The 144179-nt window shown below is 45.6% G+C and overlaps 1 protein-coding gene across 1 annotated transcript; it reads right to left on the bottom strand.

Moving 5' to 3' along the window:
• Nucleotides 1-46614: 46614 nt before the first annotated feature.
• LOC129340952 (gamma-aminobutyric acid receptor subunit gamma-4) lies at nt 46615-95154 on the bottom strand. Its single transcript, XM_054995848.1, has 10 exons — nt 94867-95154; nt 94241-94548; nt 83992-84140; nt 79828-79895; nt 61834-62054; nt 61223-61305; nt 56166-56303; nt 53558-53710; nt 47689-47888; nt 46615-46908 (listed from the first exon to the last, which is right to left on the bottom strand). Exons 1-10 carry the CDS (start codon nt 95152-95154, stop codon nt 46615-46617), a joined length of 1902 nt encoding a protein of 633 aa, XP_054851823.1.
• Nucleotides 95155-144179: the final 49025 nt, after the last annotated feature.

Genomic DNA, 144179 nt, shown 5'->3' with positions numbered 1-144179 from the left:
TGCAGTCCCTAAATTCCATTTCGAATGGGCAACACGAGATCAGCTCCATTTTAGTTAACTGGGAGAGTCAAATTGAAAGAGATTTTTCTCTGCTGCTCAAAGGGACACAGTCTTTGGAACGCAACATGTCAATAGCCATGGCATGTATGCAAGCCCAACAATTAAATCAGGCTGTGGCCATGGGGCTAATTCGGCAAGCCACGGATGGGCATTTGCCCCTGGAAATTAAAAGATTGATTATGCCCAAATTGTCACCCATAGAACTGGAGCTTGAATCCTGGTGGTCTCTTGTAAATTCCTCATTCTCACCGACCACCCAGGAACTTAAATTATTTTTATTAACGGCCAGTGCGCACGAGTCATTCCACGTGTATCCAGTCGTGCCTCTGGGACTCCAAGTCAGCGACACCGAGGTCCTCTACGCCCGCCACCCCGACCATTGGGCCCGTTTCACCCCGACCGGATGGCAGCTCGTCAGCCTCCAAGGGTGCCAGCATCGAGACCAGACCGGCTTCATTTGCCAGGACCAAGCCTTTGCACCCCATCACCCCTGTGTAGCCCCGCAAGTCGACGCCCTCAACGAGTGCCCTTTTGAGGTCGTCCGGGAGAACAGCTCCGCTGTGGTCTACATTGGGAAAGGATGTGCCTGCGTGCGAACGGCCTGCGACTTTGTGATCCTGAACTCGTTCCAGCTCAAGCCCGTGATCCCGGGAGTCAACCGCTGCTTCTGCAACCTATCTTCGGTGGCAGCCTGCGACTCCACCTACACGGTACCGGTCTGGACCCAAGAAGAGATCCTGGTGGCACCCTCCATCTATCGTTATGTGAAGCCAGTTTCCCTTGGCATCGGTCTGGAGCTAATCCACGAGCTCTTGGCCCACCCGCAGCTCCACCGCACCCTCCAGAGCATCCAGAGGGACGGGGACACCGCTGCTTTGGTTGCGTCCCACAACGGAAAGGAGATTTTGGATCTGGTCCAGCGGATTAAGACCACCGGTGAGCATTCGTGGTGGGAGACCCTCTTTGGTTGGAGCCCCACTGCCACTGGAATTTACAATTTGGCGTTGCACCCAATCATCGTTATTTTAGCCTTCCAAGTTTTATTATGTGCCTCATTACTTTATTTGGGCTGTTGGAGCCGCCGACAGCTCCAGCAACTCCAACTGTCCTACCGTCTGGACCATTACAATCCAGACCTCCTCTTGCCCTAATGGTTATTCTTGGCGCGCTCCTTTAACCCTTGTTTGTTTTATTGCTTGTGCCGTTATGAACTATGATTATGTTCTATTATGTGTACGGATCCTGCACCGGCCCCATGGACGCTTTGCTGCCGGACACCGCTCCAAGGCCCTCTTGTGGACTAGGGGGGGGACATGTTTCTCTGCCTCCCAGCCCACGGCCCGTCTCCAAACGACCGCCAGCAGCGCCACCTCCATGAGGACTAGAACTGTGTGCCTGAAGCCCTTCTCGCCGCCTGCCGACCCTGCTCTGCGGATTGACACAGACAGCAAGGGGGGGTGGAAGTGTGTTTTGGAACACATGGACTAAGCTTGCTTGTTCTTGTAAATATGCAACCCAGTCTAGCAGCTGTACTGCGGACTGAGCCGTCTGTGATCTTTGTTACTCTATGGTTTTATGAATTTCCTTCCATTGCTTTCATGAATTTTAACTCCCATGAATTTAGCCCCGAACTAGTCCCTCCCTCTATCTACTGCAAGTGCGCCCATTAACTTTATCCCTATGAATTTGATTTTAACCTTGAATTGCCTTCTTAACCCGACTCCCTCCGCCGAGGCAGTTCTAGTCTATGAATTTGATTTTAATCCAGCCATATTGATTTGGTTTTTAATTGCAGAGTTTATTTTTCTGTCCCCTATGAGCCCTTCCGCCGCTTACCCCTCATGAATTATTTCCACGCACTTGTTTTTACTCTTGCTGCTTTTATTGGTTTTAACCTCCCGAATCATTGCTTTTAATCCTATGTATTTATGTATTTATGGTTTTAATTATCTATGAATTGTTCAATCTATGAATTGCTCTACCCTCTATGAATTGATCTATGCCTGACTTGCACTTTCTTATATGAATTATTCTCTCACCTATGAGCTTTGTTTTAACTTCCTATGAAGTAGCCTGCTTTTATTCTTACATTCATGAATTGTATCCATGAATTGCCTTTGCTTTTAATCTTATGTCTATGAATTAATCCATGTATATGAATTGCTCCTGGTTTTAATGCTTTTAACCCGTCATGAATTCCATATGAATTACCTTCATCCATGAATTAATCAATGTACACAATTATGAATTATTGCTATTTATATGCATGAATTGATCATTGCTGCCTATTATGAATTATTAATATTTATTCTGACAATTGCACTTAGCACACCCCCTGGTGTGAACCCAGAGACCTGCAGCCCATTGGCTGATCTAAATTGCACTTATTCGGTTAGGTGGTTCTCCAAACTAAATTTTCGAGTGACGCCTCCCCCTCCTTCCCTTCCCACTCCTTCTTCGCTCGAAGCTCGACCACCGGACATGGCTGACCACCTCGCCTTTGAAGTCAAGTTCGGAGACCCGCGCGCCTGACGTCCCGGGGTCTCCGAGGGGGGGAATTGTTGCCAAGTAGGCCCCCTCCCCTGCTTTGAAGCCCGCTATGAACTGTGCTAAAGTTTCCTGCATTACTGTTTCACTGCTGTTTCACAAAGACTGCTTTACACGTGTGTGTTCTGATACACGTGTCAGTTTCCTGCCTGCGTGTCAATTACCTTGCTGCTGCTATAGACTGTGTAGTTTACTGACTCCATGTTTGGGTAACTGCACAAAGGACTCTCTTTCTGGGCAGCCCTGCCCTGCCCTATATCTGGAATTCCCTGTGTGCGTTTGGACTCTGTTACAAGTGTGCCCCGTGCCTGCATTGCCATCTGCCACGGACCGTGCCTGTTCCCTGCCTTGGACTGTGTTTTAAAGTGTTGTTCCCGCTGCCTCCATGGAAGCCTGCCTCATATGGGCCCAAGCCGCTGCTAGCAGCCGGGCGCCTGCCGGGGAAACCTCCAGCGAGCCTGGCTAGGCGCTCCCTAGTCAGTCCCCGCCTGGAGCCTCCCGCGGGCCGGTCGCCGAGCTTGCCCTCGCTACCGGGCAGCCTGCTATCCAGCCCCAGCTATGCCCAGCCGGCATCCATGTTCTCAGGCAGCCAGAAGACCCTGGGAAGAAGACTGCTTTGAGAAGCCATTTCGGCGAAGCGGGCACACCACGTCCGCAGCGAGAGCCCCTCGCCCCGCTCTGCATATCTTAGGAGCCGCCCCGGAGAAGGAACTAAGTGCCGACCATCCCAAGCACTTAAAGAATGCATCTCAAAGAAACCTCCGCATTCCAAAGCTGATGACATCAGGACAAGCCCTGTCCGCTGGAACATCCTTTCAGCCCACTTGGATTTCCCCCTCCCTCCTTTGTCCCCTCTTCCTGAGGTGTCACTTATCACAATCTGATTACCAAAGTGGCCCATCCAAGCCATTCAGTAGCCCATTAGACCCTTTGTTTTAATCTGTGAGAACCACCAAGTACAGCACCAGCCCCAGGGTACGTTGTGGGGTATTTAAGCTGGTCTCTCAGACCACTCGGGGCCTCGGCCATTCCCATCCAGAACCCCTCACTGTCTGTGGCCTCGGCCATTCCCTATCCAGACCTCCTTGCTGTCCGTCTGTGGTCCCAGTGCTGGCATTGGGCCACCCTCGCTGCCGTGTCTCTGCTTCGCTCCAGGATTGTGAGTATTTCCCTTATCATCGTTGGGAACCAGCTAATGCGAACGTCTCTGTATTTCCTACTCTGTATTTCTTAGACCTTGTATGTTCTTTGTATGATTGTGCAAGCTAGGCTTACGCTACACTCAATACACGTGTTTGGACCTTACTCCTTGTCTGCCTCTTTTTCACTAGAGTGTCTGGGATCGGGACCTCCGTAAACATAGGTTATGATCCTCGCTTAATATTAATATTAATAGTTACAGACTGCTGCAGCTAATTCCCCATTATAATAAAGAGCAGTTCTGGTAACAAGTTATCTAGAGTTCATCTCCCCCCCTTCTGCAAGAAGCACAAGGTCTCTTGGTTTCAAAAGGTTTATTGGAAGATTACGCTCAGGATACAGGGGTCCATGATCCAAGGACTTGAGGCCCTTGGCTGAACCAAAGCTTTGTTGAGAAAGACACATAAAATGAAAGTAAGAACACTTCAAACACCCCTTCCCAGCCTCCCCCCTTAGACCTGTCTAGAAGGCCTGGGAAGGCGAGGACATCAAGGTCGGCTGGGCTGATAAGAATTCTTTGTTCCCATGGATATAAGTGGCCTGGGCAGCACCTGGGCCTGGAGGGAGAGAACTAAATAACTACAGATCATAACAGGACAACATGGCATAGCTGTGGCTTGAGAACTGACATTCTGACATTAATAGAAGTGTGGCTTTGTTTAAGATTGCACAGTGAGGCTCTTACCTCTGAAGGCGGTGCTGTAGCATAGTGGTTAAGTGGTTGGGTTGAGAGCTAGCACTTTGCTGGTTCAAATCCACTACTGCTATAAGTTCAGTAGACTGCCTTGGGTGAGCCACTCTTCTCAGCCCCAGCTCTCTAGCTGTAGTGTGGGGATAATAATAACACTGACTCTGACAGGGGCACTAATTTGTCTTAAAGAGTGATATATAAGTGCAGGTATCATTATCATTATTGTATTTGTAAAGAGCATATTTTCTTTTTTAAAAAGATGATCACTTGAGAATGCCCAGCTTGCTGAAGACCATGCTGTTTTGCCAAATGTACACTGCATTTCTGAAGCCTGGGCTTTGCTGAGGTGGTTTGTTCTGCAGCTGCCAGCCCTCCCAAGATGAAGTAATTGAATGGAAAGAACTAAATAAATGAAACCAAGGGGAACAGAATTACAGTCAGTGACATGATTGCAAATCCAGCCGTGAAGAATTCACATGAAGCTGTGACACCCTTGGCATGCGGTAAGATGCAATCTCCTAACCAATCAGCATGTTCCCTGATGGTGTTTCTGTGCCCTGAGATTCCAGGCTTTGCAGGAGCACAAGTCATGGAAGGTCCTTCTGATTCAAGAATGAGAAAAAGACAATAGAGGAACTGCCTCTTGCTGGCTCACCAGGGGACAATTGGTTGAGTAAGCTACAATGGCTGGCTGTTTCAATCCAGAAGGAAACTGGAACCAGCTTCTTCTGAGTCAGCAACTACCAAACCTTTCTGAGATCATCATGACCAAAGGAGAAAATAGAGATATACTACTGATATTTGCAAGTCGTATACTAGATGCTGCATTTTCCCAGCACATATGAAATATATTTTGGGAGCAGAATTGTCACTTCTATTCTGAAGTTGCAGATCTGCTAATGTCAGAAGAATGAAAAATATTGGTATCCAGCATATTTACTGAGATTATCTGCTCTGGGTGGAGGCAGGTGGCAAGTCAGGGTGTCGTGAACTGTTATCTGAAATTGATATTGGTTGAACAAAAGGAAGCAGGCCTGACAATTGCTTTAGTTTTCATATTTGCAAAACATGTTTTTCTCTGCAAAGTTCTTGCTGTAAACTTTGAATAAGATAAGGCACAGTCGTTGGAAGGATGTTCAGGCTAATCTCAACAGCTTGTTCTGAACTAGGGTTGCCAGGTCCAGGTTGGGAAATTCCTGGAGACTTGGGGGTGGAGCCTGGAGAGGATGGAGTTTGGGGAGTGGAGGGGCTTCAAGGGGGTATAATTCCATAAAGTTCACCCTTCACAGCAGCCATTTTCTCCAGGGGAACTTGTCTCTGTTCCCTGGAGATCAGTTGTAATTCTGGGAGATCTCCAGCTACCATATGGAGGATGGCAACTCTATTCTGAACATTGTCTACATTTATTTGTATGAGAAAAGTCTTCAGCTAAGAGAGGAACTCATGACATACCATATGGAAGTGACAAATGGGAGGATTTTGGTATGGTCATGTGAGTTTCACATCACTTAGCCTATATTAGATAGCCACACTCCAAAGACCTCTGAACTTCTCAGAACTGGTTTGCATGAAACTACCTAATCTTTCAGAAAGTGTTTTGGTGAGATTTTTAAAATTGTATTTTATCTTTTAGATCTAAGATAAGGGATAATAACATGCATGTGTATCTGCTTCTGTTATCTTTGACTTATGGAACTGTGTTTTGTATCTTTGTGATCCTTGCATATTTCGCTATTTCAAGATTAATCAGATTGATTTCAAATAAAAAGTCTTAAAAGACAACGAGTGACTATTGGCTGGGACACATGGTTTCACTTTACCCCTGGAATAAATAAACTTCTGATTTCTCTTCAATCAGAAGGTGTCAGCCTGTAAGAAAGAGGCTGAAGAAGAGAACAGCCCTTTTAATACAGTTCTGTGGTGCAGTGGTTAAAGTGTTTCTTTAAAATAGACATGTCTATTTTAAAAAGAATGCTCCCCCCATAGAGAGATATAACTCTGCCACAAGGACAGGGCCTTTTTCGTGGCAGCATCATGTCTGCAGAATAGGCCTATCATTTTGGCACCTGGCTGTTTTTATTTCATTTGCATTTGCAGAACTGAATTATTATTCAGAATCAGTATTGCCCTCTTTTATCTTTTCAACTTTTAGCTCTCGTTTAGTTTGTCTACTACCATATGAAATTTGTTTTACCTGCTAGATGCTGATGTTATTTTATTGCTCTTAAGAAAGGAGGCTTTTATTCTTTGATGTTATTTATATTTTGTTGCTGATATATATATATATCAGCAACATATATATATATGTACTAAGGAAAACAAAGGTTTTCCTTAGTACATGCTACCTTACATCCTTTAACCAATACTGAGGGTTTTGTTTGCCGGGCGCGCGCATATATATATATATATATATATATATATATATATATATATATATATATATATATATATATATATGCTTTTTTTTTGTTGTTCTTATTCTGCTCTTTTTATTTGCTGTCATATCTATAGGGTTAGAGTTAAAATGGTTTTTTCTCTCCAATGATGCTAACTTCTTTAAGCGTCTTTTTGGAAAGGTGAAATAGAAATGTTTCAAATAAACAAACATATAACAACAACAACATTTGATTTATATACCGCCTTTCAGGACAACTTAACGTCCACTCAGAGTGGTCTACAAAGTATGCCATTACTATCCCCATAACAATCACCCTGTGAGGTGGGTGGGACTGAGAGAGCTCTGGAAGAGCTGTGACTGACCCAAGGTCACCCAGCTGGCTTCAAGTGGAGGAGTGGGGAATCAAACCCAGTTCTCCAGATTAGAGTCCCACTGCTCTTAACCACTATACCAAACTGGTGTATTAGAGTTCAGGGGGACTGGGCACTTGTTTCTCTTTCACTGATGCTCCTGATTAAAAGATTGTGGTGGGGGCTAGGCAAGATGGATACAAAGCCCAGCTTAGCCTTTGATTCAAGGAGTCTGAAGCGTTTTATTATTTTTTCTTGGCCTCTTTGCCCAGTCTGGTGTTTGGCATAATTCAGGAAAAGCATCACTGGATCTTCAACAGTCAAAGTCCTGTTTTCCTGGGCATGAACATAGTAAGGCTGCATGATACCGACTATTTGTTTATCAAGCTCAGTATTGTCTGCTCTGACTGGCAGCAGCTCTCCGATGTCTGAGGGGACAAAGGTTTTCCTTAGTACATGCTACCTTACATCCCTTAACCAATACTGAGGGTTTTGTTTGCCGGGCACGTGCCGTACCACTGAGCTACTATGGATGCTCCCACTGATGTGACCACGTGCATGTTCTGAAGTAGCAGAAAGTGAGAGTTTGGTTTTTTTGTCCGTCTGTATTCCTTTTTTTTAAAAAAAAATTAAAACTTGCAACTTTCGTCTCCCCTTGTCCATTGTATCCCTGCAACAACAGCCCTGTGAGGTAGATTAGGCTGAGTGTGTGTGACTGGCCCATGGTCACCTAGTGAGCTTTCATGGGCAGATTGGGGATTCAAGCCTGGGTCTCTCAGATCCTAGTCCAACACTTCAAGCATCTCTGTCTTTATTTGGTCCCCAAATATGGTCTGTCCTGGATAGCCTAGGAGAGCCTGATCTCGTCAGATCTCAGAAGCTAAGCAGGGTTGATCTTGGTTAGTAATTGGATGGGAGACTGCCAACGAAGACCAAGGCTGCAGATACAGGCAATGGCAAATCACCTCTGTTAGCCTCTTGCCATGGAAACCCCACCAGGGGTCACCATAAGTGAGCTATGACTTGATGGCAATCTCCACCACCACCAAATAAGGTCACACAGTCCCTTAGGATGTGCTTAGTGTAAACCTGAAACTTAAAGTGTGATGTCCCCTGTTTGCAGGGAGTGATTTGAGAGTCTGTGCATGTAGGAGGGGCACTTAGGTGGGTCGACCCTGCTTCAGCTGCCCTTTTCATGCCTTTCAGTTGTAGCTCTTAGCTGTTCAGAGGACCTTCCATGACCTGTCAGCTGAATGAGCAGGAGAAAAGTGTGGAAGGCACTTTGCACATTCACAGGGCTCCAGGAAGGACAATTCAGCTAAGCTATGCATAATTCAGCCTTGTTAATTGCTCTTTTTACCACATTCCCCCTAATCCATTAATCATCTTGGCTTCTTTTTTTCTTAATTTAAATCACCATTTTTTTTGGTCGTGCATTGCCCAGAGCCAATATTGATTAGTTTTAAAAATACATCGCAAACACATTCCAGTGAGATTTATAAGGTGGATTTTGTAAAACAATGCATTGTCTGAAGGAAGATGGGGAAAAAAGAAAAAAAAACTTTAGGCTTATTTTCTTTGTCTGTGACAAGAGGAGGGGAAGTCAAGCCTGCAGAGGCTGCCTGCTTCATTTTAATGGAATAATGAGCCCTGCTTTTTCTCCGAGGAGAGATCTCACTGTATTTTGATAAGAAGTGCACTTAGATGCAAGTATACCCACAAAGACCTCTTTCTCAGGAAACCATCAGAAATTTCCTGTTTCTCCAAAGAACCAAAGTGTACTGCTGGGAATCCTGCTGTTTTTTCACACTTTGTGGCATATCTGCAGCTCTGGTTAAAATGCGGAAGGGGAGTGACTGATTACCCTGAAAAGCATTCAATATTATTTTACATGGATGATGCTGGTGAAGAAGAAGGGCTCTGATTTCATCTTGCGCTCCCTGTCTGCATTCTTCAAGGGGGAGAAATCATAAAACATTCTTCAGTAGCTCTCCCATCTAAGCAAGCTACATTGTACTTTTACATCCTGATGCCCTTCCTTCTAACACCCCAGCCACCTTTGGCTGAGATATAAAGGCTCAGGGATCTCCATTCCTACTTGTGTCTGAAGAAGGGAGCTCTGACTCTTGAAAGCTTATGCTCTGAAAATCTTGTTGGTCTCTAAGGTGTCACTGGACTCCAATACTGCAGTAGCCAGGGAATAACCATATTTCTTATCATGTGTGGCATTTTCCGCTGGACAGAGGGGCAGCTGCATTTCCAGCAGAAAAGAAAACACACCATCTGATGCAGCTCTGAAAGTTATAGATGCTCCCCCAGGGGCTGGGCCTGGATATCCCTGGGGATTGGAAGAGAAGGAACCCATCCTAGCCCTTTCTCCGTGCGAATACAGGCTAATGACAGTACATCTGTGTACATATGAGTGGAAGGGAGAGGTAGGGAAGGGGAAACCCTGCCTCAGCACAAGAAGGATAAACAGCTGGATATGAATCCACCCAACAAGTCTTCCTAAGGGGAATCTCATTGAGCACATCAGTTAGAAGCTGAGGAACTTAATGACTTTTGCTTCACTCTGGTAGTTAGAAGAAAAGTCCCAAGAGCAAGCACAAAAGATACATCCCTTTTCAGAGTCACAACAAAAACATCAGGATCTCATGAAACTGCCTGAGTCAGACTATTGTCCATCAAAGTCAGTATTGTCTACTCTGACTGGCAGTGGCACTCCACTGTCCCAGACCAAGGTCTTTTACATTACTACCTGATCTTTGAAAGTGGAGATTGGACCCAAGACCATCTGCATGCAAAGCAGAAGCTCTGCCACTGAGCCTGAGCCCCCTCAAAGAAGAGGAAAGAAACCACACAATGCTCAGGGATTTGGACTTCTGTAAAATCACCGCCAAGTAATACATTCAGAGATCCATTTCCATACAAAGCCATTTTGAGTTGCAAGCATGAAGTAGCTGCAAAATTAATTCCTGAGCACACAGACAGCAGGGGGAAAGGATCTTGTAGTTACAGAGTGTAAGCTTGCTCTCATTAGGAGGTTATCTGGGAAGGCTGTCACTCCCGTAATAATTCTCATTAACTCATCGTTAATTTGCACATTTCATAATTCCAAGCAGAACGTCAAAATAGAACTTTGACCCTGGAGGCCCTGCTGACTTTGCTCTGAGCTACAGTCTGAAATCTTGTGGGTATGCTGGTTCAGATGAGAATTTGGGTGGCTATTAAAAGCTAGATACTGGTAGTCAAGGAGCCCCCAGAGCAACCAGTCCAAAATGTTTCAAGTCTCAGTCTTTGGAAGCAATATTAAGCAAGTTTACTCAGAAACAAATCCCATTTTATTCAATGGAGCTTGCTCTCAGGAAGTGTTTTTAGCTTTGCAGTCTTTATCATGTTGATTTAGTGTGATAAAGATTTCTTTGTTATGTGTGATTTAGCTACCTTGTGAAAAAAGTTGCTCTTCAGAGAAACTGCAAGCTCTTGAGTGTGTCCTTTAATAAGGTAGTTTCTAGAAGAGAGACGCAGTAAATTGTCCTTGAATTGACTAGAATGGCTAGAGTTAGCCTTTTGGGAATCGTTTGAATTTTCAGACTGTCAAGTGGGTGCTGCTTGAATTTATCAGTGTTATTCTTGAAATATTGTTTTTCATAGTCAGAATTAAGATCCCCTACACTAAGCACTAATGAAGATCCCAGAGTGCTCCTAGAAGCCAGCTTATTTTCTGAAAAGAAGGTTGGCGTTGTGTTGCCAGGAGTGACTTTTTCCATTTATATTTTAAGATTCTCTTCATATCTAGACCAATCTAATCCTGACACTCTGCTTTATGTTTTTGTAACTTCCAGCCTTGACTACTGCACACATTTCTACATAGGGCTGCCCTTGAAGACATCTCAGAAGTTTCTACCAATCTGTTGTTGCCTGGTGCTAAACAGCGTGGCATATTCAATTTGTTATGCTGACCATTTGACTTCAGACTGGTTTCAGGATGAACCAAAAGACTATTGGGAGAGAGAAGCATAAAAATGGCCAAATTCTTTTTGTGAATGAAGAAAGCAGTTAATCAGACTGGAGATACAAATCTCTGATTTAGACCAATGTAGCTGTTTGTGTGGCCCTGGACTGTGGGGTATGGAAGATACAAAGAACTTGTATCAGGTTTTTTGCCATGAGGAAGCTGTTTGAAACATGACAATAGGGATGGTGAAGGCTGTGGCTCCCTTAGATGGAAGGGAGAAGGCAGTAAGAGCTGCAGTGCCCCCAACAGGAACAGCTGTTTGCATTTAAAGAGTGATGTCAGTAATCTAAGCACACATGGCTGTTCCGAGCGCTGTTGCTGTTGAAAGCTCAAAATGTGCACTATTAACAGGATGAAAGAATGCCTGATGCATCTCAACTTCTCTGCAATCCTCTCAGTGCTAGATTGTTATTCTGCCAGCATGCAGAAGTCGGGAAGTTGGGTTGCTTTCTGTTGCACCAATAATAAAGCCGCATCAGTGATAATTACTGATTTTCCCCAAGCAAAGCAATACAAACAAACCTGATGTGATTGCTTAGAAAACACACACATGTGTACACTCATACTTTCTATGCAGCAGCTGGAACAGAGCCTCATTTTCCAAGGGGCTCATCTCTGTTGCCCTCTAATCTCTCTTGATTTAATCTCATCTCATCTCTTTTCCCCAAATCTAGTTTTATTGATTCCATCTAATCTCTTTTTATCTGATCTGATCTTATCTCATTAATCTAAACTACCTAATCTATTTGACTGGAGCAGCTGCTTGCTCAGAACATGTGACCACAATGGAATCTCTCTCCTTAGGAAGTTGCCGAGAAATTTTTGTAGTTGGGCAAAAGCTACTTCTGCTTTGTTTGAAAGTAAATGGTCAATTGGGCAAAAGCTACTTCTGCTTTGTTTGAAAGTAAATGGTCAATAATGATCTGCATTACTCTGAAGAGACCCTGAGGAGAGATGTACATACAGTTAATATTGAATCAAAGTCTGAAGCAAATAATGTCCATTCTTTAATATAACTAATCCAACTGCAACAATTTCCAACATTAAGTAACAGTCACTAATGTTCAGAACAGATCACTATTATCATTACTCACAGTCAGGGTTTAGCTTCCTTGGCAGTGGGATAATCATAAAGGGAAGAGAGAGGCTCAGCAGATATGTGCCTGATGGAAACATTATCCAGCTAGAAAAGTTGGCCCATCTTCCTACTGAACAGGATAATCGCAGCTGTTTTTGCACACAGTGTTTCTGGCATCAAAGATTGCACTGTTCCTAATGGCTTTAGGTGAGCTTTCTTATTTAATGTAAGTGATTAGTAAACTATTTTGTTATCTAGGGCTAGACAGGCATAAAACTTCACTTTTTCCTGTTGCCAAATAGGATGGCAGGAAAATATCAACATAAAAAAACCACAGAGAGATGACAGTGAGGTCGTGCAGGGTTCAATTCCTTTCCGGTTTTGTTGAAAAATAACATGCCACCTCTGCATTTGAGGGTCCTGAGAAAGGAGGAAAACTGCACCCTCTAACTAGAAAGTTTGCCTTCAGATAACTGGAGCAGGAACATGTGTAGTAGCTGCTGATAGACTTCTCCTCCTCCTTGAATGTGTCTATTCCTCCTTTAAAGCCACCTACATCATCTGTGGTAAGAGATTTGGAGAAGGTCGAGAAGTTAATTGAATCAGTAGACTGCAGGAAGGAGCTTAACAATAAAGAATTGAAATCACAAAATGGTTAGCATGTCTTTAAACCAACAATGTGTAATTATTACCGAGGCATGGATTTAGCCCAATGAAGGAAACACCATTCAGGGTAAAAGGTAGAATTGTGTGAATAGATGGTAGGCACGGCAGACTTTTATTTCAGCATCAGGAGCTGGTGAGAGGATGGATGCTGTGGCTTACTGGTAAAGCATCTGATTTGCATACAGACAGTCTCAGGTTCAACTTTTGACATCTCCAGTTAAAGGGCTCAGGTACGTGAATACTGAGACCCTGAAGAGATGACGCCAGCCAAAGTAGACAATACAGACCTTGATAGACCAATGGTCTGAATCAATCTAAAGCAGCTTTTGGATGTGAATCCCTTCAGAATTTGATTTTGAACTGGAGATTGCTGCTGGGCTGTTAACAAGTCTAGGACAATGGCCATGTAGGTAGCACCTTCCTCCCCTGCCTTCTGTTGCTGTGGTAAGTCATAATTGTTACTATAGCCTGTATCCCGACATAGAGACCAACAGTGGGAAAGCACCCCCACTCCCAATCCTTCTCTTTCAACCGAAACCAGAGGCATGGGCATTGCCTCAGCTAGGGTTGCCAGCTCCAAGTTGGGAAATTCCTGGAGATCTGGGGGGTGAGACCTGGAGAAATCTGGAGAAAGTGGGGTTTGGGGAGGGAAAGGACCTTGGCATGGCATAATTCCATAGAGTCCACCCCCCAAAGTAGCCATTTTCTCCAGGTGAACTGATCTCTGTGGCCTGGAGACTAGTTGTAATTCCAGGAGATCTCCAGCCAGTATCTGGAGGCTGGCAACCCTAGCCTCAGCCCAGTAGGTTTTGGCCTCAGAGATTGCAGGAAGTCAGGAGAAAGACTCCAACAACTTTTGGTCAATTTGATACCAGATGAGAAGAGAAAAAACAATTTTGTTTTATGTCTCAAGGATCATAAACGCTGAGTGCTAAACAGGGTCTGGGGCAGGAAAGACTGTTTGACACCTTGAAGACATCACGAAAGCATCAGCACAGGGTATTTTGAACCCCCCTGAACTCTTCACACCTTTTGGATTATATACAATGACTTAGGTTTGCAAGATAAAATATTCAAAGCCATTTGTATTTCACTTGCCATTCTGGGTGGTACAATTATCTACCAGGAAGAGCCATGTGCTCATCTCTTGAGCACCATCAACCCATTAAGCCAAGACGTAGCACCTTCCCCAGGTGGTCTTCTAATAAATATTCAGGTATCTTTTCCCCCAGAGGTCAGCCCAGTCAGCCAATCAGTCTGGATCCTGAGGACTCAGGTCCGACTCCTCACTTGCCCAAGTAAGAGTGCAGCCCTGAATCCACCAATGGGCACCCTTATTTTTCCCCCCTGATCCGATAGGGTTGCAAGGGCCAAATCTGACCAAGGGCCATACTCCATCATTGAAACCCAGGTAAAATCAGGTTTGTAAGAATAGCATACTACACCACTCAAACTTTGTGGATGGTGTTATTCAGCCATACTCCACTGCTGTAACATGACAACCCTGGAACCATTCATCTTCAACAACAGGCAGAGTATGACTCAATGTCTCCCATTTTGCTTCCTCATTTTAATCTATCATAATTTTTTACCCCAGTTCCATTCTCTTAGCTTCTCCTTCCCTGCTTTAGGATTGGTTTGCCCTCTAGCCAGACAATCTCTCCCCATAGCAACCCATAGTGCAATCCTAAGCAAAGTAGCCCCATTGATTTCAATGGGCCTAGACTAGAGTAACTCTGCTTAGGATTGCACTGCTAGTCAGGGAATCCTTCCCTACTTACTGAAGCTCCACCCCATTTCCCCTCTTGGTCCTATCTTGGGCAACCTATCACCTATCTTCTTTCTCTGGGCTGGATTGCTTAACCCAGGCTTCTTCAAGCTTTTCTCATAGGACTTGGTCTCCAGACCCCTCTCCATCTTCATTGCCCTCTTCTGGACACATTCCAACTTGTCTATATCCTTCTTAAACTGTGGTGCCCAAAACTGAACACAGTACTCTAGGTGAAGCCCCAGAATGCCCTTCTGGCACCAAATGGGTAATATTCTCTTAAAATATTCTGAGACTATTCCCTATCAAAACATGCAGAAAATAATTCTGAGAAAGATTTTGCGAAGCAGATTCTTTTGGCTTCCAATGTGCCAACCTTATGGCATACACTGGCCTGTGTTCAGCCAGATCCATGTGGATAGAAGCCTTGAGGTGACTGATGGGATATAATGCATTTTAAGGAGAGGAGAATGGTTAAAGTGAGATGTTCAGATGATTGAAAGGCCCAGAGGGTATGCCCAGATCGCTGTCCGCAGACTTTAGATTTTTGATAGGCAGTGAAATTCAAAGTCAGCCTTAATTCCCTACAGGGTGCCAATGTCAAACTTCATTTCCACTGATGCTTCATTGCCCCCCACTCTGTTCCACACTGCCAAATGCACATCAGCTTTGAAGCACAACATTCAAGCCACAAGGGAAGCCAGCAGCTCCCCCCTCCCCGAACACGGTTTTGGAAAATGCAGCTTCTTTGAAAGATGCCTCAGTGCATCAGAAGAAAAATACCTCCCTGAAGAGCTAGTTTATTCCTGCCCTGGGTAAGAGTGAAGGGACAACTTAAAGAAGAGGTACAGAATTTGTTCAAGAGTCATTTAATAAGGGACACATTTCTACAGACAAACACGCATACATAACCTCCATACAACCGTGTCTACCAGTTCTTCTCCTTGTGGTCCTCATATCTGCATTCATTCTCATAACTTGTTCTAATAGTGAGCCAGAAGCACTGGAGAATTGTACTTACAAATCTCAATCTCCCCACAGCAGGCATAACATGGAGCACTCTGCACGAAACAATGTTCTTTCCCCACATCTCCAAAGTGTTCAAACAAGATCAATAAATCTTGGGACATGTATCTTTATGGGCCTTGCAAAAAGCATTCAATGTCAACCTCTGGCAAATTCCCATTGAAAAGTTATGAGTTCTAAATTCATTCACTAGAAGTAGGACTTCCTGCCGGATTGGCTTTCTTTCTCTCTTCCTTTTGAAAGTTTGCTCCTGGGACATGAACATGTCTGGATCAGATCAATGGTCCATCTAATCCAGCATCATGTTTCACACAGTGCTCAACCAGATGCCATTGGAAGGCCTACATGGAAGCACCTTAAAGAAGAACTCATTTATTGTGGCCTCAGCTTTTGTGGACCAGAGTCCACTTCATCAAATGCATTTGTCACACATGGGATGTATCTTTCGATTGCCTTTGCGAGCTGGCAACTTCCGCCATGAGAGACGTCAGGTTCATGCCATTCCACGTCATTTCTTACTTTCTAAGAGGCATAGAAAAAGATGCTGAAGAAGCAGGTCTTCAGTTCTATAATATTACTAGATGTGCCCAAAAATATCCGGACGATAAAAAAATACCCAGAAATCATTGTTTTGTTTTGTCAAAACAGCTTCCAAAATACTGAACCAAATCTGGGGAAACTAAATTTTAACAAGTCCCTCCCACCAAAATGTTTGTGTGTTTTGTTTTGGTTTTTACTCTGCAGCAGCAGCAACAGCAGGCGGGCACTGGGTTCACCTCTCAGGGCAGCATTTTGCTTTCCTTAATAGCATTCACTAATTGGATCCCAAGGGGAGATGGCCTTTGCTATTAACGAACTCTGTTGGTGGCTATTAACCAACTCTGTTGGTGGGAAGGAGGAATGTGTGTAATGTGCATGAGTGCATCTTTTTCTTCTGTTGTTACCTGGGCAATGGCCTTGTCTCCTTGCCAATTGGGTCCTCACAAGAGGATACCCCTCCCTGCCTATTAGCTTTAGAAATGTTTGGAAGGGGGAATGTACAGTCTTCAATCATAGGCTGCAATTCAAAAGACACTTCCCTAGGGGTAGCATTACTGAATAACATGGGACTTATATCTAGTAGACCTGTTGGGAGATGCATCTTGGTTTGTTTTGCAGCACTACCCAGGCACAGGTCTGTTTCCCCCATCTCTATCAGGGCCCTTGGATGGTTGCTATGATGTTGCTGTGAGCTGCTGTAGCATAGCGGTAAAGTGGGTTGCAAATCAGGACTCTGTTGGTTCAAATCCCACTACTGCCATGAGCTCAGCAGGTGGCCTTGGCTCAGCTGCTCCTCTCAGCCCAGCTCCCCAGTTGTATTGTTGGGATAATAATGACACTGACTTTGTTCAAAGCTCTGAGTGGGGCATTAATCTGTCTAGAAGAGTGGTATATAAGCACAGTTATTATTTATTATTATTATAAAAGTACCACTGGGGTGTATGTGTGTGTGCAGGTGGTCTGTTCAGTCAATCAAACTTGGTAAAAGCCCTGGAAGACTTCAATCACAGCTTGCAATTCTAAAGACACTTCCCTGGGAGTAAGCACTTGGAAACATGAAACCAACAGGCAACAGCAGAATGCAAAGGTAATAATTTATTGGCATTACAGAAAAAGCAAAAAGCAAGCATGAAGCAGGATTGTTTTTGACATTGCTACTGCCCTGCAGTCGCTACCCTTTCCCCAGCCAGTTTCTCATCATAGTGTGTGCCCAACTGGGTGGATCTGTGGTTTAGAAGGAGGACTGTATTCTATGCAATTTTGGTGCTGTTAAGTGCAAGAACAGCTGCCCCAAAGAGCCTGGAAGCAAAGGGTGGGGCCAAAACTCATAACACCCCCCCAAAGGATTAGATCCGAGCTGGCTACATGCCACCTGGGAAAAAACAATAATGTTTGGAACCCCATATGGAAATGGAAAATTTTCAGTGCACACCTTTAAGTATTACATCTTGACTTTGATATTATTTCTTGTCCAAAATCAACTGTATTTCCTGTAGGGCTGTAGACATGAGTTTTACAGCGATTACATTTTTGGGATCTGGGGAAGTTCATCATGAACCAATGTGAAAGAGGCAAAAACTGAAAACCAAGTAACCTACTTTTCATATGGATGTAGAAGAATTTGGGTCATAAGGAGAAGAATTTGGGTCATAAGGAGAGGCCTCTTGTACATCTTGTATGGGCACTAAAAAGGACCACAAGTCCAGCACTGTGTTGCCTTTGGTGCTTTAATAAATTCACGAGAATAAATTCACGAGAAATCAGCAATATCCTCATAACAAATTAAAACAACTATATCCCTCTTGCCAATCCCATAGTTTGGTTGTCTGTCAACAATTGTTAGTATCTGTTGTATGGCTGGATCAGCATTTTAGGGAGTTTTGTTGATTATTGCAGTATTGCAGTTGGTTATTGCAGCACAAATGTATTGTAGGCCACTATGGTTACAATTTTTTAGAGAGGTGGCGTGTAAATATTTAAAAGTGAATAAATAAATAAGTTGAAAAAGAACAGTTATTTTTAACTTCAGAAGCTTTCGCCTGATTATTACTGAGCATCTTCCGTAAATAAATAAACTGCAACTTCCTTATCCCTGTTTATTTTAAAAATTCATACATTGCCTCTCCCCCCTCCCCTCCTGTGGCATCCAAGGTGGCATTACTGAAGTGTGGATAACTGTTCTTGCCAAAGAAGCTGCTGAAGGCAGCAGGCAAAGTGTGTGCGACTGTGGGTGTTTGTGGTCTATTTCTCTCCATGCTGTTTCCTGAACCAGCTAAACTGGAGAGAAGTTGTGACTCAGTGGCACAGCAATTGCTCCGCATACAGAAAGTCCCCTGGTTCAGTCCTTGGCATCTCCAGTTTAAATGACTGAGTAGTAGGTGATGTGAAAGACCTTTACATGAGACCTTGGAGAGTTGCTGTCAGTCAGAGTAGACCATATTGACCTTGATAAACCAAGGATCTGGTGCAGATTATGTGCATGTATTCACATCACTAGTTATAGCAGGTGGTGTGTGTGTGTATACGAACCAGATGGGGCTGAAAGAGCTGTGCAGAAGAATTAAGATCCTGGGGTTTTTTATTGCTGTTATCGGCCAGTGTTCTCCTTTCACTGCATGGACTACCTGTTTTCTTCCAAATATTTTACCACCTTGCAATCTCTCTTTTCGTCCCTGAAGCTGCCCAGTTGATTCCAGTTTTTCAGCAACTGCTAGCCCTGCTCTCTGATTTAGCTAGGATGGTGGTGCTTTGGAGGGAAGTCTAGATGTGGTTGACCATCCATGTTGTCATGGCCAAGTGACATGCATGACTGACCCCTCCTTTCTTCAAAAGAAGGAGATATACTTGCAGAGGAAGGTAGAAGCTTCCTGGACCACTCAAGCTAGAGTTGGAGTTGGAAAGACGCTCCAGGTCTCATGTGGATCAAAGCCTGGGAAGAGCAAGATCCTCCAGATTTAAAACAGACAGATGTATTTGTAAAAGAAGTAGAACTTTTGTACAATGAGAAATGCAAAGTAGCTGCTCATTAACAAGGCGGATTAATGTGTTTGCGTGTGATGTAGCACAGTCGTACTTTTTGCTGTTCCTCTTTGGCGCTTGCTTTCTGCCTCCACTTCTTGTGTTGTTGATTATTGGTACAGTACAGAGACTCATTGGCTTAGTTTTCTCATAGTTTCTTTTACAGGACAGTCCTGGCTCAGTGGTAGAGCATCTGCTTTGCATGCAGAAGCTCTTGAGTTCTGCCTGAGATCTTGGAGGGCCTCTGCCGGTCAGAGTAGACAAGATTGACCTTGAGAGAACAATGGTCTGACTCAGTACAAGGCAAGCTTGGCCTCCTCTGCTTCTTTCAACCCATGGATTTCCTCATTCCTGTCCATCAGTGGCTTTGCATTGCCAAAGGGCTCTGAAGAGAACAATATAAGCCAAGGTGAGAAGAATCCTTTTTAAAAATTGCTGTTTCCCGTTTCCTTTTTTCTTCATGATCCCAGAGAAACGCAAACAACAACAGGCTTCAGCAGCATCAGCCACACCTTTTCCAAATATGTAATGGCAGGAATGAGGCTTCTGGGATCTGAGTGTACAACACATGGTCAGGAGGGGAAATTAAAAGAGGAACCGAATGGCAGAAGCTTCTCCTCCTTCATCTGCCTATTCTTAAATGTATCAATTCCCACATAGTTGCGGAGGTGCTAGACCACAGAGCTCACGGACAAGTGGAAGGCTGTTTCCAGATGGCTTACTGGCCCCCGGAACGTCGTGCCACGTTGTGGGGAAAACGCGAAATATCACGTTTTCTCGCGCGAGTTTTGCACGATGTCGTGTGACGTCATGCAAAACTCGCGTGAGAAAACGCGATATTTCGCGTTTTCCCCGCAACGTGGCGCGACATTCCGGGGGCCAGTAAGCCGTCTGGAAATGACCAAGGTTATGATGGTGGAGTCGTTTCCCAGTTCCTCTCAGCTCCCCTTTCCTCACCTGCTCATCTATTTTTTTGCCCACTTGGGGGCAGTTGACTCCAGAAGGGAGGAATGATTCCACTTTTGCCAGAGCAGTAGAAGTTGCTGTCCTGGGCCGGGGAGATGGTGTTTGTGAAGCAGAATGTGGCTTCCCTAAATTGGGGATGAGAACATGAAAGGACCAAATGTGGCCAAGAGAAAAGGGAGGCAGCAGAAGATAATCAGATTCTAAAAAGTAGGAAGGTGGCACACCGAGGATACCTGGAGGGTCACATCTACTCCATTCCCCTGCTGCTGTAAGGCCCAGGAGCCTTGTCTGCTCCTCCTTCTTTCTCCACTCAGAGAAATGCATGTGAGCCTTTGAAGACTCTTCTGGCTGTTACAGCATGAAATGTACACAGCTTTCCTGGCTTGTGATTAGATGGCTGATGGCCCGTGTCCTAGGGGGAATGTACCTTGATGGATAGAGACCTTGGATTCAGCGCACAGAAAATTGGGGAAATTTGTCTAATTTGATCTCTGCTTCAAATAGTCCTTTCAGCTCCAGCCTTTTCACTAGCATAGGAAGGGTCATGTCACCAGGATGGGAAAAGGATAAAAGGATAAAAAAAGAGAACTACTCTCTAGGGGAAACTGTGGCAGTTGATCTGAATATGGGAGTGAGCCCAAGACTGTCAATTCACATATGGGGTTCCGTACATAGCTTTTGAGGGTGGCTTCCCTTTTATTAAGAAGCTGGGTAAGAAGCGTGAGAGAATCCACACTACCCGCAGAGAACTTGCTGCCACAGACAAGGAGCTATTTTGCTTGCATATCAACACCAGCCATAAAATGAGAAGTCAGGATTGGGACAAGGTCGATAATCTCACCTACAGGAAGATGGAACAAGTGTTTACCAACCACACATCCAGACAGAAGCAGAAGTTTAACAAACTACAGGAAAAAAGACAGACAAGCCCAATGCTCGACAATGCACGCATTGTCATCAATCTGACAGACCGTCAACTCTCACCAGAAGAAACCTCCATCTTGGCAAAGGGAGGAAACTTTGCAGTCACCCCCACCAGAATTCCTGTGGAAGACATCATTGCAAATGTAGAAGCTGCCATCCGTCATTTACCTGAAGAGGAAGCTGAGGAAATAAGAGGAGAGACAGCCAGGATTCTACGTAAGGCAAAGCTTCCCACCAGCAATATAACACGCAAGGAGAGAAATGCCATCAAGACCCTCAATGCAGATCCAGACATCATCATTCTACCAGCTGATAAAGGCAATGCTACAGTGATCATGAAAACGGAGGAATACAAAAAGAAGATTAAGGAACTCCTGGACCCCTCCACCTACAAAAAACTAAAACGAGATCCCACTTGCAAAATCACCAGGCTAACAAATGCGCTGATCAAGAATTCCTCACTACATCCCGACACGCACAGAAAACTATGCAAGACTGAAGCACAGCCACCTAGACTATATGGACTCCCCAAAATACATAAAGATTCAGTCCCACTCCGACCCATTGTGAGTGCCATTGGTTCACCGACATATGAATTAGCTAGACATCTGGCAGATCTCCTGCAGGACCACATCGGGAAAACCTCGTCTTACATCAAAGATTCAGCAGATTTCATCAACAAAATCAGTTCTCTGAAACTCAATCCACAAGACATACTTGTCAGTTTTGATGTTGTATCCCTGTTTACCAAGGTTCCAGTAAAAGACACTATTGCACTGATTAATCAGATTTTCCCAGAGGATGTAACAGCCTTATTCCATCATTGTCTGACAACCAGTTACTTCCAATGGGACAACGAATTCTATGAACAGATGGATGGGGTGGCCATGGGGAGCCCACTCAGCCCAGTTATAGCAAACTTCTACATGGAACATTTTGAAAAAACAGCTCTAGAATCAGCACCCCACAAACCCAGTGTATGGTTCCGGTTTGTGGATGATACATTCATCATTTGGAGCCATGGGGAGGAAGAATTGAGGGAGTTTTTGAATCATCTCAACAACATCCACCTGAACATACAATTCACAATGGAGAAAGAAAGTGAGGGAAAACTCTCATTCCTGGATACCTTGGTCATCCGCAAAGCAAACTTTCAGTTAGGTCACAAGGTCTACAGGAAACCAACTCACACTGATCGGTACTTACACAAAAACTCCAATCACCACCCCCGACAGAAAAGAGGCATAATGAAAACATTAGTGGATCGTGCAAGACGGATATGTGAGCCGCGCTTTCTCAATGAGGAAATTAATCATCTAAACCACGCACTTCAGGCAAATGGCTACTCCAGAAATGAAATCCGAAGAGCAATCAAACCCAGGATGAATCAAAGAACCAAGGAAAAACAGTCACCTACAGGAAAAGTGTTTTTGCCATATATCAAAGGAATTACTGATCAGATGGGAAAGCTTATGGAAAAGCATAACCTTCAAGCAGTATTCAGACCCACCCGAAAAATACAACAGATGCTACGATCAGCAAAAGACAGCAGAGACCCCCTCACCTCTGCAGGAGTATACCGTATACCCTGCAGCTGTGGACAAGTTTACATCGGGACCACAAAGCGTAGCATCCAGACAAGAATAAAAGAACATGAAAGACACTGCAGACTTGGACAGCCTGAAAAATCAGCAGTGGCTGAACATAGCCTAACTCAAACAGGGCACAGTATCTTATTCCAGGACACCAAAATACTGGACAACACTTCCAACTACTTTGTCAGACTGCACAGGGAAGCCATTGAAATTCACAAGCATAAGCAAAACTTCAACAGGAAAGAAGAAACCTTAAGAATGAACAGAGCATGGGCTCCAGTTCTGAAAAACACCAGGCCAACAAAACACTCCACACCCGACAATAGCCCTGCAGAGAAGATTAGCACATCAAGCACCAATCCATATGCAAAAGAACCTCCTCAGGTTACAGTGAAGCCTCCCGCCATTAGCATTCCACACCCTGGGAAACTCTTACAGAATGACTCAGCTCAACCCCACCCCTCCTGAGTAGATACAAATGACCTACATCTTTTCCACACTGTGACACTGAGAGATCTCTGTCTTTTGGTGCTACACCTCTGAAGATGCCAGCCACAGCTGCTGGCGAAACGTCAGGAACTACAATGCCAAGACCACGGCAATACAGCCCGGAAAACCCCCAACAACCAGCTGGGTGATTATTTGCAAAGAGGGACGCCTGTCAGTGAACATTTCCCAACATGCAGGGCTGACTTTGATAGGCCCTAATGCGACTACAAACACTCAAAGCCCATGTTGAGGTTCTGTTTTGCTATCAAAGAGGTGGATCCGATGTCATTGCTATGATACGTGCTGTGGAGCAGAGGTGGAGGCAGATGACTGCACAATATGTGATAAAACCTCATAATAAATCCCTCCAGAGCAGTAGCGATTTGGCAGTTGGTAAAAGATTTGCTTAGGCAGAACTGTCTATAGCAGCGAAATGTACCCTGATCGCTTAACACAGTTGTAAGAAAATAAATCCAGAAAAAGGCAGTGGAAAGACTCTGTTCCTTCCTAAAGCAACAGCCCCCCAGCCCCAGCCCCACTGTAGCAGCCATTTGAGGGGCGAGAAGGCCATTTTCAGCCTCCTCTGCCTCTCTGGGGGCCCGTGCAGCGGTAGGGGAGGCTGAAAACGGCCTTCCTGCCCCTCGCAGGAGGAGGGGGAGGAGGCCGCGGAGCCACCAGACCAGGTAAGTGTGAGGTTGGGGCTGTGGGTGGGGGCTGGAGTGGGGTTTGGGCATTTAAAGGGCCCTGCCACTTGCAAGCAGCAGGTCCCTTTAAACTAGGGTTGCCAGCTTCAGGTTGGGAAATTCCTGGAGATTTGGGCGTTGTTGCCTGGAGAGAGTAATAAATAAATTGAGTAATAAATAAAGTAAGGAGTTAATAATGTTTGAAAGAGAGGCCACCTGCCTCCTGGTAGTGTCTGGAAAGGAAAAACAGTTGCTGTTAAGATGGCTACCTGGTTTATTGCATTTGGGGCCTATAGATGCAAGTGGTTTCTATATTTTAAAACCCCTATTGAGTTCCTTAATTGGTTTGCCAACCTCCAGGTGGGGTCTAGGGATCTCCTGGAATTATAACTGATCTCCAGACTACAGAGATCAGTTCTCCTGGAGAAAATGGCTGCTTAGGAGGGTGAACTCAGTGGCATTATATCCTGCTGATGTCCTCCCCGCCCCCCACAAACTCTGCTGTCCTCAGGCTCTACCTCCCAAGTACCCAGAAATTTCCCAACCTGGAGTTGGCAACCCTATTCCTTAACAAGCAGCTGGGATCAGTTCTTTGGGGAACCTGGAGGATCTTCCTAAGTTCCCATGGTAACACACCCATGAAGCCTGCTGAGCAGAGAAACTTTGAGCCAGTCACTGTCTGTCAGCCCAACCTAACTCACAGGGTTTTTGTGAGGAGAGCAGAGAACGATGTCTACTATCCTGATCTTCTTTGAGGAAGAGCAAGATAAAAATGTGATAGATAAACAGATTTGCTTTCTGCCCCTCTTTATTTGGTCACTTGCTGGTTATCAGGGGGCCTGAAATCCCCGCTTCAGTCCCTACTAGCCTCCGCAGTTTAAAGGATCTGGTTACAGGTAATATGAAAACTGTTTTGTCTGGAGAGACTTTGCCATCTAGGCTGAGCTTTCCAACCGTATGTATCCTCCTGACACAACATGCATTGAGTTAGAAGTAATGCATCTAGATAATCCAAACAGCGGGTTTTGTTATAGTATACATTTGTGTTCCTGGAATTCCTGGATGTCTCAGTAGGGCTTGGGATTCTCTAATAAAATCTCCCTCACCTAATTTCAGTATCAGACTCCATACACTAAAGAATGCAACAGAGAAACAAGTGTGAGTCTCTTTCCTGGGGTGGCTTTTGATTGGTGTGGGGCTGGCATTAAGGAGTCCAGCAGAGGCATCAATAAGTAATGCAGAATTTAAAATGTCTCTCTCGTGTGCTTTATCTAAACTCATTTATTTAAAAAAAACAAAGAAACAAGCTCCGCTGCTCCAGCTCATGCCTATTAATTCCTAATCGCCTTCTTCATGCCAAGGGATTTGTGACGGCCTGAATTATTTAAAGTAACTGGGATGAACATTGCTGAGCAAAAGTGGAGAGAAGACAATCTTGACCCCAATAAGAGTTGTTTAACATGATGCCCAGCTAAACCCAGAGAAAGGGGAAGTTAAAAAAAATAAAGCACATGCAGATAAACACCAGAGGATCCCAAACTCTGCAACAGGACTGAGTTTCCAGAGACCCCTGTGTGAGACGCATTTTCTACATTAGCAAGTTTGGTGGCAATAAAGGGGTTTATAAGACTATATATGATATGAAGCCTGGGTAGTGGGAATTTTCCTCTCCCGTAATACTAAAGCTTGGGTGAGAATGACATTGTTTGTAGATTTCAGAACACATGAAAGCAAGCACAGCTTCACACAGATCATATTTAACATATGAAATTTGCAGTCTGGATAACTGGAGTAAACCGGAGTGAACCCCAGAGCTCAGAGGCAGAGACTCTTTGCATACGACTTCTCTACACTTCTTTCTTACTCTGCTTCTGGGTTTCCTGGATGCATCTGGTTGGACCACTTGGGGAAACAGGATGCTGGATTAGATGAACCCACCTTGGTCTCATCACAGGGGCAGTCTTCCTGGTTCTGAGGTCCTGGGCAAAATCCAGGATAGGGCCCCAGAATCACTGCCACCCTTTTGGACTCCTGCTGTGCCTATCCCATGCCACCAGAGTCCAAGTAAGGAGCAGCCCTCACCTCATCTGAGGGAGGGGAGAGCTGGTGCTGCCCAAAGAAGCTGGTTGCCTGACCCCCAGACAGGGCAGGCAGGAGCAGCCACCGCTGTCCTCCAGCTGCCCCCTCTGCAACGGTTGTGGGTGGTCAAGGGCTTCCAAGCATGGGGGCCAATGCAGCTGCCCCTGTAGCCCATTGGTTAAGACTACCCCTGCCCTATTGATCTAACCAGGCTCTCCTTACATGCTCACTGTTTCAAAGACAAAGACACCAAAGACTGAACTTTGCAGCTGGTTGTTCTTGGATGAGGCTAGGTTGGCCTGCTGTCGTAGCTGTGCGACTCATGCCTGTGATGTATTTTAGTCCCAAGATTGTGTATGGAACATTGGTGAGCCACACTCAATAACATGATTTCCCCAGATATTCTGATCTCCTCCTTTCCCATTATCAACAAATAGTCAAGTCGCAAATGTCTTCTCTAGATTCCTCCAACCTCACCACTGTGGTCATGCCTAGGTATCTGGAGAAGTCCTGTGTCTTTGCAACAGGCCAGGTCAGTTTCTGACTTCAATCAAATCGAAAACCTAAAAATGATTGTGAAGGAGTTGGGTACGAGATAGAGGCTGGCTTAGCTCCCATGATTCAATCCCAGAGCCCAAACCTCAGCACCAGTCAACAAACGCTCAAGTTTTCCAGGCTTTGTCAGGGCTTGAAGTTGGCAGATCAACAGAGGAGTGAATACAGCAATGGTGTGTGTGTGTGTGCCAGCCAACAACTCTTTCTTCTCTGATTCATCGAGATTTCACCTTGATAGGTATGTCTAGAAAGGTATTTCACCTTGATAGGTATGTCTAGACAACACACTGGTTGTTTAGAAAGCCAGTCGCCTTTCCTCACCTTGTGTTTTGAGAAATGCTTATGATGTCTTTTAGATGGGCAGCTTCTCCTTTCTGAAATTGTCAACATTTTAATGAGATTTTATGAATCTGATTGAGAAGCAATGATCAGGGCTCAGGTGAGACCAGAATACCAGATGTGGGGAGGTAGGCTGACTGAGATTTTCCAGTAGTTGGAATAGGAACTCTGCATCTTCTTATAGATATGCTTTATTCATACTGAAATTAGACTCTCAAGATCTCTAATGCAATTAAGTTGTGACTGTTGTGTTTGCTCTGTGGCTGTGAAGATGAGTCGAATACAGTCTGATGAAACGGCGGGAAGAAAAAGAGTGATGGATGCTCATAATCCCTGGGGGAGGGCCTATGCTATTGTTCAGTGCTGAATGGGCGTCTCTGAAGTCCTTCATGACAACCGCTCTCCATTTAGGAGACGTTTGGCAGGCTGAGAGGAACAGGTTGGGTGCATCCGAGAGTTGATTGGAATCTCTAATTGAATTGTTAGGGAATGTTCATTGCTGGCAGAATGCCAGGTTGCCAGATCTCCACGCCTAGGCTGCATCCACTCTCTCTATGGCCTGCTGCACCCATGTTTCCAAGTGGGCAAAGTGGATGGAGTGAAATGCAGTGATGCAATTAGCAGAGCCTGTGGCCCGAGTGTGGGATATATGACAGAGAGCCATGGGTCCCTTTAGGGCTGCCTGGTCACCCAGACTAAGAACTGGATGTTCCCTTTTCTCCCTTCCAAGAAGCTGTATAGTTTGGTGAAGAGGTTAAAGTATACCTTTCCTCTGACTTGGGCCTTTTCTCCTCCTCCAAAGAAACTGGCTCCTTCTCAAGCCTGAAATGGTAATGAGTCACTTGGGCTAGTGTAAGTTGACTGGTGATTGAAAATGGCCTGTTGCTCCTTGGCAGCAGAAGGCTTCTCCTAGTTCAGTTTGCAGCCCGTGGGCAGCACACAAGCTTTGCATGTAGAAGGCCCCACCCAGACTCAACCTTGAGTTAAAAAAACTGGGAAAGACCCTCCTCTTCCTGAGATCTCAGAGAGGAGCCACTGCTACTCCAAGCAGGGAATGCTGGCCTAAATGGACCAGCAGTCCGATTCTGTAGAAGGCAACTTCATACATCCATATGAGTCAGTAGGATGTTAGAGTTGCACCTGTAATTTACTAGCAATTGATTTATTTACTTGCGTGTTTTTTTGTGGTCTGCCTCTCTCTTTGAGACTAACAGAGGATTACACAATTTTTAAAAATGCAATAAAAACAGCACAGTATATATCACAAACACAATGCAATAGTAGTAGATTACAAAATTAGGGGACAACGCAATAAAACAGTATAATACAAATAATAAACATTGCAATAAGATCCTGGGCTTGTTCACTGAGAGAACGTTCTATTCAGTGGGGATAAGAAAGATTGAATATTCAGAGCTTAGAAAAGGATGAAGAAAGCCATGTAACACTCACCACATGGACCCTGCTCTAAAGATATTAAGTTGTCCAGTGTCTACAGTATAACAGACTGAGACTGTAATTAGGATCCTAATTGAAGAACCAGCTTGGCACAGCCCTGCTGTAAGATTGACTTCCTTCTGTGCTAATTTTTGTGCCCAAATATACTGAAATTGTTGTGCCGGTACATCTACAGAACTCTAATCTGTTAAGGGTCAGAACCAGGGTCAGAAACCCATTCTCTATCAGATGCCAGGTTCTAGATGCCTGGGATAGGCCAAGACATCTTTACAGATCACTGCTGCATAACTGAGCCAATGACCCGAGCATGTTCAGTGGCCTCCTGGCTGAGCTTTGTTGTGCTGTCTGGGCTCCAAGTATCCAAGGCAAGGTAACTCTCTGCTCTGGCATAGTCTGGGTGAAATAAAGCTTTGGTGAGAACATTTCAGAACTGCCTCAAGAATGATTTAACTTGTGCAATTGATTGCTCTGCTGGCATTAGCACAAATGCCTTTTAAAAGAGCCACATGAGTGGAGAATTGGTCCATCTCTGGCTGTTAGCTGTAATAAACCAGGTCTGTCACCTACAAAATAAGAGGCAGCCTCTCTCTCTGATTTCCAGATATAAAGGATGAAAGCTTCCCTGGAGTTTCTGCCTGGATATTATGTTGAGAGAAAGAGTGCTGACCTAGAGGGGCTTTGCTCTGACTCTGACCCAGCATTAACATCCTTATACAATCCAACTTATGTTTAAAAAAAGTAAAAGATTTCAATGGGTTTTCATTTGTCCTGCCATTTTTTTTCTAGTGTAGGCAGGATGTGAAGTTACTGATTCCTTGCATTTGGCCCAAATTGTTTGGCGTTGCCCAGTTTTTCTGTCCTTGAAAGCGAATAAAAGCCATTCATTCATTCATTCATGGCACTGAATATGGCAAAGACGACACTGGACACTCTCAAAGCAATTGCCAGGCATGTTAATTTATACATCATTCTGATTTGGAAAGTTTGGAATGAATACTTTCTCCAAATGTTCTGTAGGCATGAAAACTAATTAGAAGAGTAATTTACTCCCTCATTGCAAACTGCAGCCAAAATCCCCTTGCCAGAATACAAACAGAGCTTGCCTTTCAGGCTGACTGTTGGCTGATCCACCCACTCCTTAAAGGAAAAGGTGCCCCAGGATCTGCCTGGTGGGTGAACCAAATGAGTGCTGCCTGATTCTGGGCTTTGAAGGCAGTGGTGATGTGTGTTGAGAAGGGAGGAGGAGAAGGTAGAATGTCTTTGACTGGTTGGCAGGGCAGAATAGCTGTTGTAGGGTGTGTCCAATTTTGGGGGGTGGACGGAATGTCTCAGCCTTTGGGTACCTTCATACAAATTGGCTCACTTACAATTGGGGCAGCGCTATAGCACACAGCTGTACAGGTCCTAGGAGGGCTGGATCGCCAGCCAAGCCACCCAGTGGCTAACTGGGGCAGCACAATGAAGCATAGACGGATGCATCACAGGGATTTGACTCACTCCCAGCCATCAATGGCAGTGGAGGGCCCTGGGGGGTGGGGAGGTACCTTGAGCTTCCTTGTTTGATGGGCAAAAAAATACCTTAAGTTGGGCCCTCCCAGAGTCCAGAATTCTCCCCTTGATGCATGCAACACATGCTTTTATCTAAGTGTTCCTGCAGGTGCTCCAGATAAAAGTAGCCCTTCCACTGATTCACTTGCTAGATTCACTCCGGATAGTATTGCTTCTTTTGCATTTCAGATGTGTGGCTGTTTAATGTAGCATTCAAGACCTTGCTGGGGGATTAATGACAGCCTTGAAAAGAGGCAGCTATGAAGCTGCAACCCCTCATTAGTCCCAAGGTGGTATCCTGGGTGGGTGGGGGAATGGGAAGTCTGTTATTGGTAGGAAACGATGACAGCAACCTACGTGACTAGATTTGTTGCAATGGTCAGTGTTGTTTATATATCAGGGTAGTACTTTTTCTCTCTCTATAGGGTTGCCAACTCTAGGATGTGGAAATTCCTGGAGGTTTGGGGGTAGAGCCTGGGGAGGCAGGGGTTTGAAGGGGGCAGAGACTTCCCTGCCTGGCACCAACCGGATCTCAGCTGTTTAGGCCCCGATCCAGGCCAAAACAGGCTCCAAACAGCCATTTTGGGCCTGTTTCAGCTTGGATCGTGGCCAAAATGGCCCGGATTGGGGCCCAAACCATCCGAATTGGGTCAGTGCTGGGAGGGGAAGCCTCCCTTGCCCGGGCCGGTACCAATTTGGTTCAGGCTGTTTTGGCCCTGATTCTGGCCCAAACAGGCCCAAAATTGCCATTTTTGGCTGTTTTGGGCCCATTTCAGCCTGGACCAGGGAGAAACTGTCCTCCTCTGCCTGGCACTGACCTGGTTCTGGCCATTTCAGCCCTGATCTGGGCCCAAAATGGCCATTTTTGGCCATTTTGGCCCCCTTCTCCACTTGGATCGGGGCCAGAACAGCCAGGATTGGATCGATGCCTGGTGGGGAACCCCTCCCCTGCCCGGCACTGACCCAATATGGGCCATTTTGGGCCTGATCCAGGCCAAAAGTGCCCCAAATGGCCATTTTGAGCCATTTTCGGCCTGGATAGGGGCCAAAATGGCCCTGATTGGGCCACTGCCAGGTGGGGGAACACTCCCCCCCTGGAAGCAGATGAATCCCAGCCATTTCATCCTGGTCAGGGGGTGTGGCATATGCTAATGAGTTATGCTAATGAGTTCCTGCAGCTGTTTTTCTACAAAATGACCCCTGGTTATAATTCTGGGAGATCTCCAGGTCCCACCTAGGGTTGCCAGCTCCAAGTTGGGAAATTCCTGGAGATCTAGGGGGTGAAACCTGGAGAAACCTGGAGAAAGTGGGGTTTGGGGAGGGAAAGGACCTTGGCATGGCATAATTCCATAGAGTCTACCCCCAAAAGTAGCCATTTTCTCCAGGTGAACTGATCTCTGTGGCCTGGAGATCAGTTGTAATTCCGGGAGATCTCCAGCCACTACCTGGAGGCTGGCAACCCTAGTCCCACCTGGTGGTTGGTAACTCTATCTATCATGCATGCTGCCGTGTGTGCCCCACCCACCCAGTGATGGAGAAGCACGTGTGCTTTGCTTGTGCAGTGGCAGCAGCAGGAGTCTCTGTCAAGGTTACCAAGTGTTAGTCCAGTGTTAAGCTCAAGAGGAAACCAGTTCCTGCAAATATGGACCTAAATTTCACTTTTCTCGAATCCAGTAATGAGTAAGGTGTGAAGGTGCTCTTCTTCTTTCTTCTCTTTGAGCTGCAGGATTATTTTCCTGGCTCTAATAATGCCTACAGACAGCCCCCCACCGTGAAACGACTTCTCACTTATAATCATGAATCACTAGCAGAGTCACCAGCACAGGTACCAGGCCCTGCAACAGACCCAGATGCCAGCTCTGCCCTTATATCTACCCAGGAAATACAATTCCAGGACCCAATGGCATCAACTACACTGTCTCTGGCTCTTACAACTGCTCATCCTCCAATGTGATATATGCCCTCATGTGTCAACAATGTCCATCTGCTCTGTACATTGGACAAACCAGCCAACCTCTGCGCAAAAGAATAAATGGACACAAATCTGACATTAAAAATGGCAACATCCAGAAACCAGTGGGAGAACACTTCAATCTACTAGGACATTCCATCAAGGACTTAAAGGTCACTGTAGTTCAACAGAAACATTTCAAAAACAAAATCCAACGGGAAGCTGCTGAATTGGAATTCGTATGTAAATTTGACTCAGTCAGGCTGGGATTGAATAGAGACTATGAATGGTTATCTTATTATCAGAAGTAACTGACTTCCTTAACAGAAGCAAACTGATCTCCATATCAGAAGCTACTGTTTGCATCTGCTCCTCCATCCCCTCTCCACCTGACCAGTTTCTTCTTGCCCTCCATGCATCTGACGAAGAGAACTGCGATTCTCGAAAGCTTATGCTACAATAAAGTTGGTTAGTCTTAAAGGTGCTACTGGACTCTTTTTCATTTTGCTACTACAGACTAACTCGGCTAACTTCTCTAGCAGTATTCAAATATCACTCAAAGATGTTCAAGTTTCAAAGAAGATATTGGTTTGAGCAAACTTTGAATTCCTTGTTTGCACTACATAATCCTCCCCAACAGAAAAAACCTACACTATTGTGTATTTCTTGCATTCATTGCTATGATTTATTGCTGCTCTCAGTAACATTTCAGACAATAACACCTTATTGTTCAACAGGAAGATCTTACAGGCTTGGATCTGAAAGGGGCACAGAGTCATAAGGAACAAGAAGCTTGGAATGAACCTTAAGGATCCTTCTGCTGTGCTATTGTGGTGCTAGACTGAACATTTATGTATGTCCTTAATTTCCCCCATCTTTCTCCCCAGTGGGAACCCAAAGCAGCTTTGTTCTCCTGTTCTCTACTTTATCCTCACAACAACCCTATAAGGTAGGCTAGGCTGAGTGTGAGTGGCCCAAGGGCACACAACAAACTTCCAAGGCAGAAGGAGAATTCAAACCTGGGTCTCCCAGATCCTAGTACAACACTAACTGCTACATCACAACTGGCTTTATGTGGTGTAGGATTCCTGTAGATAGGCAGCCAGCATTAAGGTGCCCCTTGGGTTTGCACTTAAAGTTTTGATAAGACCTGTAAGCCCAGGATGGAAGGAGGAGAGGAACTGGAACAGGTGAAGAACAAAAATCTATTTATTGCCTTTGGAATGTCTGATCAGTTCCGTGTTGGGAAGGAGGGATGATGCTGGAAGGCTCTGCAGACACAGAAACCAGTCAAGGGAGAGCGTTGCCTGACAATAAAACCATCATAAAACCGCAATGAATTATTCATGGAGAACATATTGCTGATGCAATAAATCACCACTTGGTAGCAATGAGATTGTATATATTCAGATGCAAATAGAAAATGTCCCCACTTACATATTTCCTATTCCAACCCACCCCCCAATCACCTCCCCCTTTTAAAGGGACTGGTAGACCATAATCTTTGATGCCCAGTAAGCAAAAGACCAACAAGATTATTCAAGCCAGTGAGTTAGAGGGACAGAGAAATACTCCTGTGCCTCAACCAATCTGAATGCCTTTCAGGGAGGGCAGGATTCAAATCAGGAGGGCAAACCAACTAATTAGGAGAATTCAAATCACGGTGGCAGGACTCAAATTATACAACCAGCAACTAAAGCAGAGGTGGAGATCCTGAATTTTAGAACAGACATTTCAAGGTCAAACGCCTCTTCTTCTTTTCCAACCTGATCTACTGGCCATACAACATTTGCACATGGAAAGGTGAAACTGGAGGCTCAATTCCTGGCTCAGCTGTGGATTTCAAGATTTATTTCTGTAAAAATTGGATAAACTGAGCTCCTTTTCAAGATAAAGAATGGCTGTTGATCTATAAATCATTGCATGAAAGAGTGTTTATTAGGTCAATAACATATTTAGTGCATGCTATCAGAACCCCATTATTTTGTCTTAGGACAAAGTATCCACTCTATATTCTGGTGCGAAATATGTTGCTTTTCCTTTTGATATGAATGAATCTGCTCTTGTATTGGGAACCAGGTCTGCAATCCGTTCATCAAGAAAGCTGCTAACAAGCCAGAGCTGGGTCACATGTATGATGCTACTGGCATCATACACAACACAACATCAAGAGGAGGCACTGATAAAAGATCCCACCCAAGGCCAGGGAAAGTTTGGGTGATGAGCTCCAGTCCAAACTGGCCTGAAAATTATCAACAGAAAGAGAATGTCATCCCAGACTGATGGATGTGAATTTGCACTGTGCATTTCAAAAAAGTTCACAGAGTTGTAGGCATTTACTTTGCACCTCCAGGACCATTTAGACTACATGCCAGGAGTCTGATTAGTCCCTAGATCAGGTTTTTTCCTGTTGGCAATGGGGGGGGGGAGTTATTTCCTGTTGGAACAAGGATAGTTCACTATGATGACAATCATTATTTTCCCTCTTTCAAATTCAGATGAAAATCTCTCTGCAAACTTCAAGCTATGCTGAGCTAGCTACACAAAGATGACTGCAGGCACTCGTGAAGAAACTGGTTAAATTACCTTGCTTAATAGACTCCAAGCTGAGGAATCCAAGTGGAAAGTGTGCCTTCAAGGTCCCCAGAGCTGTGGAAAGCAAACAGCACATGGCTTTCCCATTCCAGGTGGTTTCTGAAGCACCAAGGAGGTTTCAACAAAAGGGCTTTTGTGTCCCTGGGGTTTTCCTACAGCAGCTATGTGCATCATTTCACAGAATGGCCATGAGTTTCAGTTTCTGCTATATGTTGATGCTCACATTGTTATAAAATAGCAAGGCATACACTGACCCCCCCCTCAGCCCCAATAGTTTTTTTTTTTTGTAAAAGTCTGTTACGAATACCAGCATATTTGCAGGAACCGTTGTTTAAGACAAAATTCTTCTTTCTGGTGAGGATTAGTGCTCATGTTAATTTGATATGTACAGTTTGTAAAATCAAGCAGGTCTCTGGAAAGCTGCATATAAATTCACCAATATTCTAACTAGAGCTAAAACTAGTGGAGGTAGGGATTCTCTCTTCTGTTTTCATATATCAAATATATGGAAGTCTGCATTCTAGGACTGGCTTGAATTCTGAAAATAGGTGAGATTTCCAAAGTATGAAGGTGTGTGCACACTTCTTTCTAATGTGAGCCAACTTTCCATCACACAAGAACAGAGCAACTTGCTACATGAGTAGGGCTGGCGGGGTGGGGCTTTCCAACAATGAATTGAATTGAATGGTTCCTCCGGGCAAGAAACACCTTTAACATAACAGTGGGGTTATGCTTGTTTTCAGCAGCAAAGCAGTAAACCAGGAAAGTGTGATGAAAACAAGGAAGTGATGCCCTTGTTCCTTGCAAGACCTTGATTTTCAAAGTCATGAACATTCCAGCTGAATCTTTGGACATGAAGGAGCAAAGTGCTTCCCCATCTATGTTTTAGCTCCATGTGCTAGTGAGGATGATCAATCTCCTGTCCTTCCATTCAGTTGTGCTCCCACCAGGATCTTGCCTTTGTTCTTTGACCTACAAGAGACCTGCAGGGACATCATGTTTTTTTATGGGGTGGGAGGTAGAATCAAGGGTGCTCCCACAGTGCTTTGATTACCTCCTGGTGCATTCAGATGTCTCTCTCTCATGCTGAATCTCAGTCATTGATGGTAATAGGGAGTTCTACCAACACTGTGAACTGCAAATTGGGGCCATCTTCCCTCCCTCTGATCCACCCCAGGCTGTTTGTAGATGAGGAGAAAGAGCCTTCCTTCTCTGCCTCACCCTGCCTCTAGGTATGTGTTTTTCCATTTTAAAAAATCTTTTGGTAGAGTGAAGAGCAGAGGCTACTGAAATACCATAACATGCAGGCTACCTATCAACGGGTGGTGGTGGTGGTGGTGGTATGGAAAATAAAAAGCTAGTTTTTGGTTTGGTTACCTCCTCCAGCAGAAGAGAAGCCAGTCCTGCTTTACACAGAATACAAGCAAAGCCTTTGCCTCTTTTTCTGATGGCACACTAAGCTAAAGGAGTTTCAGGTGGGTCTAGTAGAAGAGCAAGATAGTAAAGGAGTTTCAGCCATGTAGGTCTAGTAGAAGAGCAAGATTTAGGTCCAGTAGCACCTTAGGCTGAAACCCTCCTGTCCTCCCCCGACGCACCTTATGCAAGCAATGCAGTGGCCTGCCCTCCCCCATCAGGTTCCCGCCCAAGAGCAGGCCTTCAGTGTGTCACGCTGGCCTTCTCCTCTACCTGACTTGGTCTCAGCAACTGTAAAAACCCTCAAAGCCCAGCAAAGAGAAAGGGCAAATCAGGTGACCCTTCACTGCACAGCAGCAGAGGGCAGGGCCATTAAAAGGGGGGTGCTGGCAGCTTCAGGAAAGAAGGATGTTCCAAGCTGTCATGCAGTTCATGCCCCTTTTTTGCAGATTCAGCAGGAACTTTTGTGCTTCGGCCTCAGCTCCATTCCTTCCTTCCTGATGAGTCCTCAGCATTTTCTAGGCCAGCTGTCTTCTACTGTTAGCCTCATCTCTCTCCCCTTTCCTGTCTGTGCTCCACCTTCTTGGCTACTTCTCTGCCTGCCTCCCTTTACCTCCTGGCAAAATGAACAACAGTGATGGAAAGATGGTCAGCCCAGCTTTGCCAGCCAGAGACAGATAGCTCCCAACAGCCAAGTCTGCGGTTTGGTCCCTTCTGCCTCCTGTTCTGTGAGGCATAAGGGGAAATTAGGATCTTTCTAGATGTTGTGTGCAGGGGGGGCGGGTTGTGCTCACATTTTATTCTCCCCAGTTGCTCTCTGAGAAACAAGTCCTGATCCAGTACTGATGGCATACATAAACATCCCCATGTAACACACGGGGGTAGACTTGCTGTAAAAAGATAAATTGTTCCACAAACAAAGAGGCCAACTTCAAAAGGTGCTTAACAACAAAATGGCTATTCATTTGCTGAAGTATTCCAAATTAGTTTCTCTGACGCATTTTGGTTATTATATACTCCTTATCAGAGATAACCAAAAAAAAAGTATTCAAAAAGCGTATTATTAAGTCACTGAGATTACATTGAGACATCTTTAGAAAATTAAATAAAAGAACGTGCACGGGAACTACATATATAAAATCCACTTGAACAGATTTCTGGACTTCTATTATTCTACGAAGGAGCTTCTACAATCAGCAATCACAATAGGCTTCCCAAACCAGTTTACATTTTATTATTCAATTAACATATATACCGTTTGATTCTGATTTTTATCACAATGGCTTAACATGGATCTCTTGTATTTATGTTTTAAAATGAAGACATTGATAGCTCAGTTCTAAAACCTGAAGGCCAGGGTATTGCTGGCATCAGAGCAGCCCCAGCGGAGCTAGCTGATATAGCCTGTGTTCCCTCAATAGTGAAAAGAAATGCCAAAGAAAAGTGGGGGGGGGGGGAGACTCAAGTGGAAGAAATGGGTTTCTCTAGGCAAAGTTTCAGATCTGGGGGAGGAAAATAATGCTTGAAAGATCAGCTTTTTGCATTGCAAAGGTAACACAGGTAATGGGGCAGCAACATGAGGACACACAACTGCACATTCTTAGGAACATGGCTTTCTATTCCTCTGAGACTATTCCTCTGTTAAGATCAGTATTGCCTATTCACATCACATATTACCTGATCCTTTTAACTGGGGATGCCCCAGATTGAACCTGGGACCTTATGAATACAAAGCAGATGCTCTGCTATGGAACCACAAGCCCATGTTATCACCCTAGGAGCACACTGGGGAAAAGCATTCATGTGGGAAACTGGAGTTCTGTGTTCAAATCCCACTAAGGGGAAAGACAGAAATAAAACAAAGCTCTCCTTGGGCCAGCAAAATGTTGATCTGCAGCTAGGATTGCCAACCTCCAGGTGGTAACGGAAGAAAAGACACCTCGTCCCCACGAAATACAATCAACAAATCCAGTCTTCTTTACAATTTTAAAGTGCAAGTGCTAGAACATTAATAACAATGAATATGTTTGACGAAAAATTTCTGCCTTGCATATGTAAATATAGTCTGTTTTCCCCACAACATTGGGGGCGTTACATTGACAGCACCCCAGAAACAGTGGCTTCCTATCTGCCATAGCTGTCTATAGCCTAAGTGGACGGCAGCCAAGTTGGGTCAGTGTAGTTTTATCCTGTGTTGCAACTTGTTAACTCAGCACAGTAAGACTATTCTGAACATGGCTGAGTATTCCCAGAAGGAACCAATGACCCTGTCATCATTTGGCTGCATGATTCAAAACCTTGCACTATGTAAATCCTTGTTCTGTGATAGAAGTGTGTCCCAGAGACTGCAAACCAGTAAATGACAATGGAGGGAGACAGAAGATGGAAAGTGCTTTGAAAGAAATTACAAGTCCTATAATCTATTTAGCTGATCAGCACTATCCTGCTTTGGAAGCATCATTATCATATTTTTGATCACAAACTAAATATGAGCAACATGGTGATGGTGCACAAAGGAAAAAGGGTGAATGCAGTTTGAGGACGTGCTTGCAGATACATCCCTTGGGAGCAGCTTTTTGCAGCCTCAGGCAGAAACAGCCTTTCCCAATACTCTACTGCCTGAGGTTTTTAAACTGGCGATGGAAATGGTGGACTTCTGCACACAAAACAGGTGCACCCCTGGCATCCCTCCCCTTTTGATGGGCTATGGTGTATGTCAGCATTCCCCAACCTGTGGGTTTGCACCCACAAGTGGGTCCCGAAGCCAGTGGAAGTGAGTCTCAGGCTCTTGTACACTTATGGCAGCTGTCCTGAGCTGCAGGGGCCCCTGGCCCTCCCCACCACCCAGCAGCCACTCTGTGTTGGCACAGGCAGCCTCTGCCCAATGAATTTGGGAACCATTGTCCTAAGAAGATGAGAATGGGACATATTGAGGAGTCTTCTGGATTCAAATTGAGTTCCTTTTATGTTATTTTTGGTTTTAAACTTACATCCTAGCAACTCACCTCCAAAAACTATGCAGTTTTTCCCTGGGTATGCCTCCATTTTTTAAATACTGGTTCTTTTCCTTGGATTAGCTGCCCATTGCCCTTCCCTTCCAAACAAAAAGAAAAAATGATCATGAAACTCTTTTAATCCATGAGCAATTGAATTAATCTGTTTAGGATTGCACTGTAAATTATTGCGCTATTTGGGAATAGTATATTTATTAGTAGCTTAATCGTAGAATAGTGGCTTATTGGAAAATGTTTCCAGCTTCAATTTCTTCTTATCCTGGAAGAAAGGAAGGAAGGAATGGAAGATCACATTTCCCCAGTTGCCCTGGCCAAGTATCCCCCACCCCCCAACACTAGACATGGGCATGAACGCAAAAAACCCAATGAACATGCTGTTCGTGGTTCATTGCCGTCCATGAATAATGAACACTGACGAACATGATGCTGTCACGAACATGTTTGTTGTTCGTGGGGGCCTACAGCCCCCACCCCCAAACTCCCCCCACTTAGCCCCGCTCCCCTCTAATCCACTTACCTGGCCCTTTAAAGATCCCTTAAAACTATCAGCTGGCAGGTGGCAGGTAGGGATTCCCCTCTGCCACCTGCCAGCTGATAGTTTAAAGGGCCCTATCCTGCCACTTGCAAGCGGCAGGGCCCTTTAAACACCCCCAGCCCCCAGCCCCCTGCCTCACCCCAGTGCTGCCGGGCTTCTTCTGCCCGGTGCGAAAGGGGCGGGGAGGTTCTCCCTGTCCCTCTTGCACCAGGCAGAGCTGGTGCCGCTGGGCTGCTTCTGCCTGGTGTTGCTGGGTGGGGAGATTCTCCCTGTCCTGGTCACATCCAGCAGAGCCGGCGCCGCGGGGCTGCTTCTACCCCGTGTGAGCGGGGCAGGGAGAATCTTCCCATTCCTCTTAGCACCGGGAGAGACGGCACCACGGTGCTGCTTCTGCCCCGTGTCAGAGGGACCAGGAGAATCTACTCATCCCTCTGACACTGGGCAGAAGAAGCCACGCGGCGTCAGCTCTCCTGGTGCTACGAGGGACGGGAAGATTCTCCCTGCCCTGCTCGCACCTGACAGCCGGCACCCCGGGGCTGCTTTTGCCCTGGAGCTATTTCTGCCCCGTGCGAGCGGTGTGGGGAGATTCTCCCTGTCCCGCTTGCACCTGACAGCCGGCACCCCGGAGCTGCTTTTGCCCCATGCGAGCGGTGCAGGAAGATTCTCCCCGTCCCGCTCGCACCTGGCAGAGCCAGCGCCCTGGGTCTGCTTCTGCCCCATGCGAGCAGCGCGGGGAGATTCTTCCTGCCCCTCTGACTCTGGGCAGAAGCATCCTGGCAGCGCCGGCTCTCCCAGTGCTGAGAGGGATGGAGAGATTCTCCCTCCTCCCACTGGGAGAGTGAGCGCATTGGGCTGCTTCTGCCCGGTGTCAGAGGGTCGAAGAGAATATCCTAGTCCGACACCGGGCAGAAGAAGCCCGGTGGAGCTGGCTCTCCTGGTGGGAGGGGATAGAATCTTCTCATCCCTCTCAGCACCGGGAGAGCTGGCGCCGCTGGGCTGCTGCGACCTGGTGCAAGAGGGGCGGGGAGATTCTCTCCATCCTTCTTGCACCAGGAAAGGGGCAGCCGGCACTCAGCCGCTTGTCGGTGAAGCCCCCGACGAGCAGCTGATTCAGGGGTTTAAATGCCCCTTTCCGTGCCGCTGAGCAGCGGCACGGAAAGGGGCATTTAAACTCCGAAGCTTCCCAAAGCTATACAAATAGCTTCGGAAATCTTTGATTCCGGGTTTCCAGGGCAACAGCAGGAGTTCAGACAATCCCTACCTGTGTTGCCATGGGAATTGATTGCAGGTACCAGACTGTCTGGCTTGACGAACAGCAACGAACAGCAATGAACGAGGCTTGCAGGGACCACCTGTTCGTTTGGAATGGGGTCTCAGGAACAGCCTGTTCGTGGGCTTTTTTGCGTTCGTAATGCTGTTTGTGCTTATGTCTACTCCCCACACTTTTTTTGTGTGGGATGCTATGGGATCTGTAGTTAGCTGTAGTGTGGATAAAACTCATCTATGTCTGTGAAATTTTTGGACCCCACAATGTTGATAATGCCATCAAACAGCCTCATGAATAAATCATTGTGTGGGACCATGATTCGACACCAACAAAACCACTTCAGGGGGGGCTCTGCCAATTTCATGACAACTTCAAAGCCTCAAAGATAACTTTGATTTTAATTTTTTTCCTATTAAAACAGGCAAGAACCCACTTGATGCACACTGCAACTGCTGTGTATGTGTTTGTGTAGTGCGCGTGCATGCAGAAAACTAGGCAATCTCTAAAGCTCAGAGGCAGGAGAAAAACATCCAGTATCTTCATCTCTTATTCATTATGTGTGCCAGAATCTCTGTTTTTCCTCTTTTGCTTGGGTGGGTTTTTGAATATCTGCTTATTTTTGTTGTTTGATGAAAGAGAATGATCTCGACCAGCGGTATCAAGAGGTCTCTGAAGGGCTCTTGACCTGAACACAGACCCAACATCTCCAGAACTTGTTGCACTGCAGGGGGGACGGGAGGGGAGGAGGAGAGATTGCTCCTGCTTCTGAATGGGCTGAAGGGAAGGATCCTGACAGATATTTGCAATTTGCTTTTCAACACGGTGCTTGTACTTCAGAGGAGGGCATGTTGACATACACAGAGACCCTTCAATGGGACAAACAGGTGAAGTATTTCCGGAGCTGATCCATATCCCTCCCCATCGTGGCAGCTGTTGCTATGTAACCATCTGATTTGTTTGTACAAATGAAGTGGTTTTCTTCATCAATTTATTTCCTTCCTAGAGTAGAGAATGTGTCCTCAGGATCTCTGGTACAGCAGAGGTTGGCTCAGAGGTTTCCAAACACAGTGCAGAACTGTCTCAGATGAGCAAAAGCCTGCCAGAATTGGATTTTCCCTTCTTGTACTAATGATTTTCTTTCTGTAGCAGGCAACAAAGCCATTGGCCCAGCAAACACATCAAGATGAGCTCTCACAGAATTGGATGCTGCTGCTGGCAACTAAAACAACCCTTAATTGAGGTCATCTGATCCATGCTTTGTGGCAGGTTCAGGTACCCCCAGATTTAATTATCAGAAAATAAAAATATATGCCTTGACATTATTTGGGGGCTTTCTTTTCTCTCTTATGTTGTGCCTGTTACTCCCTCTCCAGTAGGGTTGCCAGCTCCAAGTTGGGAAATTCCTGGAGATCTGGGGGGGGGGGGGGTGAAACCTGGAGAAAGTGCATTTTGGGGAGGGAAAGAACCTTGGCATGGCAAAATTCCATAGAGTCCAGCCCCGAAAGTAGCCATTTTCTCCAGGTGAACTGATCTCTGTGGCCTGGAGACCAGTTGAAATTCCAGGAGATCTCCAGCCACTACCTGGAGGCTGGCAACCCTACTCTTCAGGTAGGGCTGGCAACCTTCTGGTGGGGTTTAAAAATCTGCATTACAATCTCTAAGCTAGAGAAAATGTCCCTGTAGAACATGATTGTTTTGATGGTGGAATCTATGACGCTGTATGTGGTCCTGTCCCATCACTCTGCAAACCCCACCCTCCACAGCCTCTACCCTCAGATCTCTAGGATTTTCCAATCCTGACTTGGTAGTCTTGTTGTAGGTCACATTCCTCTCTGCCCACCTGTTTCCTGCTATGGTCAACACCCCTCAGTTGTCTATCACCCTTGCGGCCATCATCAGGAGCAGCTAATATCCTTTAAGACCCAGCAGACATGACTTCAGTATCTTTATGAAACTCTGTGTGAACTGCAAAATGTTGGTCTCCAGAAGAACTACTCTTTATATATCAAAAGGTAGTGTTTTGAGACTGCCCACCCCGTCCAACTTTAGCTGTTGACAAGCAAAATGCCCATTAACACACCCAACAATTTCATTGTTCAAGACCCAGTGGTTACTTTAAGAGGCCCACTGGGTTTCCATAGCAACCACAAGGCCTGTTCAAGATCCTGACTATTTCCTATGGCAGCACTGGAGGAAAACAAAATGATATGGGAGGAGCTGAAATCCAGAAAATTTCAGGCGAGGAGAGGTCTGGGAGAGTTTTCCTTTTGCAGTGAAATCACAGGTTCACTGCTTACTTCTCGTGGTGCCTGCCTGGTCTTTTCTTCAGGGATTTAAGAAGTTTGTCAACAGGCCAGGAGGGGAAAAAAAGTCCTATCTTTTGAACAGAGATTGAACAGGATGTTATTTACCTCCATGCTATGAAAAGCTTTCTATAAATGAAACCTTTATTAAAGGAAAATAATATTTTCCTCCAGTCTAATAGCAATCCTGCTTCAGGAAAGTGCTTGGCAATTTTGATCTCATGCACCTAGTTGACAAGATCATACATGGTGACGAGTAGATCCTGCCTCACTAAGAAGTAGGGTTGCCAACTCTTGGGTAAGGGGAGCTTGTGGACATCAACGTTTTGAGAAGAGGAGGGAGCTCAGCAGGGATCTTATTCCATAGAATAAGAAATTATTCTTATTCCAAAGCAGCCATTTCTTCCAGCGAAACTGATCTCTTGTCATCTAGAGATCAGTTCTAATTCTGGAAGAACTCCGGGCCCCTCCTCGACGTTGGAAGCTCTACTGAGAAGATACCTTTAAGGCCATAGAATCTGCCTCTAGAGAAAGCGGGAGGAATAGAGAGAGTCTGAGAGTGGAACTACAAGTGACAAAAGGCACAGATTGGACACTTGTCAGCTTCCCTCAAGTTTTGATGGGAAATGTAGGCATCCTGGTCTTGCAGCTTGACTCTCTGACTGCTGTCCAATGGACTTTTCAACTGTCACTTGTCCAACATTCCGCCAAGCTGCCTACATTTCCCATCAAAACTTGAGGGAAGCTGACAAGTGTCCAACCTGTGCCTTTTGTCACTTGTGGTTCTGCTCTGAGAGTGGTATCTCTGTACACTAGACAGATGTGTTGGGCTTAGGGTTGCCAGCTTCAAGTTGGGAAATTCCTGGAGATCTTGGGGGTAAAACCTGGAGAAACCTGGAGAAAGTGGGGTTTGGGGAGGTAAAGGACCTTGGCATGGCATAATTCCATAGACCTCACCCAAAAGGTAGCCATTTTCTCCAGGTGAACTGATCTCTGTGGCCTGGAGACCAGTTGTAATTCTGGGAGATCTCCAGCCACTACCTGGAGGCTGGTAACCCTAGTTGGGCTAGGCATTGGTGGTGGCTGGCAAGCATCTGGTTGTCATTATAGAGCCAGGTATGACTGGCTGGCAGAATTGTGATTATGCCCAACAGCATGTTGGAGAGGCCTGGCTTGTTGAAGCCATTGAGCCAAACAACATGCTGCTGCTCACACTTTGTCCTGCCTGAGGCTATCAGAGTGACAAAGATGAACTTGATGAAGAGGATTTACAGGAAATGGAATACTTCTCTTGTTCTGGGGATCTCTCGCCACTCTTGGGTGTGACTTGCAGTAAGTTCCTGTTCTGAAGGCTGGCGTTCCTCTTACCCTTCCTTTAAATCTGTGTTTGGAAATAGAAATTGGGTGTGGAGAGGTATGTAATAAGTGAAGGAGGAAAGGAGGGATATAATGCCCATTGGCTTTTTTTTTTTGCTGGGGCTTAGTCTTCTGTTCTGCCTTGGCTTCTGATGTCAAACCTGCCTGCTGAAAGGGCAGCCGTGGGCTTGGAATCCTTGCCAGATTGGCCATTTTAGGGCCAAACTAGACAATACATGTGAGAGGTGTCATGTTTGGATCCTCCATCTTGACTAGGGCAACTTCCCGCCCCTGCCTGCTCTCTGGCAATTGAGCAGTGGGAGAAAATGGGGAAGGGGATGATTTTACAGACATGGTGATGTTACTTCTGCTCACTATTTCTGAAATGCTCTAGAAATTTCCCCAGTCTCTAGGGTGATCATCCAGAAGTGATGTCACCACATCAGCAATGCTCTCCCTTCCCATACACTGTCCCCCACAAACTCCCAGGGATTACTAGTATATAGCTGAGGCAATCTTAGGCCTGGCTTGCACTTGATTTTGGGGAACTAACATTTCCAAGCACTCTGGGACCTGAATTGGCTTGGGAGCATGGCTGAAGTGGTGGTGGTGGTGGTGGAGCTGTTTGCCTCATTGTGGCCCACATCTGCAGCACTTTGGCTTGGGAAAATGGTATGGGAGGAAAGGCTAAAGCTCCACCCCCCGCCAAATCACACTCCCAAGCTAATTCATGCTCCTGAGCATCTGGGAACATTAGTTCTCCAAAATCTCATGTGACTGCAAGTCAGGGCCTCCTGCTGTGTGTCACATGTATCATCTGCTTTGGCCCTCAGTAACCCATTTCTGATTGGAAGCCTTCCTGGAAAGTGGACTTGTCAGTCAGGGCATTGTTATGGCCTTTTATGGCATGTCCTCCAGGGGCGACTTGCTTCTTCCACAGTTAAAAATTTAAGTTTTCCCCCCTGCCCCATAGAGACCTATTTGACCAGGGAGGCCACAAAAGCTTATAGAGCTGAAATGATGCAATAGTATGACCTCTCCTGATCTCCTGACATCAGCAGGTTTACAGCCTGGCCTGACAGAGGAACCGTAGATCGAACCCATCCCCATTCCTGGCTGTGTTTCTTCTTCAAATCCAGATTCGGCAAAACAGATGGGAAATCTTGGCCCAGCCTTGCATACAGCAGTTCACCGAAAGAAGAAAGGGCTGGCTTGCCTTTGCAACTCGCATTCTGGCTGGGCCCCATTAGGAGATCCTTATCCAAATATTGTGCCATCATGCAATTAAGCTCACCCGTGCTTCCACAGAACCCAGGCAAGGCTAAATTTATGAATGTATTAAACATGACATATCATTATTCAGATCATATTCAACAGTGTCAGAACTCATCTCCAGTCCTGGCTGAATTCGCTCTCTAAGAATAGGACCCAACGCACCAGCTGTCCCTGTCAGCATCTTTTCTGCGTCCCACATCTCTCCCAGTGACAGCCCCTTAATGTGACATTCACTCCTGAAGTATGTTCTCTTTAAAACATTTATTTGCAATTTACCTCATGAGTAAATATTAATGGGAAGCAGCTTTGAGCAAACAGTAGCTGCTTGTAAGGTTGAAAGCCCCTGGCAGCACCCCAGTTACACCAACTCAGAATCTGACCCTCCAGGAAGATCTTCTCTTATTCATTCTGAGCTTCACATTTCCCAACCCTGGTATAGACGTTTATTATATACTGTTTATTCACTTTTACAGGGAAGGGAGAAACACAAAGACATCCTTGACACACCCTTTTGCCGGATAACCTTCAGTGGATCTGCAGGGAATGTCTGCAAGCAATAGTTCATGACTGTTAAGCTTGCTTGAATCCCATTGTACTGGATGGGGGGTTGATTTGGAAGATATCTAGGGACATCAGCTTTTCTCAGCTGAATATTGCAGTACAATAATTTTAAAGATACTGCAGAGATCTGCATGGTTTCCCACAAAAAAGCATCTCCAACAACAACAAAAGAAGAGACGCTAAAGGTGGGGGAAGGAGGCTAGAGTTTAGCTTCTGTTCATATAGTGCAGGGCCCAATCATTCCTCCTGGCCCCACCCTGTGTCTCCCCCTGGGTTTGAAAATGTGCTGTGAGACAGGGAAAGAGACGGACAAGACAATTCTTTTCTGAAAACCTTTATTTGAGGAAACTAGAGATAGAGATAGGCGATCCAGTACACAATATTGAAGAGCAGGAAGGCAGTGGGGAAGAAAACTCGAGAATAGGAGTCCAGGCGGGAAATGTGGATGCGGATCCGACCCTCCCGCCACATCCCTGTTTGACAGTCCTCAATGCAGCAAAAGAACCTCTGGCATTCCTTTCCTTCTGCACAAGGGGAGCCCAGCTCTTCACTCTCATCGTCTTCTACCTCTGGAGGCCAGTGCAGCATGCTGTTGATGTTGATGGTGGTGTAGGAGGGCACCATGTGGGCATGACTGGCTGGCTGGAGCAGGGTAAAAGGGAGGTAAGAGAAGCAGTGAAAAAGCAGAGACTTCGGCCTCCATCCTCCAAGCCACCCAGCTTTCTTCAGCTGGTGCTCCGGCATCTGTTTGGCAGACTGCAGGCACGGAGGTGGGGTGGAGGGGAGTCTCATCCTCCATGTCTCACCAACGCAGCTCACTGTAAGCACAGATGAACCTGATACCTGCTCAGTGCGCCCAACTAAATTCCTGGGCCCCAAAATGCAAGCCACCAGGGCTGAGCTCATGTCTAGACAGCAAAAAGCAATGGGGAGAAGCAAAGGTAACCTCTCTGTGGCTTTGCACCAGAAGGTTGCTCAGTACTGGGAGGTGGCATTGTACAATTAAGAATTTCTCGAAATTCAGGAGTAAAGCCTTGTTCTGCAATAGGGGCAGGGGTTGAAGGGGGAGGGAGGGAGAATGCAGAGGCAAGTGCTACATAAAAGTGGAAATATTTGGGAGGTCTAAAATGGATAAAAGCATTGCAAAGCCCCACCTGTTCATAAGGATCACCCACTGTCACAAACTTTCCCCATAAGTTGGCTTCAGATACTGGCTCTGCTAGCACACTGTTCCATCCAAGGTCATTAGTGGGATCTCACACACTACCCAAAATGTTGAAGTTGCCATCACAAGACATTGCACCATTTGTTTATCTTCCTTTCTTCTTTCCTTTATTTGATTGGATCCAATTGTTGGATGGACCCAATGTCTCTGCTCTGCTTGGCAGCATCCCCCATCATTTTCTAACAATGCTTACTCACCAGCCTGGGTTTCTTGTTGTGCTCTATAGGTTTCTTGTTTCCCACCAGGTAGTTGAGTGTTGCATATTCAATGAGGGCGGCAAAGACAAAGATGAAACACACAGAGACGAACAGGTCCATGGCTGTGATGTACGAGACCCTGGGTAGATGCTTGCGAGAGATGGTACTCAGCGTAGTCATGGTGAGCACAGTAGTGATACCTGGGGGAAGAACTACATATGTTAGCTGACATTCAAAGGACCACCCAACAATTCCAAGTTGAGCAAAGGGAAGAAAGAAACTCTTGAGTTTAATATGGAGATGGATGTTGGGACTTTACCTACCTGAGAGATGGCCCTTTGGGGACTGAGAAAGAGGTGTGTATGTGTGCATGCATTCACACACAGGGGAGGGTCTCCTGGTATGAACTTGTAGAGCAATTGTACTTTTCACAGCATTGTCTCCTAGCAGTCCCCTTTCAAGATTATGATCTGCTATGGCTCAGGCTCAGGCCTTTTTCATTGCTCTACTGCTTTGAGAGTGTAAAATAGACCTATTGAAAAGAGCTCACGGGGCAGCTTGAATGTTATCAAAGTGGGCTCTTGCTTATCTGTTTTAATTACCTGTTATAATGATGTGTTTTAATGATTTTAACAGATTATTATTTTTGTATTTCATTTATTCTTGTTACCATCCCTGGATCCTGTGTTCTAGAAAGATAGGATATGTAAATACTCTGAATCGATAAATAGAATAGACTGAATCTGGATGAAGTTCTCCCAGTTCTATGGTTGTTGTGGGTTTTCCGGGCTGTATTGCCGTGGTCTTGGCATTGTAGTTCCTGACGTTTCGCCAGCACCTGTGGCTGGCATCTTCAGAGGTGTAGCACCAAAAGACAGATCTCTCAGTGTCACAGTGTGGAAAAGATGTTGGCAGGTCATTTGTATCTACTCAGGAGGGGTGGGGTTGAGCTGAGTCATCCTGTAAGAGTTTCCCAGGGTGTGGAATGCTAATGGCGGGAGGCTTCACTGTATCCTGAGGAGGTTCTTTTGCATATGGATTGGTACTTGATGTGCTAATCTTCTCTGCAGGGCTATTGTCGGGGATAGAATGTTTTGTTAGCCTGGTGTTTTTCAGAACTGGAAACCATGCTCTGTTCATTCTTAAGGTTTCTTCTTTCCTGTTGAAGTTTTGCTTATGCTTGTGAATTTCAATGGCTTCCCTGTGCAGTCTGACAAAGTAGTTGGAAGTGTTGTCCAGTATTTTGGTGTCCTGGAATAAGATACTGTGCCCTGTTTGAGTTAGGCTATGTTCAGCCACTGCTGATTTTTCAGGTTGTCCAAGTCTGCAGTGTCTTTCATGTTCTTTTATTCTTGTCTGGATGCTACGCTTTGTGGTCCCGATGTAAACTTGTCCACAGCCGCAGGGTATACGGTATACTCCTGCAGAGGTGAGGGGGTCTCTACTGTCTTTTGCTGATCGTAGCATCTGTTGTATTTTTTGGGTGGGTCTGAATACTGCTTGAAGGTTATGCTTTTTCATAAGCTTTCCCATCTGATCAGTAATTCCTTTGATATATGGCAAAAACACTTTTCCTGTAGGAGACTGTTTTTCCTTGGTTGTTTGATTCATCCTGGGTTTGATTGCTCTTCGGATTTCATTTCTGGAGTAGCCATTAATTTCCTCATTGAGAAAGTGCGGCTCACATATCCGTCTTGCACGATCCACTAATGTTTTCATTATGCCTCTTTTCTGTCGGGGGTGGTGATTGGAGTTTTTGTGTAAGTACCGATCAGTGTGAGTTGGTTTCCTGTAGACCTTGTGACCTAACTGAAAGTTTGCTTTGCGGATGACCAAGGTATTCAGGAATGGGAGTTTTCCCTCGATTTCTTTCTCCATTGTGAATTGTATGTTCAGGTGGATGTTGTTGAGATGATTCAAAACCCCCATCAATTCTTCCTCCCCATGGCTCCAAATGATAAATGTATCATCCACAAACCGGAACCATACACTAGGTTTGTGGGGTGCTGATTCTAGAGCTGTTTTTTCAAAATGTTCCATGTAGAAGTTTGCTATAACTGGGCTGAGTGGGCTCCCCATGGCCACCCCATCCATCTGTTCATAGAATTCATTGTCCCATTGGAAGTAACTGGTTGTCAGACAATGGTGGAATAAGTGAAAGACACTGCAGACTTGGACAACCTGAAAAATCAGCAGTGGCTGAACATAGCCTAACTCAAACAGGGCACAGTATCTTATTCCAGGACACCAAAATACTGGACAACACTTCCAACTACTTTGTCAGACTGCACAGGGAAGCCATTGAAATTCACAAGCATAAGCAAAACTTCAACAGGAAAGAAGAAACCTTAAGAATGAACAGAACATGGTTTCCAGTTCTGAAAAACACCAGGCTAACAAAACATTCTATCCCCGACAATAGCCCTGCAGAGAAGATTAGCACATCAAGTACCAATCCATATGCAAAAGAACCTCCTCAGGATACAGTGAAGCCTCCCGCCATTAGCATTCCACACCCTGGGAAACTCTTACAGGATGACTCAGCTCAACCCCACCCCTCCTGAGTAGATACAAATGACCTACATCTTTTCCACACTGTGACACCGAGAGATCTCTGTCTTTTGGTGCTACACCTCTGAAGATGCCAGCCACAGCTGCTGGCGAAACGTCAGGAACTACAATGCCAAGACCATGGCAATACAGCCCGGAAAACCCACAACAACCATCGTTCTCCGGCCGTGAAAGCCTTCGACAATACATCTCCCAGTTCTGCTTGCAAAATTACAAATATGACCCCTCCATAGACATGGTATTCAGTGGATTTGGGGACAATCATGTTAAATTACTGAACTGACTGAGATGAACCTTTATTGTCTTAAATGTCAACAAGGCTTAGAATTCACAGAGTTTGTGGTTGGGTCCCTAAATATGTATAAGGAAGCCAGGGATTTGGTCTTGGTCCTGGAAGCAAGAGGGCTAGAAGGGCCCAGACACACTGCAAAAAACTCACAGTAAGGGAATCGTAGGAGGACACTGGAATGTCCCAGGACATACAGACCACAGTGTGAGAAGTCTGCTTTCAGGAGATTGTATATAAGACTGGATAGGAGAGTCAGTGCAGAGATATTTTCTGCCTTAGACAAGCCATAGGTCTTGCTAGTGACCTTCACTTCCTTTATTTCCCCTTCCAGCTTGCTCCGTCTCCTGCCTGACAGACTTAACCCCACCACCAAAGTTCACAATTTACTTTCTAAACCCCATATTAAATCAGCACAACTGAAGGGCAATGCTTATTTCATTAAGAACATATAACAGATAATAAGGGTTGATGGGGAATGTCATTGTATTGGCTAATTGTACTTGGTGAGGCACAGTTAAGGTATTGGTGGACAAAGGGAGGTATGATGGTGGAAGGAGGATGAGCCAGGCGACAGTCATCAGGTTATTCTCATGGCCCACCCCTTCTTCTAGTCGTTCCAGCCAAGGGGACTGTGATAATCTTGCTCATCACCCATCAAGCCTTAAAGAGCTACTTTTGAATGGCAGGTTAGTTTATAGTAAAACCTTTCTCATCCAGGATCTAATACTAGGTTGGGTGGCCTGTGCTCTCTCATGTTTCTGAGGCACTCCCTAAGTGAATTGCTACCCAGAGCCCAAATTCTGAGGGTACGTTCCTGGTGCTGAGAACTTGGGATAAAATAGGGATTCTGTTGGTGTATTATCCACTCCCTGCCTGATCTGATGGTGGTGGTCTCAGATTCGGCATTGAAGACTTCAAGGTTTCTTGTCCTCGGGGAATTCAATGTTCATGATGAGACCACTCCAACAGAAGCATCTCAGGACTTCACTGTTGCTATGATAACCATGGGCTCTCCCAGAACCTTCTATCCCTACACATATAGATTTGGTTTTCTCAAGGGACAAAGTGCAGATTTGGTAATGGGAGTGTGTGGATTTTCAGCCCTGCCCTTGTCATGGACCAACTGTTCCCTAGCAATGTTTAGACCCATGGACACTCAGAACCTCAGCAAGGGTGGGGGACTGGTTAGGATGATACAAATCAGGAGGTTGATAAACCTGGGGGGTCCATCTCTTGGAGATTTTCGGGTCGTCAAGGTTGGTTCTGCTGTCACACACTTGACTGCTCTGTGGAAATTGCAGACGACCTGGGCTGTAGGCACAATTGCTCCTGAGCACTCTCTTCCCTCCTGTGGAGCCTGGAAAGCTCCTTGTTTCAGTGAGGAGCTTTGGGGAATGAAGTGGCTGGGCAGACAGAGTGCAGGTGGAGGAAAACTTGAAGTGAATGTGACTGAGCATGGCTGAGAGCACATTATTGTGTCAGCTCTGTGGCAATGATGGCAATAAAGGGAGCTGTTCTTTGCCACCACTGTCCCTGCACAATACCACCTGGCAAAACTTTTCTGGGTTGTGAGGCAGCTACTATTCCAGGCCCTGAGGATGTAGTCCTGGAAGACATGCAGGCCCATTGTGACTCCTTTGCAAAGCATTTTGCAGATACAATCCCTTGCTCCCATTCTAACAGATTCCATAGCTGGTTCAATTTAGGCTCAGGACATTACTGGACTGGAGCTCAGCCTGGCCCTGGTTATCTGGATGACTTTCAGCTGGTGAGGTTTGATGAAGTGAACAAGCTGCTTAGAAATGTGGAGGCACATCACATCCAGACATGACCCTTGTCCTTTGTGGCTGTTGGTGTCAAGCCTGGCTGGGTTGGTTAAGTGGGCCCAGGAAGTAATGTGCCTCTTTGGGAGGGTGCAGTTCTGTTCATTAGACCCCGCAGAAGGCATCTATGGACCTAACGGACCAAAACAACTACCATTTGGTGGCCAAGATTACTTTTTTGGGGCAAAGTGCCTGAATGAATGGTAGTTATGCAGCTTCAGGCAGTTTTGGAGGAGACAGATTATCTAGACCCATTTCCATATGGATTTATGCCTGGGTTTGTGATTACATTGGCTGGTCTGACTGATGATCTTTGCTGGAAGAATAACATGGGGAGAACATCTATGGGTTGATTCTCCTGGACTTCTTGGTGGCTTTTGATAGCATCAACCATGGTATCCTTCTGGAGAAGCTGGCTGGGTTGGGAGTACCATGCTACGGTGGTTCTGATCTTACTTGAGTAATGATAACTGCCACCAGTACTTGAAGGGCTGTCATATAGAAGATGGTGCAGAGTTGTTTTCCGCTGCCCCAGAAGGTCAGAACAGAACCAATGGCTTGAAATTAAATCAAAAGAGCTTTCAGCTAAACATTAGCCGAACTTCCTGACAGAAGAACTTCCTGACAGAGTGGTCCCTCAGTGGAACAGGCTTCCTTGGGAAGTGGTGGGCTCTCCTTCTTTGGAGATTTTTAAGCAGACACTAGGTGGCCATCTGACAGCAATGCTGATTTTGTGAACTTGGACAGATCATGAGGGAGAGGGCAGAATGCGTTACATCAGTGCTTAGTTCTCGTGGCCTTCTTACATGCCTAGGGTAATGCCGATCGCCACCTTGGGGTCAGGTAGCAATTTTCCACAGGCCAATTTGGCTAGGGATCCTGGAGGTGTTTTGCCATCTTCTGGGCTTGGAGCAGGGGTCACTGGGACAGTTGGGGCAGGGGGGGGAGTAGTTTTGAATTTCCTGCATTGTGCAGGGGGTTGGACTAGATGACCCTAGAGATCCCTTCCAACTCTATGATTCTATGATTTTAGGCTATTCCATTATGTTCTGACTGAATTGTTAATGCTGAATTTTAATTAATAACTTTATTATGTTTTATGTTGTACCCTGCCCTGGACATGTTCCCTGGATAAAAGGAACAGATATATTCCAAACAAACAAACATAGACGAATGCCTTCCTTACCCAGAGATGTCCTGGCAGGCGTGGAGTCCCTCTTGATCCAGAAGGAGACCCAGGACAAAACAACGGTCAAGATGCATGGGATGTACGTCTGGATAGCAAAGTAGCCCATCCGTCTACTCAGGTCGAAGGACACTGTCATGACCATGTATTCTCCTGGGGGAAAGCATAGAAAGCAGGCATATCAGAAAAGACCACGTCATGAACCCAGCCACAACAGCTTCTGCCTAACTTTGATTATGTCCATCCTGACTTTTTCATAGGTTGTAGGCTCAGTGATTTAAATATGCCTAACTTAGACTGGTAGCAATTACAATGGAGAGCTCCACAGGGAAGACAGAGTCTCTGCTGCATTGATTAGGGATGATCAGAGCACACTCGTCATCCCTATCGCCAGATCTGTACCTGCTTATTTTTCGTTTTCTTCCTGTCTCCTAAATCCTTTTGCCTCTGAAAAATGATTTCAGTGTATTAGCGGCCTTCTCCTAACCAAACATTAGAATATCTTGATCCAGGTGGTATTCTGAGGATTCTGAAAGAAGGAATCACAGGGGTTTGGGGGATTTTTGCTCAGCTAAATTGTACAAGTAAAGTATTTATGATTAAGGCAGCCATTTCCCATAAATAGCCTGAATCAAGAAACGTACTGACTGTTGAAAACAAGGCTTTGCCCAGAGAACACCTCCAGTTAAAATGTGCTTCTTTAAAAAAACCCATTTGTAATCTGCTAATCATGAATGCAGATTAAGAGTATATATTAATCAATACAAGATTTCAGAGTAAATTACATTTTCCCCACTGAAATAGCTTCTAAGACTTCTGATGGAATTGCTCCAGGAATTGCTCCAGGAAAATCAAGTCAGCCTCGGCGCTCAAGGAATGGCTTGCCAGCTGGTGAAAGGAAAAAGAGGGGTTCTCTTCCAAAATGGCAGCGCAGGTAGAGGGGAGAGTATTGCTGGTCCTTGAACTCCTGCTCCTAATATCCTAACATATCTTTAATCTATTCTAGACCCATTTTGATCAGGCGTCAGGCTTAGTTTTTGAACTTATGAATGACCTTTCCTGGGAGTATGATAGGGGGATCACAGCCCTGTTAGTTCTGCTGGGCCTTTCTGAAACTTGCAGTACCCTCAGCCATGGTGTCCTGGACAGTTTGGCTGAGATGGGCGTTGAATGCTACTGTGATTCTATTCTGCCTGGCTGATGCTTTCTAGAAGGCAGGGCTTGGGGAGTTTTGATTGGCACCCTAGTGATTAAATCATGGTGTTACTCTAGATTCTCTTCTGTCACCCATGCTCTTGACCATCTACATGAAAGTTGAGAGAAGACACCCAGAGTTACAGCATCACCAGTACACAGCAACTCTATCTGCCCTTTCCACCTGATTCAGTTGTGACCATGGATGTTCTGGATAATGGGCTGAGCATGATAATAGGCTGGAAGCGGCCAATAAATTGAAGTTCAAGCCAAATAGGACTGCAGAACTGTTGTTTGGTGAAGGTGCTAATTGTCTCATGCAACTGAGACAGTCTAATCTGGGTGGAATAGCACTACTCCCAAAGGAGAAAGAACACAATTTGGGGGTGACCTGCATCTATAGCTGGATACTCAGGTTTCATATGTTGTGTGTAGCTCTGCTGGTTCATCAGCTGGAGAAATCTAACCTGGTCACAGTGATCCATGCTCTTAACACCTTCAGGCTGGATCACTGCAATGTGGTGTATGTGGAGCTGTCTTTGAAGATGGGTTGGAGTTTCAAGAATGAATTTACCAGATTGCTAGATGTGGACTACAGACAGCATATCAAGTCAGATATTTATGATTTTCACTGGCTACTTGGACACTATGATCCTCTCAGTCCCTTCTGTGGCCCCCAGTCTTCAGAACTAAGGTATGTATCCACATGGAATAGGGTTTTTTTCAGGGGTTGTCTCTTTGTTACAGAATGCCTCCCCCCTTTCCCTGTGATTGGCACCATCATTTGGTGTTTTTTTTTTCAATACTGGGCCTATACTGTATTTCAGATGTCTTCCAGCTGATTGTTGTATACATTTTTTCTCCTTCCTGCACTGTAGTTTTGCTTTCATTCTTATTATGACTTTGACTTCTATTTACTTTTAGTTATTTTTGGTTACTTATTTTAGTGTTGCTAGTGTTATTCACATAATTTTTAGTTCACCCAGTGAATTTATTATTTGTTGGTATTGGTATTTTAATTATTTTGTTATACTGATTTTCTGTTGATGTGAACTGCCTTGGGCAGGGGTAGGGGAGAGGCAGTAGACAAAATGATTAAAACAAATAAACACATTAAAAAGAATTCTGAAAAGACTCAGACCTTAAGACTGGCCTCCCAGCTCAGCTATGAAGGAAAAAGCAGGAGTCCTTTTTTTGCAGCAAGTGTGGCTGGCTATGGCTTTCAGCAAGCTCTAAGTGAGGTCCAGGGAGGGGGAAGGCTGCTTCTACATATTCCAGAATTCCTGAGAATTTCTTCCTGCTGCACTGTCCAGGTGCATTGCTGAGGCAACATGCTAATCATCCTTCTGCCATCCCCATGGAAAAGTCCCCCCAGAGCCTGATACCACCTGCCTTATTTGGAATGATGCCTTACCAGCACCTGTTCTGAGAACCTCAGATGTGTTCCTCAGACCCGTGAAGTCAAACTGATACAGCCTCCAGGTGCGTTGGTCAGAGACTTCTATGGAATACCTTCTCCAGCGGTAGATTATTTCATCTCGTGGATAGCCATCTATAAGGGCCAGACAGAAGGAAATCTGAATGTCACACACCCTTCCCAGTGTCATGATGTCCTTCTACACCCTCTCAGTACTCTGTTCCCATCCTGTGATAGCCTGATGCAATAGGCTTTTGATTACTGGGAGAATATTGGGAGAAACACTCCATATTCCATTACATAGAAGAACTGCTTTGCCACATGACTTATCTGTAACCATCCTGATGACATGCGAAAAGATCCTGCCTGCACACCCCCCTTGATATCTTCTGTTTCAATTCTGATTCATTTTGAGTTTCATGTTTCTGGAGCAATGGTGTATTTAAGGGGGCTGATGGGAATCAATGGACGCCAATAAGCCCTTCCTCATGAGCAGAGAGGCTCATCAGCCAGATGTGAAGGTGCTGCTCAGCCAACGGCAGACCTCCAAGCCAGTCATTATAATACCTCTAACGTTGGAGTTGACAGTTCCCATTACAACTGTCCTGCTTCATAGGAAGCATCAGCAGAAGCTTCAGCAAAAATGGAAGGGGCAAATATCAGAATCCCCATCCCATCCCCACTTGCCACTGACAGGTGGCACTTCCCCTTCTGCTTCACTTCTTTAAGCAATGTTCCACTGCCCACCCACACACCCTCTGTGGTAAAATGCATCAGTGACCACTCAAGCTACTGAGTGGCTCCTACACATGGCATTTGTGGTGTGGCTAAGCTATTGGCAGCCGGGGGGGGGGAGAGGGCTCATATTCCTAAATGATCTGGGCTTCTTACTTCACACCCTTGCTCTTGAGGAGGAAGCAGGCATGGTTGTTTACCAGGAAACCGAATAAGATGAAATGTTATCCAGACCCAAGATCATAATGTGAGAGAACTCATTTGTCTGCAGGGGATTCCCTCCCTTGTGAGTTTCAGCTTGGATTCAGATCCCTCCCTTTGTTTGACCACAGGCAGCTGGAGCCAAGAGTGCCTCACTGTGTTGGGGCTTCTTTTCATGTCTCATTAGGATCCTCTCCAGCCCGCAGCCTTTTTGGAAAAGCCCCAAGAACGAAATTGGTGGATGATGCCAACTGTAGATGCTCAACTATCAGTGGGCAGGACTCCAGGCAAGGAAGGTGGGGAGAGGATTGTTGTTGTTATCTTCCCATGTGTGAAACGCATAATATATTGTCGAGCTGTTCAATTTGTCTGAATGATTTACAGAGCCATTTATCAATTTTTTTGTTTCATAAAACAGTGGGCTGGGGAAAAAAACACCCTTCCCCATTTATTTAGAATTACAAATGCTTTTTGCCAAGTCTTTTGGTCCATCTGGCTCAGTAGGCTTGCCTAGTCTGATCAGCAACAGCTCTCCAGTATCTCAGACAAAAGGTAATTCCCAACCCCCTGCTTTCTCAGATTGTGTAACTGGACATACAGAGACTGAACCTGGGACTGATTACAGGCAAAATGTTGCTCAGCCTCTGAGCCATGTGAAACACCAGAGGGTAATTTGATCCCAAAGAGCAAAGGGGAGGGGAATCTGGAGCAGGGCCATGTGCTGGGAGAGGGGGTTACTTCTCCACTACTATTTCCGCCATTGAGATGAGCTCTGGACTACTTTTTTCTGGTAGGAAAAAGGCATCCACAGTGTGCTTTTTTCTCTTCTGGGGTTTAAAACAAACTTGGGGAGATAGAGGAGAATTTTTAACTGAGGAAAGCATGCAGGAAGTTAGAACTGAAGCCCATTCCCCTTTTGACAACCCCATGTCCTGCCCCCTCCCCTTTGCGCTTTACGGTCAAATAAATCACATGGCTGAAATTCCAAGCATGAAACACCATCCTGGAGAGTTTGCCCCTGAGTCTTGATCTGGAAGGAATATTGCTGATACACACCTACCTATTTTACATTCTTGGAACTAAGGCAGGAGCTAGTTTGCTTTGCTTGGACTGGGTGGTTGTCTATGGAGACAAAACGCTTTGTAGTATTAATCCAAACTGAATACTTTTTTTAGACCTAACTGATTTAAGTTTTACTGTTTCACCAGGCTCACATTCCTTGATTTTCTGTGCTTAATTCTACACCTATACAGGTTTTCCAAAATAGCCATTGATTGTTGAAAATATGTCTGATGTTTTGCATGTTAGCATGCTCATAACTGTGCCCCATGCTTTCCAAGCTTTAAAAGACTGCTAGTCTTATGCAATGGGAAGACTTCAGCAAATTTAAGAGATGGATCCAGACTAAATTGTCAATTTCCATTGATTTCCCATTCTAGCAGGGAAAGATAGGGAAAATGTCTTTCTTCAGGAGTCCCTGTCCCCCAGAAGCAGCATTTCATGGAGGTCAGGAGGCTGCAGTATGAGTGGAGAGGCAGGGAAGTTGTGTTTCGCTGATGGAAACGAGTCTAGCTTTAACCCTATGAGTTAATACAGGATGGTCTTGGGAGATGCAATGTTAGCCAGGAAGTGTAGTTTAAAAAGACAGAGCCAAAGGTTCTGTCAATTTCATCTCCCCTTTGGAAGAAGCGAAGAATTCCTTTCAAGCCTCTTCCGGAATTTAAAAGGCACCAGGTAAATTACCATCATCGCCATCATCATCACCATCATCGCTTGTGTTCTCTTGTAATATATTTTCATACTCTGGAAACAAGCCTCCTTACTCTTTGTGGAAGGGGAGCAGCCTGATTCTCCCTGAAAACACAGGGGATGGGTTTTTTAGTTAACTGGAAGGAAATTCATGGGCAAAGGAGATACAGGAGGAGCTAATGTTTATTGGAAGAGACCTTGCTGGGAGATCCGCAAGTGTAGAGGTGTTGATTCTGGCCGAACATTTTATACTCCTTTTTCAGAGCTCTGCTTCAGGAAACTTCTTACAGAGCAGAGCTATATGTCAGCTGCTATGGGAAGGGGGTGGGGCATTTCTTTACCAAAATCCTCAAAGTTGAGCAGAAGAGAAAAGTGTCATTGAGTACAGGGAAGGAATAAGTCCCTCCACAGGTGCTCACCATTTTTGTAAAGAAACACCCCCCATCCCCCCTTCTGTAAGAAGTTTCCTGAAGCGGAGCATCTCCCTACACTTGAGTTTTCATGTGTAAGATGTCTCATGTAGAGAGACTCAAAGACTAGGGCAAGTATCCTGCTTGTTACTTCAGGATGTGGACTTACACTGGTAAGCTGCCCAGGAATTGATATATGTTCAGTTTTCAGCAGGAAGGGGAATTGTGAGGAGATGGCTGCCATCTTGTAAAATCCCTGCTGAGTATTTCTCTCTCTTGTTCTGGAGGTATTTAAAGCTGGGGCATGGCCAGGGGTACAAGCTGAAGGACAAAACCCTAAGAGTTCTTGGCTCTTACCCCTGGCTTGCAGCAGCTTATGGCCTTGGCCTTGATGGACTAACCTGATGGATACCAGCCCAGGATGTTATTTTTATACTATTTTTCATTTAAAGTTTTAAAAAGTTGTACGGGTTTTTGTAAGTTGCTTTTGGTCTCACTGGAGAGAAGAGTGTGATTAAAAATACACTATATAAATGAATAAAATAAATCTTTCCCCTGCCCTTTTATAAGTAATCTGTATGTGTCTTCTTAACACAATGAGATTTGCTAGATCAGCCTGCTCTCCTTAACGGGGAAGATGCTCAACTGCCAGCAGTGAATAGAAAGAAGACTCTTGTTCCAGACCACCTCCATTTCCAAGTGACAGAAAAAAGCATAAAATGCCAGCAGAAACCACCCTTCAAGCCAGACCCCTCTATTTAAGTCCTTGGCAAATGATTTATCAGTTTACAGCCATTCACAAGGGCTATGACAAGAGAGGCTAAGAGGTAGGCTCCTTGGTGTGCTGTTGTTTTGGTGTGTCCACATTATACTCTCCTCCCCTTCCTCCCCCTTCTCCCTGTGTTTACAAGGAAAAGAGGAGGAGGAGGAGAAAGAAGAGGCAGATGCCTGCCTGAAGCAGGAATAGGAGCCTCGCAAGCTGCCAGTGTGGTTTCATCTGGCGTCCTGACTTTATTTGTAAAATGAAATGTCAAAACTATTTCGAAGCAACAATCTTGATGCCTATATGATAGATCCTCAGGGGAAAGGAGAGACCTCACAGCATCGCTAAACTATGTTTATGATTAATTACCAAGCATGCATGGGGTGTACTGCTAATTAGCTACGTGGTAGATGAGCTTGGGATGGGAGGTGCTTGGGAACCACGTGGGCAGTAGGGAGAGGAAAGTGTTTGTGCTGATCATAGACTAGAATCTGTGGTGGTGACATGACAAGCTCCAGGCTTACTTGCTGATGGAGTCAAGCAAAGAGCAACAGGCAACTTGTGTGCTGGTCAGAAAGCAAACAGGCAAAGGCAGAGAGGGTGGGGGGGGGGACAGAATTTGTTTCATTAAAACAGGGAGAAATGGCACCCCTTTTTTTGGCTGCCAGCCAGTTCCATGCCATCTAGATCACAATCTGGGCCTCTGAGGTTAGTGGAGAGGGGCGGGGGGGGTCACTCTCTTGAAGATGAATCTGTGGCATCTGGGAGTGCATGTGGTTTCTGCAGAAAGGGAGCTGGGCAAGAGGAAAGCCAAGCAGTGGGCAGAGATGGAGTGAAAGTGGTTTAGCAGCCATCTTTCAAAGATGGATACACCTTAGTGGGGAAGGGCTTCCTGAAAATCAGTTTTCTCACTCAACACTTAAGCTTCTTGGCCACACTCTTGTAGACAAAGGTTTGGAAATGTACATGTGAATGTTGATGAAGGAGCCTATATTGAGCTTCCTCGACCCTCCCTCCTCACACAGCCTCCCTCCCTTCATTCTTCTTCCCTACAAGCCCAACTTCAGTCCTCCAATCCATCCCTAAATAGTTGGAAGGTGTGCAGATTCCTCTGTCTCCTTCATCACCTTCCCTTCTTGCCACTCTCCTGCTTAGCCCCTTTATACTGTCATGGCATATGTGTGATCAGTACTCACAACTGGAGAAAACGAGAGGGCAGGAGTGTGTGTCCATGGGGAAATTCTGCAGTTGAAGCAGACATTCAGCTTCAATTGTTAACCTAGAGGAGGAGAGAGGGGAGGCTGAGCATTAGCATGACCACAGCGGCAGCTGAGCAACTCACCTTGGCTATGCTGCAGTCGCTCAGTCCTATCCTTCCATGACAATGTTATTTATCCTCAACAGAAGTGCCTCCACATGCTAAACTAAGAGGAGGGAACCACCTAAGGCCACCAAACTCCACCACTGGAACTGACGGAGTTTCTCTTCAGGGTTATTTCTTTCAGTTTGAACCTGGAAATCTCTCCTGCATTCAGACATTAGCCCATGGTATGGTTTAAAGCCAACCCCCCCTCCCCATTAAATAAAGAACATCACATGGGTGGTGCCTCAGCTCTTCAGGATCAGTCTGGGCATCTGGCATCTGTATGGAGTGGGTATTCAGGAGAACAGCGGAGGTCAAGCTGCTCCCCTCCCCGCTTGGGACATGCTGGCATACACTCAGCTTTCCTGAGTTTCGAGAGGAATATAACCCAACGTTCAGTTGCCCCCCCTGCACATTCTCCCCCCTGCAAGAGCTGGCAGCCACCTGAGTGTGTAGAGGACTTTCCCATCATTCCAGATCCGGAGGAGCTGATTGGGGGTGGTGATCCAGTGGGAGTCAGCCCTCTTGGAGTTCCTGAAAAAGGTGTCTGGGATCCAAATCCTGCTCACCATGTTGGTGTTGAGGGTAAGAGCTTTGAGGGTGCTGTTAAAGCGAAGGCGCCGGTCATACCAGGTTTGGGCAAAGAAGATATCGATGGTGTATTCCTGGGAAGGAGGCAAAAAGAGCAGATATTCAGGAGTGTCCTGGCACTGAACTCAATTCAGTGTTTAAGACTGGGGATTTGGAATAAGGCATCACATCCAGGAAGCTGATGATGTCTAAGTATATATTTCCTTTTCAGTCCTGATGTTGCCTCCCAAACCTGGAAATGATGGAATGTGGAGGGTCAGGGAAGGAAGAAATTCAAGCACTAAATTTATTGTATCCATCCCCGGATCCACTTTGAGTAGGGTTCAGATCCCATCCATAATATGGGCCAATCAGATATGGATATTTTATACTGCTGCTGACTCTCTAATATCATCTTCCCAACCTCTCACCATTGTGATTTAGGCCATTTCCACACAGGTTTACCTTCCTTGGGGTTGCCAACTTCCAGGTGAGGTGGGCTCTGGAGTTCTGGAATTAAACTGATCTCCAGAATACAGAGATCAGGTCCCCGGGAAGAAATGACAAATTCAGAGGGCAAACTATGGCATCCCATCTCTACTGAGCTTCTGACGTAGAAAATTTGTGGTGATTGGGGGCACGGGTGCCAGGGAGGGAATTCAGCAGGGATGTGATAAGATAGACTTTGCCCTCTGAATCTGCCCTTTCTTCCAGGGACCTGGTCTGGAGATCAATTGTAATTCCTGGAGAACTCCAGGTCCCACCTGGAGGTTGGTAACCCTAACTTCCTCTCCTTCCTAAACTCTGCCCTTCGCAGGTTCCACACCCAAATCACTAGGGATCTTCCAACCTGGAGTGGGCAACCCTAGCCCTAGGTTCAATGCTGCTGGAAAGCCTCCCCCCCCCCTGTTTCCTGACAGAATCACAGACATAGTACATCTTCTGGGGTTTCTCTGTTTCTTCTTCAGTCTTTTTAAAACCTGTTTTGCTCTAAAGTTATGGGAAAGTCCGCAGCAAATTCCTGCCCTCATGGCAGCCATTTTTCCTTACACTGGCCCCAGGGCAGCCGTTTCCTCTCTCCCCTCTAGCCTCTCCCCTTGTGGTAATGTAAGTGAAAAGATATATCTCTGAAACAGAAGGGGCTTTTTAAAAAGAACCTGTTACGCCTATAGTTATAACCTTGTACTGGTACAGTGATATTTTAGTGCTAACTTTGTTTTAAAAAATTGCAAAAGCCCCGGTGGCGCAGGGGTGGGGGTAGCCTCTGCTGATGGGGGACTGGAGCAGAAAAACTGCAGGGAAACCTGCCATATGAAAGCTTCATTGCCACTGAGCTTTATCTGCAGCCACACCATCAACAGGGAATTCACACAAGCCCATCCCTGTGTGAAAGCCATGTGGAGGACAATAGGCCCCCGGGCCTAGATGTTGCTGTGGTAGGAACATTGGGAACCCTGGCGACTATGTTTTCCATGGATCCCAGCAGCCTTGGACTCAGCTATGTACATGCTCAAGCAGAGTCAAGAACCTGAAGCCTCGGGTCGGTGTATGATGACAATGGAACCCTTCTTGGTCCCCAAGTAAGTATGGGGAAGGCACAGTTGGCAATCGTATTAGTAGGTGGGCTAACATAAAAGCACTTGGGACGTTACTAAATTATGCGAACACACGGTTTCAGTTTTTTAAAAATCCCACTTTCTGACATGAGTTCTCCTGCTTGGGATGAACCTGCAAAAGAGACTTAAGGCAGGTGCTGGATGCCGGAGAGTTCTTGCCTGGCCTATCTTCCCTGCCCCCAGCCTGCCCCAGCACCATCTTTCCAACAGCTAGCAGTAGTGGTAGTGCCTCCCTGCCTGGCCGGGGGTGGGTGGGTGGGGGTTGCGGCAGTCGCACATGTGTCTACATCACATGAGATGGGAGTCATGAGGTGCCTATGGCAACTAAAACCCTTGGACTGTCCCTAAAATGATACATACCTTAACAATTTCAGAATTGGGGACACCGACAACAAACATAGTGTCAAAAAAGACACACAATTACAACATATGAAGGCAGGAAGATGTATTTGTATATCTCTACAAAGGTTTACAGGTAGAATAGGAAATGGAATCACTGGGAAAAGGTGTTTATTTACTGGATGCAGGGCTTTTTTTCAGGGGGAACGCGGGGGAACGGAGTTTCAGAATTGGGGACACCGACAACAAACATAGTGTCAAAAAAGACACACAATTACAACATATGAAGGCAGGAAGATGTATTTGTATATCTCTACAAAGGTTTACAGGTAGAATAGGAAATGGAATCACTGGGAAAAGGTGTTTATTTACTGGATGCAGGGCTTTTTTTCAGGGGGAACGCGGGGGAACGGAGTTCCGGCACCTCTTGAAAATACTCGGCAATAGTGCTTGAAAATAATATGATTTCAAAGAATCCCATGTGTTTCTTCCTCATTTTCCTCTTGAGTTCCGCCTCCTCTTTTCCCAAGCAAGGAGAAGGCAACTGGATATTCCATGTCTAACTGGCATACAGATAGTTTTCAAATGTAGGTGGAAGAAGTGTTTCCCTCGGACTGAAGTTAGAAAAGCATATTAAAGTATCTCTGGTTTGACAAAATCCTTTTTCACACATACATCCAGTCAGGGGTTTTTTTCTGGGAAAAAACCTTGCTGTGAGTTTGGCTGCCAGTGAGAAAGCTGAGAGGAACTGAATGTGCCCTTTGGGCTACAATGAGGTTAGAGACCAATAATGGCCAGAATATCCTAGAGCCAAACCACAGGCTGAGGGAATATGTGACTGCAATTCCAGGCATACTCAGGAAGGAATGTGTGAGAGGAAGATGATTTTTTTTAAAAAAGCTTAAGAGTTAGTGCAGCAAATCATTTTCTTTAACTGAGAAATTGTGACAAGCTGAAAGTTTTGACTTCATCTTGTTAACTAAGAATCATTGCCTGGGGGAACTGCTGTGCAGTGTGTATGTAGATATATGGGTGTGTGTGCACACAGCGGGGGTGGGGGGTCATTCTATGTTGGGAGAATGGCTGTCTACCACAATGGGCAATTTGCCCATGAATTTTCTTCTTACCATTAGCAGCTCACTTATCTCAGCTCCACAGAGATGAAAGCCTTCACTCGCTGAATATTAAAAGGGCCAATTTGTGAGGCATATAGTCTTGAATGGCTTAGGACAGGGGTCCCCAATCTTGTTGAACCTGAGGGCACTTTTGGAATTTTGAGAAAGGGTAGTAGACACCATCACAAAATGATTCACAGAGAGTGTGGCCAATCACAAAATGGCTGCCATGGGGCAGGGAAAATCTCAAAACACTGGAAGCTTCCAAATCAAGCATCCTTCTACAATGAAGACAGCTGCTTCTAAAGGGAGCTCTGGATAAACAGCAGATGAAAAGGTATTGCTTCCTGGACTCTTCTAGAGAATCTCCTGAACCAAGGAGGTGGAGGAAAGCTGTGACTGCCTCTTCAGTTTGGGAACAGATGTTGTTTGGGTTTTGGTTTCCAAAGAAAGGGAAAATCTGCATCATGCATGGCAACAGGGACGGATTACCAAGCTCAGAGACATAAGAAAGTCTGTGCCTATGGTAAGGTTGCCAACTCAGGCTTGGGAAATTCATAGAAATTTGAGGCATAGGGAGGGCAGATCTTGGGGAGGGAGGGAGTTCTGTGAGGATGTGATGCCCCCAAAGCTACCATTTCCTTCATCTGGAGATCAGTTGTAATTCTGAGAGAACTCCAGGCCTTGCCTAGAGGTTGGCAACCCTCGTCTATTGCCAAGCTGCAGCTTGTATGCTCAACATGAGGTCAGCACTTTGCTAGTCAGCCAACTGGTTAGGAGTGATGTGAAGCTCCCTATTTGTGTCTTCCATTCAAGACACTTCGGATTTTATCCCCAAGATTCAAGAAGCAAGTGAAACACATTAGCAGGAGCCAGATCGGGGATCACTGGTTTATATACAACTGGTCTGTCTTTTATGAATTGCCTCTCAGCACAGAGGACAGAAATCCAGTAAAAGAAATCCAGATGAAGCATTAAACTCTTCTCCTGTCCCATTTTCAATGCAATGCAGAGACTAATTAAACTGGTTTATATCATGGTATATCTATATTCTTAAAATGCAATCCTGATTGAAAAGCGGCATTTCTCTTTAGTGCCAACTGTGATCTTACATCAGCAACACAAGATCCCCTCTCAAGTGATTGCTTTCTTTGGTTTTCTTCCCCTTTCCAAATGAGGCTGAAAGAGACAGTTTAGCTATCTCGACACCCATTCACAAGGTGTAAAACAATCCTGGCTGGAGTCGGATGGGATCAGGCATTATACCTGGTGTAAAAGAATAGACAAGGGAGTGATCATTCTGGACACCCTGAAGACAGCCCATGGATGCACAGTGGGAGGATGAAGCAGCTCCTTAGCAAAGCAATTTGGTGTTTCCGAAACTTCCACTAATCCCATTGCCAGGAAATTCCCCCCATCACTCTTTCAGCTTATTGTTGCTCTTTTCTAGTGTCGATGCTGTAGAGAGAATCAGAGGCCTAAGTCAGTGAGGGAGAGGGAGAGATTTGAAGGAGTTTTGTGAAGGAGAGCTGTGCAGGGAGAAGTAGAGGTAGTTGTATGTGTGTGTGTGTTGCTTCCCTTTGTGTGGCAGAGAACCGGGTCCCCTCCATGTACATGCATGGCATGGCAATGGAGTGTGGTGGCCAGTTTCATTCTATGATGCTTGTTGGCTGCCTACAGTCTGATTCGTCTCTCAGCATCCCAGAGACCTGTGGCAAGATCATTTTTTTATCCGACATTGATTGGCTGATTGTCACAGAGAGCTGTCCTGACTCCTGAAATGTAGAAAGGGTAGAGGCAGAGAAAAAGTGGCCTCTCCTTGAGGGGGAGCTGTGGTGTGGCAGGACAGCCATGAGAGGGATCAGACATCAGAACCCCCACCGGATGGCAGCTCCGCCTCTCCTCTGTCCTGGAGTGTCTCTACTGATTTCCTGCCTATTATGCCAATGCGAAGTCCCTTCCCTGGCTGAAGCTGTTTTTTCTTTCAGGTGCTCATTGGTGGACATTTGCTGCAGTGATCTCCCAGGCTCCTTGTGGGAGCAATCCCATATGCCTTGTGCCAGAAGCTGGCAGTGCCTGCTCCATCCCCCTTCTTTGTGGATTTGGGCAGCCACAGCAGAGACACATCTCCGGCCTTTCCAGGTGACACCTTCTCTTCCCATCGTGTTCAGTGCCGCAGTCCTCTTCACAGCAGTGTTTTTCTGCATCGGGAGTGTCAAGCAAATGAGCCATTTTTTAAATGGGGGGACCAGGGCATGAGTATCAATCACCAGACCAAGAACCTTGATCTTGCCAAGAACCTTGAAGCTGGCACAGAAGGTACAGGATGCTCCACTGATTAGCGATAACACGACTGTCATCTCGTGTAGTCGTGTGCTGGGTCGCCCACAGGACGCTTATTCAAAAGCCAGGGCTTCAATGTAATTTTGAGAACATGAAGCTGCCACTTAGGGCTTTTTAATGACTGCGGTGGGACAGCAGGGTGACTTGAGCATTTGCAGGGTAGGGGCTTCTAGAAGAGCAGCCTGGACTCAAGGCTACCTATGGCCCCCCCACTCCCTCCCCCTGCCAGAGGAAGGTACTGGGGAGAGGCTGCAGCTGGTGACACGTGAATCAGAGAAAGAGAGGAAAGGATGTAAGAATCATGGAGTTAGCAGTTAAGCCACAGTGACGTCCCAAAAACTGTAAGAAGGAGTGGGGAAAAGCAATGTCAAACCCTTGCAAATTGCAAGAATTGTTATAATGTTTGCTATAGTACTGGTAGGGTTGCCAACAGCTCTGGAGAAAAATGCCCTGTCCCTTTAACTAAAGCTTAATGCCTAGAAATGGGCAGGTGAAGCTTTTTATGGCATGGAGGTAAACAACATTACCTGGTATGTGCTGCAGAAAAAACTGATATTAAATGGACAGCTGGTTTAAAAGCTGCTAAACTTCTAAGTATCATCCATGTCATAGTACTTTACTGAGAGTGGGAAGGCAGACCCCTGCCCCATGGAGCTTACAGTCTAAAATTTGCCCAAAGGGAGACATCAAAGCAAGGGGAAGTGTTGGAGACAAGCAGGTGAAGAGTGCATTGGAATACAAGTTTTGGGCACAGTTGAAATCCTAACTGCTAAATAAATATTAGATGCAGTTTGTCTGTGCAGCAGCTCTGTTTTGCATGAGGCCACCCAGGTGCATGTAATTAATCTGAAGTGTGTTACTAAATGAAGCTTAGTCAAAAGAGGCAGAATAGATTGCTGTCTTCTCCCCCTCCCATTCACAGACCTCGCCTGGTGTCCCTACCACACATGTACACACACTTAGGAAAGGGGCCAATGCAAAACACTGGTGTACCTTTTAATTTGGACCTGCAAAACAAAACCTCTGATCTGCAGAGGTTGTTTTTTTTCTCCCCTGGGCAATAAATCAGAGATTAAAATGCTATGGAGTATGTACTGAAAAATTAATTTCCCTTGCAAAAGTTAAGCCTTGTGAAACATCATGGAATGACTTTTGTTTGGCTTACAGACAAAGGGCATTCAGGGTGCCTGAGATGGGATCTCTCTTTGCATTGGTTTCTGCACAGACTAATTTTCTGATGCAGTATATGAATCATCTAGGAGTCTGGCTTGGGTCAAAAGCAGACTTGGTTGGCTGCTATTTGTACCCACCACTTCTCCAGGAGGATTGCAGGTCAAACGGACCAGTCAGTTTTCCTACCTTTAGATTCTTTACCTGCTTCTAGCAAGGTATAATTTGCTGCCACTGCAGGAGGCTGCTCTTTGAATTACCCTATCCCTGTCCTCCCCCAGCAGGTTAGCATCACCTGACTGTGTACAGTCTGGAGCCACCTATTAACAAGCTTTCTTATGCCTGATGCTCAGACACATCACAGAGGGATCCTCTATACATCCTCTGCACTGACTTCTACTGATGCTGTTCTTTACAAAGTAAACTAGAGAGCGAAGGCCAACTGATTTGTGTAAAGGCTAGCTTGTTGGACTTGGACTAGCAATACTATCTAGATTCAAATGCTTCGGCACCCTAAAATGTGTTGTGTGGGCATGAGAAATTTATTTGTTCATAAGATAGTTTCAAGTGGGTTGGTCTGCAGGCGAAGAGCAATGGAATCTTAAAGAACCATTAGATTTCCAAGGTATCCCTTCACACCCTCTGGCTGGATTATAAAGACTCCTTCCTTTTTCCACTCCTTGTATCTGGCAAAGGGAGCTTTGACTCCTGAAAGCTCATACCTCAGAAATCTAGTTGGTCTTTAAGGTGCTTTTGGACCTGGATTTGTTCCTGAAGGATCACTTTTGGATGCACCCTGCCCACATGATGATGGCACTTCCTGACATAGTGCAGGCCAGTTCCATGCCAGCTGTTCTTCCTCTAGCCTCTTGTTCTCCTCCTTGGCAGGTGCAGCCTGACACCATCCGTGCCAGATGACAGTGACCTAGATGCATATGTTTAGCTCATGATTAGCAGTCATCACCCAAGGGACCAGGAGAGTCCTTGAGACTTGACTTCAGACAGGCTTTGCTCAGAGAAATGCAAGCTGTCTGTGGTCTCAAAGATGAGCTCCCTCCCCAACCACAAAGAGATGTGCAGGAGGCCAGATTCGAAAGGCGGGCAAGACAGAGTCATTAAGGTGTGGGTGAAGGGTTGCCAGCTTCAGGCTGGGGAATTGCTGGAAATTTTAGGGGTGGATTCTAGGGAGGACAGGATTTGGGAAAAGGAAGGACCTCAGCAGGGTTTAATGCCATACAGTCCAAGGCAGCCATTTTCTCCAGGGGACCTGTTCTCTGTCACCTGGAGATCAGTTGTAATTCCGGGACATCTCCAGCCAGCATCTGGAGGAGGAGGAGGATGCGGATAGATTTATATACCACCTTGCAGGACAACTTAACATCCACTCAGAGTTTTACGAAGTGTGTTATCCTTACAACAATCACCCTGTGAGGCGGGTGGGGCTGAGAGAGCTCCTAGAAGCTGTGACTGACCCAAGATCACCCAGCTGACTTCAAGCAGAAAAGTGGGGAATCAAACCCGGTTCTCCAGATTAGAGTCCTGCCACTCTTAACCACTATGGGATGGGAACCCTATGTGTTTGTGTGTGGGGGATTCATTTGGCAAGTTGCTGCAAAGCAGGCAGGGCTTCTATGGTGGGGCCATCTGATGGACCAAGGTTCATGCATGAACCCAGCGCTCCAAATCAAAGAAAAGTTGGTCCTCAGTTAGAATAGTACCCTGCCCTCTAGCATAGTAGAAAGGTGCCAGAGGAATTGCAGTGGGTACACAGGTTAGCATCACCTGTCAGTGTACACATTCTGGAGTCATCCACTGACAGGTTTTCCCATGCATCATGCTCAGATGCACCACAGAGGTATTCCCCATCCCTGCACTTGTCTGAGCTAGATTCAGTCGCAAATGTTCTTTTGGATGAAACTTGACAAATCTGAGCAGCAGCACATAGTTTAAAAATCTAGAACAGATTTTGTCCGAGGGGGGCACATTTTCTATCCTTTTAAAAGGAATACTGGAGGTGGGGGCCCTCTTTCCACAGAAAGTCTCTCTCATACAGGTCAGATCACAGAAGTGCAAACAGTGAATCCAGATGTGTTTGTTCCATACCAGATGTTCCTTTCCAGGATACAGAGCAAGAAAAGCTGGAGCAGTTTGTACCATGCTTCCCAATTTTTTCATGCTGTCACCTTTGTCACCTTTATATGAGGGCCACATTATACACATCATGGGGGCAGTCATGCTTGTGTATTAATTTCTCTATCATGAATTTAATGGAGGACAAATTTTTTAGGATGAGAGAGACATGCAAGGAGGGAAATGGAGCCTTGTGTCCCCCTCTGCGGCCTTATTTTACTACATTCTAGCACATCACACACACTTTTATTCCTTCACAGCTCACTTCCAGTTTTGGAGTAGTGTGAAAAGTACTTTGTGTGAGGAGGTTCTGTTTGGGGGATCAGTAAAAATGAGACCTTCTCTCCAGCCCCTTTGTACACAGCTGGGGCAGGCCGATGTGGCTCGTCCTCTCGTGCCAGTCAGATTGTGTGATATACTTCTTCACTGGCTCTTCTGGGAAGGGATGGCTTCAGGGTGGCTATCTTCAAATCAACAAATCTCTCTCCACAAAGGAAAATGTTGAAGAGTGGAACAAAGTGTTCATTTAGCTGTTTTGCAAAGTTCCCTTCCTTTGCTGCTTTACATTTTACACCTTTGCCATGTGGTAACCCCCCCCCCCCCTTGTCTCTTTGGCTGGCATTCTGCTGTGGATGGACTGCAGGGCATTTTTATGATTCATTTTTCTCCCACAATTTGCAGCTCATATTTCTTCTTGGCTTGTTTTGCTGTGGTCTAACATTTAGTTTGTCAGAGTTTGTGATTTTCCTGCTTGTCTTTATTTCGGCAAAGCTACTGTCCAGATGCTGATCGGAACTGCTTTGCAACTCTGCCTGATCAAGTTTGGCACAGGCGGGTTTGCAATTTACGCACCTTAATCATATTTACATGCCCTTTGCCCCTTTTCCATTGTCCACAGTGCATATAGCAGAATACAAAAGCAGGCACTTAAGATTTGCCAGATCCAGTGGAGGAGTCTTGTTACAGTTTCTCAACCTGTCCCCAAAGCTGCACTGCTTCTGCTGGGCTTTGCTTAGATGAAAGCCTGTTCCTCCCTCCACTTAGTTAGTATGCACCACAGCAACCACTGCAAAGAGGTTCAGCATTATAGCTTTAAGAAGGTTCTTATTGTTTGCTGAAGAACTGCTGATGGCTTATTGAAAACACATGTTGGGAGGTTTAACAGCAAAGGGGTCTCTTCACCCCTTTGAATAAGCAATTGGCAATGAAAAAGGGATTAGCTTAGCCTGCACTGGTGGAAGACAGAATGGGGGGAGGCATGGCCAGGGCGAGGAGGGACTCTGGTGCGGCTCAATGAGTCCCCATTGTCCTCTTCGTTCAGCTTTCCCCACTCCAGCCAAGTGCAGAACAAGAACTGAGAGCAGAGAGAGTTCTGTTTCTTGTCCAGCTGACTTCAGCAGGACTTAGCAAATTGCACTTATGGCCTTGTCTGTCAGATCCTGCCAGACATACAGGTAGGACAGTGGGTCAGCCATTAAATCAAACTAAGATCGGTTTGTCGACACAACAGGTTTTCCTTCCCCCAGTAACTCGACTTTGCTTGTTTCAGTGACTCAGCTCCCTCCTGAACTAGCAGAGCCAACTTGGCACAGTGGTTAAAGTGTGAGGCTAGAATTGAGAAGACCCAGGTTCAAATCTCCACTGTTTGCTGGGTGACCTTGGGCAAGTTATTCTCTCTCTGTCAGCTTAACCTACCTGACAGCGTTGTTTTGAGGGTAAAACAGAGGAAGGGTGACCAATGTACACCATCCCAAGCTCCTTGGAGAAACAGCAGGATAAAAATGTACTAAATAAAATAAACCAATAGATGTGCTATAGATACATTTCTGGCTCAGTGCCTGTCACTTTAAATGGGTTGTTCTTAATATTATTATGAGCTCCTACTGTAGGGGCCACCAACCTTTAGTTTAACGAGAGCTACTTCTGAGTAACAAAAAAGAACATTCTAAACTACTCTCCTCCTTCTGGCACGATAGCAAGTTTAATTCTCTCCTAGAAACAGAACACACACTAGGAAGAGCACCAGAAACCTCACGTAAGCAGGGGATGCACGATCTGCTCTGCAGCAGCAGCCAACAAGCTACCAGTAGCTCACAAAGTACTTGTTGGATACCCCTGTCCTAGAGGGCATTTCAGTGGGCAATCTAGTTGAAGCAGTAATTCTGATTTTCTTGTATGTCAACTCCTTTATTTTGCAGACAGTTAATAAGGTTTATCAGATGTTTTACTGCCATCCTGAAAGCTGTTAATAATACAAGCATGGGACAGTGCCCACTCACTCTGCGCTTATAGAGATTAACCTGCAGGGAACCAACTAGAGCTTTCTCCTTCCAGCCTTTGAAAGGGGGTGGCGGTGGCGGAATTCATTTTGTCCAAGTCAGAAGAACACAAAACAGGAGATCCATAAAGCAGCCCTTTAAGCAAAGAGCAAAAACAATCATGAACAAAACAGGCCTTTGGCCTTTGGGGCCACGCAGCTTTTGTTCATCTGCACGCTTGACAGTCCCTTGTTTTTAGTGACTGATTTCCTCTGTTTCTAGGAGCCATAAAGCCAGGCAGATCCAAAGAGTCAGCCTGCCCTTGACACCCAACAGAACTACAATCCATAACTATAAAACTATTCCAAAGCAAAACAGCCACAAATCCTGCCAGTAAACTACAGCAGTCAGCAAAAATATAATTGAAAAACAGAGTCATTCTGGAACTTGCTTTTCCTCCCCACGCCTCCGCATGTGCCCACTCATGTGAACACGATTAATCCTGGACTGTTTTGCAAATGATTTGCCAGAAAGAGAGAAAAAAAGTTGAGGATATGATTTACAAAGGAACTCTGCTAGGACTGTATCAAAATAACCCTTTCAAGTTGGGGAAATATAGAATAGCAGAGTTTACCTAAAAACCCTGCTGACGGGTTAGCTGGCTGCTGAGTTGCCAATTTAGTTGATTCAGGAAGTAAGTATGGTCCTACTTCCTCCCTGAGGGAAGGGGGCTTTGGGTAGCAAAATCCCTGAAGACAGTGGTTCCCAACCTTTTTGGTATAGTGACCCACAAGTCCAAATTTGCTTGGTATGGTGACCTGTCCAGGGCCGGACCAAAGTTTTCTGGCTCCCCGGGTGAACTATGACACCAAGGCCCATTTAGTTCAGCATTCCATTTTCTACTGTGACCAACCTGATGTTTTTGAGAAATCAACAAAAATCACACAGAAGGCAGTTTCCCTCACTATGAACACCAAGCAAGTGGCATTCTGAAGTACACAACCTTTGCATAAGGAAGCTACATTGCAGCCGTTGGATACTCTTTCATTCTCCATTACTCCCTCTAATTCCCCTGTAAAATTCTGAGCTACTCACTCTAGCATCATCAGGACATATTTTACTTAATTCTTTATCAAGCAACATGCATATGCTGTGAAGGAAAAATACCAACTAATGAGGGACATGGAAGATACTGATTCCAGGTTCAGAGCTTGGGTTCCAGAATTCAGGTCAAAGCCTTGCCTCCAATTAAGCACTGAAGCTGGTTCTTCTAGGAGCCCCTTCACACACGATGTTTTTCTTAGATATTATTCTACATAGGAAAATGTGTATACTGATCATTTGTAGTCAAATGTCACTTTTTGCTTGGTTGCATTCATCACAGATGACAGCATGTTTTTTTCCTCTATAAAGGAGAAGTATCAATGCAGGTAATTCATATTAAAATGATCTAGTTTTCAATCTCGGTGCAGTGCATGGAGCTTGGGGCAAGCTGCGAAAGCACCCCTAGTTTCCATTTAAACGTAGAAAACAGACATGGTTCTTTTACAGCTGGGTAAGAACCACCTTAAGGGTGGGTAGATACTAAACAGCTCTTTGCTCAAACCTCCTTAATACTGAGCAGAATACCACTTTAACCACCTTCACACTGGTCAACCAACACGGCATTCATCCACAACCAAGTCTGTCCATAAAAGCTGTCACATGTTGGGGAGATTATAACAAAGAGAATTCTCTTCTTTGGAGGGGAGAGTTTACAAAGTTCCTCTGCAGACAAGTACTTGAGACTGGGGGCCTCTTTTGTCTGCTCCTCCTCCCCTGCCAGCCAGGCTTGAGCGGGGATTTCAGGAGGCATGCTCAGTGGGTGTCAGATTGAGGAGATGCATGAAAATGGCAGATGGCAGTGAAAGGGTTGGCAGCAAAGGGCTCAGCAAGGAGGAATAGGAGAGAAAGGGAGCAATGCAAAGGACTGGGGCAGCTGTTAGGGAGGTCTGACCTGAACCCACTTTCAGAGGCTTTGTGACCCACCTTTGGGTCCCGACTCACCAGCTGACAAACACTGCCTTAATACACCTCCCTGAGACTGAGAGATGGGGCTTGAGAGCTTAAGGGAGGCACCTGCCTAATGACAACTGACCTCTACACAGATCAGTTTACCTGGAGAAAATGGCTACTTTGGAGGGTAGACTCTGACATTGAACCCTACTGAGGTTCATCCCTTACCTAAACCCTGCTCCCCCCCCAGTTCCACCCCTCCAAATCTCCAGGAATCTCCCAATCTGGCACTGGCAGCCCAACTATTTCCCCTGGCATATTATGCCTTTGTTGGTGATTGCCTCTCTATCACTCTTTCTAACAAAAAGAGCAAGCAAATGACTAAAACTGCAATAACTGGGTGGGGCCAAAGGTTCAAATCTCTATTCAACCATGAACCCAAACCTTGTTGGACAACCTTGGGCCAACCACTCTCTCTCTCAGCCTAATTTACCTCACAGGATTGTTGTGAGGGAAAAATGAGGAACAGGGAGCCATGTATACCACCCCAATCTCCTTGAAAGAAGAGTGCTTTATAAAATGTTGTAGACTAGCTGCAACGGAACCCCACCGAAAATAGCCATTTGCCTTGGAGACCCTGAGAACCTTGAAACTTCAGGGCTGCAATATGGGCCTCCTATGGTCACAAGGTGGGGTCCAAAATTCAGCCCAGTGAACCATCCTGGAATGACTTTGTGTAGTCACAGCCCTTTTCAGGCACAGAAGAGAATAGTGGCACACTATTGGCACACTTTGGCACACTTTGATCGCTAGGCAGTGCAAACCCTCTGGGTTTATTTATTTTTATTTACTTAATTTATACTCCACCTTTCTCCTCAACAAGGATCTAAAGTGCTAATATCATTTCTTCTCCTGCATTTTATCATCACAACAACCCCCTGAAGTATGTTAGGCTGAGAGGGTGTGAATGGCCTAAGGTCACTCAGCACACTTCCATGGCAGAGTGGGGATTTGAACCTGATTAGCCCTAGCATAAGTATGAGAAACTCAAACTTGGCCAACAGAGCAGGACTTTCTGTATCTCAGCTTCCAATAAAGGCCTGTTCCTGGTGCCTGCAATTAGAACTGCCAGTTTCCCTGCATCCTGAAACCCCAACCCATATTGGGCAGGGCCTTGTGATGTTACACTGAATCGCCTCCTAATGGTACTGCTTCCACACACGACTAGGAAGCGATACTGCAAATGTGTGCAGTCACAATTGAATAGCCTTGAAGAGATGGACTTGGGGGCTGACTGGCCATATAATTTACAGGGAAATTTTCCAATGGGCTGCTTCCCTAGAGGGTTACTGGTGGCTAGCGGCAAGCAGAGCCAAGCTCCAGCAACTTTGCCAATGCATCAAGAGCCATTTGGCTCAGTCCTTTTGCAGTGACAGCTGGTGTAAGCTCACCGCTTTGTCTCCTCCTGCACTGCTAATGCCCATTATTGCCCCCCTCCCCTGAGCTGGGTATCCCTTAAGAACTGGTTTGTACCACCACATGGGGCCTTTCAACTGGGCTTGCTCCAAGGCCATTTTCACTTCCAAGTCCTCTCCTGGATGGACTATTCACCACACACCAAACTAAAAACAAGTGCAAATTAATATTGAGTTAAACATAAAATACAGCTGAGGTGTAGGTGAGAGATTGTTCCCACCCCTATCTCCAACCTGCATGCACAGGTACTTACTTTGAGCAGGCATGCATATAAATCTTACAAGAAGCCATTCAATGGGAAGGGGGGAGACCTGTTTGTGACCCTGAGTTTTCAGCCTGCCTCCCCAAGAATGAGCCCCCAACCCTAAATCTACAGGCTAAAATCTGGTAACCCTAGCTGGGGGTGGGGGAAGGAGTTTTAGTACTACAAGGTCCTGCAGGTGGGGGGCAAAAGTGAGCAGAAGGGCTGTGTTCAGTCATATGGAGAGGGCGAATACTGATACCTAGCAGATACCGACTCCAGGCAAGCCACCAACTATCCACCACATAAGTCCAATACTCTATTTGCTGCCACACACTGGTTCGCCAATATACAGACATGCAAAGTGGTTAGGCTGGGTCTGGTCCTTCTTTAGCCTCCTTTCAAAGGTGAACTTAGCACTGAGAAATTCTAAAAGATACAGCAAACAAGCTGCTTGATTCTCCCCCAATGCCGCACCCCCAATAAAAATTAGACTGCATTTAAGGGGGATTCGCTGCTTAGAGATCCACTCCATAGCACTCTCATTAATATCATTTGACCTTCCTCACTGAACCTTGCAATCTAATGTGGGGGCAAGCAGTGGAAGCGCCACTGATTTTGCACAAAAGTAAAATATCAGTCGCACACTCTTTCCCCAAGTGGATGGGAATCATCCACTGCATTGGATTAAAATTCCTCTTTGGCTTCTGACCAGATTCTCCCCAAGAGGTAAGGAAAAGAACACCCCTTCCTCTCGCAGACTTTGCTTTTGCCTCCCTTCCTGCTGCTCTGAAACTGCAGCTCTTGTTCTGCTCACCTCTTTCATCTCTTTAGGTACGGTTTGAATAATGGACAACGTGGGCTCTGCCTCCACTGAATGATTGATGGTGGGGATCTCAAAAGACATGCCCAAAGCAAAGCTCCTCTTCTGAATCTGACCAGCAGCTGAATTTTGGCTGGTTTAAGCTGCACTGCCCAATTCTATTAGTGCCATAGGAATCCTGCTTTCTGTGGCTTGCAGTCCTCTACCCACGATGCCAGCTGTTTACAAGCACCTGGGCTGCCAGGTACTTGCAAAGAAAAGGTTGAATCTTCAAAGACGGCCGAGGCTTTCCTATGCTAGAAACATCTGTATATTCTAGGAAAGGAACTCAGCCAGCTGTGACTTGGGAGCATCTCTGTCCCATGGGGCTCACCACCCTCTGCATTAGCCCACTTCTGTCAATTATTTGTCTTAACAAATGCTGCAGTTGAGATGATTTTCTGCCTGGACACTTTTGCGCATCACAGTGGGAGTCTCCAGGCATGTGCCATTTTCCCAAAGGAGCATAGCAATGGAGTCCAGTTTATGAACACTGGCTTGGTCTTTGAGCCCCCTTGTTCACCTGGGGCATTTAGCATCCCTGGGAATTCCCTTCTACACCTCCTCCCTGACCTCGTGAGAACCATGCTAGACCTCATGGTCAATGACTTCTATCTCTAGAGGCATGACCTAGTTTGTGGGAAAAGACAAAGTACTGAAACAAGCAGGGTTGTGCCCTTGTTGAGTGGAAATTCAATGGAGGAAAAACAGCCACTGCAGGGGCAAATCCACACGCCCTCGGAGCGTCCCAGCATTGCGCTTAAATGTTCGCTAAACACATGGAAGTATAGTGTCTTTCTAGCACGATTTCTGGAATCGCACTAGAAAGATGCTATACTTCTGGCTGTTTAGTGAACATTTAGCGCAACGCCGGGACACACCAAGGGCATGTGGATTTGCCCCTGGCTTTTTTTTTTTTTGCCAACATTCAATATAGTTTTAAAAGTTTTTTTCAGAAGACTTAATTGGAAAATAAAATATTTTTTTTAAAATATATTTTTAATTATGAGACTTAACTTTTCAAATATTAAGTTTAATGTTCCAAGATTTTTGCTTTTTTTTTTCCTGAGAGGGCAAGGACTTCTCCTCTGCTAGTTCAGAAGTAAGACTAGGCTTAAGTAACAGGAGGATAGATTTCGTTTGACCATTCAGAGAAACGTCCTAATGTAACAGTTTGACAATGGAACCAATTATGAGACGGGTGTGTGTGTGTGTGCGCCTTGCTCCCTGGATGTTTTCAAGCAGTGATTGGGCAGGAGTGGAACATGTTGGGGATACTCTAGATGACCTACACAGCCTTTCCAAGCCTATAGTAATGGGAAAGACTGCCTTCTTCCATTCCAAGCTATCCCTCAATTAATTGTCTAGAAAGACTCTTTCACTGGGTGCCTCTGCCTTTAGAGGAGAAGCTGTTCATAATGATGAGATAGGTCCTTTTCTGTAGTGGGGCCTACTGATGAAATGTCCCCCCACAGACTAACACTTCCCTGACTCATTCTCTCTGAGTCTTCAAGCTCCAGAAGAAGACTATCCTTTTGCCCGAGCTTTAGCTGGATAGATCTGTTTTGGTACAGTTGTTTTTTTCATTGCTATTTATTGGATTCATTTTATTATTTCTGAGATTTGTGGATGATGTTATTAGCTCTTAAACCCATGAAGCTTCCGTAGTATAAATCATAGCATTGTCTTATCAAGGGTCAGGATTGTCTCCAGGGTCTTAGGCAGAGATCACTTTTTATCTGGGGTGTGCCAGGGATTGAACCTGAGACCTTCTGCCTGCAAAGCTGATGTCCGGCTGTTGAGCCACAGTCCACTCCCTTCATTTGTTAGTCATCTTGGATGTTCTCTGAACTGAACGGATGTAAAAATTTTAAATATAAACAAACAAACTTGCAACTGAGAATGTGTGCCTCTGAGGTGGCTGCTTGGATTTCACTTGATAGAGTGAAATGTATGGAAGGTGTTCAAGGCAAACTGGGTGAAGCTTAGGACCTGGAAAACAGAGCTTTGAGATGGAGATATAACAAAAGCCCAGCTGGAAACCAGGGAGGGGACCTGTATTTGGAGGTAGGAGATAAGCAAGCTCCATTGAAAGAGTTGCACGGGGATGGATGGGTTGGTGACCAGAGAGGCTGAAGATGAGATGAGCACCAGCAGTGGATGCAAAGAGGGGAGGAAGAGGGATGAAGACCCACTTGCAGTCTAAGGCTGGTCCTGCTTTCTCACTCTGGGAAGTCCCTTATTCCTTAATGATGCTCCCACCGCCATCCCCACCCGTGTTCCTATTGATTTCCACCGATCCTCTAGCAGATTCAACACTCACCATGTGGATCACGGAGACAGGTCCAATGCTGTTTACGTAGATGTCCACATCAATAAAAGTGGGTTTGACTGGAAAAGAGACCCAAAGAGACATGGATCAGCTGTGGGAAAGACTGTGTGCTAAGGAAGGGAATTTGGAGAAGCCCCTGTATACCAGTTAAAATCTATTGATCTAGATTACTTAATGCTTGTGAATGAATTCTTTCTGCACCCTTTTTGTTTAATAGTCTTGTTCCTACAATAACAACAACAAGACCTCGAAAAAGTACAGCAAGCACTGCAAGTAATTTTCATTACACATCAAAAATTATAGTTGTTTATGTCCACAATTTTAATCTCGGCCTTGGGCATGTTCCTTCCTATGTTATGTTATAAAACATAATGGTGCCATGCAGAGTGTTTTTATTATAGTGACCTTTCTAAATGCTAGTCATGACCTGTCAATCCATCACATTGAGGAAATCATGTAATTTTGATTTGATTATATGAAGACCTCATTGTTTATAGAACTATATGAGATCCTCTGTACTGCAAACAATATTGTCTTGTATTACTGGAAAGGTATAAATGCAGATGCTTATTGTTATGCACCTTACTGTAAGAAAGTGTGCTTCAAGATTATGTGAGAATTTCTCAGAATAAACCTTTATTCTGCTTCTAAGCTCACCAAGTACTGAAGCCTTTATTGTTCAGACAAAGAGAAAAGAGGGACCTCAAAATTGGCAACAGAGGTAATAAAATTTCCCCCTACAGAAAGGAACAAGGGGTATGAGGCATGAGAGAGGCAGTAAGAGAGAGAGAGGGAAAGAGAGAGAGAGATGGATAGAGGTAGGGAAGGATATCTTGCAGAAAATAAGTCTCTCCATGGCTTTATTTCTGGGAAAAGAGGCAGTGGAACTCAGTCGTAGAACTCAGGTCCGCACAATGATGTCACTTCGGGTCAGCTGGAAGAAGGGAGGAGTTTTTTAAAGTTTAAATTGCCCTAGGTGAAAATGGTCACATGGCTGGTGGCCCCGCCCCTTGATCTCCAGACAGTGGGGAGTTTAGATTGCCCTCTGAGCTTGGCACAGAGGGCAATCTAAACTCCCCTCTGTCTGGAGATCAGGGGGCGGGGCCACCAGCCATGTGACCATTTTCAAGAGGTGCCGGAACTCTGTTCCACCATGCTCCAGCTGAAAAAAAGCCCTGAGCCTCTCTATAAAGAGGATGGAAATAATGCAAAATCCAGCTATTTGCTGCTGCTCCTACTCAGCTTGAGTTGTTTTAAAAATCTACTCCCATATGTGAAGTCTCCCTTTCATGTTAATTAGTTATGCTTTGTTTCAGAAAGGTTTCACTTCTGCGTTTGGCTTTATGCTTGTTTTCCAATTTTCTGCTACCGTACCCTATTGTATCTGTTCATTGAACGTCCTAACAGTGATCATACTGTATTTTGCTCAGTGAATGTCCTAGCTACAGATTATATTGTATTCACTTGCACTGTGTAATTCACCTTGGGTCTCAGTGAGTGAGGTGGACAACAAACAAACAACTCACTTAAAGAGCTTTATATTGGCCACTGGACTTATAAGTAAGTAGAGTATTGCCTCTATGACAGGGATAAGCTATCCACTAGCCCAGTTTTCCAGGAACCTGCTGCCAAAGAATCGAATGTGGAACCTTATAAAACATGTTTTCTACCACAGCTTGGCCTCCCCCTAGAGGATGGTAGTAGAGACTTGAAGTCCACAAATCTAGGTTGGTGAACTGGGGGAGCAGAAATCAATTTGCAAAGGTGGTGAATAGATGGGAAGGGCGAGGAATTAACCAGGTTTATTATCTCATTTTCTAAGTCTGCAGGGTTTTAAAGAGTATCTTTCTGATGTGGATATTCATGGGAATCCTGCTGTTGGCCAGGCTCATTGCTGCTCTCTTGGGAATGGGATGGAGGGATATCATGGAGGTATGTCATACATGCTTTGGCATTTCCAATTAAACCGTCTTGGGTACCAGCTGTTCACAAAGACTTGTCTGTGCTTGAGATCCCCAGAGAGCCATGGCTAGTCAGAGCCAACAGTATTAAGCTAGATGGACCAATAATTAGAGTCTGTGAGGGGTCCTAACAACTCCACTCTTGTCAGATTGGTAAACTCTCATTCATTTTAAGCCACTGCTGCAGAATTCCTTGGCAAAAAGTTCCTTTATTTTTGGGGAGAACAAGAGGGGCCAGAAAAGAAATACCAAAGAATTCTGTAGCCTTTAAAGACAAACAACCATACTGTGACAGAACAGATTTTAAGAGAGGCCAGAAGAACCCTCTTTGTCATCATTCGTTTTCCCTCCACCTTCCGGCCATGCAAAACCTTGCCATCATCCTGATTTTAACATCTCAGTCCCACGCACACTGAGGATGATCCTTCCTTTGGGATATCAGCTTCCAACAAATTAAAGCTTTTATACCTCACATTCCCACCGGAAAAGGGAAGAATGCTCCAGATGTGTAAGTGATGGGTGGGAAATTAACAACAAGAGTTACATTCTTCTAAGACCATTGACTTCAGTGGATTTAGAAGGGTGCAATTCCATTTAGGATGGCACTGGCAGCCTCCAGGCAGCCCTGGGCAGAGCCTTAGAGTCTGTTTTCTGTGTATCTGGTGCTGATCTGTGGATATAAGTATCTGCAGATTGGGCGATGTTAACTATCTATACCTATAAAAGAGATAGCATGTTCCCGATGACTCACCACGATTCTGCTGTGTAGAGAGGCTGGAGCAGGTGTGCCATACTGCCTGCTTCCCCGTGCCTCCAGCCGCCTGGTTCAGCTCGAATGGGGCTGGGCAGCTGGCAGGCATAGGAGTGTGCCAAACTGTCTGCTCACTTCCCCCACCCCCACCGCAAGCCCCACGTCTGCCAGCCTTCTCCTGCCTGAACTTTCCCTGTCTGTCATCCCCCCACTCCCACCCAGCCCTGCTGCAAGCCCCATGACTGCCAGCCTTCCCCTGCCTGAATTCTCCCTGTCTGTCTTCTTCCCACTCCCATCCAGCCCTGCTGCAAGCCCCATGCCTGCCAGCCTTCTCCTGCCTGAACTCTCCCTTCCTGTCATTCCCCCACTCCCACCCAGCCCTGCTGCAAGCCCCATGACTGCCAGCCTTCCCCTGCCTGAATTCTCCCTGTCTGTCTTCTTCCCACTCCCACCCAGCCCTGCTGCAAGCCCCATGACTGCCAGCCTTCCCCTGCCTGAATTCTCCCTGTCTGTCTTCTTCCCACTCCCACCCAGCCCTGCTGCAAGCCCCATGCCTGCCAGCCTTCCCCTGCCTGAATTCTCCCTGTCTGTCTTCTTCCCACTCCCATCCAGCCTTGCTGCAAGCCCCATGCCTGCCAGCCTTCTCCTGCCTGAACTCTCCCTGCCTGTCATTCCCCCACTCCCACCCAGCCCTGCTGCAAGCCCCATGCCTGCCAGCCTTTTCCCGCCTGAATTCTCCCTGTCTGTCTTCTTCCCACTCCCACCCAGCCCTGCTGCAAGCCCCATGACTGCCAGCCTTCCCCTGCCTGAATTCTCCCTGTCTGTCTTCTTCCCACTCCCACCCAGCCCTGCTGCAAGCCCCATGCCTGCCAGCCTTTTCCCGCCTGAACTCTCCCTTCCTGTCTTCTCCCCAGTCAGGCGCAGGAGTGCTCCAGGGCACCTGCCCCCCATGGCTGCCCTGCCCTCCCCCCGCCCTGACTGGGGCACTGGGGAGGGGGCAATGCCTGGCCCAGCTGCCCTGCCCTCCCCCCACCCGATTGAGGCCCGGCAGAGACGGCAATGCCTGGCCTGCCTGCTCTTTCTAGAGCCTGTTGTATTGTTTCCCCACAATGGACGTTGTTACTAGTTAAATATATTGATGAAAATAGATAAGTGTGAGATCTAGGCTATATGAGAGTCCCACTCTAGAATGAATGTGTTTACAGTTTGAGGAATGTGGCTGTGCCTGGACTCACATGCCATTCTGGCCCAGTTTGATTAAAGTGATAATTTCTTGCCCTCCGATCCCTTGCTGACCTTCAGCACATTCTCTTATTCTGTATGGTGGGATTTGATAATACAGCATGCTGGGATCTTTGTAAACACAATTTTCTTTTTTTGTCATTAATCCACATTCCTCAGCAGAACCATCTTTCCAGCCAAGGTCTTGAGAGCAGCACTTACTGCCAATATCTGGCCTCAGTTTGTTGTCATAATTCTGGAGCAGGGAGTTGAGGATCTGGGTGGCATCTGTTTCCTGGGCTCTGGGGGTCAGGACCCACGTTTTGTTGGTGCCGAGGTAATCGTAGTCATATTCCTCTGTGCTCTCAGCCCTGGAAAAAAACAGAAGTGTAAAAGAACAGCACAAGAGAAAAATCCTGCTGAATCAAGCCAAGAGTTCAACTAGTACAACATTCTAGCTCTAATGGCAGCCAGCCGAACATGACGACAACAGTTCCCCTGCCCATTGATTGTCCTCTAATGACTAGTATGCCAGAGGTATATCGCCCTCAGATATGGAAGATCCATTTAACTTTTGGGGCTAATAGCCATTGATATACTTCTTTTCTATTGATTTGTTCAGTCCCTTTTTAAAGCCATGTAAGCCAATTGGCATCATCTCATCCTGTAGCAGTGAATATCGTGTTATGTTGAATGAAGAGATGCTTCCTTTAGTCCATCCAATTCAATGAGTGAGTGTATCTTCTAATGTTATGAGGTAGGAAAAATTCTCTGTCATCTATGCCTGTCTGCATATCTGCCATGAATGTATTCTGTGTTATGTACTGGCCCTCTGAGGGCATGAGAAGTTTCTTATTGATGTTAAGACAGTAGGTTATCTCACAAGTATTTACTTTCTCTTTCCCAGTGCCTCCAGCAAGTGTCCTTGAAGGCTAGCTGAGGCCAGCTAGAAATGTATCCTTCTTGGGAAGGGAGATGATTTCATTCTTTGTTCTATCTAGCCTAAACCTAGCTTCTCCCTTTCACCCCTGGCTCTTTCGCACCCAAAACTTTAACACCATCCTTATCCTGATGGCGGGAACTTTCCCTATAACTAACATCACCAACCCCATTTACATCACTTCTGCCAATTCACCTGTCTGAGCACCTTGTACTTGATGGATCTCTAAAAAAGTTACTTCAACCAATACACCTGTGTGTTTGCTGTGAGGAACTTAGGGATTCTACCTGCCAAGGACTGACACTCTCTCTCTCTCAAAAAAAAAGATATGGGAGAAGTGGGTTGCAATGTAGGTGGTTCAAGAGCTGATCTGTATGCTGATCTGTATTTGCTCTAAAATTCCTCCTCATTGAATGTGGGTGGCAAATATTCTCTGGGTAAGTGAAGATTTATTAAATAATCTGTGTGTATTTCATATTTGGCATCATATTTGACATCCAAAGAGCTTGCAGTGGCAGTCAACATTTTACAGCATCTGAAACCTGGAGTACCAGGAAAATGTTAGCATTTTAGAATATGTGACCATTGACCTAAAGCATATTATGTTAAGTACAGTCATTCAGTTCATTAAAAAAGGTTCATTTTTGAATGCTGATCTAATGATTTCGACATTTCATGAATTAAATCCCACTCTCCAATCTGGAATAGCCTGTCATGTCTGGCTGTTTGAATGTGGCTGGGCTTAACTAGCCATGGGCTAAAACTTTTCCAACAGTATGCTTATCTGTGCTTTTATGGTGGGGTGAAAGTGTTGTAGGTCTCCTTTTTTGGTTTTTAGGTGGAGCTCTTTGCTAGCTCAGAAAGTCTGCCTGGCCTCTCACTCTGCCTTGCAAACATGCCCAGTGGGGAAAAGCAAAAGAGCAGATGGTCAGCTGTCCCATCACGGAGAAGGGGATGAGCGAGAACCAGGGTCCACTGGCCACGTCACTGATTCAGTTGCAGTTTGGGAGAAATAGGCAGGATAAGTGCACGAGCAATTCTCACTGTTGGATCCACCACTAAATCTGCTCTTGCCAGTCTGAGATCCCACTTCCAGGTTTGTGCTTCATCATAACTATAGGATTTAGCTTTGGCCAGCAGTAACTCTGTTAAATTATTTCCAGGAGATTCAGCACGATCCTTCTTCCATTATCCCTGCTTGACAGTCCAGGCAATGTTACTCCTTCTGTCTTCCCATGCTAGAATTAATGGCTGTTCTTTTCTAAGGCAGTGCCCTCTGTGTTTCCTTACTTTGTGGAAGGGTATGTTGCAGAGTCACAACTCACTGGATCAAACATTGCAGTGCTAATCCTACCCCTTCTCATGGAAACATCACAGGGGGGAAGTAGTCTCACTTTCCTTCCATCAGAAGTTGATTATCCTAGAATGAATGTCCATCCTATGAACAGTCTCCATCCCACAGAAGCCATGAAAATTTGCTGTCTAACAGCCAGTTAGGTTCTAAATAATGGCCAAATACAGCCATGTTACTGACATTAAGCAGGTTTGGCTCTAGTCAGTGCTTGAATGGGGAGGTAACTTATATATACTACAATACCTTTAACACGCACGAACCTGCCTTATACTGAACCAAGGTCAGTATTGTCTACTGTGACTAGCAGCAGCTTGCTAGGGTCTCAGGTCCAGATCTTTCGCATCCTTTATTATTTGGCCCTTTTTTCAAACTGGCAGTGCCAGGGATCAAACCTGGGATCTTGCATGCAAAGCAGATGTGCTACCACTGAAGCATGGACCCTCCCTATAAATAAGCAATCTTAAATATTGTATTTGACAGCTGCACCTTGGCACTTGAAGTGGTGTGAAGGAGGGAAACAAGTGCCTCTTCCCTCTGTGTTGTGGGCCCAGTCGGGACTGGACCCTCACAGCAATTTTAAACTGTCTCATTAGGCCTTAAAATGGTAGTGGCCGGACTTGGGTCCCCAGGATGCACCTGGGGACACTTTCACTTCCAGTTTGGCCCTCACAAATGATGAGAGCCTAAACTATGCTAAGTTTAACAGGCTTCATAGCATTGCAATTTTTAAAAAGTAATTTAGTAATATTTATAATAATTTGGATGTATTTAGAACCACCACATAACCTGAGGCCGTAAACTGTAGCTTACTTAGCCTGCACATAAATACAGCACTGGTTGCCACCCATTTTATCCAAAAAGGGGGGGGGGTTATCAGAGTGGGGCACTGACACCAACTTTTATCTTCTTTGCTTACAACTGTGAAATAGTTTTGAGAGATCAATTAAAAATAAAGAGCAAATGATGACACAGCAAAGAGAAATTAAACCAGAATGGTTGATTATGGTGTTGTGCATTAGTTCACAATTGGGGCAGGGTGCTGCTTGCACATAAATGCTTGTAAGTTTTACTTTGTCAGTGTGCAAATGTGAATAAATAACGCCACTGATAGATTGCTTTTTTTAAAAAAAATGCTGATATACAGAGAGCTGCTAGAAATTAACTGGAATATCACAGACACAAGCAATGCTGGGTGAAGGTGTTTGAAATTGACTAGCATGTTGCCCTTTTCAGCCAAAAATGTGAGGGTTTTTTTTGACAGCTCTCCTCCAGGCTTTACATATTTGCAAGATGCATGGGGAAAGCCTCACACACTAATGTGCTAAGAGAAATGGGGCAGGCACCTGGCTCATTGGTAACAAATCATAGAGGGGTCAGTAATATGCAGTTGCCATGAGTGGACAGGCATTGCAATGAACACTATATTAAGCACTGTGCAAAACTGCAGAGACAATTCCGCTTCCATCTGATAAGAGAAGAGCAATGCAGTAGCAGTGTAAAAAGAAGCAAACGCAGGAAAGATCTTCTTCATAGCAAGATAATATTCAAGAATGCCTTCTAAGTGTAAGGATGGCCCAGAGAGCTGCTTGTCTTTTTGAGACCCCCTCCACTGCTCTTCCTCATCTGTGCTCTTTATTGGACCGTTTGGGGATGGCCTCCCATTGAGCTTCTGAAAAGCAGACCAGAGTGAAATCCAGTGATAACTTATCCCCCAACATGTACTGCCTTGATATAAAGCATCAAATCTAAGCCTTCCTCCCCTGTTGCAATAAGCAGGCAATGTGGGAGGTGTAACCACCACTTTGAATAGGCAATCCTATTGGTGCAATCCTCTTTGGTAGCAAAGCCTGTGCATAACTTACTGACTGGTAAATACCCTGTCAGTTACAGATCTGTTCCTGTAACATCTCCTTCCTCTGTCCTTCCTGAACTGTGTGCCACACAGCCAGGTGCCAAAATGATGGGCCACCACTGGATATCTTGCCAACATTATTAAGCGCTAATTTTCCAGTGTGGATTAGGGAGAGTAACTGTATTAAGAAAATAATGTTTTTGGCAGAGGCTGACCTGGATAGCCCAGGGAGCCTGATCTCATCAGATCTTAGAAGCTAAGCAGGATCGGCCTTGGTTAGTAATTGGATGGGAAACCTCCAATGAAGACCAGGATTGCAGAGGCAGCCAATGGCAAACCACCTCTGATAGTCTCTTGCCTTGAAAACCCAACCAGGGGTCACTATAAGAGCGGAACTACAAGTGACCAAAAGGCACAGGTTGGACACTTGTCAGCTTCTCTCAAATTTTGATGGGAAATGTAGGCATCCTAGTCTTGCAGCTTGGCTCTCCGACTGCTGTTCAATGGACTTTTCAACTGTCACTTGTCCAACATTCCGCCAAGCTGCCTACATTTCCCATCAAAACTTCAGGGAAGCTGACAAGTGTCCAATCTGTGCCTTTTGTCACTTGTAGTTCCACTCTAAGTCAGCTATGACTTGAGGGCACTCCCTCCTCTTTGATTAGTTATCAAAATGTATATCTCCATTGACTTAATTTGGGGGAAATGAACCGCTCAAAAGTCATATCCAAAAAGCTTCCCTAGTTGCCAACTTCCAGCCTAAAGAAATATGCTGTTCAAACTAACTTTAGTGAGTTCAGGCCTCCTTTTTAATATATATATATATATATATATATATATATATTTACTGGGGTTTTTTAGGCATTCAGGCCTCCTTCAGGGAGGACCATATTCATGGCAGCCTCTGGGAAGGCCTTTTCGCACAGCTTAGATAGGATTGTTCTCAGCTGATGCAAGGGGCTTCCTTAACATGAGCCACATTAATAGGTCATCCAGCCTAAAACTGCTAGCGTTAATCCTAACTCAAAGCCATTCTTTTGGATCTCAGGCAAGGAAATGGCAGAGGTCTTGGGCAATGATCTGTCTCACCTCTGCCACTGCGCTATGCCCCTCCTCCCCAGTCCATGTAAAGAGACACAGATGTAGCTGTCCCTTGCTGCGCTTCCCCATTTGAGATTGGTGGGTGGTTTAAGAGCTCCCTGCCCTGCCCTTACTTTCCAAATAAGGGCAAGCACAAGAAATTCTTCTGTCTCCCAGGTGTAATAAATGATGGCTTGCTTCCTGCAGGCACAGTGCAATTAGGGAGGTGGAGGGGCCATGCCTTGTGTCTGTTCATGGAAATGTCACACGCAGCAAACATTTTGCAATCGAGTGTGGAGCAGACTGTAGAAGATGTTGCTTTGCACCCAAGCAGTTCAATCTGGCAACTCACAAAAGGTGCAGCCCAGCTCCATCTGGCCCAGGGAGAATCATAATAGGAAGACAATGCTATGCTTGACATATTGCAAAACCTGCTTGTCAAAACAACCACCTCTCTTGACCAAGCCATGCATGGGAATGTAACAGAAAAAAGAAGGAGTCTGCTGGAACTGGCTGCGTGGATGTGTACGGAGTGGGAATTTGTCTGACGGCCTTAAGGAGAAGGACAGCCAAGAAATGGTTCCCTCTGTTGGGCCAGTGCTGTGTCAGCTATGGGAATGATCAGCCCTAGGAGAGGACTGATGGAGTCTGACATCTCCTCCTGGGGCAGTGCTTGACATTATCCCAAGAGCAAGCAGTGTCAGCAGGCCCTAATTGCATTTGGCTAAAGAAAGGGCATACTGCCCTCAGTTCCTGGTGATAGTTGAGAAGTGGGCATGCACAACAGCCTGAGTGGCAGCTTCCAGAATGGAGCATCCACATTAAGAATGGGCACAGTTCAGTCTCCAAAAACTTTCATTAAGTTCACCAACTGAAGTGGTCTGCTTATAGGCATTGATTTGTTTTGTTATGAGTATGCATACAACTTAATATACTTTAGGAGCTCTGGAAATATTAGATGATGCAGATGCAAAGAGATATGGCAGAGCATCTCTTGTTTGAAAAGAGGGTTTAAACTTAGGGAAAAAGAGGAAGGAGAGCAACAGGGGAAACACAATGATTGATTGCACATGCTGAGAGAGTGGGAGAGATTATTCTTTCAGAACAATAAAACTTGAGCACATGCAATGAAGCTAATTGCCAAAAGGCTCAGAACAAACAAAAGTAGAACATCTTCATGCAATGAATAATTAACTTATGAAATTCATTGCCCTAAGATACTGTGAAGGCCATTCCTCTGCCCCCTTTAACTTTATGGCTATTACCTAGGGGCTCTACAGATTAGAAGCAGACAGCACATCTCCAGCAACCAGTTACTGGGGATCACAAAAACACGGCTATTGCCATCATGAGGTTCAGGGGAGCTTCCCGGCGATGGAGTTCTGACTACATGGACCATCATTTATCCCAGAATGGCTCTTCCCACATTCTTATAGCATCCTCTACTTTTCACATGATTTCAGGCAGGTAGCCCTGTTGGTCCCATTCTCACCTGGTTAGAAGAGAAGGATTAATGCTATCCCTTTTCTCAGGTTTCAGAGGGGGACAAACCAGAAGAGCAAAATTAGAGTCCAGTTGGTCTTTAAAGACCCACAATATTTCCAGGGTATAGACTTTCAAGAGAAACTGGTATCTGACGAAAGGAGCTTTGACTCTCAAAAACTTAAACCTTGGAAATATTGTCGGTCTTTAAAGTGCGACTGGACTTCAGTCTTGCTCCTCTAGTTTTCACATATTTTTAAGCGATGCAGAGAATTTCTAGAAACTCTGCCCCTTTGCTGAGAATTAGTGAGATATTAAAATTTGGATGTGCTGCTAAATGATTAACCCCACTTTTTTTGGGGGGGGGGGATTATTCCCCTCACTTCTATCTCTGCACAAACCATCCATGTGCATTTTCATTGAGGCATCTAATATTGTAGGATGAAAAAGCCAGCATGGAGCCACAGGGAGTCAGACTGGGATCTGGGAGGTCCAGGCTCAAATCTCTGCTCTGTTTTAAAGATCCCTGAGCAACCTTGGGCCAGTCACTTTCTCCCAGTGTAACATACTTCACAAGGTTGTTGTGAAGATAAAATGGAGGAGGGGGAAGGAAGTATACTGTCCTGAGTTCCTTGGAGGAATGGCAAGTTTAAAAATGTGCTAAATAAATAAATAAAATAAACAACGTCGCTTGGATTTTCAGGGTGGTGTTTGCACAAGGAGAGAATCATAGCTCAGTTGTAGACTACATGCTTTGTTTGCATACGGTGACAGGTTCACACTCTGGCATTTCAATTGAAAGGATCTCAAGGAGAAGGGGGTGCCCTCTGCCCAAGACCTTGCAGAATTGCTGCAAGTCAGAGTATATATTACTGGGTTAGATGTTCCAATGGTAGGACTCAGTGCAAGGTTGCTTCTTTTGTTTATACAGTAGGAATCAGAACAAATTGTATCCCTTTGGGCCAAGTTTGGCCCCCTGAATTCTGGCAAAAGAGAGGAGCATCACACATGGCAATGGGACTTGTTTGGGAATCTCCACTCACCACCCTCACTTTCTTCTCAGAGTGGCCTAAGTGCAAATGAAAGCTACAGGCTCTTGCCTTGTGGGAGGGGCTGGTCTGGTTTGGTATCCAAATGAGAACAGAAAGAAATTATCAACATGGTAAATAGCAGTTTAATCAAACACAAATCTGAATTTTGCATCACATTTTAACAGAGGGCTTTGGTGTCCAGTTCACTGATAGAACGATCACCATTAATCTTTGCACAGCTTGTCTCCACTTTTCTATGATTTTTTAAAAAATGTTAAATTTAACATTATCTGCATTATCTCCTGGAGAGAATATCGGTCACCTTCACTTGATTCTCTCTAAATAGCACATGTACTGAAATTCATTAAGGATCCCCCCCACCCCTCTTAAACCAGATGATTAATCAACCAGAAGCAAAACAGCTCTGAAAATGCTGGGGAGGGGGTTAGTTCAAGCAAAACAAGTCACCAAACACTCAAAGGGAACAAATGAAATTCTTTAAGAATTTGGGGGAACTCAAAAGGGGAACCCTGAAAGAGGGGCTGCACAGTGGAAATCCCATTGTCCCTGACTGCTGTGTTCCTTGTATACAAGCTGGGCATTTACATTTGCATACAATCTGCACGCTTCCAGCAGGCTTAATGTATGCAAATGATCAAAGGCTGATCCCTGCTCAGGGGCAAACATTAGCATACAAATAAGAGCAACCCACATGCCTGGTCCTGGAATGTGGGGGCTCCTCCTGTCTTTCTGTGGGTCAGTCCTGGGCTTCATTCTCTAGCTCCCAGGAGCCTTTGTAGGGGGATTTCATGGTCCTTAAATCGGCTTATTCTGTCCATTAGCTCCAGCCAGTCAAATCTCTCTTCCCTGGAGTGCTGAGGGAAATGATCTGCTGACAGCATGTTCTTTTCCTGATTCACCCATTAAACTTATCAACAGAGCAAAGAGGACTGGAAACACCTCCTTCCATTTGGGCTTCCTCCCCACCCCCATTCACAGTGAGGGCAGAGCAAGCTTCCTTTTCAATGAAATCATTGCCGAAGCCTGGGCTTCATTTAAGCTGGGGATGATCCGGGCTTGGCCCCAGAACTCGTGTCTAGAGTAATGCTCTGTTCAGCTCTGGAACAGGCAAAACGACCACCGAGGGCTCCTCAGCACATTCATGGTGCCTTTTCTGTACCACTGGCTAACAGCAGCCCCACATCTCCAAGCAGACGGCAAGGCTTCCATGACCAAGAGTGTGGATTCCAGACTCAACTTCCCTTCTTTGGGGAATACCGCCATTGTTATCTGCTTCCTGCCCTCAGACCAGACTTTAGAAGAGATCACAGCAGGATATTTGGGGGCTTTGCATGGGGCTGGACACCCTCTCTTTTCTATACCATCTATGGGGTGAAGCTGTGGCTTAGTGGCAGAGCATCTACTGTGCCTTCAGAAAATCCCAAGTTCAATTCCTGGCACTGCTATCTAAAAGTAGTAGGTGATCCTAAGACCTTGATGGGGGACTCTGGAGAATTGCTGCCAGCCTGAGTTGACAATACTGACCTTGAGAAAACAAGAGTCTAACTCAGCAGAAGGCAGCTTAATGTGTATTCTTCATTGTGGGCTTTGTCAGGCTATGATGTGCATCTGGGAAAGATCAGCCAGACAGGAAACAAAGAGTGTGGAAGGATCTCAGAAAATTTCCCTTCATGAAATAGCTAGATCTGCACACATCCATGTAATTGGTCATGGGGAACTTAAGAATCAACATTCCTCTTCAGCTTTAGCCAGCACAGAATGTAGCAGCCTGAAAGGGGGGGGTAAAGCATCACCAGAAGCACATTGCCCCAGTTCCCCTGCATCTAAACTGGCTTGCCTCTGCCTTCCAGGCACAGGTCTAGAACCGCAGTGCCCTCCTTGACAGGACGGGGCCTCTCATACCTGTGGCAATCTCCAAGCTCACTGGAGGGCGTCCTGCTCATGCCCATCGTCCAAGCCATTCCATTTGAACCAGAAAAGCGTGCAGAAAGATTGCAGCATTTCTTTTCCTCCCCCAAGGCCAATCCTGAACCTCTTCTGGCAGCAGTGGAATTTTGGTCTGGATAGTGAAGGAGTCTTTGGGTTTTCTGAGCTGCCTAAGTATTACGTGATGCACTTTGAAAGGTGTCTGTTTAATGCATTGTTTTCTAGTTAAAGGATTTATAAGGCGCTTGTGGTGAATTTCTAGCCTATAGCAATGGAGTCCAGAACAGAAAGCCAGAGTGAAATGACAAAAGAAGAGGCACAGGTGGCAGGGAGGGGGACCACAACCAGCCTACAGCACTGGAACAAAATGGTAGCCTGTCATGGGTGAGTTGCACTTTTTGACCGTGTCACTTCTGATGGAGGAAGAGGTGCTTGCTCGGGGAAGCCAAGGACATTCATCCCACTAGCCTGCTTCCCTCAGTACATGCCGCTTGCCCTCTGGGCTTCTCCATCCAGTGCTTCCATTGTACAGGCCAGAAGAGTGAGGCCAAGGCGCTCTTTGTTTTCGACTTTCCCCCTCCCTCCTACTGGCTAATCCAGGTCCCCAAAGGGCAGGCTCTCTCCCGCCCAGCCCCAGGCCCAGGCAACAAAAGCCCGGCCATCGACCCGGCTCGGCTGCCCTCCAGCCTGTGCAGCTGGAATACGGCGGCAGAGCTAGCGGGCAGCTTATCTGGGAGTCTTGGGCGCGAGTTCGGGGGCGATGGCGCCGAAGCCCCGCGGCTCACCTGATCTGGAAGGCTGGACAGATGGTCAGGTACACCAGGAGAACTTTCCCGGACATCCTAAGGGCGCAGCCCAGTCGCCCCCAGACGGCCAGCGCTGTCCGCGCCAAGGGGGGCAAGGCGCCGCGGCGTGCGCTGGGCTCGAAGGCGTCCTCTCGCCGACCGTCCCCTTCCGCGGAGGGCAGCGGGAGCCCCGTCCTTGCGCCCGAAGCCGGCGCCTCCGCCAAGCAGGCGGCCTCTCGCCAGACGTGGCGGACCTCGACTTGTTGGGTCTCCGCACAGCAAACACTTGTGGATGCCGAGAGACGCGGCTGCCTGGGGAGAGGGGAGCATCCCAGGGGCAGCGCGAAGGGCGGCGAGCGGCCGGTCCTCCCCGAGGGCTCCCCGGCGGCGGCTAGCAGCGCTGCAGCTCCGGCCCTCGCCCGCCGCCTCCCGCCTGGCGCAGCTCCGCGGCTTCGAGCTGGTCCGGGGCAGGGGCGCCACTGGCGGGCATCTCTCCCCTCCCTCCTCGGCAGCGCGGCAGCCCGACGAGTGAGCCAGGCGCGGAGCGGAGCGGAGCGGACGGGCGAGTGGGCAGCTCCGTCGCCACGCCCGCCGGCCCGCCCGCGCGGGTCCTAACGCCCCCTTGCCTGGGCTGGGGGCTCTCGGGGCTCTCGCAGCTCGGGCCCCGGGCAGTGCCGGGCAGACACGCCGCCGGGATCGATGCCGGCCGGGCGCCCTGCCCTCGCGCTTGCCGCCTGCCCGCCCTTCTGCGACTGTGCCCAGGTAGCAGCCAGCCTGGCTGGGGGACGGCGGGCGGTCTCAGCGGCGAGCCAGAGAGGCGTGGGCTGCGGGCGAGCAGGGCTGGAGTGGCAGGGGGCATCCAGGCGGCGGGCGGTGGGCAAGGCGAGGGAGACAAAGCCCGGGCTAGGGAGCATCGGGGACTGCCTGCAGCCACCTAATGCCCTCGCTGAGATCTACAAGGCAGCCGCTTGGAATGCTGCTGACAGTTCTGGTCGCCCCATCTTTTTAAAAAAGTTGGAAGAGGTACAGAATTAGGCGCCCAAAATGCATCTTCCCTCCAAGGAAAAGCTGCAGAGACTGGGAAACAGATAACGGAAGGAACACGTTGAGCAGGGGCCCCTTCGCGGAACCTGCGGGCGTTTGGGGAATTTTGAGAACAGGTAGTGGGCACCACGGTAAAATGGCTGCCATGAAGAGAAGGACCTCCACAAAACGCTGGGAGGTTGTGCCAAATGTTTGGCGATCCCAAGCCAAGCCTCCTCCTGTGATGGAGGCAGCTGTTCCCAGCTGGGCGCTTCCTGCAGCCACACAGGTGATGCCTCCTGGGCTCTTTGGAAGCACTTCCTACTACAGTCAAGTGGAAGAAATTCAGGACCGCCTCTTGGCTTCGAGGATGAAGTAAGTGGGTGCCTGGAAATGTACTGGCAGGCACCAAGGCACTCACGGGCACCAAGCTGTGGATGATTAAGTTGGAGATTTATAAAATTACAAATGGTTTGGAGTGAGACCATTTTTCATCCCATGTACTGAAGGCCATCAAATGGAAAGGATCCCACATTGATGGAATTTGCTGTTTTGAGGTGTGGTGATAAGTGGCCTGGCCACTGTTCTTTGGTGGTGGGTGGGGGGGAAGGTTCTACACATTCCTGGAGGAGGTCTATTAGTGGCTACGTACTGTGGTCGCTAAATGTAACCTCCAGGCTCAAATGCAGTATATCTCTATACCAATTGCTGGGGGTGGGGGTGGGGGTGGGGGGAACAGGAGAAGTTTATGGTCTTCCTGGCAGGCTTGTGGGGGGTCTAGAAGCACCTGGTTAGCCATTGTTGGAACCATATGCTGAACTATTACTTATTTATTTAGAAAATGTCTGTGTCACCATTCTAGAGAATATGCTTGAGGCACAGTGATGGACAGGGGCATAGATGGCTTTAAACGGGGGCTAGACAGATTCATGGAGGACAGGCCAATCAGCATAGCTTCAAAGACTGCTCGTCTGACCATCTCTTCCAGGGTTTTCCCCTTCCCCTGTAACATCACCATCACCGATTTACTCATCGCAGGGCTCTGCTTTTTCGTCGCCATCTTGGGGGGGGGGGGGCGCCAGCCAAGTTCCAAAACTCCGTGGAGGGGAAGAAATCCGCACCTTCTTAGCTTCAACTCCCACCAATCCTTCGCATACGCTTAGAAATCAGAAGGGATTCGCTTACTTACAGGTTTTCACCTTAAATCTGCTTACTGCCGTTCTCCATGGCCCGGCGGCACGCGATGTGCTGCGCAAGTCTGCCGGCCTCCATTGGAGCAAACGGGCAATTTACCCCCTGCATTGCTTTCAGGGGGTTCTTCCCGCCGTGCTCCGGACCCCGTCTCCCTCACTGGGAGTCCTGGGGGTTAACCCTCGCAGGTCAACCGCCCGATCAGGCTGCTCGGACGTTTCCTCCCGGACCTGTGGAGAGGAGTGTCCGACATGGCCGGGAAAACGAAACCGAATCTGATCAAAGGGAACCTCCCCATCCAGAGGCAGAGAAACTCCTAATACTTTTGCTAGAAGGTGACATCAGGCGAAAGCTCTGGCTCTGCTCCTCTGCCCCGGCTGTCAGCTCTGCAGTGGCCACTGTGTGAAATAGAATGCTGGGCTGATGGGCCACTAGTCTGACACAGCAGGGCTTTTCTTGTGCTCTTGAGTTCAAGCCTACTATCCAAAGGGTAAGGTCCTAGTCAATCATTGTGGGGTGGGGGGGAGTTAAGATGGAAGGCTACTGGCAGAGTGTGGCTCCCTGCAGTCACTCAGACAAATTCCAGCAAGATAGGAATTGGGAATGCCAAATGGAAGAGGCTGAGAAGAACCCTCAGCAGCAGGGAGCCAGCCAGGCGCTGCGAACAAGGCCAGCCGGCTTCACAGTCCTTTCACTGAGAGACTCTTCACACTGCCATTTATTCCTCTCTGCTTCGGCAAGAAATTTTTTTTTTAGTCTCCCCGTGGTGTCTTCTGCAACAGACTGAACCCCACGTTGCCTACCAAGAGGTTGCGGCTCTTTTTAACAGATGACAGAACATTTTTTAACAAGTAGCTCTCTTCAAGGAAAACAAGCTCACTAATAATTTAGTAGGCCTTTATTCTAAGATTTATAATTGAATCTGATTTACAGTATTGTGAATAAAAAAATCCTTATCTGTATGTAAGTAATTCTTCTGCACAAATTTCAATAAACTTGCCTTATAGCAGAAAGTTGGGACACTGAGGGATGTTATTGCAGAGTCCACTCCAAGGATGGATGTTCCCTTCACACATTTGAGATCATCAACATCAATATCACTTTCATGTTGGGGAGTCCATAATCAGAGATGCAAGAGTATGTGCATTTTGGAAAGAGCCGGTGATGCTTATAAAAATACCTTAGCTTCCCCATTATGGAAATTGTGGAAAATGAAAGAGAGTATGTGAACATTTTACAACTACAACAGTAACTATTGCTTGTGAGATCCAGCAGGTATCAGTCATGGAATAGTTATAAACATTCTAACTGGCTATCCTAGAGAAATCACAGACAAATAGAGCAGGTTTTGTTAGAAGATAGAAAGGTCAGTCAAACACAGGGCCCAGGGATGAAAGAAATTGTGTGCGGGGGAGAGAAAGGAAGCTGCAGAGAGAGGAAAGGAGGTTGTGGGTTGGGAAGATGAGCAGAAAGGTCACATATTCAGGGTGACTGAAGGAAGGAGGTGAGAAGACAGCAGACAGAGAAGGTATCTGTGAAAGAATAGGCTTGGAAGGTAGAAATTTCAAGGAAGGAGGATTGTCATTGGGAAAAGGAAGGACCAAGGAGATACAATAATGTATGTAACACAGAGCTCAGGACACATAATAATATGCTTTGGACATGACAGAGAACTCTGGAGGGTTGAAGAACAGCTATGTGCAAAACAAAATCCGATTTTTTTCAGGTGGGTAGCTGGTCTGGTCTGCAATAGAACAGAAACATTAATTTCCAGTGACATATTAAAGACCAATAAAATTTTCAGGGTATAAGCTTTCAAGAGTCAAAGCTTATACCCTGATAATCTTGTTGGTATTTAAGGTGTCACTGCAGTGCATGCTCCATTCTATATTGGATGCAGAGATGATCTTATCCATTACCACTGATTTCTCTCACATTCTCTCTGTGTGAGAGAGTACTTTATATGTCCTGTATTGATGTGTATGAGTGAGCCTCAAGCATTTGCCTATATTCCTACCCCTCCTAGAGTGCAGGGCAAGTGGGCTTCTTACCACTTGGGGGGGGGGCAGAACCTTGCCATCTTCCTCTGTTCTTCCCTGCTCTCTGCAGCCCTGCTGTCTGCCTTCCAGCATGTCCAAATAATGCTTTTGCTTCTTTTCTTCACTGCAAATGGGCTTCCTGAGTCTCTGTCTTTATCATGCACTACCCTGCTTTATAACATGTGCAAGCAAAGCATTTGTTCCTGTATAGAATAGCCTCAGAGAATAAATAGTGCATACAAACATATATAGAATCAGAAAAATCTCCCCAGCCCAATGGTACGGTGTAACTATTGGCAAAAAGTAGCAATATTTATACACAGAACAGGTGCCAATCAGGATAATCCCATTAGGTGCAAAGGGGCTAACTGTTCTGGTTGGATGACATCCCTATCTGGCACATATTTGCTGAGTTACTCTTTCATCCCCCTGACATTTCTACTGTCCTGGGAAATAAAAAAACAAACAAACTGCAAGAAGCCAGAATAACTCAGATGACAAGATTTCTGACTGCTCCTGAATGCTAAAATAATTTTGTTTGGAATGGGAATTTTTACTATATTTTCAGATGGCTGTGGTTTGGATCTGATCTTGATTAGCAAATTTCTGACTCCACATTGCAAAAGGTACTGAGGCCAAAGAGACAGATGGGGAGCTAAATGTTTGAAGAAGGCAGCCAAGTTTTGGGGAACAGCTCTCCAATCTCAGCTGCCTGTCTGTCAAGATTTTTGTCAGTTTCTTGTGCCATATAGACGTTGAGCTCCAGTAGCTGGCTGTTTTGCTAATGAATGACTCCATCATTTGGAGGATTGCTCTCTTTCCACTCGGCTGTTCTGGATGATGCACTTGACAAAATGGGTTTTCTGCTAGTCCAGAAATTAAAACTGACCCATCAGTCCATTTCCCCACATGGCACTGGGTGCAGCACCCTGCCTATTTGGAGCCGGTTTCTGCAGCAATGGCAGCTGTAGGCGCATAGGCAGTGATCGATTTACATCCAAAAGGTGTGCTTTTCAAACTGCTCCCAATGATTCTTCTAGAGGCCAAGGTAATGCTGAGTTGAAGCCTCCTCGTTTGCATGGAAAATTCTCAGCTAGAACATAAGGTGAGAACTGAGGTTAATTCACCTTCCTCTTTTGATTGCTGCTCATGTCAAGTGGTTTTTGGAGAGCAGGCAAGACATTTGCTGCAGCCAAGAGACCTCTTTTAGTATCCTCCCTCATTTTTCTCTTGACCTTAACTTTACATATATTTAATAGTCATGAAGAAAAACATGCAATATGGATTATATATTCTGGATATAACAGGTAACAAGGCATATCATTTACAGTATCACAATTGTGTCTTGGACATATTCTTTCTTGCATACAAAATTTTATACATTTCTATCCTATAACAGCAAGGATTAAGCCAAGTAGCAAGTTTTTGAAACATCTTCCAGCTCTCATTTATCTCTGGCTGTAACCAACAGATTCAGAGTATGCAGGCTGAACACAAGACTTGTAAATAGCTCAGTTGAATTCCTGAAAGAGGCATCAGTAACAAATCCCAAGATTGTTTTTCCTCCTGGTTTAACAGAGTAGGGTTTCATATGTCTGCAATGTCAGAAAAGATTGGGATAAAATCTACATCTTTCTGATGGCACGTTCTGTGCGTGTCCCAAGAAAAACAATACAATCTATTCAGCTTCCTTTAATGAAGGTTTTCACAAATTCTTCCTTTAAGAGGTATGCAGAAAAAAGCCTGAATTTGCTATCAAGTATACACTGAACTGCAAAACGTACCTTCATTATACAAGTTTACATTTAGATTAAGATATCACACTGAACAAATATAATCACCTCATGAATCAAAGATTTGCAGTCTTACCTACAGAAAGGTTTCCATTGACCTGTCTGGTGTTATTTGCTTAGTGAAACATTTCCCACTTTAGCTTACAGCCTCCCTTCTCCTCCACAAAACACTACCAGCCTTTGACAATGGAACTTTAAAGGCTATTAACCCTAATCCAGGGATAGTCATATGAATTTTGTGGGAGTTTTGTAGATTTTATTCTTATGATTTTAAATACTGTAAGCAGCTATGATCTAAAGTAAGGAAATCAGGGAGTAAATCTAAATCAGGTCTACTCAGAAATGTGTTCCATGTTATTCAATAGGTCTCAGTCTCAGGAATTTTTCTCTACGATTATAGTTTAATAGTGCAGTCCTAAACAGTCACACCTTTCTACATTCATTGATGTTAATGAGCTTAGAAGGATATTACCAGGGGTCATTTCGTAGAAAGAGAGCTGGAGGAACTCATTGGCATAACTCATTAGCACAACTCATTAGCATATGCCATGCCCCTTGACATCACCAGAAATGTGTCACTAGCATAACTGATTTGCATATGCACACCCCCTGACATCACCTATCCTGGCTGTTTTGGACCCAATCCTGGCCATTCAGGACAGAAATTGGGCCCAAAATGGCAAACGGGCTGGAAATGGCAGAAAAGGGGCCCAAAATGGTCAGGATTGGGCCGCTGCTGAGTGGGAGAGTGATCCACCACCCATCAGGGGCCCAATCCGGCTGTCTCAGCCCTAATCCAGGACGAAAAAGGCCCAAAATGGCCGAGAGTCAGGTGGGTGGGATCAACTGACATGTGACCTCTTTGGGGAACTGTCGGAACTGCGTTCCTGCACGTTCCCCCTTAAAATGAGCCCTGGATATTACTCTTAAGATTGCATTGTAAATTATCTTAAATAAACACATTGCCCAAGAGCAATCCCAAGTAGTTCTAGTCAGAATTTTGAACAGGTTTATTCAATGAGTCTTACTCACAGGAAACTGTTTTAAGATTGTACTGTGAACCAAGTTTTAGGTGGGTAGCCATGTCAGTCTGTGGTAGAACAGCAGGTTTTGAGACCAGTGGCACCTTAGAAAGTCAGAGCTCTCTTTTTCAGACTCAATCCCTGAGACTTTTATATCCCAGCCAAAGGTGGGGGAGGTGTCACAAGAGAGGGCATCTGGATGTAAAGGTACAATACAGCTTGATTAGATGAGAGGGGTGTAGCAAAGGAAGATGTCAGGATGTAAAGGTACAATGCAACTTCATTAGAGCAGCAATTAGCATCTGTAGCGAGATTAAAATCCTAAATCTCTGTTCAGCCCCAGGGAAGGGCATTGTTTCGAATTTGTGAATGAATTCCATTTCAGCAATCTCATCCAGCAATGTATCTTTTCATCCTGATGCTCTCCCTTGTAACACCCCATCCATCTTTGGTTGGGATATATACGCTCAGGAATTTCCATTCCTACATGTGTCTTAAGAAGGGAGTTCTGAACTTCTAACTATCAAAAGTTTACACTCTGAAAATCTTGGTGGTCTCTAATGTGCAGCTGGTCTCAAATCCTACTATGAGCCAATTCATTGATCCATTTACCCCACTATCAGTGCATTCCTAAACAGAGCTACTCCAGTCTAAGCCTATTTCAATTTGATTTCAATGGGCTTAGAGCGGGACCACAAGTGACGCCTGACACAGATTGGACACTAGTCAGCTTCCCTCAAGTTTTGATGGGAAATGTAGGCATCCTGGTCTTGCAGCTTGGCTCTCTGACTGCTGTCCAATGGACTTTTCAACTGTCACTTGTCCAACATTCTGCCAAGCTGCCTACATTTCCCATCAAAACTTGACAGAAGCTGGCAAGTGTCCAACCTGTGTCAGGCGTCACTTGTGGTCCCGCTCTTAGACGAGTAATTCTTCTTGGGATTGCACTGTAAGAGTCTCTTCTTCCAGTGGCAGCAGCTTTCCAAGGTTCCAGGCAGAAAAGAGTTCTGTCTGGACCTGCTACACAAGATCTTTTCCACGGGAAATACTGGAGAATCAATCGGGAATCTTTTTTGTTTGCTCTGCCCTGGGAGATAACAGTGCCACTTTTATCACTGCAGAGATAAGGTTGCCAAGAAGCTTGGAGAAAAACTGTCTTGTCACTTTATCAGAATGTATGGAAATGGGCAGCAGAAGCTTTTCATGACATCATCTGATAAATACCAGCCCTCTATCATTTTTATTTTATTATTTTGAATACACTAAAATAAATAATAAAGCGACAGGTGATTTTTTTTCTCCAAGCAGTTGGCAACCCTAAGTACCTGTCCCAGTCTTTTAGTCTTGTGCTGTACTTCTTTATTTCAAGATCTATATTATGAATTAGATGATACTGTTTTTCAACATTTCACTCTGTTCCCTGCCTCCAGAACCTAAGAGGCAGTATAGAAACAGTTTAAGTAAATAAATTGCATTAATAATATGGGCACTGCCCATAGGTCACATAGGAAGCCATGCCCTTCTCCCTCAAAAAAGGGGTCAGTTGGGGGATTGAAGGGGCTGTGAGACAGTGGTAGAGCATGCAGAAGGTCCCAAGTTCAATGGCAGATCTGGTTCAAAGGATCAGGTGGCAGGTGATGTGAATGCCCTCTAGGGAGACCCTGGAGAGCTGCTGCCAGTCTGAGTAGACCACGTGGTCCTTGATAAACCAAGAATCTGGCTCAGTATATGGCAGCTTCATGTGTTTTTGTCACGGGAGCAACAAAGAAATTAATTTGCCTTTGGCTGCCTGCTTTAGCTTTGTCCTCATTATCTCCCTAGACCTCTGTCCCTGCTGGCTCGAGGACAGGCTGTGGCTCAGTGGCAGAACATCTACGCGGCATGCAAAAGGTCCCCGTTTCAGTCCCTGGAATTTCCATCTAAAAGGATCAGGTAGTACTAGTAGGAGATGTGAAAGACCACTACCTTGGAGAGCTAATGCCAGACTGAGCAAACAATTCCGACCTTGATGGACCAAAGGTCTGATTCGGTCTAAGGCTGCTTCATGTGTGACTCCGTGCGCCTGTCCATTTCCCCATGCCCAGAAGAATCTCGTGGGGGTTAGAAATGGAACAGAGCTGTTGTATGTGTGGTTGGAAGCGTAGATAGTGAGAATTTTTACTTTAGATTGCTCTTCAAGAGGCTGTGCCCCACCAAGAGCTTGTTCTTTCCTTTGTGTAGAAATTTGTTCATCAAATATAAGTGGTCATTACAGTCTGTGATGGAATTCTTTCCTCTGTTACATTTTATGTTCCTTTAAAAGATACTTATTCTATTGAAGAATAAGTGGGATAATGGACCTTCTTTTTCATGCAGCAAAAGATTACTTTTCTGATGGTGCCCGACCCCTGAGGAATTAAAGGAGGCTTCTTGTGACAGCAGAGGAAATTGTCAGAGGGGCTGTGAATAGAAGGAGGCTTTTTACCTTATAAATCATGAATACGATTTCTTTAGAAGGGCTCTAAATATAATTAGTACTATAATTGAATATTCTATACCAAGAACGACTTTATTAATACTTTTGGGGGCTACCAGGAGTAGTATTCTCAAGAAAGACTGGGGAGGGTTTTGAATTTAATTGTGGCTGCAACATTAATTATAGTTAAACCCCAGAAAAATGGGGGGAAGGCGTTTGATTGAGGCAAGAGTAATAAAAAAAACTAGGATAGGATGGGGCATTCTAATAGTCAGAATCTCACTGTATGTAAGGTGGCATGAAGCAGCTATATAAGGAAGCTGCTCTGGATGAAAACGGTCTTAACTTTCCGGAAGAGGAGGCATTGAGTCATGGCTTTCTTTTGTCAGGATATTTTGTTCATATTTCCTTAAAGGAATTTCATATTTTTTTGGGTGTACTGCTCAGTAGTTAATTTATAGTGTAATCCTAAGAAGATCTACTCAGAAGCAAATCTACTTGGACTAAATCTAACAGTTGGTCCATCTAGCCCAGCTCTGTCTAGCAGTGGCTTTCCATGGTCATCATCCTTTTTAACTAGAGGTGCCAGAGAGTGAACTTATGGCCTGCAAGCAAGACTTGGGGGGCGGGGGGGGGGGCTCTATCGCCAAGCCACAGCCCTTCCTCCCCACTTCCGTTTGCTGCCTAGAAAATGGCAGGATAGCAACTATGTCTGCTGCGCTGGCAGATCTCAAAGATACTTTGGCACTGTGGATTCAGTTTAAAACCATGATCATGCTGGCATAATACTACACTAGTCCAGTGATGATGCCAACACATCTCTACCAGAGCAGGAGGCCACAAAGGTGTGGTGACAGGGGCACAGTGGGGGACCTGGCTAGTATCCTAAGCTCCCTCGGAGTACTTTACCCACACTCTCTCTCTCTCTGTGATGGGGATTTGAATCTCCATCTCAGTGCTTTCCCCTATCTGTTGGGGAGATGACAAGAGTTATTTTTGTGTTATTCTGGAAGCAGCTGGGAAAGATGCTAGCTTCCAGATAACTCTAACGCGCTGCCTTTCTCAACCCAGATCGTAAAAGGGATCCTTACTCACAGTTTTAGCCAGTGAACGAGGCATGGTTCAAACATAAGCAAGATTCATCTTTATTGGTCCAGATTTGTTGTAGACAAGCGGTAAATTCATTATGACTGTTGCATCCTTGAGGGAAAGGGTCCGAACAAAGGGGGGAAGAGGACCATAAAACTTTTTAACACCTTCACAGGAAGCCTACAATAAAACTTCTATATTGGAGGGGGACTACAATTCCCATGAGTACCAATTGTTAAAGGGACAGTACATAGTTCTGACTACACAGATACTGAGGCTTTCTAAGCTGTGGTTACAGTACATGTGTGATTGTGCAGTTGTGTCTTGCCTTGTTCGAGTTCTCTCCTGTCTTCCAGAAACTCCTTCCCCTCCTAGGGGCATATTGGTTCTCCAGGTGAGACCTGAACCTCCCTCCAGGGGTGGCCAGGGGTTCTTCCTTCAGGGTTTTTCGCCCAAGTGAGCTTCAGAAGAGGCTGGGTGAGATGTTTGGACTGACCACCCCTGCTTTCCTGTGAGTCCTCTTCTCAACAGAACAGCTGTTTTTACAGTCTGCGGCATGAGAGTCTTTGAATCCCACACGACAGGGATCCTTAGAGTATGGGTAATTACAGGGCTCCTAGTGGACCTGCCACAGTGATTCATGCAGCAGAGGGGGATGCGTTGCATTTGCGTCTTCCATGTTTTGCTTTTTGTGTGTGTGCAGTGGGGCATGGTGACATCATGGGCGAGCTGGTGTGGCTCTACGTGGATTGGCTCCTTCTATGTATGGAATACAGGGATGTCACCAGCATCTCATTCTATGATTGGTGGGTTTTTGTGTCTCCATGGATTTCAGTGGTGTTGCTATGCTTTCCCATTGCATAAAGTAACATTCTCTTCCCTTTCATATTTCTGCTGGGAGAGCTGAGGATTCCAACTTTATCTGTGCTGGTGTTAGGGGGCTACTGGCATACTAGGATCATAGGCTTGCTCTGCTTGTCTAATCACTGTTTTGTAAGTTGCCATCATGGTGTTGGTTGTTTTTGAAATACATCTAAAAATAACAAATGTTAACATATTGCCACAATCCACTTAGCTTTGGAAAATCCGGCATGAATACAAAATGGTTTTGCTAGAGCCTTTACAGGCTCACTGCATGGCTGAGCATAGGGATCATAATGGGATAAAAGGCTGAGGGGGTCTCAAAGCCAAAAATCATGACTATAGACAGCTTTAAAAGAATAACCAGCATTGAGAAACATGATCTAAATATCTTCAAACTGTATCCGGAAGCGTGTGGGGGAGAGGTCCAGTTCCGTTGCCCATTGCTCATATTTTGCCATTCTGAAGTTTATTTATTAAGATATTTATTTACTTGCTTTCTTTATAGTCTGCCTTTCTTACTGAGACTCAAGCCACACAAATCAAAACAATGCAAATAAGGACATAAGCACCATGAAAACAACTAACAATACAATGAAGGTAGATCTCAAGATTAAGAATAACACACTCCAAATGGTACAGAATATACAATGAATATACTCCACTTTATTCCATAATGGGAACCCAAAGCAGCTTATTCCCCCTCCTCCGTTTTATCCTCACCACGACACCTCACAGAGTTAGGCTGAGAGAGAAGATCTTCTGTGGCAGACGGGGGAGCTGAACCCAGATCCTCTCGACTCTAGTTTAACAATAACCACTGCACCAGGCTAGCTCTCAAAGTTCAGTGATCTCTGGAGCGAGTCACTGATTTTTTCTTAAAACTGGTGATTCTTTCTAGTATTCCTCCTATACAAAATGCCAGTTCTGACTTGTGTGTGATATAAAAAGCTCTATTGCAACCTGCTCACACAAAGCTGCCTCATACTGAATCAGAGCGTTGGTTTATCAGGGTCAGAACTGTCTACTCTGACTGACAGTAGCTCTCCAGGCTCTCAGGCAGAAGTCTTACATCATTTACTACCTGATTCTTTTTTTAACAGGAGATGCCAAGGATTGAACCCAGAACCACCAGCATACAAAGCAGATACTCTGCCACTGAGCCACAGCCCCTCTGATAGTTGCTCATCCATTATTCTTGTGCCAATTTCAGTTCTTTGACTTCCATCCTGAGTCAGTGGGGAAAATGCCAGCAGAGGCTGCTGTTCCAAACTGAGGAATGACCCAATACTGGAAGCCAAGCTGAGAGCAAGAAAGCATCTCCTGGCTCGCAGGGCTGAGAACTTATTACAATGATTAAGAAGGATAAATTTAAGCAAGTGGAGCTAAGTTTAAAGCAAACTTTGCTCAGGGAATGGGGGCCTGTGAGGATGGAACAGCAGTCCCAGGCTTAAGTACTTTTGAGACAAAATGAAACTATACAAGATGGAGGTGTGCTGTCATAAAGTGCCTGTCACGGTAGGCCAAAATCATACAGTAAGTGCTGGTACAAAGCCTGCTTTGGGGGAGAGAGGTCTTCCAAGGGGTGAACTTCATAGGCTGGAGTGGATCCTCTTCTGGGCTTGGTTTGACACCCCACATGGGGAAGCAATTTCTGTATTGAGAAATACACTGAGAATGCGGCATTCTGAACATTCTCGAATGCTGAAGCCAATGGCAAGGGAAGGGCAAGGCCAGTACAAAGTCTCTGCAAAGGCATGATGGGAATGCCTGAGGACTGGAGACTGAATCAAGGTATAGGCACAGCAACAGATCCAGACAGGCAGAGATTAACCCAGGTTCTCCTCTACAAGGGTAGACTGGAACAAGAGACAGGCAGTGAGCACCAGGAAAACAAGGACAGAGAGCTCCAGAAGACAGGTCATGGTGCCTGGAACTTAGCCAACATAGGGCTCCACCACTAGAGCTGATAGGTTGCTCCAGTCCCCGTTAAAGGCTCAAATCATTGGCAGAGGGAGGCCAGACTTCCCCTCCCTTCCCAGCAAGGCAGCGTAAGGACCTGGATTGCCTTGTGCCTGTGTTGATGAGACCCTTTTCTGTGTTTGTTTGATTGCTCCCTCCTGTTCAGGGTGTGCTGTGGGAGCCAGGGAATGATCCCAAGAAGATGAATTCACAGGAGGAAGAACCTCCTTTCTTTATCATAAACACTTCTAAGACTGCTGATTTCTTTATAGGGAAATCACTCTGGGCTATGAGCAGGGTGAACTGGGAGGCCAAAGGGGCACTGCCCAACAGGGAAAAAGAGTGGGTGGTCTGCAGCTCTTGCTGACTTGCACCCACCCACCTTGTGCCACTGCTTTGCAGGGATGGTAGTTTCCAACTGCCTTGTGTGGGGCTGGGTAGTGGCTCCCCTCTCACCCCAGGGCTGGAGTGGCTCTGGTGGCAGGGCAGCCCCCCAGGCCATCAGCCCCCCAGGTCTTTCTCTGGGAGTCTTAATGGTCAATTCACTCCAGCTATGAGTCTGATCTGGTGTTTTGAAGGCGTGCTCTTTATCCTCCCTAAAGTTTGAGCAATGATAATTTGACACTCAAGATGTAAAATTGGGTTCTGTTTTTTAATTTGTTGCCAAACAAAGCATAAAAATTAGCCATGTTCTGTGATACAATGTGGCGCATGGGCTAGAGAGGCAGACTAGGATCTGTTTCAGGTGGGTAGCTGTGTTGGCTTACAGTTGAAGTGCAAGATATGGGTATGAGTTCGATTCCCCACTCTGCCATGGATGGCCTTGGGCCAGTCGTCACATACTCTCAGCATAATTTAATGCACAAGGTTGTTGAGAGGGGAAAAATGGAGGAGAGGAGAATGAGGCAAGCTGCTTGGCTCCCTGTTGGGGAGAAAAATGGGGTATAAATGAAGTTTAAAAAATGGCTAGCTAAAAGATATTGTGTAATATTCAGTTGTTGATGACGTCGTCAAACTTGGGCTCTCTGCCAAGCTCCTGCTGGTGGAATGTGGCTGACCATCTTGTTTTACAGAGTAAATGATGCATATCAGATGTGTACTCACAGAACTCTGATCTGCAGGCACATGAGAACCACGGTCCACAGCACTGAAGCAATAGTCTAATGAGCTGGAGCAAGAAGCATAAAGTGTCAGAAGGCAAGGTGAGCAAATCTCCTTTCCTGCCGCACCGTCTGCAAGGGCAGTGGTCCCACACTAGAGAAGCCTGCGGGGAGGAACCTGCACAAGAGCAGATGCTCCACCGTGGCTCACACGTCATCAGTCTGCCCTCCGGCTGGGCTCCACAGCCAGCTTCATTAAAGCTGCTTGAAGCAGAGAAGATCCATTTGGTTTCCAGGCGTCTGGCTGCTTCCTGCACTGAAGCGGGGTGGGGGTGGGGGTCAGTGCAGTTTCTAAACTGAGCAAGCAGCATGACAACATGGGAAGCCAGAGGAGGGCGTATAGACCAAGAACACCCCCAAGTGTGTGCTTGAATCTTTTCCTGTGTAGAAAGGTATTTCCCTGCAGGCCCTGGGACAGAAGACACCATGAATTTATTTTATCAATTTAAACAAAGGAAAATATATGAAGCCTGTGATGGGAATGAGTGAACTCCCATTAGTATGGGGTTGGTGTGGCAGCCATCTTGGTACATCAGCAGCACATTTAAGCATTCTAAGGCCTGCCCCACTTACTGGCTATGGCAGGGCCTTATACCAAGTAAGACCATCAGGTCATTCTGCCCAGTTCTATCAGCTCTGACTAGCAGAGAAGGATCTTTCTCAGCACCTTTAACAAGAGATGCGGGTGACAGAGTCTGGCACTTCCTGCCTACAAAGCATGTGCTCTACCACTGAGCCTCAGAGTCCCTCCCCCAGGAGTCTTACAGCTCCTAAACTGAGCAAACAGCATGACGATTCCTTTGTTTCTTCTCTGATAAACTTCTTTGCTGGCCCAGATGTGTAAGCGGTCAATATGTGAATGGTACAGGGGTGATGCCATTGTCTGTCAAGGGGCAGACTTAGGGGCACTGGACTGTGCTAGTTGTAGGGAATGATCTGGCTGTTACATTTCCCAAAGGAGTTGATTGAGGAACAAAATAAGCTCGGGATCAGTCCCAGAAGAGAAAGACAGATCAGTTGTAGAGATGAAAATAGGGGCTCCTCGTGATTCCTCATGCTAAGTAAGTGCTGGGCACACTAGACATGGCAACACCAGGAAACAAATAGTTACCACCAAGTTAGAGAATGTGTTTGTGTTTCTGTTCCGCCTGCATTCTGCTTTCCTCCTAGCAGACTATTCCTCCCCAACCGTATCTCTGCTTATTTTGCTGTAGCTAGCTTCCCACCAGTAATTGCCTTTGAGTGGATTTATTTTGGTTCCTCTCACTCAGTGACTCCTTCCTTACTTCTAACAAGTCCACTAGGCTCTGGACTCTTTGTGTGCAAGAAGAGCGACCTGTAGCTGGTTCAGCTGACAGCATAGGCTACCTGTCCCTGAGTCCCTAGCAGGTTGCAGCAGTCTCCTCACAGGGAAACAAAGAGGGAGCAGAAGGCTTGTAGAACCTGTGAGGACATGGCAAGGGTGAATCAGATTTCTCAAGGTGAGGCAGAAGCTGAGAACAGGAATCTCCACAAGAACACAGTACTAGCAGCTAGAGAAGGACTACCAGTTTCCCAGCTAACCATGAGTAGCTAGTGGGAACTGTTGGACAAGCAAGACACCCAACCACCTGCAGGCTTACATAGGAGACTAGAATATCTGCTCTTCCTGGTAGCCTGGTTAAGGGCCCAGCTCCTGCCAAGACACACAGCTCTTCCTTCTCTAGAGAAAGGCTGAAATGAGGTAGGCTCTCGGCTGCCTATTGCATATTCCTCTGTCTCTATTCCTAGTGGTCAGGTAGAGACTCTGGAGACTCTGGGTCTTGGCTGGGCTCCTGTAATGGCTCCAAGTCTGTCAAAGGCAGCATTTGGAGGGCCCAGCATTATAGGTATCTTGGGGCCCATGAGGGACACTTCTTTGCCTGAGGTGTCAATATTAGCAGAACTGGGATGAGTCATGACAAAGTGGACTTGAGGCTTGCTTGACCATGCTCATTTTGAAATGTATAGGGTTAATGTGGAATCACATCTCAGAATGGAGAGAGGGGTCCCCAGTTACCACAAGTGCACCTGCACGAGGGCGTTAGTGGGAAAGAGCATGGAGCAGCAGAGGTGATGGGTGACCCTGAAAGAGAGGCAGTCTGGCTAAACTGGCGGCTGGAGTGGACACCAGAGTGCTGGACTAGGATCAAGAAGCCAGGGTTGAACCCGCACTCTGCTGTGGAAGCTTGCAGGGTGACCTTGGGCCAGTCACACACTGTCAGCCCAGCCTGTTCACGGGGTGGTGGTTGTGAGGATAAAATGAGAGAACCATGTAAGCTGCTTTGGGTTCCCCTTGGGGAGAAAGGTAGGGTATAAATGAAGCAAAATCAATTTAAAAAGTCAACGCTGAGTGTTACATGACCAAGGGCTGTATCTCCTTCTGGCTGCGGAGCTATACCACTGTTGGTTGGTGGAATAATGCCTCTTCTTTCCACATGACTTGCACCCCCTCATTTTGACTTCTTCCCTTCTGGGATTAAAGTTCTATTCATTTTTGGAATGCTGATTCTGCAAACTTGGATTGATCTCATCGTTGCTTTAATGCTCAGAATACAATAGGGCTGTACACCATTGCACTGGCTCACTTGAACCCTCTTTGCCACACGCAGACACAGGCAATGTGCCTGCAAACTCTTAATCTTGTTTGCCACTCTCAAATCTTGGAGAAATCGGGTGGAAATGTTTAAAATAGATGAAAGAAGACATTCAGGAGGTGGCTGGAAGTGCTGCCTGCAAAGAGGAAAATATCCCCTCCTATAGAGGGCACCGTGAAAGCCCTGCAGCATTAAAGAGGGAGATCTAGGAAGGGCCGCTTGGGATCCATTCAGTGGACAGATTAGCAAAGCCTTCTGCAAAATGTTCTTAATTTCACGGACATGTAACAGCTCATTTGACAGGCAGGCATTTACTCTCTTCCTGACCTCGTAAGATTTATTATCCTTCATTGAGGCAATGGCTGAATCCATACTTACCAGCATAGCGCAAAACAGCTGGAATGATAGCGCCTTCCTGGCGCGATTTCTGACATCATCACGCCACGAGTGTTTCCATTTGCTGCCAGAAGGAGGCTTGCTTAACATCTGATGTTTATGTTCTCAAAATCAGATTGCCATTTTCTTTCTCAGAAGGTACAATCCCTCAATCAGCTCCACCATGGGAACAGGCCAAAGTTGGCGGTGGCTTAAGTTGGTGGGTTTCTGCTGCACTGTGGCTCAGAATCAGCAACAACAAAAATTGGAATGAGGTGTGTGCCTTAGGTGAAGTTGCCAGCATCTACAGCAACTGACTGGCTGCCAGCAACAAGAGACAGTTTTGAGGCTCAAAGGCAGGGTTTGGGATGGAGAGTGGGGGAATGAGCACAGAGACAGAAATACTCTAAGATGGGTAGCCATGTTAGTCTGTCTGTAGCAACAGAAAAGAGCAAGAGTCCAGTAGCACCTATAAGACTAACAAAAATTGTGGTAGGGTATGAGTTTTCGGGAGTCACAGCTCACTTCTTCAGATACCAAATACTCCAGCAGACCTTCTATTTCTAATTTGCTTTGGGAAATCCATCAGTCTCTGCCTGATCTGCCTGCTGGGCAGGACCAGCTTGGCTTCCAGTACCAAAACGTGGCACAATGTAGTGGGTGAGTCTGGCCATGATTGATGGTGCAAATGGCAATCTTGGTCATGCTAGGGCACTGCTATAGATTATTGACACGAAGCCTTTGTGCTCCACCCAACATACCTAATCTAAGGAAGTCTACAAAGACATCTTGTACAGGATCAGACCAGAGGCCTGAAGACTATGGCCTGAAATATGTTTTTCACCCTCTTCCCTTCCCTTCTTTTCAATATCCAGCTTGATGAAGAGTTCTGAAGAAGCCCAAAGCTTGCCCACTGCTTTGTGATTTTATCTCTCTCTCTCTCTCTTTCGTTAGACAGACAGACAGACAGACAGACAGACAGACAGACAGACAGACAGACAGACAGACAGACAGACAGACAGACAGACAGACAGACAGATAGATAGATAGATAGATAGATAGATAGATAGATAGATAGATAGATCGATCCACAGCACTTGGGCCATGTTGCTTTGTTCTGAGATGCTGAACAGGGGTGTTTCTGCATGGATGAGGTTAAGAGGCAGCTTGAAGGTAGCAAAGGATCATATACCATGCTTGAGTGAGCCTTGACCTTTCATGGAAGTGAGCGCCTCTCTACTCATCTTCCAGGATTGCTTTGCTCATAGAGAGAGACTGCAGCTCTGTGCACCTCGGGATGATCTTGCTAGTACTTGGCCACTGCTGCTCTGTGCACTGCAGGAGTAGGATGTGCACATTTTTTTGCCACATCTCTAAGTTGCCTCCTCCTTTGCCTCAGTGTCAGTGTATCTTGCAGGACGCCTGCCAGAAGGCTTCTTGGCGGTAGTAAGAGTGATGGCTGCGAGAGGTGTGAGGTGGACTGAGGGAGAGGTGGTGTGGTGGGCACTTCAGCAGGTTCATGTGAGAGGTTCGCATTGAAATGGCCCCTAGAAAGGTCATGCACCATCTCCCCATGAACATTTAAAAACTCAGTGGCCATACTGGATTTTATATAAAATCCCTATTCAGGAGTTTTGTACTGTCTTTCTTCAACTGTCTGCAGTTTCCTTTACCTGAATTTTACCTCAGAACACATAGTTCCACAGCTGACCAATCGGAAGGGGGAGTGTGCAAGCAGGCATAGCCTGCCAGCCACAGAGGAAAGCCAGGCCCCACAGGAAGACTGGTAACCTTAGAGAAGAAGACTGGGAGGTGTATTTTTACCTCAGGACACATTCAATAATTCCCAACAGCAACTGCATACTGTTTAGAATGTTGGAGTGATAACCAATCAGGCCGCATATGCAAATGACCTCAGGGAAGAGTGGCTGAGCTGGCAGTTGGGGGGAGGGGAGAGGAGTAGCCTGCCAGCCACACAGGAAAGCTGTATCCCTATGGGAAAACACATTTTACCCCTTTTGTCCCCCTTAGGGGGCAAATTTCTTAAAATCCCTTCTTAGTGAGCCTCTATATCACTAAAGGAATACCCTCCCCAAATTTCACATTTCTAGGTTCAGGGGTTTGGGCTGGGCATTGCTGACTAATATATTTGATTATTCCCAGTGAAAGATTTCCCACAACTTCTGTTTTTTGGATTTTTTTTCAGGCACTAACAGAGCTCCTTGTTATGTATTTGTTCCACACTGATGGATCAAAATTGCAGGCCATATAATGGCCTAGATACAAATTTGCTTTGTACATAGACCATTATAATACAAGCGGGGGTTGCCTTGCATTTTTGGGTTCTATATTCATCCAGACCTCAGCCTTGATGCTGTGAAACTAATTTTCATGATCTCTGAGAAACAGGTTGGCTTATGTTCTGGACAATGTACCTGGAAGCCCCAGTCTATCTGGTCAACTGTGTGGTTGACCCATGCCTTGAGAAATGGGGCAGTTTTGCACCTGAAATTATGTTCTAGTCTACAAAAGCTCATGCCAAAATAAAAGATTTATTCTTCCAGCCATCACAAAGTTCTTTGTTTACTACTTTTTAAAGAACCAAGAATCCTGTTAGAGAGCATGCCATGTAGCAAGGACATTCTGGATTACCTGCCACTTGAAGGTGATTCAGCCATACTGCTAAGCTTGCAAGAGGATGCTACCTTCCATTTTCCCGACTTCTGCTCTCCTGCCATGCAACAGAGACTGTTCTTAGCCCAAAGAAAGCAGCGCTGCGCCTATCTGTGCAGGAGATGCAGAGAACAAGATGTGATAATGCAGACCCAGCTCTTCCTAGACCCCCTCGGAGCGTTCGGGATTCACAGCCACTTGGGTAAATGCAGGTCCCTGTTTTTTCTGCTTCTCCTGCCTCCCATTTCCTTTCCTGCAGTGGCAGCTCCAGGACAGAGACCATAGGAAGGTTAACAGGATGTGACAAGAAGTAGGTTTTTGAGTGCAGCTGAGTGGGTCTGCCTGCCTCAGTTACAAATTTGCTCTGATTCTTGGGCTGCCTAGTGGTGACAGCTGCTATTTGAGCCTGCTTGCTTCCCATGGATGCACAGATCTTGGCATGGCCTACACTGCCCTAAGACATGGGAGATGAACAACATGTCAGCAACTCTCTTCTGTCCTCTCCTACACCTGGACTTCTTCTTGGGCATGCCTGGTGATCGAGTTGGAATCTCCAGTGACAGCAGGCTGAGTGCTAATACAGAGAAATGAAGGCAAGAATTGCACAGCACTTGGCGCACATAACAAAGCAAAGTGAAGGCCATTTCCCACAACTTTTGAACAGCCTGGTGAGCAGTTGATACTTCTGACTCTTGGAATGCGGATCCCACCCTTCTGCCAGGGTGGCAGCAGCTGGAGATAGAAGAAGCAGTTTGCATGAAGCTGGCTGGCAGAAAAAAACTTTTGGGTTTGGAGGTGGTGTTGTTTGGAGGCTAGTACAGTCTGCTGCATGCCTGTTCCTGCACCCTAATAATACTTACGTAAGTATTCATGTTTTACATATATAAAACCAAGTTATCCTAAATACCTCCCTGCCTGGAGCATCAAGCTTCCACTTGCAGATTTCATTGCAGGATTGTAAATGGTGTATGCAAATAAGCATCTCAGTGCACATCCTTAGGCCATTGTGCAGCTGGAAGTGAACAAATGCACACTGTCCCATGTGGATAAGGGTCACATCCTAATCCAGTCTGTCAGATCTCAAGTCACCCCACCCTTCACAACGCATTTGCTATGCCACTGTCTCTGGATAGTGATCCCTAAGTCCTCAGTTCATTCTCTCTCTCCCCAGCTCCAAAAGAAACTGACCCTGTGAATGGTCCCACTGGTTAGGGAAGAGAAAAAATGAACCCATGTATCACACTCCTCTGAGAGTAACCTGCCAAGGAGTTACCCAGTGATGTCACTCTACAGGTAAAGAACTGTTCCTCTGGTTTCCTAGATAGTTTCTCGTATTGGTGACCAAAATAGTCAGCCATGCAGACAGCATGCACTCCTTTTGCTAAGTTTGGTAAACTCCTTTGGTAAAGCAAATGAGAGTCATTACCGGCTGGCTGAGCCAGTTTACCCCCTTTCCATTTATGGGAAATCTTTCTTTATTTCCCTAAGAAAAAGCTGCCAGATTTACAGGTCACTGCAAAGCAACTGTTAAGGGCAGCCGGCTTGAGCCAGCCTGTGGCCTTCTGCAAAGGGAATACATTGTTTATTATTGTTGTATATGCTATCTCACCAGAGACCTGCTTCAAAATGGATCATAAGGATAAAGAATCATTAAAAAGTGAGACACAAAACTATGAAAAGCACAGTAGCCTCTGGCTGGTTTTGTACTAGGAAGGAAGTTCCTTTCTGTTTCAAGGGTTAGAAAGAACCACAAATGACTCTTCATAGCCATGGCTCATTGGAGAGCATCTGTGTTGCCTGCAGAAGGTCCTGACTCTCAAGTTCAGTAGGGGCAGGCACAAACCGAAATACGAACCGAGGTTTGTCACAAACTGGGGCAGTTCATGGTTCACGAACTGGCGGTTCACGGGAGTTCATTTCTCACGAACAGTGATGAATTTTATCCTGGTTAATTTGGTTCATATTTTAGTTTGTCACTGCAGACAGCCTGGCACCAATCAATCAGTTTTCTAGGCAATGGGGGGGGGGGGAATGGGCTCTCTGAAGACCTTCTGCTGATCCGGAAGTGACATTTTCATGAACCGAACAAAGCGGTTTGTAAACCAGGCCAAGTTCGTGAAAGTTCGTGATTTGTGAAACACGACGAATCACGAACTGCATGGTTCAGAATTTTCCCAGTTTGTGCCCATCTCTAGTAGCGAGTGATGTGAAAGACCTTGAGACCCTGGAGAGCCGCTGCCAGTTAAATAGCCATACATCCCTTGGCAGACCAATAGTCTGCCTCCATCGAGGGCAACTCCCTGTGTGTGATCATAAAAAATCTAAGTTGTGCTTTCATGCATAGGAAGGAACATGAAACTGGGACGGCTACAGTGAAAAGCTGAGTGCTCAGGAGTGTGGCAGGCACCAGTGTGGGACAAAGACTGACAAAGGGACTTGGCTTTCAGATCGGAGGGAAGTGAGTGGAATAATAAGTGAGAGGCGGAAGCCTTTGAAGGGGACTCGAGTGCTGCATGTCTTTGCTCTGACCTACTTAACGGTGTCATAATCTGATGCAGGAACATCCTCCAGATTCTAAATATAAGTGGCATTCCTTTTGCATTCCAATCTCTTTACGTGCATCTAATCAATCACCCCCACCCTTCCCCAATGCCCACTTTGGATTTGCCAACAAAACAGGAGTTGGGCAGCTTTGGAATCTGAATTAAGTTTCTAGCCTACTCAAACTCAAACCAAATCAAAGGATTTAAAGACTTCACAAGGGCCCGTTTTCCTCCCTCTCTTTAATTCTTGGAATAGATAGCCAAGGGTCCTATTAAGGAAAATTCTACACAGGAAGGCTAATCTAGTGCACATTCTACTGCTAGGAGCTGCATGACAGTTCTTTGGCAATACTGCCGGAGGTGTTGTCACCTTTACAAAGAAGCTAGAGGAATGTGGTTGTTGTGGATCGTGTTGTGGAATGTGGCTGTATTGCCGGGGTCTTGGCATTGTAGTTCCTGACGTTTCGCCAGAAGCTGTGACTGGTAGAGATGGGCACGATCTCCATTACAATAAAAAAAAAACCCACGATAATAGCAATCTCCCAATCATGACCTGGTGGATCGTTGTCTTCCACGGCAAACGATCCCGCAGTCGGGAGGGGGCTGGACCGGGGCGATTGTGATAGGACTGGGAGGCTAGACATTCAGGCGCCAACAATCTATTTCCCTGGCAACGGAGGCAGGGGAATGCCTGAGTTGTGTTTGAAACTTGATAATATTTCCCCTAGCGAGGAAAAGCAAACAGTTGTGAGTGAAAAGGTAGCTTCCTGAGAAAAATATAAGCAAAGTGATTGGGAGAGGAATGGGTTAAGAGAGAGAGAAAACTTTGAGTGCGGATATCAGCAGAAGCTGTTTTGCGCTCCTCCTGAGTTCATTCAGTGCGTTGAAAGAGTTAAGAAGAGATCTCTTCTCAGTGTTAACTCTTTCAAAAACCCCTTGCTTTGAGAGCAGCTATCAAGCTGTTTTGCGCTCCTCTCCTGACTGAGTTCGTTCAGTGCGTTGAAAGAGTTAACTGAAAAGAGATATCTCTCTCCTCCTGGCTTCTCAGCCCAGTGCCTGCTTTTTGCAAGAACTTGGTATGTGATTTGATGTTTCATTTGTGTTTTTCCTATTTAAAAAACAATAGGATCCGCAAGGATCCATGTGGATCCTAGTTTTACTTTCTTCCTGTTTAAAATATGCTTTTGGAAGACTGGCTGCTTGCTTTTAAAATCGGGTGGGATGGAGGATTCTATCCCTGCTTTTTTTAAAAAGCTGGCTGAAACTTGTTGACGGGGTGTCTCTCTCTCTCTCTATTTGGAGAGGCAGGGACGGGTTAAAAACTCCCCCCCCCTCTGCTCTAAGTGCATGCGTGCATGTGTGTGTGTGAGAAAACGTCCCCTCCCTGAGGGGAGGCGGCTCGTCGCCGGGTTAAAAACTCCCCCCCTGCTCTAAGTGCGTGTGTGCATGTGTGTGTGAGAAAATGTCCCCTCCCTGAGGGGAGGCGGCTCGTCGCCGGGTTAAAAACTCCCCCCCCTCTGCTCTAAGTGCGTGCGTGCATGTGTGTGTGTGAGAAAATGTCCCCTCCCTGAGGGGAGGCGGCTCGTCGCCGGGTTAAAAACTCCCCCCCCTGCTCTAAGTGCGTGCGTGCATGTGTGTGTGAGAAAATGTCCCCTCCCTGAGGGGAGGTGGCTCGTCGCTGGGTTAAAAACTCCCCCCCTCTGCTCTAAGTGTGTGTGTGTGTGTGTGTGTGTGTGTGTGTGTGTGTGTGTGTGTGTGTGTGTGAGAAAACGTCCCCTCCCTGAGGGGAGGCGGCTCGTCACCAGGTTAAAAACTCCCCCCCCATCTGCTCTAAGTGTGTGTGTGGGGTGCCCCTCCGATCCCAGATCGGAAACGGGACTTGATCGGAGTGAATCGGTGATCTGGGATCGTCACCAGAGCAGATCCATGAACAGCTTGATCAGTATTTTTTTTTGGATCGTGCCCATGTCTAGTGACTGGCATCTTCAGAGGTGTAGCAGTGAAAGACAGAGACCTCTCAGCTTGCTACACCTCTGAAGATGCCAGTCACAGCTGCTGGCAAAACGTCAGGAACTACAATGCCAAGACCACGGTGATACAGCCCAGAAAATCTACAACAACCATCGTTCTCCGGCCATGAAAGCCTTTGACAATAAGCTAGAGGACCATGGCAGTAGATGAAAGTCTCTCTCTGTAGAAAAAAGAGTGGCGGGCATAGAAAGAGAACAGTGGGTGTGTTTTTAAAAACAGGAACTCTTGGATCTTGGGAACATGCTGCTGTAAGCAAGCGAATTCTCCTTTCATTGACCTACACAGTTCATTTACTCTTCTAGGGATTGGGAGGGAACAGACTGCTTGATGCACATGTTCTTAATTTCTTTTCTAAGGAACATTGTGTGTCTTCAACTAGCTGCCCCCCAGGAGGGGTGATGGTGGCTCAGGCTGCTGAGAGGGCCATATTTTATTTATGCTGCGAGTCTAAGCAAAGTTAAAGTCTTCTAAGGCTATTGAAGTCAATAGGCTTAGAAGGGCATAACTCTGATTAGGACTGCCCTATGAATCACACATCCCACTCGCTCACGGTCTGAAGGAGGCAACTGCATTTCCAGGTGAAGAGTCTAGATTGACCATAATGGAAACTGAATCCCTTTGCTGTATAACATCATTTAATAAGTTTGAGGAATCTTTGCTATTGTACACACAGGATGAGGCAAGACATAAATATATGAATGGGCAAACAAATAGCAAAGAAATTTGATCCAACTTCGTCTTCCTACTCCAGTTTCTTGGTTGCCTTTGATGTGTGTGTGTTTTTGTGTGTCTCCCTGAGTCTTGTACTATTATTTATTTAGAAAATTTATATGCCACCTCTCCAGAGACCAGCTTGAGGTGGCTCCCAAACAATACAATAAAGTAATCAAAACCGCAGCACAAACATTTCGGTGAAAATCAAGCCAATAAAAACAAGCTGGGGCACAGAAACAGCAGAAGAAACTCTGGTTGCCAATCTCTAGTGGGATCTGGAGATCTTTCAAAATTACAACTGATCAGATCCCCTGGAGAAAATGACTGCTTTGGAGGGTGGGCTCTGTGGCATTATAACCTGCTGAGATCCCTCTCCAAATCCTGCCCTCCCCTGGCTACCCCCCCATCTCCAGGAATTTCCCAATTTGGAGTTGGCAACCCTAGCCTAAAAATAACATTCATACCACATAAAGAGCTGCAAAAGGTAAAACTCCTCAGAAGCCTAAGTAAAAAAAGGACTGTTTTGGCATGACAATTAAAGGACAGTAAAGGACAGTGGTGCACGGCGGACTGGGGTGAGGTGGCGAGGCCATGCCTCTGGCTGAACTGGCCAACCAGAAAACCTGCATATATAGGGCTGCCCCATTGCATAGCTGTTCTGGAGGGGGCTTCGTTTTAAAAAACTAAAAATCTATTTAAAATGGTGTCAGCCCACAAGGTTTTAAACTCAGGAAAGCTGTCACTTCTAGCTTGGCCCTTAGGCACAAAGTGAGGCTCAAAGAGAAGGGCAGTGTACTGCAGAGGGGCCACCACTGAAAAAGCTCTGGTTTTGGTCACACAACCCACCTCACTCTGCAGGTGGAGCACAATGAGAAGAGTTTGGGAAGAGGGCTCTAGTCTCTTTTTCTTTCCCTGCTCTGATCTGAAGCCTCCAGTCTTTTGTACACTGCTCATTTCAGTGCAGCTGTGCTAGAGCACTAGGTTTGCATTGAGATATACTGATTGAAATCCCTGCTTAGCTGAGCTCAAGGGGCAAGCCCTTGGGCAAATGTCTCTCTCTAAGTAAGGCTAAAATGCCCCTTTGGAACTTTGGGGGGAAAGAGCAGGATCCATGTCATCTGGAAATAGCCACCCTGCTTTGGTTTGCCGGCACGCCAGAGTCTCATCATCTTGCAATTAACAAAGTGCTGGTGTCACAGCGAGGTGATCAATTTGTTCCACTGTGCTGCTAGGTCTCTGGAGTGCAAGAGTTTCATTAGAAGCATGGACTGTGTGGGGAATTTTGCAATTTGGCCTCTCTCTTCCCTTCTGTTCTGGTGAAGGATCTCTGCCGAGTCCTGGCCATGAAATAGGAAGGTTGTTAAAGTGACTAAAGTTCATAAGGTTGCCTCTTCCACCAGCTGGGGTTTGAGGGTTGAGATAAGTATTCCTCATGGAGCACTTCAAGGGATGCTGCATGCTTTCCAAACTCATTTTCCATCTTGCTGGTGTTTCCCCTGGAACTACCATTAGTCCAGACCAGGTCCACAGTCACTTTTGTCCCCTCAAGTAGCAATTCTGCCTCCTGCCTTTCTCTCTTCCAGAGTCCAAACCAGACATGCACCAGGAGTCCCACCGCCAGAGCTCCCAATTATTTTTGAACTCTCTCCCTAAGTGTGTGGGGTTTAAGAAATGAGTGTAAAAGTTTGCTCAATACAAGGACTTCCCAGGGATGTCAGGATTGGCCCTTACCACTTGTTGGCCATGCTAGAAGATTAAGCATACCTTCACCCTTCCACAATCTGCTCAAAGGATTGTGTGGATGGGCCTTGGAAGTGACACCCACTCTTCTCCTCTGATGTTTTCAGCATGAATTCTGGAAAGTAAAACCTGAAAGCATGGTTGAATTCAGAAAAGAAAGAAAATTTCTTGGATTGTGATAATTAGGATTGTACTGAGTGTTTGCTTCTTTTGAATTTCAGATCAAAAGTAATACTTTTGGGGTAGAGTAGAAAAATTGTCCCAGACTCTTGACTTTGAGAACATTTCACCTTGCAACCTTGTTTGCACCTTTGTTGCAACTCTAGCGCTATTTTTCATTTTCATTATATCAACTTCTTCCTCAGTTGGTCACATGGTGATCCCAGCCAATCAGAGATCACTGATGGTGAATGAATTGATGACATGGTACTACACAGCCAGTCAAATTTGTCTTTGTGTTAATGTCACTGTGGGCAAAAGATTCAGATGGTTTGTTTCAAATTGGTGAACATTTTTACAATCAACTCAAAATACTCACAGAAAACTTGCCTCTGTTTTGGCTCATTCTTGATGGTTACCAGAACTGGAAACATTACCTAGGGGCATATTAGCCAAGGCCTCAAGATGGCCACAACAATCGGATTCTGTTCTGAAAGAATTTGAGTAGATCCAGATTTCTGTATCCAGACTCTACTGAAACTTCTGCACTTGGACCACAGCTTGGTAGGTTCTTGTGGAATTGCCACAGCATGTCTCTAAAAAGGAACCGAGAACAGCTGCAGTTTTCTTAGAACAGCTAAGCTTTTCTAGAAGTCTCCAGCAGGTGACAAGCCCTAGAGAGGCCCAGGCTTGGACCCTTACTACACATGGACATTATTGTCAAGGCCCTTCACCAGAGGCTTTCATATAGGCACGGTGAGGCCTTGTAATGTTCATGAAACATTTTAGATGATGGACTTGCTAATGGATTCAGGAAAATCCCAGTGCTGTTAAAGAAGGATCTAATTAGGCAGAACCACAAAATCTGCCATCAAAATTGAAATTTACCAACATTTCAGTGGTGATGTAAACAGTCGACTCAGCCTCCGCCATTTTAATAGCCATTTTTAATATGGCTGCTTGTGATATTAAAATATCACCAGGCCCCTGGATTTAAAATGGCAGCTGTATTGCCACCAGAGGACTTCTAACAGTTGCTGAATCCCGCCCAGGAGGACACGGCATGCATGGAATGCCGCACAGGAATGCGGAGTGATTAAGAGGTGATTGGATTTGCAGTCCTACCAGCCCCATAGGAGTCCAGTGCAACAAAGGTCTCACAGAGTTTTCCCCACTTAACACATTCCTTTCCATTCTTCCGTGATGAGATCTCCTGTCCATGACTGAGGAGCTAATCAAATGACATTCATAAGTTCATACAGTTGTTCCTGGGAAAGTACAGTCCCCACCTAAAAATCATCAACTTAACTCTGGTGAAATTCACTAACAAACTATCCCTTTTGTGCAGTACTAGAACATGTTCTGCATTTGCTTTTACACACCCCGGCAGCTACCGATCAAGGCAATCAAACCTTTTGTTAAGCCCAGGAACTGACCGTTGAAGCCTTTGTTCTGACGGCTAGGTGGGCTCTTCCACCTCAGGGCACATTTTACCTATAAAGGCAGGGCCCTGGCCTCATTCAAATTGTGCATGCTTCCTGGCTGCTCCCTTAGGGTCACTTCCCTAAGCCTCTCTCTCTTCATACACGCTTCCGGATCCACAAGCACTGTTCCCTTGAGGTTTACCCTAAGCCTCTTGCTCTCTTGGCTGAGGATGCTGGACGTTCGAAGCAACTCTCTTCTTCTGCGGACTGGACCCCCGTCTTCAGGATAGGTAGATATATTTGCTCCCTCTCTCTCTGTTCCCAATTTCTGACTAAGCTTCCTACAACGTTGTGTGTGTGTAATTATTTTTACCCCATAATTGCGAGTGTACGTCCATGCTATTTTGTTCTTAATAAAAGTTATTGTTGGATGTTAAGAACCAGCCTTGTTTGCTATTTTGGGAAGGGACCTGGTAGAAATTGGTGATAGATCCCTGCAGTTACCAGCCTCTTGCATAGTTATTCTCCTTGCTTGCTAATTCCCCCACAAATCATTTTATTGCAAGGAGACCAATTCCGGTAACAGAGAGGACTTGGTGACGTGAAGCTACAACTTCCTGCTTTTGGAAACAGGTCGTTGGTCCTGCCTGGCCAGTTCCTCCAGCTCATCCTTGCACTCCAAAGGACTTTTTAACATTTTGAATGTGACATATTTTAGGCTACTGCTCCCTGCCCAGTGCTACAATTTATTTATATAATACAGAAAATTGCCTGAGAAAGTGTTTGGCAGTCATCGCCTGCTATCTAAAGCGAATATCCTACATTTCCTCCGGCCTTTGATTTAGTTCTTGATAAAGAGTGTCTACTTTACAGTAATTTATCTAACAGTGAAGCATGAAAACAAAGGAAATCTCTTTGGTTGTCAGCAAGGGAATCACTTTGCTTCAGATATTTGTTCCCTCCAGGGAAAGAGGTTCCAAGCAATGTGTTTGTGTGGGATGAGCCTGCCAGATGAGTGCCATAGCCAGCATTTAATTTCATCCGCACTGCTGTGTTCAGGATACTGTGAACTTAAAGAACACTCCAGGGAACCAGATAGGGCAAAAGAGGGGCTTCCTTCTCCAACTGGGTTGCAAAGTAGCACTTGGGATTTCACTCTCTGAAACTGTTGTGGAGCCACTTTCCAAACTTACCTGGCCCTTTCCCTGCTCACCTTCAGGAGCCCCTCTATCGCATAAGTTACCATGACAACACAGCTAGTCAAATAAAGTCATTTGTTGTTTAAATGACATCACTAGTAGCTGGAACCCAAGCAAGGTACATGCTTCATTTCTGAAAACAATGGGGTTATAAATAGGTAAGGAGAGCAGATCAGGACAATTGAACAACCTGGTTCAAAAAGAAACACAGCAGCATTAGCTACAAAACATCTACCTGACCTGACAGTAACATTTCCACACTTCCCTAATGTTTACATAAATACTAATTGCTTGTATGATTGTTTTTTCTCCTGCTTGTGTTGAGGGAACGTTGAATGGAACTACATGCAGAAGCTCAGCTAGGACTAGAAGAGCAGCTTCATGATTCTCACAGTTCATAGCTGGGGCGCTGCCATTTCCCCGCTGGCCACGATGTGTCCAAATTTTCGCACAAGCTGTTGCCTGGTGCTTGGCACCCAAATCGGGGTTGCACATACCTGAAGATTGCTAGTGAGACTAAAAGTTTTGTTTGCCAAGCTTTGCATTTTCAGTAGATTGGATGTATTTGATGCAAAATGTTATATTTCACTTTACTTTCCTGTACAATTCTTGATTGTGTTCTGCATTTGTCTCAGCTAACAGCCACAGGTGAGCCTGACGTTTGTGAACTGTTCGCTTTGCTGTTTACAACAATCATGTCCAAAGGCAGTAAGTCCCAGCGATGAAGCGTGTGAAGCTGTATATGGTACAGAATGGAGAACTTTGTCATCTCCCAACCCGTGAGTCCTTTGTCCCAACTGCAGTGTCGGCTGTGAGAAGGAATGGAATTGCATTCAGCCAAGCAACTTAGATCTAATTCATAGAAGGGGTGTTATGTCTAATGAATCCCGGCTGACATTGCTGTGTGGCAGAGCAGTCAGGTGATCGATTCACGTGGTGTCATTTGCTGCCCCGATGCGAAAACATCCCAAATGGAAAGAGGAACACAAAAGCAGTTCCTGATACTGCCATTGGCAGGGATCCACTCAACCTCACTGCTGTGCCACACTAGCTCCGTGGAAGGTCACAGTCAGACAGCTGCTTGATTGCACAATTGCAGCTTAGAGAAACCCAGATGCTTCTTTGTCCCCATACAGCAATGTCATGCATAAGTCAATCAGTGTGGGTGCTTCACAAGACAGTCTTCTTTTGTGCCTGGGATATATTAGACTAGCAACAAAGCCTGTTATGGGAAAAAATACAACGGGCTCTAGAAAACAGATTTGGCTGCGCTCCGCAGCGGGCAGAATGGGCCCAATGTGGGCCAAATCAGGCTGATGTAGAGCCCAGGATTGCTGTTGGGGGGGGGGACAACACAATGGGCCCTGGAGAGCTCCTGTGCTCTGCAGCCGCCCAATATGGCCCCCATCCAGGTGGCTGCAGGCCAAGAGCAGGGGGGGGCAGAAAGGGTGTTGGAATGCTGCTGCAGCTGCCCCATCCAGCCCCAATTTGGGGATTGGATTGGGTGTCTGAGGGCCCAGGAGTGCGAGGGGGGGGGCACACCAGCAGGAGCGTGCCTGGGAGGTGCGTTCCCCCACCTTTCCCCATCGGCCAGGTAAGCAGTGGCGAGGGTGGAGGGTGAGAGCAGGGACTGCCAACCTTACTGAGGCGGCAGGAAGGTTCAGTGCAGGCCTTGGCCACTCTGCTGCACTGGGCCTTGCTGCTGCCAGCAGCGGTCTGTTCAGGGCCTCCTCAGCAAGCTGCATTGTCATATTTCATCCCCATAGAGGGGCGTGTGAGTGCGCCTGTGCAGGGATAAAAGGTGAGTCGTTGCCTTTTATATGGTTAGATACTTTTTTTAAAAAAAGAAAGCAGAGTGTAGTGGTTAGTATGTCAAACTAGGATCTGGAAGACAAGGTTTGAACCCCAGTCTGTCATGGATGCTTGCTGAATGACCTTAGTCCAGTCACTATCTCCCAGCCTAACCTACCTCACAGAGTTGCTGTGAAAATAATATGGAGAAGAGAATGATACAAGCTGCTTTGGTCTTCCATTGGGAAGAAAGGTGGGGTATAAAGAAGTAAGTAAATAAATACATTTAAAAGGACCAAGGAAAGTTCCACTTCCTCTTATCTCCTCCAATTAACAGTGTTTGTTTTCTTACTGAAGATTATAACACTTCATTGATCTCAATAAAGGCGACAAGTATGAACTTCAGAAGAAAGAGAAAATCCTCTCATTTCACAAGAATCCTGCAAAGTCAGAAAACATGTTCCCACTGAGGAGGTGTTGATGATATATCCAGGCAGGAGGAATAATTGCAGAGCTGTGTTAATCTCTTGTAGCAAAATTAAGCAGGAATTCAGGAACACCATAAAGATTAATAACATTTATTTGGACGTAAGCTTTCATGAGTCAGAGCTCACTTCATCAGATGCAAAGTAGGTTCATCCAATGTAGCTAAATTTATGAGAGTTCAAACAACAGAAAAGGGGGGGAAATGGGAAGGTGCTGTTGTCTCAGCGTGATCCACCATTAACAGATTTAATTCAGCTGTATCATTATGTAGTCTCTGTACGGCCTTACTGTATCTGTTTAACATGTCTCCCACTCTTTATTTTCCATAATTTGATTTTATGTTAATCCCACCCTGCTTATCTAGCAATAGTTGGGTGCTATTCTCAACCACTCTGAATAGATATTTTTTTTATTATGTCTTATTTTACACTGACCTCAGCTTGTAACATCTCCACACACTCTCTCTTCTGTTACTTGAACTCTAAATATAAATTTAGCTGCTTTGCACGAATACTCCAATGTACCTGATGAAGTGAGTTCTGACTCATGAAAGTTTATGACGGAAGAGCTTTTGTTAGTTTTTAAGGTGCCCTGGGACTCCAGTCACAAGGAAGCAGGCTGAAAAACTTCCACAGCATTTACTTGCTGGCCTCTGAAGGAGCCCCAAGTGCTTCTCCCTTCTTAATGTCTTCTGAAACTCAGGTCAGCATGCAAGCCCCCAGATTAAGATGACGAGGGCCAATTCCCATTACAAACTCATGTCCACTTACAAAGACTTTCTATCAGACACGTGATGCGAATGTGTGACCCTAGATACACGTGGGCCCAGTTCTGCTTGGAACTGTGGCATGCATGAAGCCACATTTAGCCTTCCCCACCCCAAACAATATTTTTGCATCTTGAATTTGTTTTGCATTCAGAAGGTTCCAGGATCAATCCCTGGCATCTCCAATTAAAAGGATCAGATAGCGGGTGATTTGAAAGTCACCTGAGACTCTGGAGAGCCAGCTGCCAGTCAGAGTAGATGTACTGACCTTGATAGCTCAATGGCCTGACCCCGTGTAAGGCAGGTTCATGTGTTCATGCAGGATTTTTTGAGAGTTTGTCCTGCCAGGAAGACCCTGGTGCAGCATTCTGAGGAGAACCGGAAAGAGATGGAATGGACCCTCGTTCCTCCTGCAGTTACTAGATCTAGGTTAGGCACTTGATTTCCACATACTAAAAAAAAATATATCAACAATTTCCTTTAACTGTTTTCTCTCTCTTCAAGCTAACTCTTTGCCACCTGTCATGATAGTGAACTGGGATAGAAATTGAATTAAAAATCAGAACCGCCATTGTTTTCTTATCCTGCCCCACCGAGCCTTCAGCTTCAAGCTCTTAAAAAGGTGACTCCAGCAAATGTTGCTCAAATGGCAGATGATCTCCAGAAAGAGAGAGAGAGAGAGCTTGCATGCTTTGAAGCTGCCTGGGTAAGTTAGTGTCATTACAGCAAAACTGACAGCTTCCATCAACACATAACAGAAAACCTGATTTAACAAAATGGAAAGCATTTTTTGTTTAATTTCTATTCTGCCATTATGGAACCAAGACGTTGCACAGGGGCGGGAGGCAGGGTCCCCAGGAGTTTTCGCCTCTCAGTATTGACCTGATTCAGTAAGGTTGTTATAGCAGGCACCTTCCAGTGATATCCTGCGTCCAATTAGTAAGCAACTGCCACAAATAAGCTAGAAATTGGTTCCAGCTTCCACCAAACAGGGTACATTTATTAGGACTTAAAATAAACAGTTTGCCTAATGATGGTGTTATAAGTTTGGGAGAAACATTGCATCAAGGCTGGCTGGGGGGTGAGTGGGTGGGAGGCAGAACTGATATTGATGCTTGCAGCTGAACCTCCTCTGGTTAATAACCAGGGCTTTTTTTCAGGGGGAACGGAGGGGGGGGAACGGAGTTCCGGAACCTCTTGAAAATGGTCACATGGCTGGTGGCCCCGCCCCCTGATCTCTAGACAGAGCCATGTGACCATTTTCTTTGAGGGCAACCCACTGAGTTCCGCCACCTCTTTTCCCAGAAAAAAAGTCCTGTTACTAACTATACCCCACTTCTCTGTTAAAATGTCAGAGGTGGCATTATACCTGCCGACTAAGAAGAAACAGAGTCTTACAAAGATACCATCCGACTGCAGTTTGCTTTCCTTGAGAGGAAACTGACCTTGCAAGACTTCTGCCATCCCTTCTGTTGGAGGGTACTGTAGCAGATGAAGAGCAATGCCCTTTGTCAAATTAGCTATAGCCGTTTGATTCCCCTACTCCAAAAGGTTCTGCAGGTGAAACCGGGATCTTACAATTTGACACAAGAGCATCTTCAAGAAGTTCACAGCTTCCATGTAACCTGACAGAGGTGGCAATAGTGCTAGAATTGCTGCTCTTTTGCAATCCATCATGTTGCTTATTCTGTTTAATGTCTATGTAAACATGTTGGGAGATGTGATCAGGAGACGTTGTCACCAATAAGCTGATGGTACCCATCTCTACCTTGAATTTTCATCAGCTGCTCGGGAGGCAGGGGATTGTATGAACCAGTGTTTGAACACAGTAATAGGCAAGCTCAAAAGACTGAAGCTTAACAAAGACGAAATTGTAGTGAGGTGATGTCACTTGGGGGTTCTGCTGATCCATGTTGTGGGATTCAATGGGGTTGTACTTCCCCTGGAGATTCTAGTTTGCTGTTGACCCAGCCTTGGTCCTGCTTGGTGGTCAAGTACCAGTAGGGGCCAGGAGATTCTTCTAGTAGCTTAAGCTGGTTGACCAGCTGCAGCCTATCCTGGAGAAGTCTGGTCTGGTCATGCCTTGATAACAGACTGCTGTCTTTGTGGGGTTACTTTTGAAAAGTCCTCAGAAACTTCAATTTGTCCAAAATCTGACTGCTCAGTTGTTACTGGGTACTTAGATTGCATGATACTTATTTTGACCCATTTATACTGGCTGCCATTTTGTTTGGGTTTGGTTCAAAGTGCTTTTTTTGATCTTTCCGTCACTAAACCAACAGCCTGGCTGAGCCTGTGGGCACTTCAGAAATTCTGGTAACAGGTAGTTGGTGCCACCATAAAATGCCTAACTGGTAGGATGCAGCTAACCACAAATTTCTGCTATCAGGGCAGAGGCCAATCGAAACATTTTGGGAAGTTCCATGCCAAGTGTTATTCTACAGCAGAGGCAGTGGTTTCCAAATGGGTGCTCCCAGCAGACAGACAGACACCCTTCTGAAGCACTTTCTTCTTCATTGAGGTGTAGAAAAGCCAGATTGACTTTTTGCTTTGGGAAAGAATGTTCTTATCTAGAGGCATACTGGTGGGTACCATGGATGACCCATTGGGAATCCCTGTCCTAAACTATTTGGAATATCCAAAGGACTGCAATCTCTCATAAGAACCTACCCAGGCATTGAGATCATCTGGCAAAGCCATGCTTTGTGTCCCATCTTAATTGGGCCTTTTCAGTGGCAGCACTTCACACACTTTTCAACAGTTTTTAGGAAGATGGCCAAATATACTACTACTACCACTAACAACAACAACATTCGATTTATATACCGCCCTTCAGGACAACTTAACGCCCACTCAGAGTGGTTTACAAAGTATGTTATTATTATCTCCACAACAATCAGGGCTTTTTTTCAGGGGGAACGCGGGGGAACGGAGTTCCAGAACCTCCGCGCTGAGCGGTGTGGAGGGCAATCTCAACTCCCCTCTGTCTGGAGATCAGGGGGCGGGGCCACCAGCCATGTGACCATTTTCTCTGAGGGCAACCCACTGAGTTCCGCCACCTCTTTTCCCAGAAAAAAAGCCCTGACAACAATAATCACCGTATGAGGTGGGTGGGGCTGAGAGAGCTCCTACAAGCTGTGACTGACCCAAGGTCACCCAGCTGGCTTCAAGTGGAGGAGTGGGGAATCAAACCCGGTTCTCCAGATTAGAGTCCTGCACTCTAACCACTACACCAAACTGGCTCTTGAAACCTATTCCCCTGAGCATTGTGCTGATTTCAGACTCTTTTCTAGCCTCTTTAGAATGTTAACTTTTATTGACTGATTGTTTTGTACATTTTGACATTGAATTTATTCTGGGTGTTTTAATTGTTGTTTTATTATATTTGCATTTGATCTACGGTAAGCCACTTGGGTGGTACATTGTACAAAAAGGTGGGATATAAATATTGTAAATAGACAAATAAATAAAGCATATATGTATATGTGACAAAATAAAAATGCACCCTCCAAACTCTTATGTTTTTGCCGTTAGATGGATTTGCAGTGGTGTGATGACACAAGGACACATGCACAGTGCAACTGAAAGCAACCACAACTATCCTGTAAAGGCTTCTTAGTGGAAGCCTCCCAATACTGATAGCAGCTGGTCACTCCTAAGCCAATGTCTGCAGCCTGTCCACCCACACTGGGAGAACTCCGGTTCAACACGTGTAATGTGGCAATCGAAGCTGTGTCAGTGTTTCAGAGCTGCAGTGTTGCCTGACAAAGCTGTTGCTAATTCCACCTTGTATGAGAATCTGGACTCAAAAGGCAGCCAAAAAGGTGATATTTATGCTTGTTTTTCAGCTGCTGTCTCCACAATTTCATGCTGCAAAGCTTGGAGAAAACACGGCAAATGTTTCAAGGGGCTTTCATTTCTTGGGGGGGGGGGTATTTGCTTCCATATACACTGCTTGCCACTGTCTGCTCTCAGCAATTCTGGAGCTTTGACTCATGCAAGATTAGGCCGGATTAAATTTTTTTAGTCAATAAGGTGCCACTGTTTTCTGTTGCAATCAAGCATTCCTCCAGCTCAGAGAGCTGCATCTCCCTCCCCATGTGCCCTACCAGATGACCATACTCTTAAATTTATTGCAATTTGATAAAGAAAAGGATAGCTCAGTTTTCTGTTAAAATATGAATTTTATTGGTTTGCTTCAGTTGGATTTTGAGTGTGTGCAGAGTGAGTGCCAATGTGATCTACTTTGGCAAGGAGGCTGGGTGAACCCAGCTCACATTCGATCTTGGAAGAGGAGGACGTGATTAGAAAGGTCCTCATCCACTCAGACTGGTGGTGTGGCCCACCTGGTTTCCACTGCTGATTCTCCTTTTCCATTGCATTACCATAGTTGGTAGCAGTAGTATTTAATTTCCCCCCCTTTTTCCAAAACATTTTACATTGCTTTAACTTATTGAAAAAGCTAAGAGCTGAAAAAAATGCAGGACTAAAAATCCTGCCAGTTAAAACCGGCTGAATGAGGTCTCCAGCAGATGCTGAAAAATACAATTCAGAATACAAACAGGCATTAAACATGGCACCAGAAGCATTCAAAACACCAATCTCAGACAGGAGAAAGAGAAAGATCACAGTTTCCATAAGTTACATCCCTTAAGAAGGCGGCTAACAGCCAGCTCAGAAAAGAAAATACAACAAAAAATAAAGGAGGAGATGTATCTTTTTTTTTCTTCTAATCACAAAATATTTACAGCTGTGGTCTGAGGAATAGTCAGAGGATTGTCATGCATTCAACTACTGCTGGCTGGTTTCTCTCTCTTAGTTGAGTAAAGACAGTCCCATGTGAGATGAGAGAGGAAACACAAGGAGGCCAGGCGGGAGCAGACACAACATAAGGCAGCTGGACGAGAGCCTCTTGGGGTCATTCTGTCTGCCGTGATGGACTGCCTTGGTGCTTCACCCATGACGATACCTCGAGTTGGACACCAGCACTGCAGCTAATAAAAATGGCTGGCGCCACCATCTTGAGACTTACTAGACACTGTCCCAAGCATTTGGGAATGGGCTACACATTGCATCAGGTCTGAGGAATCAGTAAGGGACTTCAGAGGTGGCCATTCTTTTTTCCTCAAGACTGCAAAGTCAAAGGGGAGCAATGAGCTGCTGACCAACATCTCCCCCCCCTCAGTGAACTCTTCCTCCTCCTCCTCCTCCCCCCCATGAAATGGCTGGCCTGCAGGTGAGTTGCCTCAGGTATGAGGCTTTGCTAGGTAGGAAAAATGTCATGGTGAGCTAAGCATGGTCTATCGGGCCTTACATTTCCTACCATCAGTATTAACCCATTTAGATTATAAGGTTCTTTCTAGAAAGAGGTGAATGGAATAGTTCTTCAAGGGCAACAAAGGATGAAAGCAATGACAATTTTTTTTGGTACCAGACTTAACTAGATCAGTCTTGAACTCCTGCCCCCACTTTATCAGTAAGATAAGATCCATCCATGTATCTGAGGTGAGAGAAATGGGCTGCAATTTTCTTTTCCGGCTGCTGCTTTGGTGTGGTGATGGTGGAAAGAAAAGTTTGAACACTGAGACAGTGGAGGAAATGATAAAGGCAAAGCTCAAAAATGCAGAGCCTGTTCTTAGAGGAAAAAGGCAGATTTCACGTTGGTAAGGAGCCAAGGGCTTTATGTTGCATTTCCTAAACAGGATAGGGTAACTAGAGCTGTATCAGAATATCTGTCCCACTGCCTGCTTTGCTGTGCACAATGATGGTCTCTGTGAGGTGGAGGCCATTTTTGCATGTCAGTGCAGAACAACAGCAACATGTGGTGAAAATCAGGATCATTGCAAGGGCAATACAAGGCAAAAGCCCCACCCTGCTCTCAGAGCAAGATAAAAGCCCTCCAGCTAGTCCTAGCCATTGATAAGACAAGAGATGAGGATACAATTGCTAGGCATTGTCTGTGAGAGATGCTGTGGAAAATATTTCCTGGGAATCTTGACTGTGCCTCTATGACACAGCTACATCTCTCTCACTGGCAGTTCCTACCTTCAGCATGGCATACTCTGAGACCAAAACACAGTTCCACAAGTTCCTTCTCCTCCCTGCTTGATCAGTTCTGAAGTTCTCTTTTATGGATGTTTTCTTCTTTGTTACTCACCTCATCTGGTATGAACATAACCGAGGGAGAGGGTATAGACTGGCTCTTCCTCTGGCTGAATAGAAAGATGTGTTATTCCGTTTGCAAGAAAAGACACTAACATTAATTTCTGGGTCTAGAAGAAGAGGATTCTCATATTATCTGAGCAGAAGAGGTTGCTAGAGATGAGGAACTGTGTCTGAAGACCATCTAATCCAGACTTCTGACCTGAGGCATAATCTTTATCAGGGCTTTTTTTTCAGCAGGAACGTAGTGGAATGGAGTTCCGGAACCTCTTGAAAATGGTCACATGGCTGGTGGCCCCGCCCCCTGATCTCCAGACAGAGGGGTGTTTAGATTGCCTTCCGCGCCACTGGCGTGGAGGGTCATCTCAACTCCCCTCTGTCTGGAGATCAGGGGGCGGGGCCACCAGCCATGTGACCATTTTCTCCGACGGCAACCCACTGAGTTCAAAAACAGATTCAAAAGAACTAGTGGTCCATCTAGTCCAGCATCCTGCTTCACACAGTGGCCAACCAGTTGCCCAGAGGGGCCAACAAATAGGGCATAGAGCCCAAGGCCTCCTCCTGATATTGCCACCTGGTATTCAGAGTGACTGCATTTGGATGTGGAGGTCTATTCAGTCACCATGGCTAGAAGCCATTGATGGATTTATCCTCTATGAACCTGTTTAATTCTCTTTTAAAGATATCTATGTTCAGGACCATCATTATGTCCACTAGCAGTGAACTGCACAATTTGAGTACTTATTTCTGAGAATTTCTTTTTGTGTCCATCCTGAATCTATTGGCCATCAACTAAACTGGCTACCCCTGAGTTCTAGTATTACAGGAGAGGGACAAAATGTTCTTAAGCTACTTTTCTCCAGCCCGTGCACAGTTCCAGACTTTTTAGCCTTTCCTCGTAGGAAAGTTGTTCTAACCCATTAATCATCTTGGTTCACTCATTGTCATCATTCTGATCAAAATGGGCTGTGTGCACAGAATAGATGCAGACAAGGTGAAATGCTCTATTGCTTTGGTAATATAGGAATCCACCGGTATGTCTGAATTTTCCTGAGGGAACCCCTGCTGGGTGGGCTACTATGTCTGGTGATAAGAGCACTTCATTTTGATTTGATCCTGTCAGGTGGTGGCTTTGGGCTGATGAAAGACTACCCTTCTACATGATTCAGAGGCAGGAACTTCTGCTCAGCCTTCAGGGGTTTGAAAGTCACTCCAGTTTTCAGCAGTGCCCCGGAGCACATGTCACTAATAAAAGGGCGGTGTCAGTGTCCTTCCTTTGTACATCTTCCTGACAGGTGCTTGGCAGCCCTTCTAGCAGTGTCCTTGGTTCAAGCATCAAATTTTTACTGAGCCATGAATGCAAATCTGATTAGTTCCCACTTGGTTTTCCAGCTACAGAAAGGCCTTGCCTAAAATTTCATTTTTTGCATGTTTACCAAAAAGCACAGAGCAAAATCATTACAAAAATCATGACATTTCCCCCTTGCCCTAGAAGGTCTCCCCCCTTCAAACTCAAAGAATCCATGAGCTGCAAAAATAGAACCCCTGTAGCATTTGGATGCCTGGACAATAACAAGGTCAAGCTCTAAATATTTATACCTTGCAGCCATCAATATCATACCCAGTTGTGGCCTCTTTGCAAATGCCTCTTTGCCACAATTTAGCTTCACATACACACAGAAGAAGACGGTTTTAATTTGGCTTTACTAAGGTGTTTCATGAATGCTGGCTGTTTTAACCCAATCCCTGCCCAGAGGCAGAAATAAAGACCTTGCTGCCTCAAAGTCAGCTGCTGAAGGGCAACCCACACATGGACCCTCTGGAAGCAATGCAAGAAAAAGTCATTAGAGTATCTTGATCTGTTTTATAGGGTTGGGTTGGGTTTTTTTTCTTCAGTGGGGAGGTATATTTTGGTAAATTGGTACTGTTCCTATTAGTGATTTCAGCCTTGCTCATATCAGAGTTGATTCTGGTTTTTTTTTCTCATTTCAAAAGCAGTCAGTGCAATCCCCCTCTCCCCCTCCCAGTCGGTAAGCACTGGAACTTTTTCCTAGCCAGAAGGAAGGAGAAAGAAACATGACAGAGGAATAGATAGGGAGGAAGGGAAAATGACAAGGGAAGAAAGACATTACTCATCTTGTTTTCTTATATTCTATTTCATCTATTTGTTTTTGAGAAACAACCTAACACTTTAGCACAAAAACTTGGTTTCTACTGTGACTTATTTCCACCCCCCCCATTGTGCAAAATGTGTCCAGCTGCATGTTAGAATGAACTCTGGTTCATGTGCAACATCCTGGCTCTGGGAGATGGACTGTTCTCATGTTTGCCTGTCTTTGTACCTCCCTCCCCTGTGTACTGCTGCTTCTCATTTCATAATTTCTCCACTTGGACTGATGAGATGCATTTGATGCTGGCTCTTCTCATCTCCCTCTCACACTCTACTTCTGTTTCTTGCCATCCCAGCTTTCAGTTTTCTTTAGCTCCTCACTTCTATCTTGTTCTGTGGTCTTTTTTCAGTGAAGTTCCTTTTTTTGCAACAAATTTTTATTGGCCATAATGGCATGACCCTCTGATTCATCAATATTCACAGCTCTATCTCCTGGGCCTCTTCCTCTATTCCCACCTGCCAGTTGTTTGGAAAAGGCAGGAAGAGAAATTGGACTTCTCTTGGTGATTTGTCATCTTTTATCATAATTTGTTTTCTATCTTTAATGTATTCATTAATAATAATATAATAGCAGTGTACTTATATACCACCCTTCTAGACAGATTAGTGCCATATTCAGAGCAGAGAACAAAGTCAGTGTTATTATTATCCCCACAATACAGCTGGGGAGCTGGGGCTGAGAGGAGGAGCTGACCCAAGGCCACCTGCTGAGCTCATGGCAGTAGTGGGATTCGAACCAGCAGAGTGCTGATTCGCAACCCAATCACTTAACCACTATGCTTGCTACATATGAAATTTGTTCTGTCCTTTTATTTACACCTGGCTGTTTCTTTTTGACTTACAGATTACGTTAATTCCCTTCTATTCAGTTTTCATGCCCAACCCTCCATCTTCCTTTCTTCTTCTTTGCCCTGAGATTAATATACAAGCTGATATGGCATCAAGTTCAGTGTGAAAAAAATTCTGTCCACACATTCTAAAGGTTTTTTCTTTCTTTCCCCCCACTCCCCCTTACTCACAGCATTGGTCATCTCTTAGATCTCATCCTTACCCACTGCTATCTTTTTGTGACTTCAGCATATTCCCTTTTCTTCTGTGAACTAATCATTTCAAATAGTGCTACATTAAATTTTCATGCAATTTTGGTGCCAAAACCACTGTTTGGAGGAATAGGTCCATGATTATCCCAATCGACTACTCTTTCATGCATTTTGGTACCACTTCACATCCCGTACTTGCCTGATCTGCTCTGCCTTAAGCACCATTTTTCTTAAAGCTGGAAAAAAATTTCATTGTGTGATCCTAGCCTATCAAGGTTCATATGGTGAACATGATGACATAATGGTAGCTTGTAGAAAATTAAAATAGTCGTCCAGTAGAAACCAACCAAATGTATTGCACCATAAGCTTACGCGAGTCAACGCTGGCTTGATTGGATTCTCTGACTCACTAAAACTCATGCTGGGATGTATGTTGTTAGTCTTTAAGATGCCACTGGACTCCTGCTTTATCTTATTGCTGCAGAGTAACATGGGATACACGTTTGGATGCTCACTCTGCTGAAAGGCACTCTATGGGGATAGACAACATCCACATCCAGATGCGCCTCTAGATAGGGGTGTTTCCACCCACCCTTTCAAGGAGATGTGCATTTGGATGCATATCTCCCTTTTAGCTCCACACCACACTTGCTTTCAGCTGTCTGGTTCCTGCTCGCATCCTATTTCACATGATTCACATTCACCAAACTCAAGACTATTTTTCTTCTGTTTTCTTCCACTCGATCAGCACATTTCTTCTTCCTTGATCTTTTGCTTTCTGCTCCTATCCACTCAGTTTGTCATAAAATTCCCCCTGCTTGGTTTGCTTCATTTATATTGGAGCTACTGTATGATCACAAAGAAGAACAATCTCAGCCTTATTTTGGCCTGTCTGGTCTGTTTCTTGCTGCGTCCTCTCCTAATTTTCTCTGGTTTGGTATAACCATCTTCAGTCGTTCCATGTTTATTTTCTATCTTCAATTCTTTTTTTCTTCTATTCTTTCTTTCTTACCACTGCTTCAAAGGTTTGCTGAGCTGAAGACCTGTCATTCATCATACATCTCTTTTTCACTTCTTCTTGCTGTCTCTGCCATTTACAGCCGTTTTCACACGGCCACAAACTCGGAAGATCGTGCAAAACTTATGGCATAAAAGTGTCTTCCTAGCGTGATTTCCCGGCACGATCATCATCTGACATCATCAGGCCATTAAAGGGGATCGTGCCGGGAGATTGTGCTAGGAAGACGCTTCATGCCGTGAGTTTGCGCAATCTTTTTCTTAACAAAGTAGATTTCATTCTTTTCTCCTCTAGATATACCTCTGGGCCTCCTTCTTTCTCATTTTTGATTAATTGTTGCTCATCTTTTTTAAAAAATTAATGCTTATCTGACATTTGACTCTTGCCCTTATATGCTGAAATATGCTATTATATGCTATTATATGCTATTAAGTCACCATAGGGACTCCTAGCCACATGCCAGCTGCAAGTTCCCCATAGGAACTCTGTTTATTAGTGTTGTAGGGGGTAGATTCAAGTTGGGATCATGAACCATTTCCCCAACCCAAAATGGCGGCCTCTTGGAGGGCATTATTTGCTCTGTCATGGGGCTCCATGTGCAAGCATTTAGTGCATGCGCAACCACCTGATGGGGCCACTAACACCCTCTCAATCATTTTGACACCAGAAAACAGCACAGGGAGAGGCAGGAGCAGCCCCCCTACTGCAATCTCAATCTGAGTAGGGCCCCTGCAGTGCTATTGTATGAAGTTGCCATGCCATAACAATGACAGTTAATTGGCCATCTGCATCCTTCTAAATTTTATATTTACAATGGACTTGGAAGGGTATAACTCTGCTTAGATGGCACTGTAAGTGCATCTGTATAAATCTGTATTTCTGCTTCTAATGCAGAACGTGGATTCTTTTGGCACAGGGTATGGACCACTCTGCCTAACTTGCCCCAAGGCTTGTCTAGATTGGCTTGTGGGGACTGTTTAGGGGCCAACTGCAGAGCAGGAAAATACCAAAACAGTCAGCAAGTAGAGCCCTTCACATTAGTCAGATCTGTCCATTTTGCCTGTGTCTTTACTGATGTGCATGAGTCTTCCACTGGGTTCTCTGCTCCAGGCATGCTGTGGTTTAAAAACTGTGGGTGAGTCAAAGTGCAGGATTCCTGACTGGGGTCGTGTCAAACCTGGAGATTCTGTGCACAGTCTCACAATGTTCATGTTCATAAAAACCTCTAGCATGGTTGCTCCAGCAAAAAAATTTACAAAAATTAGCTTCCTCCAATCTTCTTACAGAATTCTATCCCATAAGCCAATTTCTCCACTAAAGGAGCTCTTGCCTTTAAGAAGCACTCACTCTCTCTTCCTTTTAGCAGCAAGTCTATTCCTTTAACACTGTTGTCCTGGAAGCAGCTCTATCTTTTTAAGAGTATTACTATCTTAAACCTCTTATTTGACAGTCTTAAGTGTCTCTATCCCTTTCAAAGTCTTCTGCCATAACTTCTTCTTTTGCATTCATAAGACATAAGAATTGCTTTGGTTGGTGAGACCAGAAATTTTATCTCCATCAAAGTCCAGCCAGGTGAGTGTAGGAATCTCCTAAGCAGGTCATGATGGATCTAACACACACCTCCCCCCCACCCCCCGCTTATCCTCAGCATCAAGCCACGCTGCCCCTGAAATAGGAGGATGCATTTTTTTAAGCTACCATGGCTAACTGTTTGATGTCATATCCTCAAGAATCATGAACTAAGTTATGTTACTAACCAAAACATTCTAGGAGTTTGGAAACTTGAATGAATGGTTACATAAAGCAGTGATGCTCAGACATTCTTCTGCTTGAGTCACAATTTGATCATGCTTAAAAAATGAACATGCAATGCTTTTTATCGAGTGCTTGAAATTGTTCTAAATTACATTGCAAATGTTTGATCTGTGTTTGGTCCTCACTCCCATGGCTATCTTGTTCCCTTCCCCCATTCACCAAATCCATCTAACGGGGGAGGGGGGAACTAACTTACAAAAATGATGGTTTCCTTGACTGCTTTGGTCCTGCGGAGTTGGGGGTAGGGGGGAAAGTGTAGCTTTTCTCTTTTGCACTGCAGCCTTGTTTGTATTTCCTGCCTGAGTTGGAAAGCTGAGTGTCTTTTCTAAATGGGATTGCAAATACTTTGCACATTCTTGCACTGCCATCTGGGAACTGTAGTTCAATCCTGCAAGTTCTGAGTATGCCCAGCCTGATGATGAATGCTGCTGGCTGCACAGGTGCAACACATTCGCTTGAAAGGCAGATGCTTTTAAATGAGGCATGACCTACCCATCGTGACTTTGGGTCATATGCAATCCAACTAAACTTGTACATTCTGAACATGGGCCAACAGTGGCTGTTTGGCTGGCCACTCTATTGAGTGCTACCAATTGCATAGACATGAACTCGATCAAAATATTGATAGCTTTCATAAGTGAACAAATCATTAATGTGATTGCAGGGTGTGCTACACTTGATGATCATTACTAGCAAAGTAAGCTAACTTTTTGATGTTCTTTGTGAAAAATAAATAATCACAATTGTTAATACATTGTAATCTTCCCCACTGCCTATCCCTGGCAGACAGCTGGATGTCCATTCTGGCTTCTCTCTCCATCACCCTTCCTATCCTTCTTGCACTTACATACCCAAGTTATCTCATTGCATACCAGTCAAACAGCAGTCTTGCAAGCAGTGAAAAAAAGTGCTGGAGAAGGAAATGAGAACCTCAGAGCAGAGTCCTACTTACTGTTTGGGCTAGGAGTAGAAAACAGACAAGTTTCTTCAGAGTTACCAAACTTTCTGCAAATAAAGAAACTGAACAATACCCCATGGAGAACTGTGTGGCTTTGTGTTTGTGTGGAGAGCCACGGGATGAACTGGAAGTAGAATTGCCACCTTCTGCCTTGGCCCTGTTCCCAGACTTTTCATACACATTATCTGCATGCCAGCAAAAAAGCGTCACCTATTATACCACTAGATGAGAAAAAAGTACTAACAGAATTTTAAAAGGAAGTTGTATTTCTCCAGTGCAGCTGTAGAGAGTGAAGAGATTTCTTTCTGAAGGAACTAAAGAAAGAGGCATTCCTTAGAAAAAATTGAATCGCCCGGCCTATCTAAAGATGAACATAAAAAGGTGGGCGGTGTGGTGGGGGATGTTTATGAAAAGGAATGTGGAAGAACTGGCTGCATCCATCGAAGGGCAAGAGCCATTTCTGACCATGAAATCCTAGGGAGATTTACTCCAGTCCAGTCTAAGCTCATTGAAATCAGCTCTGCATAGGGATGTACTGTAAGCCTCTGCCAAAGCTGCTGTTCTCCCCTCTCTGCTCCCCCCAGCCCAATTAAAAAGCAGGTAAGCAAAATCTTTTCTCTGTTTGGTAGGCATTGGCAACATAATGGTCCCTTGCGAGCATTCAGCAGAGCAGGAAGCAGCAGGGAGACTTGGCAAAAGAAATTTAAAAATTAAACATCAGCTCAGTTGCAACAAGTGACATTCCTGACAACAAGAGGCAGTGGAGGGATGGAGACACAGGCAGCAGCGTGAGTCTGAGCTGTCTGGCAGTCAGCAGGGATAATATGGGAGGCAGATCTCTGAAGAAATGCCGAGGATGCCCCTCCTGCCTCCTAACCCCCTGCTCACCTTCACCCACGTGTGCACAAAGTAATGAGAGTAAAACAGACAATGCAGGATAAGGAGAAATGTTAAGTTTCAGATGGGCTTGAAGGGCTCATTGTGTCCTAAATGCAGTTAGAACATCTTTGCATAGATATTTGCAGCCAAGGGCAACACAGCACAGCGAGGGAAGGACAAGGTGGCCACCTACAGGAAGAAGCCTTGATCGGGAAGCTCTTTCTGTCTACACAGTGTGAAAAAAGCCTGAGAGCCTCATGCACCAATGGGTTCAGGCAGCAAACGTTGGACCTTTGTAAAACAGGAAAGCTTTGCTTCCATTCCAAAAATGACCCAAACTGCTTGCTGCTGCTGTGGAGAAAGTCTATTTCATTGCAGAAATCTTATTTTGATAAGGTATGCCTGGAAAGCATAAGAGAGGAGGCGGCAGCAGTGGCAGCACAGAAAGGCATCCAGAAAACATACCCCGGAACAATGCACCTGCAGCGCCAGTTGGACCGTTCCCTCCCTACAGCACACTAGAGGCATTGCAAAGGGCCGATGGGTGGTGTTGCAGGTCCCCATGGCTGACTCGTGCCAGGAGCATTTTTGGGACGGCACAATGTCAAGGCACATGAGATTTGCTGGAGGCGTTCAGGTTGTTTACTTCAGATGTTTACATGTTTAATAATTTAGATAGGGGATACATTAAGCAGACATCAAAGGAAGCATGCAGCACTCATCTGTCAGTGGCAGTAACAGGAGGAAAGATGTGATGGGCCCAGGAATTTGCTTCTCCTGTCTCAAAGCAGATTAAGGGGATGGGCATCTGCAGCCCTTTAGAACATGTTGCTTATCAATCCCCCAGACAGGCTGGTGATTATGCAAGGCTTATATAGCAGCTTGCGTGCAATGTAATTTATATTGTCCAGAGATTATATTTTGCATTAGAATGTGGTTGTTTTTATGAGATCAGTTACTCAGTGGAAATACTTTGGGGATGATCTGCACAGAGGAATGCATGAGCCCCAAATTGGTCTCCACCTCCCATGAATTTTCAGATCCTGAGCTGAAGCTGAGAAATTCAGGGATTTAATATTGTGGTGCATTTAAAAAGTTATTTATGCATAACTAGTTATGCAGGAATATGTGAGCACTGCCCATTGCAGATGGTTCCTATTCCTGCAAGTGTGGGAACCTACATGGATCTTCTTTATTGGTCGGAGGTGCTGGTGTACAAACCATCTAGGTGATGGCAATTTTGCCAAATGTTATTTCCAGATATTTTAAGATCCAAAGCTTCAAATTTTCGAAATAAATAAAATAAATAACAATTTAGCTGGGCAATGTTTCGTGTTGCCCCATTTCTAACCCCTCTCTTTCTAGTGAAAGCACGCTTGCACCTCTTCTCCATTATCAGGATAGTTTTTAAGTGGTGGTGAGCTTAGATTTGGGCATCAATTTGTACCAAGTCGTTGCTGGTTTTATGGCATTTTTCAAAAATTCTGATTGGTTTTGTATTTTAAACTCTGATCTGTTAACCTTTTTGAGGATCCATATGAGTGGAATAATGGCAGATAAGTGCACTAGATAAAATAAGTTCTTGTGCTAATTAATGTGTGCACTCAACCAGCTACTTCATAATGCATCTCAAGGTGCCCTTTTTTGGCACTCTTTTTTAGCCTGCTACATCTAATTTATCTGGGCATAAATGGATGCATGGGTGCAAGAGAGCAAGTCTAGTACTATGGGGATTGGCAGTGATGAAACAAAAAAATAATAATCTAAGACTGTTGTTAAGGGCAAAGCCTGGCTGGATGAAAAGATCCCCAACAGGAAATGCACAACACTTAATCCTGGGAAAGCAAGTGCAAGATTAAAGATCTGCAATGAAAGGGTTAACCTGGCTGCTCTCCTACTCAAAAATACACAAAAAGGAGGGCAGCTTTTTCTGCATCTGTGGCTGGTCTCATAGGACAGTTTACAGCTGGGGAAACTGAGAATGACTTGCTCAGCACCACTCCAGCATATGCCCAAGGCTGAAGTTAACTGAAGCTTCCTATGGTCACTCCAAATAGAGAGAGATTGCTATTGTGTTATCTAGAAAAGCCCTGAAGGAATGTATGGACTCACGAAGAAGCAAAATGGACAAGCACACAATGATGCACTCATGCACACAAATGTGCAAATGCATTCTCAATAAACCATTGCACACATTTTTTTTCAATGTGCATGTAACTTACGCAGGAAGAAAAAGACACAAAGGGGTGGAATGCTGCACCATATGCCTGTACAGCTAACATTATGAAGTCAGGAAACCCAGTCCACACTATTGGCAGGGGACTAATGCATAGATGCCACTTTGTGATCAGACCAGGTAATCCAGAACCACAAAGTCCAGAACAAGAGAATTTCCTAAGTACCCCAAAGAAAACAAGGGATGCAATATAACGCTGCTGACAGTTGGCTAAAGAGGGTGCCTTTGCCAGTCAAGTGCTGCAACTTGCCCATGCAAAATCACTGATGTATATGCAGATTTGAATTTATCAACCACCAAACATTGCACCAAGCCCAGCCTGGTGCAATCCTGGGTCAGGAAGTCTCCATTACATCTTCCCATCTCCTTCCTCACCCCTCTCCTTATGACAGCCCTATAGTGTTGCTAGGTTGCTTTCCCAACTGGGAACTTCTTTCTCCCTGAGGCATGAAAAGCTACATCAGAGAAAATAAGCCACTATTAGCCTTACAGATCAGATTCCAGAAGGGGCCAGAGGACTTCTGCTTGCAAAGGGGACAACTGGAATCAC

The sequence above is a fragment of the Eublepharis macularius genome, chromosome 13 (assembly GCF_028583425.1).
Source record: "Eublepharis macularius isolate TG4126 chromosome 13, MPM_Emac_v1.0, whole genome shotgun sequence".
NCBI classification, from domain to species: domain Eukaryota; kingdom Metazoa; phylum Chordata; class Lepidosauria; order Squamata; family Eublepharidae; genus Eublepharis; species Eublepharis macularius.
Note: the sequence above shows the minus strand (reverse complement) of the source record. Positions and strands in the feature narration are given on the sequence as shown.

What these genes read in the sequence shown, in the direction of transcription:
- LOC129340952 (XM_054995848.1), bottom strand. Translation starts at nt 95,154, where the DNA reads ATGCTCCCTAGCCCGGGCTTTGTCTCCCTCGCCTTGCCCACCGCCCGC. An exon ending in ACTGAGGCCAGATATTGGCA is followed by an intron (nt 79,896 to 83,991) that starts GTAAGTGCTGCT and finishes TCTCTTTTCCAG; the next exon opens with TCAAACCCACTTTTATTGAT. An exon ending in GCCTGCCAGGACATCTCTGG is followed by an intron (nt 47,889 to 53,557) that starts GTAAGGAAGGCA and finishes TTCTTCCCCCAG; the next exon opens with GTATCACTACTGTGCTCACC.